We start from the raw sequence: 114,831 nt of genomic DNA, 5'->3' as shown, positions 1-114,831 counted from the left end.
TTTCTTTTCAGCCTAAGTCTTACTTACTATAGTTCTATTTCAAATTCTAATTTCAGTTACAGTTTTCCCAACTTGGGAACCACTACTCTACACTGCCAGTATGTGTTTTAGAGCAAATAAAATCCCTCCAATTTAATTCGTCCATGTTGAGTAATGGCCAGAATGTCTTCCATGAATTGTGTCCTTTGTGGTTACCAATAAAAAATCTTCCCATACTTACTGTTATAATCTTAAACATTGAACTTGCTTTAAAAAACACAAGTTAAATGACATTATTTTTTCAAAGTGAGGCCATTTCTCTCTCTGAGCCAAACAGAGAGACTAACACGTTTTTATCACTCACAGGCTGGACTACTGTCACACTATCATTAGGGTCTACCTACAATCAGCTTCAACTAGTACTAAACCTTGCCACAGGCCAGAAGAGTTGACATTACACCTGTTTGAAAATCTTTACACTGGCTAACTGTTGGTTTTTAAACTTCACTTTTTTTCTGTACTTTGAACTGCAGTTGAATTTGTCTGAAAGGTTCTATATAACATAAAGTTTGATTATTTCTATAATTCAACTTAAGTCACTTCAGTTACCCGCAGCTCCTTTTAAACACATGAACTTCACTTTTAATGGGCTTGACTTCATCAAATCACTCAAGTATTTCCCTACAAACAAATTCAAAATAGTATCAGACGATTGTCATTTAAAGACCAAAGAACAAGAGCTATAACATGATGTTATTAAAAACAGGTTGAGTCAAAAATACATCCCAAAAGGATAAAATATGTTTATTTATAGTTTCATAATAAAGGTATGCCTCAACTTGCAAGACAACCGTTGGCAGTATGTACAACATACCTGTAATTTCCACGGAATGGAACAAACAAATATTGATTACATACACACTAACTTTACCTCTGCAAAAAGGAAAAAAAGAAAGATTAACATTCCCAGCACAGGCAAATATTTCAAGGGAAGGCTTTTCTTTGCAGAGCTGACACCATGTAAGAGTATACCGTGTTATATACAACACACTGAAGAGGACTTCCATTAACAAAAATAAAAGGTCACTATCCTTGAACTGCATTGCGTAACATTCAGCATCCATTAGGGGATTTTTTTTTAGTTCATTTTTTTACACCTACATTTAATCTGTTGATCATAAAAATAGAGGGAAATAAACTGCTGGACTTTGTGTTAAACCCACGAAAACAGCAGGTCAACGTCTTCATCCTCCGGTGTCCTCTGGAGAATCTTATAGGCCAAACAGAAGGAGATCAGACATCACGCTTAGAAACCAATTCTGGTGCATCACTATAAATAGAAGGGTTCATTTGATTACACAAACATTTTCAAGGGACAAAAACTTGAGCCACCTACGATGAATGAGGAGGGTTCGCATTACAGACATTTCTCAAAAAAGCCACTTCACATTCTTTCCTGGAAAAGTACGAATATTAGAAAGGTCAACTATCCCTAATTGAAGTTTTTGTCAAAGGTAGTAAAGTCTCACATCTCCAACAAAGAAAAGAAACTTGTGTTGTATGTAGCTTTTACTAAAGCCTCTGGACACGTCATCTCCACGTTTGATTATGAAAGGTTACCGTGAGGTTTGAAAAGCGCAAAGTCCTTCAAAACTGCAGAGCTGCCTCACTGTGGGGGTTCTCAGAGACGTCGCTGGGCCACACAAAGGAGTGGCGGGATGCTTGCCAGGAGGAAAAGGGAAGGTAGAAGCGTTTGTTTTTTTTTTGTTGGTTTTTTGTTTTGTACAGAAGAGCACCTCTCTCACTCTGTCTCCACCTCGCCTCCTGCTCTGGCGAAAAGATGGCGAGAACTGAGAAGGTGAGAGGAGTCAGGGGGGCTGGTGGGACCAAAAAGAGTATGTTTGGAGAACCGGAGCGAGTCTAGCTGGGATCCACGCGCAGCTTCTTTCTGTTGGGCGGCTCGTCCGGCTCTGATTCGGAGCTGGAGTCGGACCCGCCGTCAAAGGCGGACACCGCGCTCCCTTTGCGGTTTGTGTACAAGCTGCTGTCAGAGGAGTAGTTTGTCTGGAGCTGAGTGTTCCCCTTGGCCTTCTCGAGTGCACGAACTACAAAAATACCATAAATAGAGCAGTAAACACTACCACAGAACAATGAGAAAGAAAGAAAAAAAAAAAAAAGTTTGAAAGTTCCTCTTACCCTGCTGCTCCAACAGTGCATTCTGCTTCTTCAGGTCGTCAATGTCCTGCTGATGGGTGTGATTTTTTCGCCTCATGTACTGGATGTACTCGGTGGCTTTGTCTAGAATCTGTGCTCGGGAAGCCTGTTTGACAGAACTCTGTCAGCAAAAATTTCAGAGAGCGTTGTAGGAAAAGCTGCAGTATCTTTCTGTCCAGGTAGAACAAGTTATTCAGTCATCACAATTAAAAGTCTACGGGCCCTATTTGGACGGCGTAAAGCGAGAGGTGCACAGCGATTAGGGGCGTGGCCGACCATATTTGGGTATTTAAGCGCAAAGACGCCTGATGGGGTCCCATGGTTACACAGTCCATGCAGGTCAGAGTGTTCACTCTCATCTCAGGCTGTAGCGTCTGTCTTAACTCGACAGACCTCGGGCCGGCTCAACTGAACTTCTCTCCTTTCCTCGTTCCGGGGTCATCGCGTGAAACACGTGGATGGCAGACTGAAGTTAAATATCACGGGATGATTTCCGCATCCAGAAACGATCGTAAAGACGAGGGGAATATTTCTGCACGAGGCACAAAACGTATCCTCATGAATTATTCAAATCACAGCAACACCACCGGAGAGGATAAGTGTTTACTAATCAAATACACATTGACTTTTTTTTCTTTCTGAGTTCGAATACTCGACTGTATTAGCTCATGCGCGCGTATTTGACACTGGATAGTCGGCATTCATATCTGTGGGCTCGATGATCAGAATGATTATTATGAACCCAACTCTCTCCTGCATGAGAGCGTGTTATGGAAGCGAGCGTGCACTGACGAGTACTTGGAAACAACTTTCTTCTTCAGCTTCAAACGACGAGAGCGCCGGCTGTCAGCTGAGCTGTGCGCCAAGACGCTTTACGCCATGTGTACGATAGGGCCCCAATATGTTACGATTACATTTTCAATCAAGATTATACAAAAAAAAAAAAAAAAAAATCTTTAAAACGCATGCTGGAAATAACACATGAGTGAATAACTGCTGGTGCATGCTTTACCTGAATCAAACCTTGAAATGATTCTATGCTCTTTTTTTCCCTTTCCAATGTTGTTCTGCTCTGTAACTTGAGTATGATCTGATAACAAGTTACGCCTCTGATACCAGAGCCATCCCTCCGCCCCTTATAATAGAACAAAAGCATGTGCTGCCTTTGACTCTCACACTGTGACCTGTTGTTTGTAATCGTCACATGATAATTCACCTGAACTTGTTTCTTCTGGGGGAGTGTTGTAATAACTGGTAAAGATCCTGGTATCGCTAAATGTAAACCTCAGATCACACACGCTTAAAGAACGATGCCACTGCCTGTAAAACTTCTCCAATTAAAATCATTTACTGACTAAGGATTGGCAGTTTCCACAGGACCTGTGCGCGTCGCCTTCCCTCTGTGCAGCAGGATACTGATATGAGTTACAAACAGTTGCTCTCCATTCAGCAGTGAGGATGTTAAGCTGCTAAAGGTTTACAGTCCTGGGAGCCATGATTATTTAAGTCTCGCTCCTTTAAATGGGTTTGACATCATTTCCAGTGCTTTGCAGTGGGCGTGGTTTTACCTGTTCAGCTTTGCGGTGGGAGCGAGACAAAGAGGTAGAGTGGGTTTGAATATTTTCTGATGGCCGTCATCATCATGGTAACCATTATCGTCATCGATCTTTCTCCTCTTTTGGACTTTTGTTCAGAATAATTTTGTTCACTCTTTTGTTTAATAAACAAACTTATCAGGACTTTGAATTGTATTTTTGATAAGAAGAAGTCACAGTTACAGACCCTGAGCAGCATTCTTCAAACTTAGCCGCCACATTAACAAGGCTTAATTTAGCTTCGACTGATTTCCAGCCAGTGTCACTTTCACTATGAGGCATGTTTACTTGAAGAAATTCACACGAGCATTATGCAGCTGAATTTGGACTATAGTCATCAGGAGAAGAAATGCTAATGTTACTCCGACGCTTCAAGTGAAAAATGAGCCGTGTCCTGACGTTAGAATTCACTTTAAAAAAAAAAAAAAAAAAAGACTGGTAGAGATATGAAAAGTCCAATCTCACCTTCTCTCCTTGTAAAGCAGGCACAGAATCTCGTAAACCATGGAAGCTGTCTTTGATGTGGTCCCTGCGTTTGCGCTCCAGCGCGTTGTGATGTGCTCGCTTGTCTGCCTGCAAAGGGACCAGCAACGATTAGGAGTAAAACACCGAACATGATCACGCCAAGTCCACTGGACTTCAAGAAGGATTCACCAGGTGAAGGACAGCCGTCTTCTGCTGTGATCTGTAGCCACTTTATATTGCAAGTACACATAAAACGTAGTGGTGTGTGCCTCCTACATGTTAATGTCATGTTTACTATTGTACAAAGTGTTTGTGTTTACAGGGCACTTGTTCAGCACCTGCTGTGTGGCTTTGCACAAGTCAAAATAGAAAAAAACTTTCCCACATCCATTTCATAAGAGGTGTGTAGGAGAGCAATGTGTCCATCCTAAATATAAAGGTAAACTCCCGCACACTGTCTCTAACGTGCAAACCAACACTTATTATTTAGAGACAGTGTGCAGGGGTCTACCTTAAAAACAGTTCAGCCTAGAGCTAGATGCTGTGCAGAAGTGGGCATCTAGATTTATTTATAGGCATACATGAGTGTGTAGTTTATGCCAAACATAAAAAGTCCTGCTCCTGTTGAAAAAAAAACACGCAGAGATATCGTACAGGTTAGGAGTCTTTGCTGCGGTCAGGGGTATCTAATTATTCTGTGCCAATCAATTCCTGCATGTGAAGAAAACTATACTTGGTGTTCTTTAACAAGAAGGTTTGACTTTACTGTTCAATCACAAATGTCCAAAAATGTAGGGTAAACAGGCCTGGCAGTACACAGTATGTTTCCAAAGCTCCCTGCTTAATCTAATTGGGGGAGGGGAATCTATAGCTCTGACAAATATGCGAGCAGCTCAAGGATCTGACACAATCTCAGATGCAAAGTGTTCTACCACACTGGTCTTTTTAAAATGCAGCTGGGTTGTAAACCGTGGAGAGTATGTATTAGCAGGGACAGACCTCATTAGGTTTCACTATAAAAAAAGAAAACAAATTGTTATGAGGAAGGTATAGCAGCACTGCTTGGTTCCTGGTGTAGGAGAACGATTATGAACAGGTCCAAAGGACTGTAAGGGCATAGCAGACAAACATGGCATGAACCATGAAAAAAACAAAACGTAAAAATAAAAACACTAACACAGCCGTTTCTGCTGTTTCTATTTGCATTGCGTCCCAGTTATCCGTCGATTTGGTTGCCGTCGCTTATATTTGTGTCATTACGGTACTGGTACCCAGAGAGGCCAAAATGGACGTTTAAAGTCTACAGCTTGATATTTGCATGGTTTACTGTGGGCACTCGATGACACTATTAGGACACATGAACGTTTCTAATTTAAAATAGTGTGTCGTCAAAACACGCACTTAAGTGTTAAACCATCATGGAAGCAGTTTTTATGAAAATGTGTCTTGTAAAATGTGAAGTAAACAGCGTGTACTCCCCTTTGTAAATAAATATCACCAGCGTCGTATAACGACAGATGAACTTTTGCAATATTAATATTATCTAAAATAAAAACATGGAAATGAGTTAAAAATGAGGCAAATATGTGTGGGTTGGTGCTTACTTTCTGTCCACTTTCTTATTTTGATTGTACTATGAAATCGCACAGGAATTCCTATACTTATTGTTTAAAGAAAACGAAAAGGTAAGAGTGCCAGAAAAAGTAGGCAACTATTTAACACTATTATGCTCCAGAGAAGCAGAAGCGGAAATTCACGAGGATTCGTATAAAATCATTATGCAACCAGTTTTCTGATTGTTGAATGAGACATGTATTTTCTGTTTTTATATGGCAGAGGTGAATCCGTCTAATTCCGTGTTACATAATTACAGATAATGATGCAGTTTCTAATAAGTATGTTGTAAGCCTTTTAATTCCTCAGCGAATAACAATCCATCTTTTTTTGGCCGCTGTCAGCTCCCGTAACGTAATTACGCGACAGCTGCGCAACACAAATCTAAACTGTGGTTTTCTCAACATGTTTGATGTAAATCACATCTACATTTTCTATGTACTAAAACGGAACGTCTTCTTCATCAGACTCGTGTACTGAACTTTCATTAAAAAGCCAGTCTGTAATTACTCTAACAGCACTTCAAACGGCTCACTTCCTATGTGTCTACTGTGTTAGCCGAAGGAGCCTGAAAGCTAACTAGCCCGATCTGATAGCGTCGGTTGACATGAATGTTAAAGTTGCTGTTAGCTTCAAATTTGGCTAGCTATTTCTGGAGGAAACTAAACCACGTACATCGCTGTCGACTTCGATGTCATCGTTTTCACTCATTCTTCGGTTAAAAAAAATCTGAGGGAGGGGGGGAAAAGAAGCAGCTGTCAAAAAAAAAAGTGCAGCGACAACTGAGGGCAAATGAAACGTAGCATGAAGCTACAGCAGATACATGACGAGCGACACGTGACTCGCCTACACATGGACTGGAAAACATTAACGGCGCATGCGTAAAAGAGTGACACCTTCTGGGCAATGGAGTCCTTTTCAAGATTCAGGCAGCTTTCTACATAGACATAATACACGTCTATGGCTTTCTGGCTGGTGATCTATGTTTGGACTGCATTTCCCACAATCAAGCTGATATGGACGCGCCCACCTAAATAAACCGTTATCGCCTACAAGTTGCAACCACAGCATCCACAGGACCCTCAGTGTTTTGATTGAAGAGTTACAGAAATATATCATAAACAGTATTTCATTATTTATTTGCATGAAACAGTCAGAAATAGATACTACACATACAGTTTTCTCTGATGTGACAATTCTTTCATGTAAATAGTTTCTGTTTAATATCCATTATTGACTGTGCTGCTAAAGCCTGCTGTTTTAGTTGTCTTTATCATCCGGAATAGTGACCTTCAATAACCAGGCTCTTCTTCTCTCAGGATATGATTATGAGGCCAGATGGTGGCCTAGCTCACTTTGGCTGCCCTCCCCCCACTCACCATCAATGGCTGCACACTTGCCTCCATAGGGCCTTTAAATAGCTTCTGCAGCAAGCTATCACTGCTTATAAACCTACTACCAGCTATAAAGATGTAGGCTACATTATGATCAGGATTTAACTCTACAATAACAACTAAACATTGGCTATAATATTCCAAAATGATATGTGTGCAAAATTGATCATGTTATATTTCATGTATTGTCTTAACAGAAGGGTTTAAAGAAAAAAAAATCCCCTCAGTTTTGCACCTATTGTCTTCATTATCTCCAGTCCCACAGAAGAAGAAGAGAAGCCAATAAAAAAATTGCAACAAATGCTAAAATGTAAACACCAATGCCAAACGTAGACTGAAAAACTGCTCAGTGTGTGGTTCAAATCAAGAAACATTTTTTGGCGGTCATTGTCACGAGATAGGTGTTTTAAAGCATATTGTAACCGGCACACTGCTTGAGTTGTCCTCAATCAATTCCTTTTTTTTTAGTCTCATGGAACTGTGTCTGTAAATGAAGTTATGCTCCAGTATTTTTTCTTCTCATACTTTCATTGTTCAATCTTAGTTTTAGTGACAAATTGAAAAATATCATTAAAAAAATGAAATTCAAGAAATTGTACTGGTTTATTTTAGTTAATATATACTTTATTTCTTTTCATTGGACTATGCTTTTTGAAAAATGCATTTGTCTCCACTCCTGCATCAGCGGAGAGAAGACCGAGGTTTTATACTGTGAGGGTTGAATACTGGATTAGGTTCACCTGGTCATGCCTGTGAAAGACAGCCACGCCCATTCACTCACATAGAACAGCCAGGGGAGGAGACACAGGAGGATTAGACAAACAAAAGGGAAAGAAGGAGCTGCCAGGCACATACAGACAACTGTATTAATAATGCTGTTATGTTACTTTTGATTAAGGCTTATGTAGAAGCAACAGGTTACAGAATGTTTTTTGTGTTTTAAATTCCACTGAATGTCAGCACGTGAGGTGCATTGAAATTTTGAAATCTCATCCCATTCATGCTTTTAAAATAGTGATAACAACTTTCGAGCCTTGTTTAACATATTTGATCTATTGTGTGACTTGTAAATAAAACTACTCGGTTTACAAAGCACCCTCACAGAAAAAGAAGGCCCCTTTCTAAAAGAACTGACAACTCCTGCCTGGCAATCTGTACCCTCGGCCTGGTTGCATAATTTTAATTGAAGGCTCTGTTTACACATGCAAGTGAGCCCTAATGAATAAAGTGCCTGTTTAGGGGTTCAGAGGCAGCTACATTCTTTCCACACTTTATCCAGCCCACCGACACCAAGCTTTCCCACGGTGCTCCTGAAAAACAGAAACCATGCGAGCATCTCACAATAGATGGAAGATGACTTCTTGTAAAGCTGCAGGATTCACAGTACTCCTGAGCCCCACATGGAGAAGAAGTTGTGTAAAGAGTTCGAGAACATGGTTTCAGGGGTTTGTGTCTGGAGATGAGTGCCGTGTTTACAACTTCAGCGTTGTCATGAGCCCATGTGACGGAGTGGGGAGGGCACAGGGGTCCAAACACAGAGAAAAAGGAGTGAAACACAAGAATGTGGAGAGAATGAAAGAACTTTGTGAGCCAAAACAGTGAAGCTGCAGAAGTTGGTTTCAAACTAAGGTAAGAAACTGCTTTTATTATTTTCTCTATCATTTAAAGATGCATTTTCATTCTTTTAACAATTTCCATAAAATCTACTTTAAAACATAAAACATCATCTTAAATTTCATTTCGTGTTGACTTGGCATGCATATCTCCGTCAAGTAAAACCTTGATAGAATCTAAAAATATAAAGAAAGAGGCCATCTTTGATTGATTAATTTCTGCACGAGAGTGAACATTGTCAAAATGTTGCCTTATTTGTCCTTAATTCTCTTCTAAAATAACGAGCGTGTATACTGAAAAGTTCCAGTCACCTGTTGAATCAGATACTTAAAAATTAAAACCTCATTTAAAGGCTGCAGCAAATACAATTATTTAAATAGTGTGATAAAGAGTCAGACACTTAAGTTTCAGTGTAAACAGTTCTTTGACATATCAATGTTGAAGTAACATAACTATCTCATCTACTTCTATACCATCTCATATCATATTGCAACCACACATTGCTGCCGGTCCTTAGAAAGAATCCAGGTTTTAGGCACTTCTGCTAATGTTTCAGTGTGGAAACCAGATGCAATGTACACTTTTTAAACCGTCCAAGTGCTAACAACATCATTGGATGCGTCATAATTGATGCTTTACTTTTAAAACAATGGCGTGAAATAAAATAAGCAAACGCTAATGTAGAAAGGTGCTTAAATGACCTCAGAAGAAGATGTACTCATTTTGCTTTGTGTGACAGGTGAAAGCTGCTGCACAAAGAACACTGTGCTGAGATGAGCGCCATGATGAACGTGACGGCGGTCTTTAATGGAACAGACAATTCCTCTTATGTGGCAAATGTCGATGGCAATGTCAGTTTGGCTTTCCTGAACAAACCCAACTTGTTTAACAGCATCATCAATATCTTAACCGTGGTCATCCTATTCATCACCATGATATCCCTCGGCTGTACAATGGAGGTTTCCAAAATAAAAGCCCATTGCCTCAAGCCAAAAGGAGTAATCATTGCACTGTTGGCACAGTTTGGCATCATGCCTCTAACTGCCTTCTGTTTAGTCAAAATGTTGCAGTTGAATTCTTCCAAGGCTGTGACTGTCCTCATCTGTGGCTGCTGCCCGGGGGGGTCCTTATCAAACATTTTTTCCCTGGCTGTACAGGGAGACATGAACCTCAGGTGAACCCTTATTGATGCATTAATGTCTGTTTTTTTTGTGGAATTCCAAATTTCTACAACAGTTGGACTTCATCCCTCTGATTTTTATATTCCTACACAACAAACACCTTTTTTTGTTTCAAACTTTTGAAAATTTGCATTTTTGGTAAATCAGTCTAATAATCTTTCTTATTACCCTGTTAGCATCACGATGACGACTTTCTCCAGTATTGCTGCCCTGGGTATGATGCCCCTGCTGCTTTTTATCTACAGTCAAGGCATCCCCAGCCTGAAAAGCACTGTACCCTACCTCGGCATCATCACTGCTCTTGTGTTGACACTGGTGCCCTGTGCCATTGGCATTGCCATTAATCACTACAAACCAAAGTACACGCCAGTCGTCAAAAAAGTGAGACTCTTGAAATCTTACCTCGACCTTTCTGTTCCAGCAGAAATTGGTATGTTTATGTGGCTCAAATCTGAAGGCCAAAGAGTCCCAGTGATAATGATGTTATCAAGAAGGCCTATTGGACATCCATTTTCTTTGATTACGTCCAGATGATGTCTGCTACATTTAGAAGTAGAAAAGCAGTGTGAAGTGTCATATCTTGATACTGATATATATGTTACACTGGAGGAGGTATGTTGTTACATTTAAATGTGTTCCCTCTCTCGACAGGGTGGTCTGACCTTGCTGGTGATCTGTGCCATCATAGTATTCACAATGTCTGCTTATGCCATCAAAGACATTCTGTGGATGATCCTCACACCTGATATTATAACTGTGGCTATGGTGATGCCCATGACTGGTTTTATAATGGGATACGTCATGTCTGTCATATGCAAACAAAGTCCACAGTAAGTGAGCATGATGCACTAGATACACCTGATCTTCAAACTGATGAAAAAGTCAGTCCATTGCTGTGTCGTCATGTACCATACTTCTTCTCTTCTTTAATTTACCCAGTTGTATGATTAAATATACTAGTATGGTATAGTAATGAAACAACGGCAAAATAAAAGCAAAAGCTGTGGAGCTAGTTGGCAACCCTGTGCCTATGTAAAATCCACTCTTTTGGCTGTGTTGCAAAATGGCTTTTATGGATTCTTTAATTGCATTTGAAGTTGGCCCATTTCCTTTTGTCAGTACTTTCAATTTTGACTTTGGAAATTTTTGAGTTTCTAAGGAATTAAGTTAAGAAGATGTTGACACAACATCTGTATGAAACTTTAATGTAAGTATGAAAAGTACATATTGATGAAGATATCCAATCAAGGTCAAGTCAAGGGTAATGGTGTTTGGGGTCCCGCCCATTTACTGGACAAGCCCCTATCACAGTACTATGAGTTGAGAACTTCAACTTTTTATATTATAAATATGTTTGGATGGGGTGCCTGTGGCGTTGTTGTTGTCGTTCCCCATGTGCGGAGAATATAATCCTCCAAGCGGGCGGCCCAGGTTCAAATCTAAACCTGTGGCTCCTTTCTTCCATGTCATTCCCTACGCACCCGCTCCCTGATTTTGGATTCTATCCACTGTCCTAGCTCTAAAACGAGGCCCAAAAAGTCCCAAAATAAATCTCAGCTCTCACAGCATAAAGGACACTAATTCCTTCCCAACGGCTGTCCCATAATTATATTACAAAACACATTTTTATTTAATTCCCTAACTTCATTATATGCATATTAATAAGATGTACATTACACAGCAGTGAGGTAAACAGATAATACATGTTGGCATTTTATTTGTATGTCATTTCTTCCAGTTGCTTTGATATTGTGGAATTCATGGAAGGCTGAAACTAAAAAGTCTTTCCCCTCTTTTTAGATTATGCAGGACCATCGCCATGGAAACAGGATGTCAAAACATCCAGCTGTGCATTACCATCCTAAAGGTGACATTTTCCCCGCAGACCATCGGAGCCTTGTTTCTCTTCCCTCTGATATACTTTACACTCCAGGTCACTGAGGGCCTTCTGCTGATGCTGTGCTTCAGATGTTACCGAAGATTCACGCCACCAGCGAAGGGTAAATGTCACAGCTGCGTGTGTGTTTGTGAAGAGAGAGGCTGGGAGGGAGGGGCGAGACACACATGTGCTCTCTTGCTACACATGTGTAGCTGTTGGTTTAGATAAAAGAGAGTCTAATGTTTACATTCTTCCTCCCACACAGAAACCCTCACAATTGAAGATGCAAAGAATGAGTGTACGTTGCCGTTGAGAAATTCCCATCTGAGCCCTAAAGCACTAGATGATTTCACAATGGGACAGCACTAACCTCTCACACACTTACTGGAACACCCATCAAAATCTGTGAGTACGCAAATGTCAGGTTTGGTGTTCAGCCTAAGTAGTAATGTCTGAATTAAAATCTCATCCTCTTCACTTTAACGCTCAATTTTTGCCATGAAAAATGTAAATACTCTGTGGCAGCGTCTTCGGGCATTACAAATGACACTATAGAAACTATAAACACTGTCGCTGATGTCCATGTTTGTTTTTGTAGGTCATGTAAAGGCATCAGGATTCTTTTGTGTGTGTATCAAAAACTCCTTACAGAAGCTTTAACACAAACACAAACAGACAATCAAACATGAGAGCATCACAGAAGACCAACCATTGCTGGAGATAAAATCGAGAAGAGCTGAATCCTACCTTTGAAGATGCAGCACCTCACTGTCTTTATGTCATGTGCTGTATACATATGAACGTCACACCCTGATCAGTCAGGCCTGTGGTACTGCAGTAAAGATGAACAGAGCATGTGCAGACAGTAATACTAACTGTGAACTTTATTAAGCTTAGACACTGTAAAGTACGGTTAGTTCATAATGAAGTAGGAAGTTACTGGTTTAAAGTAATAACATTGTGTATATTGTTTTGTAATGAATGTGACATATGGCTATATTCATTTATTTTCAGAATAATCTTCTTTCATGTATAAATGAATAATTTAATTATAAAATTCCACATTGACATGTCATGTGCTCTTGTGACTGGAGAGCTGTTTTGTAGATGACTGAATATATGAAAAAGTATTTGAAGGCAGAATGTGCCAGTCATGACTGTCGACAATGAGAAGCCAGAGTCCTGCCAGCTGTGTTGCTGTCAGAGCCAGGTTTACATCATGTTTAAATGAATGGGACGGCCTTGTGTATAAACTTTTTATATTCAAAGAGAATTACATACTCGCTGCTTATACTCGCAAAAGCGTCTTTAGATCTTGGTGATTCCGTGTCAATGTATGTGCAATATGAAGCCATGAGTTAACCAAAGTGTGCTAACATTAGCCTGCTAACAAAATAATTTAAGTCACGGGCAATTGGAGCTCGAGGAAAAATTTTGTTCGCTGTTTGTGCTTAATTAAGGTGCATACTAATTAATTGGTCCTTCATGTTAACGCCAGTGGAGAGAGGTTGGAGGTGTCGCCAAACAGCTGTTTGTGGTTTGTCTTATTGTTTTAATGCTGATGCTCAAGGGCGACCTCTACTGGATCAAAAAGTAAATAATAAAATTCAAAGGCTAAGAAGAGGATCTAATGAAATAAAGTGGAAAAAAAGCCAGCTGAACATTTCAAATAATATTTAATCAAAATCACATGGTATGGTATATACAGAGTAAACTTAAATTAGAACTTTATACATACATTAAAATAACAGCCATTTAAAAAAATCCCTTCCTCAGTCCAAAAGTCAAACAAAGTGAACACTGATCTGACACTTAAATCTACACTTACTCTTTTAGTGTTGGCTCTTTTCATTCATGTTTACAGTGCCACATATAACATGCCCGCAGAATGATCGGAACTACCCCCCCCCCCCCCGAGCTGTGGAAGCATCAAAAGAAGTCATGGCTGATCAACAGCACTCAGGACACAAATAAATTAAACATAGCAGCCTGCATAAATTAAGAGAATAGTATTTCCCAATGTACAAGTGACGTCTAACAAAGCCACACATGAACTCACTAAGCAGTGGAGGCATCGGACTGACATTCATTTTGAAAACTTCTCATTTCACGTTACAGATTCTTGTGCATAGAAGTGGAAAGCTAAGGCCATTGGGAGCACGTGTATTTTTGTGTTCGTGTGAAGAGAATACTTCTCGACTTTCTGATAGGATGAAATGTAGTGAACGCAGGAGTGAAACAACAAGTCTCAATTACATGACAAAAAAAAATGTTCATACTTGGATGGACAAACAGCTTTAACTGTACAGTGGCGTATGGGATGATGAAAACTTCTTTAAATATAATCCATGATCACAAAAATCTTTGAAAGACTTCATGCATCTTTGCAAACGTGTCTTAAATGCTGTGATATGTGGTTTATTAAAAGTTACAGTAATCAAGACACTGGTGAGATTATAAGCTCCCAAAATCAGTTTGCAGCTTCGCCAGCTCAGTTTTTTTTTCTTCCAGCCGATTCTTTTATGTTTTTGTTCTACATTTCAAATCCAGCTGCAGACATTAGACATACGTAGTGTAGGAAGTCTTGTAAAAAAAAAAAAAAAATGTAAGCATGTATGTACATGTGAATCGCTTCTCTTTTTTTCCTTTGGGATGGGATTCGCAGCTTCACTCGCAGCCTCTTAGTGTATGACGGACTCTTTAGTGTTGACAAAAAAAATCTCACAAGGCCTTCCTCCTCAGAGTACAGGTTAGAAGCATTGCTGGTTGTCTCTGTGGAGTTCAAAGGCCGCAGCAATATTCAGGCCTCCTTCAATAATGGCATCTCTGTAGGCAGCAGACAAACGTTTGCATCAGTACTGTACGTGGAGATTTTAAACATGAGAAATTAATCTGGAGGGTCTTACCATCGGAGTAGTCCATCTCAGAGTCCAGAGACAGGCTGTGTCGCTCGCTGCCTGCAGAGCGCCTTCTCTGTGACGAAGAAGGAGCGACGGCGCCAACTTGCTCCAGTACCCAAGTTGAGGATGAGGGGGAGGGTGATGGGGAAGAGGAAGAGGATGAGGGCGGTAGAGGATGGACGACAGCCATCTCTGACTGCTGCTGTTTCAGGGAAGAAGGCCGAGAGGGGCCAGCCTCTGGCGCTGTGGCATGCTGACCCTCGGACAGCACGATCTGGACTCGAGACTCGGAGCTGAGAGTCGAGGCTGAGGCTCCGCCGCCGCCGCACACAGCCTCCTCGTAGGAGGGCAGAGTCACCTGGACTCCTTCCACCATGATGGATATGGGTTGGCCCGTCACACCGGGATCACGTCTGGTTGAAAGAGAGTTAACATCCCTTTAGGTTTAACAAACCTTTAGCTTTCCTGAATAGAGAGCCCAATGTATAGAAACTTTAATAGCTCTGGGTTATACCCGAAGAGGCCAAATGTGGCAGCATGCTGAGAGGAAAATACAGTGCCCTTAGTTTCAAGAGCTCCGACTATTTTGCGGAAAATGCTAAAAGATTCTAATTGAAACTCTGTATTTAAGAGAAGTCCAGAAGTTGTCACAGTAGCTCTTCTACATGCAAACATTTACATAAAGTTAGATTCATCATTCTACTGATCAGGAAATGGAAGAGATGCTTTTTATGGCTGTGTTCATCTATCCTGATCAGGAGAGGGAAAAGAAACCAGTAAAAACCAGTCACCGATACATAGAGAAGCTTTTATTATTCTCTTCAAAGTACTAGCTCCTTTCCCAAACTCTTCCAAGAGTCCTCCTGCTGCTTCTCTGCGCATAAAGAACCCTCTGTGGACACAAGCCCGGGACTGAAAGTAAGAAGCTTGATATAAGGCGAGACTCACCGATGGAGGGATTTGAGTTTGGGCTGCAGAAGTACAAAAAGCACCACGAGCAGCAGGATTAGAGCCACTGAGCTGGCTGTGGAGGCAACTATGGACAAGGCGGGCATCCCCAGTGGTAGAGTAGGATCACTGTCTGTGAGGAAATAAAACAATACTTATTGTAATTTCTCTTCTAAGAGCACCCTTATTTTAGCAATCCTTTTTTTTTTTTTTTACCTTGCTCCATGAGGCAACTGAGTTTCATTTGGCTGTCCCATTCCCCATACTGACAGGTCAGGTATTTATAGTCTCCTTTTAGAATGTAACCTTCATCACAGAAATATTCAACCACAGTGCCATGAGAGAGTCTCCCACATGTGGAGGGGTGGCAGGTGTAGCCCCCGTTCTCCGGTTGATATGGAGGCTGACACACTGGTCAAGGCAAACAAAAAGAAAGACAGAAAAGACAACACGTCAACTTCACGCGTAAAACAAACACGCCGAAAGCAGACAGGACGCTCATTCATCTTACAGCACACGTGCACAGTGTAAGGTTTTGTCTTTACCATCAGTGCGTACACAGCGAGGAGGCTGAGAGGACCAGCGGCCCAGAGAAGTGCAGGTGAGGATGTTCGCTCCGTCTGCCAGGTAACCCGGGTCACAGCTGTACTGCAGGACTGTGCCCACAGGGAACGAGCTCTTGTTGGTTTCTGTCAGATTAGTCGAGCCATGCTGCACTGTGGACGGTCTGATACAACCTGACAAACAGAGACCTCAATCAGACTACAGCACTGACCTGTGCCTCTCCATGGAGTGCGTCGACTTCAAAAACAAACCGTATATACAGAAGAAGTTTGTTTAAACAGTAAAAATGTTTCTGAAAATAAACGTCACTTCATGACTCAACTCATTTCTAACTTTAAATCAATTATGAAATGGAACTACACAAACACTGGGAGACAAGAATAATTCAAACATGATGATGTAAACAAGGTGAGGCTGTCATACTTCAATAACAGTTTCAAACTATGAGTCGGGACATGTGCACCTGACCTGCTCATAACATGCCTTCATTTGTTATCACAGCTGCTGGGTCTCAACGAAAGAACCAAAATATGAACCAAACTGGAGGAGTGGAGCACGACTGAGGATCAGACTCCCAGTATGTTTAACTGTGTTTTTAAAATCAACCAAATCCATATCAGTCAAGTAAAGAAAGTGCAGATGTTAAAAATGTGTCAAATGATAAACAAGCACATTTGATTATTTTCAATTTAGTTTGTATATCAAACAACAGTTACTATTAAAACATGTAATATCTCACATATTACAGGTTGATACCAGGGGCCTGTCCTTGTTTGTTCAGCGAAGTTACAAGTGAAACCCTTTTTGTCTTTCGGTAATGATTTTAACTTTATCTGCTTCAAAGATATACTTCATGAATCACGAGTCCCTACACACTGAGCCACTGCCGCCCTACAGAACGCTAGTTATCATTCTGCTGTTCAGCCTGACTCCAGTGAGGAAGTTACTCTTGCGTCTTGTGCCGTTTGAAGGACTGAGGTTGCCTGCAGGCAGAGTTTGAAATACAGAGAGCAATTTTAAGTTAGAGATATGGCTAGGCGCTCTCTCCCTCATTTCAACACGGCGATATCAATTTCAGGCCATGTCGCACTCGCTGGGATAAAAATCATGATCTATCAATGCTGGACTTTAACTTATTCATGAAGCGTTCCCTCGGTCTCTGCCACCTGTGATAAGTGCAGCTTGGATGATGGGGTGCGAGGTCACCATTTTTGGACTTGTCCTAAGCGTTGAAACTTTTTGGGATTCCAACTTTTGAACAGGCAGCTCAGCAGACGGCCGTTCTGTAATACTGGCTTTCTGTCTGCTTTCCAACATGCCCTGAGGTTTGGTTTGTTTGAAGCAATAACAGTTACCCTGAGGAAATGAGTCCAATCCCTGTTTTTTAAAAAAAGGCTTTAAAGACGTGGTTTCCTGTCGATATGTCGAAGAAAATCATGACACACCGTTGAACAGAACACACATGCCAAGTTTCTAAAGATTTGGGGATCTTTTTAAAGAAGGAGCAGAGATTGTATTGAGATGCCTCACTGTAATGCACTGAGCTTTCTTAAACAGTATTTTGATGCTTTTAAATTCTTGCTCTTCTGTCCCTGCTTGATTTCTTGCTCTGTCTTGTTTGCTCACACTCTAGCCCTGGCTACCTGCACATTTAGAGACATGGAAAAAATCATTTTGGACCGACAGGGACAAAAAGGGGGTATTTGACTTTTCTTCTTCGTGTCCGTCTGTAATCCTTTCATGTATCATTTGAATTGCCCACCAGGGACAAATAATTTTTTTTTAATTGAATTGAAATGTAAAATACCAAAATGGCCATAAATTAAAAATAAATAAAGTGAGTTCTGTGAGAGGTTTGTCCTTACCTTCACTGTGTACACAGCGAGGAGGTTCAGAGGACCAGCGACCCAGTGAAGTGCAGGTGAGGAGGCTTGGTCCGTCGGGCAGGTAGCCCGGGTCACAGCTGTACTGCAGGACTGTGCTCACAGGGAACAAGTTCCTGTTGGTGTCTGTCAGATTAGTCGAGCCATGCTGCACTGTAGACGGTCTGATACAACCTAAAAAAAAGAAAGATTAAAATTAAATTCAAATAAATGTTAACGGCTTGACTTTAAAACGTTCATGACGAAGCTGTGAATGTTGGTGCTCACGAGCTCACACCGTTAAGAGCTTGATAACTCTTTAACTGACAAATTTAGCCCAAAAAAGTGTTTCAACATGAATCTATTTGATAGGTATTAGTTTGTGGACTGACTAACCTTGGCTCACACAGCTGATCTGCATGGGGCCGTCCCACTGTCCATCCTGACATGTCAGGTAGTAGTAGTCCCCGGTGAGAATGAAGCCCTCATCACAGAAGAACTCAATCACAGTGCCATGGGAAAACATATGACAAGGGGTTGGGTGGCAGGTATAGCCCCCATTCTCAGGTTTGGAGAGGGGAAGACATGCTGGTAGTAGAAAAACAAACCAAAACATTTACAGGTGAGCAAAACAGGCAAACAGTCATGAGAGATCAAAGTGCAGAACGGTTAAAAATACAAAAATGTTAACGTAAAGAGCATTTAGTCATTTGTTCATAACACCAAATACCCACAGCACCGTCACTTCTTGTTACTAAATGCAGCCAGCATAACTTACCACCACTGCGTATACAGTGAGGAGGGTCAGACGTCCAGAGTCCCAGTGTGGTGCAGGTGAGGATGCTGGGTCCGTCTGGCAGGTAACCCGGGTCACAGCTGTACTGCAGGACTGTGCCCACAGGGAACGAGCCCCTGTTGGTTTCTGTGAGGTTTACCCAGCTGTTCTGGACCATGTATGGTCTCACACATCCTGGGAAGAAAAGACAGAAGAGGAGAAAACTCTGTGAAACAGTTGAATTAAAACGCAAATATTTGAGCCCTGTTTTGAACGTGTGAGGTCAGTGGTTGACCTACGGTAACCTTTTGTACGAGTAAGACTTTGCAATGAAAATAAAAACAGAGGAGAACATAACACGTACATGTTGTACTTTAAATCAACAGACAGCATCCTCTTCCATTGCTTTTTTTTCAAGAGGCAAAACTTACTTTAAGTTGTTAAATAGTGAAAACTTAAACTTCACAGGATCTAATGTATTAAATAAGGTTTGGCATCCTGCTCTCTGAACTATTGTAAAAAGGACATTAAAGTAGAAAATTCGGCCGATGGTCCTGTTTCATTTGTAGAACAGTATGCAAGTCAATTAGTTAGTTTTCTGCCAAATAAGTGAATTGTCACATTGTTGGGAGTCAACTGGTTTCCACCTTGATTTCAATCTCAAACCATCGGATGTTTAGTAGGCTTAAACTGGTCCATGGTCTGGTTTAAGATTAATCACATCAGATGATTTAGTTCAGCGGACCGTGATATTTTTAACCAATAAACACATCCTCTCCACAAATGCGTTCTTATGATAAATCTGATTCGATGTTTCTTCAGCAGTTAAAAGAAGAGTTAATACATGACAGAAATAAAAGTTGGTCGCATGGATTCTGCCTCTTACCTGACCCTTGTCCAGTTGACACTGCAGTTAAAACCAACAGCAACAAGGAGGACTGTACGGTGGCTGAGGTGGGGGCCAAAAAGACTTTTGATGTTGACCCTATCATTCCATTGCACATCTTCCCCTGTAGAGTCAACTCAACCTGGCATGGTCAGAAAATCATGTTTTTAATTAGTACACAATGTAACATGAATCATGCCTAAAAAGCCCCGAAGCTGTGACCATCTGTGACACCTGTGTGATGCAGGTATACCGCAGAGGCTGGACGGCTGCCAGAGAAATGGGCGTGATTGTGGGACATTGAAAATACTACGAGATAGAAGCATAAAGAAAGCTAGCAGCTATTAAAACCCTCTCCACCGTCGCCTCTTAAAACCATTTATAATCAATGATAGCGAACCATTTTTTCTCATCATACCTCATCTCAAAAATAAAACATAACACCTGTAAAATGGTCCTAAACAAGCAACTTAATGTTACTCGCAGTTAGGGTAATTTATTATTATTAGCTATTATGGCTAAGCTCTGAAACGTAAAGAGAACAAGGCCAAAACACAAGACAACACATTTACATCGTACGTATGAGATGTTGACGACAACCAGACAGAATGTATACTACTACTACACATTCAAAAAAACCCATATAAATCAGAAAACATCACATTTTAATAGTAGCTTCGCTCCTTTATCCGATTTATCCAAATTAGCCTTTTAGGCTACTAGACGTTATGCTAATTACACATTAAAAGGGATATTTGGTAAACGTTACCTGCCACAAAAGCACGGTCTTTAACCCTCCACCTTTGCTTTGTCACACTGTAGACATTTATCAGTTATATCTAAGCGTCCCCGCGCACATTTAAATACGCTAAGGTAACAACTAGCTGATTTAACAAGCCGAGCAGTAGTACAGCCAACCGCTAGCCTGCTATCTGTTGAGCTAGCTCAGCGCATCGATTGTATCTGACATCAACTACGCCGCCTCGTTTTCGTCCAGTAGCCGTAGTAACGGATATTTCCATAGTTACAACATCCGGGAGTGTTTGCGTCCATAGATACCAAAATGGGCGGAGAATTCTAGCAAGTTTCTGTATTGACAAGTATTTTAACAAAAACAACAGCGTTGTAATTGTGAAAAAGTGTTTATTATTTGTCGCTTTTCTCCTTGAAGTTGCAGAATGGAAATAATCAGAGGAAGCTTAGAGGATATTTCCCGACCTGCTTCGAGTGAACAAACAGGTAGCCGTGTTTCAAGCGTCTCTTTACCTCATCACGACAGAATGTGTCCAACAACAACTCCGTTTTCCCTCGTTGTTTTGTCAAACGATGCATCTGATATTCAGGTAAGTGAGTCAGCTTATTGGCATAAAAAAACAACTATGTGACACAATTAGCTATAGAGGACCTGGGGGATTGCATCACCTTAGCAGAGATCCTAAAAGCAATCATAGATCTCAGTGCTGGGAAATCTCCTGGTGCTGATGGGTTCCCCACTGACTTTTATAAAGCTTTTTTAGATTTGTTGGCTCCAAGGCTTCTTGATGTTTTTAAAGATCAATATGGTACAATATGTCTTTGAAAATAAATTAAAAAATCCACCATGTGGGAAAATAGATGAGAGAGCTTTCTTTCATTGTTTTTTATCTATTTATATCATTATTTTGTTTTGGTTTTTTTTGTATTTTTTTGTATTTTTATTGAATGTGTGCATTTAATGTGTGTGTGTATATATATGTATGTGTGTGTGTTTTTCTTTCTTGTCATTTGTTTGTTTTATTCTGTTCTGTTTCTTTTGACTTGCTTTGAAATTTGTATATGATTTGTAAATTGTTGATGTATGCAAAAGTTGAAAAACACAATAAAAAAAGCACAATTGAAAAAAACAACGACTATGTGACACAATTGGATATTTTTCTTGGTAACGTTTATGTTCTGTCCCTGTAAGATCCAGAGCAGCTCTGAAGAAACTGTTGTCAACTCTTCAGCCAGAGTCCCTGACAAAGGTAAGCTTGTGGTTTTGTACCATTTACTATCATAATGCATATTTTATAAGTAAGCAGAAGCTATAATATTTCTCCTGAACTATTTCAGGTCATTTCACTGATAAAGAGAAAGAAGACAAGCTACAGAGAGCAATTGAGGAAATGAGACGCCTTGATGAAATATTGTCTAAAAAGATCTGCAGAGAAAAAGAAGTCCGGCATCAAAGGAAAGATCTTCAAGCAAGACTCTGGCAAGAGCTCCAGGTAGACATACTTTGAATTCACTCTAACATTACCATGCCACTAGCTATGTGCTTTTTACTAAAATGGGGTGAAATTGAGGCATATACTTTATCATTTTGCAGCTGAGTAAGCCCGAAGGTCACTCTGAATGTGTTCATGAGGCTATGAACACAAGGTTGTTTCTGGCCCTTGAAGCACCCACTGGTAAGTAAAGGCAACAGTGTACAGATCAAAAAAAGCAGTGTTGATTAGCCTAGTGTTTGTGTTTCATTTGTGTACTTATATGTTATTTATATAAATATATAAATGTATATATACACATATGATATATGATATGATAAATGATATTGTTCTTTTCATTTAAGTTTATTCATACAGACGAATATATATGTATATTTTGATTGTTTCTCTTGTGTGAACACTCTGTTCTGTACACATGATTCAAAATAAACTTCAATGAAATGAAATGAAAATGAAATGAAATTTTTGTTTACATTTGTTTATTTATTTTTTCTTTAAGAGACAGATGAGGGGGAAATATTTCTGCCTGTGTTTGAAACTCAGGTTCCTGACAGTGAGCACACCACAGACAGCAAATACATGGAACAAAGTGAGTTGATGAAACAAAAAATAATTCACAAAAACATACTCTTAAATTATATGCTCGCCGTTGTACTGACTAGATTGTGCACTTGATGGCGCCATAAGCTTACAACTACCAAAGTAACTGTTTTTCCCTTACATGGCAGGCTGGTGCAGACATCAGGGAAGTTACAGATATGTAAGCAGTTTCAGAAAAGTTAATGCATGACAGTTCAGTCAATACGTAACCCAAGAACAATTTTGTCATCAAGACTTTGTGTGTTTTTATGAAATCAACCTCCTTCAGAAAGAAATATGGATTCGATGACAGAATCAGAGCACTGCACTGTTGATCACCAGAAACTGTTTTTTGGTTAGCAGACTTGGCTGAGTGTTATCATGATAGCATTGTCCCACTTAAAAAATATTACCTCTTATAATCTTAATTGTGTCTCACCTGACAGGTGAAAAGACGCCAGACAGCTTGACAGAATCATTTGAAGTAGGCCATGAGGAGAGTGAGGAAGGGCCATTTGAAAGCAGCCACGGTGGAGCTTCCAAAGGCAAGAAAAAACAGAAAGACTTTGTCAAGAGAAACATTGAGGTATGTCAAAGTTCACGTCAGGCCAAATGCAGTGCAAGTGCAAGTCTCTTGACTGTTTGTTTTTCCATTGAAGAAATATTTGTCTCAGGCTCAAGAAAAAGACATTTTAAGCCGACGAGGCCACCACTGACGATGAGTACAAATGTAAATAGTGATTTTCACCCCCCCCCCCCCATGCATCAGCTTGTAAGTGTGGAAGGGGCCGAGGTGGTTTTGACCCAAGCAGAGAGAGAGCGGCTGGATGAGCTCCTGCAAGAAGTAGACAAAGCGGAAGAAGACAACGCCAGCGGGGCAGACAGTGAGGTAGGCCGACATGAAGCTCTAACAGAATACATATGCTTATGATGAGTGTCTCTTTCAATTTCCTTGATACTTTCTCTTATCCAATATTGTTATGGAGGGCAGAACTTGAGCAGATATTCCTATTTACTGCTTCTTTTACTGACATGTTCACCTTATATGAACTGCTTTCAATCCATAGTATGTCAAGAATTTATAGTAGGCAGATGTAAAGCTTTTAAACAGTTTGCTTTCTATACAATGCTTCTCTTTTTGTATAACTTCAAATAACATGCGTCAATATGTAATACTTGGTCTGCTATATGAAGTTCTTAAATGCGTTGTGTTACTTCGGGACAACCTGGAGAGTAACACTGGTCACATATCCATGTTATGAGGATGCTTGGCAGCTGGGATGGCCTCTGGCAGAAGATTCTGTCTCCTCAAAGCAGTTCAGATGATGAACCAGATGATAAGTGCCATATGCAGGTCACATGGACCGCTGCATGTTTTGGATTCATTTTATTAGCATGTTTTCATAACGGTTCCCTCTGTGGTGTTTCTGCGAAGAGCCCCAGATTCCTGGATCTTTCATATCGGGATCTTTCATATCACCGTCCGAGCTTAAGATGTTGTTATTGTCAGTTTCACTTCTGTAGCCATTTTTCTTTTGCAGACGGGAAGCCAGTTTGAAGTCAGATGGGATGTTTAAGAGGGAACTTACTTTACACATGCGGTTCCGTTTAGCTCGACCCCAACAGCTCTGCATCAGTAGGACAAGACGCCAGGGTTTTTTTTATGTCTTGCTGCTCTATTTATGATGTTTTCCTTGACTTTTTGAACAATACCACAGTAATTGTGGTGGCAGATACCAAACTCTGGGGAGTGCAGATCCTATGGGGTTTCTTTATTGGCTGGAGGAAGATTTCCTGTTATTGCGAAGCATGTTATTATGAATGGCCATAACGTAGCACGCACATTATTTATGTCACCAGGACTTTGACAGTGATGAGTCTCTAGTTTTTAAGACTTCTCCTAGGTCTTGGCAGAATCCCCAAAGAAACATCAGCCACAAGTTGCCACTTGTTTTTTGCGTCACACTTTTTGAAAAATGTTTTTACGATCGTTTGTCCTAACAAGCTCCCTTTTCTCCTTCTTGTAACCCAGACTTGTATATCATCAGCCGTCAGTAATTGTAGAATATTTGGATCCTGCGGTATTTCCTTTACTGACATTTACCTTCGATCTTTGGCCAAAGAATCATACCACATGCCTTGAACAGCAATAGTTGTCATTATCAAGATAAGAGAACATATGTATTCTGATTCTGTCAATGATGTGTGCATACACATACAGTATATTTATACTAGCTTAAAAAGCGATAGCCAACAATGTTACACTTAGCATAGCTTAGCATAAATACTTTTGATTTTGATAAAAGATCGAAACCATTTCTAATGTGAAATTTAAAGCTGCAGTTAGAAGAGGTGGTTAGAGGTTAGCTTAGTTACTGTAGCAACCAAAAAGAAATATGCAACTCTGAAACTCAACTATTTCAGTGTTAAGTTTTATTGATTTAGTTTGTCCTAAAAACAAAGTGTGACATTGTATACTTGTATTTTGTTTTTAACATGTAAAGCGTCTTTGAGTTTTTGAAAATTGCTCTATAAATAAAATGTATTATTATTATTATTATTATTATTTGTCGTAGTTTGACCTGGTTCCGCACCTCGTTGTCAGAACTCTTGTTATTGGGGATGTCTTTGCACCCGTTCGTAGGCATTCTATGCTTTGTTGTGATCTTCCTTACAGCACTCTCAGTACTCTTCTGTCTTCAAGACGTGAGCTCACCACCCTCCGGTAGTTTCCTGTGGGACACAAAGAGTATACTATAACATGGCATAGAAGGTTTGCATGCGGCACAGGAGTGAAGTGATCGACACCTTGCTTGAAGTAAAGACTAAGTTCTGAAGTCAGACTTGTAACTCTCTCCTGTTTCAGACATCATGGTCACAAATATGTGAAATAAGCAACAGATTGAAGTTTCAGCTCATAGGACTTGTTGTTAATATCCCAAGAAATCAACACTTCCTGTATTTGAGTGGAAAGAGGGAAGAGGAGTTGGGGAAAGAAGGTGAAGAGTGGAGGTGGTGAAAGGAAGATGGGCGTATTAAATATGAAAATTCTGTAGTAGATAATCATAATTGGGTTGCTGAAGATAACCAGGTTGGAAATGATTTAATTAGTTGATGGTTCTCTTCCAGGAGGACATATATGCTGTGTCAGTCGTCACAGGCCAGGGATACACCCCGGAGCCCTCTGACCTCGAGCAGCTGAATACCATTGACTCCAAAATTCGCCTTTACCTCCCTGCGGAAGAATTTCTCTCAATGCAAAGCTCATACACAAACCTTGGAAGCATGTCCCAGGTATGTACCTTACTGTCTACACTCTACCAAGGAAAGATTTATATGGACCGCTGTTAATGTCATCCAGGCCTGCTCTCAGGTGATCCGATCTTGTATTACATCATAATGGGAGATCTGCGGCGCAGAAGGGCAAAGATGGTAAGATCTTGTAAAACCTTTTGTTATTGACCATCAGGGAGACACACTCCTGCAAGTAAGCAGAGGAAAATACTATTATGTAAGCTGCCATTATTTGGAACTGAGGGTCTGCCTCACTTTCCACCCCCGTGTTTCCCTATGAAGGCCCTGATCTAAAGCTTACTGTGCCTGATTTGCAGCCAGTAAACTTTATGCAAGACATTAACTTGGACTGTTGTTTCTGTATTAAAATGACTTTTCTCTTTCCATACAAGCAAAGTACATATGATACAGACATTTAAAATATTTTGTTGTATAATGTGGACATTTTCGCTCAGGAAGTTATTTTCCCTCGACAATGAAAAAGAGTTTTCTTCAATAAGATGTTTGTATTTTGTGATTTCTTGAAGACTGTCCATTCCTCGAATGTTGTGTTTATGCATAAAATATCTTTATTACATTTGGGACATTCGGACCAAACTTCCATAATCCCCCTTTTAATACTGTACACCACAAACTTTACAGAATGATCCGTCCGTTATTACCACATCAGAAAGCATGTGACCAGTTTCACAAACATTTACTACATTTCAGTTTTTACACGCCTTACTTCCTGAGTTTGGGTTTTCTCCTAGACGTGAGCTCAGTGAGCTATCTCAGGAGCTTATCTCACTACATTTTAAAGGCCAGATGGCATGCTAATCATTTGCATAACCTGTCTTTGGAAAATTATGATTTTTTTGTAAAAACTCGTAAAAAACCTTACGCAACAGTCAAGGCTAACTATACCATTTTCTACTATCACTGGATGTAGAAGAAGGAAAATCTGCAGTACCCGATCCCAGTGCTGGAATAGATCATGGTCGATGTCATAATGTTTGGACTGAGAATTTCTCTTTCTGGCTTAATAATTTCCCATTGTAAATGTATTTAGTCATCCATCAAATGTCATATGGAAATGGGAAGAAAAAAAACCTACACATTTTAAGTTGAGCTACTAAGATCATTTATGTTTCATCTACTGGATTTAGCTGATAAGGGATCCCTTAATAATTATAATAATAATTCAATAGTATCTATTGATCAGCAGATTTATCTCAACACTTTATATGGCTAATATGAGAAGTTGCACTAGCCTCACCAATCACCACTCTAGGCCTGCAAGATAAAAGAGAAACGTATCATCGTTCAACATCACAGTAATGATATGAAGTGCCTCAATCCTGACCGAAACAAAGTCATTAACACAACGATCGACAGCAGAACAAAAGGACCTGCCGAAGGGACAGCACAACAAACCATGGCAACATGAGGGAAGGACACACAGGGTTCACATACACAGACAATCAGGGGATAATGAGACACAGGTAAATCTAGAAGACAGAGACAAGGGTGATTACAAAATAAAGCAGGAAATGAGAATTCTGAAGTACAAACAGAAATTTAAAACATGACCTCATTTAACGTGGCGGGCCGTGTCAATGACGGGTGAAAAAGCACCGTTGTTTACAGAGAATCCTTTGTTTATTCATTGTGATGAATTCATACTTTTGCTGTTGATTGCAAGTGCTCAGTTAGCGATAACGAAGATATGGAGATTAATTAAGCAGCCCTGCACGACACAGCACTTTCATAGCACCCAATCAGATGTGTGCATCACTATAGGTGGTCAGTGAGGCCTGTTTAGATGTAAACAAAAACTCCCAAAATTGACCGTCTGATTTTGGTTTGTTCTATTGTGAGTGAACACAAAACTGTCCTTCCTTACGTAATACTCTTTCGAAGGAACGTGATCCTCTCTTATTGTCCTCCAGAGTGGATCTCTGGCTAAGAGTTTAAAACTGGGATTTAAACTGGGCAAGTGAACGTGTTACTTTATGTTGCCTATTTCATCTCTCTTCCCACCCTTTAATCATCTTGACTGGTCAAAGAGTTTTTCAGAGAGCAAAAAAATCCCCATCATCCATCATCTGCTCCCCATTAGTGCTGAAATTCATATGATGGAAACTATGAATTAAACAGTGAAACAAATCCTCTTGTCGCTCAAGTATTTACTCTCAGATTATTGAAAGTCAGCGTCCAAGTGTTTTCATTCATTTAGTAGAGTAAAGAGTGTAAGAACGTAAACGCAGAATCTGTATTGTTGAGGGTAGACATTTCATTTTAGCTTTCCTAATCCCTTCTCGCTGTTGTTACATGCATTAAAGGTAGACTGCCCTGACAATAAATCGTTTTCAGAGCCAGTCATTCATTCCACATAAGGGCTAGTAAATCTTGAAGTTGGTCATAAAAGTAAATATGCTTTTGTTTTGCGGTGAGCTTTCTTCTCTGCGGTAGCTTGCACCAGTCTCTCCTAACTGAAACCATTTGGATGGCAAAGCAGGAACCTGCTTGTTTGCTCGCTCCTTCAAGTGCACACTCTAAAGTACACAAACGAGATCACCATATCTCTGCTTCAACACCTCTTCAAAGTGTTTTTATCCTCCTGATACTTGATCAAAGCCAACCGCTCGGCATTTGCTCTCGTCTCTCGCTTTCTCTCGATGTCAGATTGATCGTTTGTCAGGTCTTCGCATGGAAAAGGGAGGTTTTCACCTCCACCCAGTGAGCATTTGCTCATAAAGGATCAGTCAGGGCTTGAATCGGTGACCTCAGAGCTTGGCAGCGTCCTTTCCCCAATAAGTCATGATTGATATTCTGAAGAGAAAGCAGATCTTTGCATTCCTTTTTAAACACCTGATGAGTAGCTTCTCTGGCGTAGTGGGTTCTTCACTTGAGCCTGTGAGGGTGGATGCAGTCTGTGGGGCCTGGCAGCTACGGAGGTCACTACCACAGAGGAACGTCACCCCCCATAAGAGCATAATTACAGCGCTGGCGGAATTAGAGGCATACTCCAGAAAAGGAACAAGGCTCTCCCTTTAATTTGGAAATATTAACACATGCACGGGCTGTACTACCAGCGCAGTTATGACCAATGTGCACTGAAAAAAAACCAATCCATCTATTGCAGCTGTTCTCTTTCAGAAATATGTTTAAAAATGTAGAGAAGGCGCTTTGTAAATTTTTATCCAAGTAGAAAAATCGTGGATAAACTGGTCATATGGGGACTCTATTACTCTTTCGTTCACCTGTAGTTTGGGCTGTCCACTTGGGCCAGATCCCCAAAGATGCATGTTACTGCTCGGTGGAAAAGTGGCCCTCGTTTATTGCTTAGCAATAATACCAGATTAACAGCCTTGGACAGTCTTGTTGTCTGGAAAGTTTTTTTTTTGTCTGCTGGCAGTATAATTACAGGTGCGTGTTTTACTGCAATGGCTAAATGACAAATCGGGATGCACTCAAATGTTTGGCAGCTATGGCTCAGCAGTCGGTCGTCTCTCATCTGGACGGTTGGGAGTTTGATCCCCAGCTCCTGCAGCCACATGTCTGATATGTCCTTGGACGAGACCCTTATCTCCTGCTGCTTTGTCTGTGGTGTATAGGTGTTTATAAATGGGATTTCCAAATTTCTTAGCAACCACTGCCCCCAGTGTGTGAATGGGTAGGTGTGAGCTGTGGGGTAAAAGTGGTTTGAGTAATCCAAACAGACAACGAGAAAAGAGGTTAAGTTGTATTTACCATTGAAATGCCTGATTGACACTTTTGGTTGAATCATATTATGAATAACAGTGATTATTGGGATGAGATTTTTTTCAGATTCATCCTGTATTGGCATTTCTGGAGTAAAAATACGATCAATGTCAATGTTGCGAATCCCTAAAAAATCATTGAAGGAAAGGAGGGGGGTTGAGCTCCCTGACTGTATGTAAAGCCTGTTTGTGTTTCAGGTTTTAATGACTACCTAATTTTAAAAGGAAAATGATCTGCTTCATGGTCTGCTCCTAATGATGCAGAATAGGCACAGATTGTTGCGTAATGACTTACCAGAACACAGGAAATTAAGTGTTTGACGCTCCAACTTTTGGCCCTTGTCAAAAAATGTGGCTGCCTGGTGAGTCATTAGGAAATCACTGATAAAAAGCTCCTTTCTCTTTACCTCTGGCTGCATCTTGGTCCTTTTTCGATTGTTAGGAAACAGGTCAGGCAGCTTCAACCTCTACTTTAATTATCTTGATTGAATGGAATCAAAACATCCCTTTGAACAGTGTTTCCCTTGGATGCTGTTGATGTTAGTCAAATGACAGCATTGCTCCTTTTTCATTTTCTCAGGCTTCATCTGGAGTGGCATTTTTGTCTTTAAAAACATGCTTGTTTTTACTATAGGATACAGTACAGTACGACCTACATCTTGAAGCCAGAAAAGAAGGGTTGCGTCTTGAGAACAAATCCCTGTTGGGTGTTTGGTGACATAGGTGTTTAAGTGTTTGTGTACGATCAGAATGACATGTGCTTTTCCATCATATGTGGCTGTTCATAGTGTGGTTATGATAAAAAAATAAAATAAAGAGCGTTATCATTGTTTTCAGTCACTGTCCCAGTGTTGGATTGCATCAAATCCCTGCAGGGCTTTAAATCCTTCTTTGTTTGCTTAGTAACTCCAGCTGTGTTTTTGTTTGTATCACTTGGCTGTTTTTTTGATGTAGGACGATGAGGTCACTGTAGTCACAAGTGTGTGGTTGCTGATGAGCACCCATGATTTTAGCTTGCTAGTGTTAAGTGAAAGAGCAGAGTTTGAGGCGGAAAACACCCTTTTGACCAACACAAAGTGGTCAGCAGCAAATGTATTTGATTTGGTCAGTCATAAAAACAACTATATACATCTAAAAACTATATCAGCAAGTGTGAACACTTTAAGATGGAAAGCTGACCATAACCTTTGAATAAAACGTCATCCTAATGATTCTTTAGCTGATTGGTTGATGGTAAATTAACTGCATTTAAATGGTGCTTTTCTGAGTATTCCAACCAGATGAAGGTTTACTTAATGTCACATTTAACCTTTTGTTCCTCTGCGCATGAGGATCTATGTCAACACCTTCAAACAGGAGCAGTTTGTGGTTCAGTTTCTTTCCCTTAGGCTCTTTGGCATGTAAACTGCAGAAGCCTGCAATCAAATCTCTAACCTTTCCATTGACTCCCAATCAGCCTGATGTTTCTCACACATTGACGATACTAGGCTGGTCTGCCCAGGCATATTCAAGTGTGTTACAACTTTTTTTTGAATTGTGTATTTTTTAAATTGTGTATGATCTGCATTATGCAAAGACATAAAGAGAAGTCCCCTGGTATTTTCCTCCAGCAAATGCATGGATTGAGGTGTAAAGGTCCAATGTTAAAACCCACGTTTCAATGCTTTCGTTTAGCTATTTTCTGCAAGGCAAGGTGCGACGTGGTAGGAGAGGTGCAGGTGTGTATGTGTGTAGATTAAAGAGTGGAAAGGATGTAAAATGAGCAGTTTCAGATTCTTTGTGATCAAGAGGCAACCTCTGGTCTTGAAAAATAAAGCTAATGTGGAAGTTCAAAATTCAGCAGTTTATCAAGAGTCTGCTTGAGGCTGGATCCAGGAACACCAGAAGACACATACACATGACTGGCAAGTGAGGGTGAGACAGCAATTTCAAGCATGGCGGCAGCTGACGATGAGCCTCCGGAACCCTCTGCCGATGGCTGACGTCACTAAGGCTTCGTCCGTTAATATTTACAGTCTATGTTAGTGACACATAGGAAAATAAGTTAGGAAATAAAGCACACCATGTCGACTGCACTGCTCAGGTACAGTCATTCTGTGTGAAACACTGCAGCCGTTATTTTAAAGGAGAGAAATGGGATATAGATAGTATCCATGTAATCTGCATGTGCCTTGGTGTCAAATGACACCAGAACAATGGACTATGTGATTGGCAGTGCAATTTTATGCAGCCCTCTAATTCTTTCTTAAATGGCAACAAGAATACGTCTTTGTAAAGGAAGAAACTGTCCTATATGTAATATAGCCATATTTCCTGTTCATGTGACTTCTATTTTCAATAATAGGTGTTTGTCATGACCTGCTTTGGAAGCCCACTTGTAGCCTTTGTGCATCATTTTCCAGTTTGTTTAATACTTACACAATAACAGACTCAAAGTGTTCCACATCAGTGGCAGCCATATTGGCTTTAATGCCTCAATGACCCTTAAACCTGCCCCATATTAGATAAACAGTCGTGATTTTCCTGACCTGAATCAGGCCAGATGGAAATCTGATAGATTGGGAGAGAGACCAGAGGCATCTGTGAGAGCAAATGAAACACGAACTGGCAGATTTGTCTGGTTTCCTGTGTACAATGTTCTTGTCTCTTTTGAAGTATTGAACATATGCTAATTCATAGCAGAAAAGGATGTGACTTAGTTTTGTATCTTAAAGATTCGACTGACTGGAACACTCTATTCAGCAGTGAGCAGAAGTTTCTCCAGTGAATAAAAGGTGGAAATGTATCCATCTTGTTTGTAATTCTATGCTAATATGAAAAATCTTGTCATCTTTATTTCCTTTGTAGCCTAAAAATCTGCAGAATTCTGTCTTTACAGCTCCATGATGAGAACTGAGATGTCAGGTTTGACATGTGGCATGCGCTGTGTTTTTCACATGGTTAACTTGGCGAAAAAGAATAGCCTCCACACCCTTCCCCACCCTGTAATTGCCATGGGACCCAGTTTATTGTCTTCCTATAAACGCCTCTCCCACTGGTGTTATCCACAGCAGCAGCAGTTGTCTAAAGCGGTTTAGAGAGACTTTTCCCTGCCTTGGTTGCGATCTAACTTTTGACTTTTCCACTTATTATGACACCTCTCAAAGGATTCATCTGCCAGCAATAAAAAACCTAAATGTCCCCTGACTCACGTCTCCATTATCCTTATTAAGCAATATTAGAGTTTTACTGCAAAAATTCTGTTACTTTAAATTAAGAATGAAATTCAACACCACTCTCATATTGGGTAGTACTCGTTGTTTAACTGAAGTTAGTATACCACATTGACTGAAAAAGTGACTTAACTGGTTGTGTTCTTTCAGATTGTAAAGAAATCTGTATTCCAAAGAATAATTGTGAAGCAGTTTCTTTTCACAGTAGCACTGTAGCACTTAAAACAATGAAGAGCGCTAGCTAGCCATGAAGCAAGGTTATTAAGGTTGAGTTTGTGCTAAGAGGAACTAGGCTAAATTTACTTCTCGTTCAGTTTGGAAACACATTTAAATTAATTATGTTTAATTTGTTCAATTTGTACAAAACAGTGTAGCCTAAAGCGAGGTACACAATACAAGTTAGTCTGATGGATTTTGGGTTGGTTCTCCTGCCAACCAAAGTCAGCAAAGACTCAATTATCTGTGGGGTTTGTTAAGAGTGATTTTACTCTACACGATTTGTTCCTAAGACAATCAAGGCTATCCTGATTTGAATTTGTCATTGTATCAATATACTCAGAAATCCTGTTGGGAGGGGAGAACACAGAGAACAGCACTCTTTGTTTTGCCACTTGGAACAGAACAATAGCCAATCAGGGTGAAAGCTGACTGAAGCAGAAAGCATATCAAACACAGCCATGGTGACGGCAGCAAACGCAAGCATGAAGTTTAATGGACGTCAGGAATGGAAGAACCAACTTGTTGATTTGTGGCACCAACACAAGTGTTTATTGACCGACATGAGTCCAACAACCACCATCATCAATTCTCCCTGCTCGTCATTCATGTGAGATTACAAGTTTTGAGAATCGAGACTGGCGATTGAATCTGTTAGTGTGTGGTGTGCTGTCATCTTGTCGCACATTACACACTGCAAGAACAAAGCTGTTAAATCTGTCATTATTTGTCGTCATGTAAGGGGTCTCTCACATTTTCAAAATCATTCAAGATTTTAAAAATCTTTGAGCCTGTGCCTGTCTGAAGTGTAAAGTAATTAAAATGACTTGACGTGATTTCGGACACGGCGGTTGCTAGTTGACAAACGCTCCTTTGAGGTAATGCACTGTCAGTGTTGGTAGCCCTGTTTAGTATCTCACGGTTGAAAAAGTACCAGTTCATTGTGAACCTTTTAGCAGCTGAAATCTAGGTCAGATACTGAGCCTGACAATACCCAGCAGCATGTGTTGGAGGGGACAAAAAGATGCTTGGATCTATTATCCCTGCAGATGCTTTAGATAAATATCCTAATAGTATGCTTCCAAGCTCTCGTTTGAATTCATTCTGTGTGTGTCATTATTTGGCAAGCACTAAAATTACTTGATATTAGCCGCTTGATGCACGTTGGAGAGTCGTCTTAAACCACAGTAAAAGCCATCGACTGTGTTTACAATGGTCTGGAGGTATCTCAAGACAAGATCGTCTTCCATAACAAGAACTGTTGAACCTTCAGATGAATTATCTTTCAACCACTGACAGCTTGTTGGATTTTGCGGAGATACTGAGAAGACACAGGTGGCGTGAATATTTTCACCCAGTATCACATTCAACATGCTTCTTTGTACGAGGCAGCAGGAGGTTTTGATCTGTGCAATCGTGATTGCTCCAGACCACCCTCCATTTGGAGGGAAAAAATGCATGTAATAGTCCAAAATGACCTAAAAGTAAATCTTCTAATACATCAGGAATGTATGGTAATCATCAAGTCATTTACCCCAGATTCAAACTTGGATGAAAACAAATCTCATATCTGGGGCATTTGAAGACCATGATAAACAAATGCTTACGTACCCTCTTTGCTGTTATATTTGATTGATTTATGTTTTACTATCACTGAATGAGAAGGAGAAATGAAAGCTGGTGCTAGAGCTAGATAGTTCCTTTGAACACACAGGAGTGCATGATCAAAAATGTTTGTAAGCATTACCTGGCTTAAGTTTCAGCACGCAGGCAGGATTTTAACATGCATGCCACATCGGCATCATAGTGCCTTTTCCTAATGACGTGGCACATTACCGTGGGTTATAGCAAGGAGAATATAAGTCTGAGAGTAGGAGAAAGAAGTAGCCATTGCCTCCATACTGTTTGCTCCCAAGCTCTCACAGAGAGTGCTCGTGGCAAGGCATGTGGATGGATCCTGGCAGGTAGCCTGGGTCCACGTGGCACAGCAAGAGCTCGTACTATACTTCAGATTTGTAGAGAGAGAAAGGAAAGAAACAAAAAGTGTGTGTGAGAGAGAAGAGAGACTCCTGTTCTGAACATTAGCTACCTCTCTCTGGGTGACTCATGGCTGGCTTTTATCAAACAACAATTTCCCTTGCTTGATATTCCTTGAAAAACAGACTGTCACTGTGTGTTATGAGGCATTGTAAAGAGACACTTAAAATCAGGTGCATTTTTTCAGTCTGTTCTCTGATGTAGAGTATGTTGCACACTACCTCACCATACACTAAAAAGGCACTAACGTATGCAATAGGTTTGTATAACCATCCTTATTCAGAAAGACAGGAATTATTGTATGGCTATTGTGTTGGACTGCATTGGTTTCCCAATAAACTGGCGACGGGATGAAAACAAACTGTTTTTATTATGTTCATAGCCTGTTTTCTAACAACAGAGTGACTCAATCTGGCATACATGCATTTTTTTTTTTTTAAAGACCCCCAGAATCAAGGCCAATGAACCGTTTTGTGGCTTCTTCATGCTAAAACAAACTGTCATGTTGGCCAGCGTTCACATCATGTAAGTGTTTTTCAAGGAGAAACCCATTGAGAGCTGTTTCCTATGTCTTTGCATCAAGACACCCAGAAGCCTCTATATTCCCTTTAGGACATATATAACTTCTGGGGCCATTTTGGATTTCAGCTGGTTTATATTGAGAACACGATTGAATAGATGGATGGATGAATGGATGGATGGATGGATGGATAGATGGATAGATACTTTATTGATCCCGAGGGAAATTCAAGACCACAAGTTGCACTGATTAGTTTGTTTGAAATTTCCAGTAGCAGTTTGGATTTCACTATTGACCTTTCGTTGGATTAGCAAGCTGCCTCTGTGCACATTGCCCATAATGAGCTTGAGGATGTGAACAAGGCCATCAAGCTTCCTCCAGTGGCTCTTGTTCTGGCTCCAGAAAGTCCAAAACATGAAACGTAAGAAAAGCGTAAGAAGAGAGTTAAAGTACACAGTCACATGTATCTGTATTTCCTCTCTGTTTTATAGCAGTGCGATACAGAAGAACTTTCACCTATAAGGAGAAAGAGTCACCATTAGGTGTAAGTCAGGTTTGACATGTGGCATGCTTGGTGTCTTTTTGTTTTGTTGCTGTTTGGAGTTGTTTCTGTGAATTCATCTGCATGAGAGGATCCAGCTGTTATATTTGGCAAATCTCAACCACAGATGTAATCCAGAGAAGAAGCTCCAGGCTAACAATCTCAATGGCTCCCTCCACCGTCCTAACAAAACTTGTGTTATGATTGAGGTCATAAAGTAAATACATGACTCTTAATTTGAACTTCATGATTGAGCATTCTCAGTAGTACGGTTGAGATTCGGGCATCCTGTGATTTGTTTTTAATCACAAACATATTAAGCTTTACAATGGTTCCTATTTTGTCACTGTGGATACTGGCGGAAACACTGCAGATGTTTTTCACTGAAACCCCATGACAACTTTAGGATGGAATGTATTGCTTTTATTCGAAATCATTAGCTGATTATCAATGACCACCACATGAATGTTTGCTTCAAGACTTCTGAAAGTCATACAAATGAGCTACTAATGATGGTTTGGCTTCGAGGAATGGCAAATAAGTCTTTGTGAGAAAACAAAATGTGAAGCACAGGGTAAGACAAGGACAGCTTCTCAGGAGATGTCATAACATGCACGGATGAGCTTTTCCTTTTTTTAATAACTTTGATTCTGTGTTCAGAAAGACACTTGGCAGTCAATGTCGAACATACAATGCTGCACTTTATATTAAATCTTGACACTAATGCAGCGTTGAACTCAAAGGTGTTCATTATGTATGTCATCAATAGGCTGACATACTTTACTCCTGAAACATAATCATGTTTGACATGTTTTTTATACTTAAAGTAAACAGTGTCAGGATCTTCATGGCCTCCCAGTGCTCTTGTGACCTAAATAGTTGACGTGATTATTGGGCATCTTCAACAGGATGTCAATTGGCTACCTCAAGGAGAGTTAATTACCAGCATTTTTCTGATGGTCTGTCCTCTGATCTTTCTCTCCTCTGCTTCATTTGAGTCATATAGTCTAACCTAACACGGGTAAAAGTCACACACATTCTTGAAGAAGAAGCATACACACGGTCATGTATGAAAACAATTGCTGGATCCAATTAAGGTCATCTATACTTTGACCTGAACAAGAGACCAATCTTCTGTTTGTTTCTGTTGAATTCAGTTCTTCAAACTGTTTGAATTCAGTTATTGTTACTGCTTAATCGATTGTACATGTAGAAACGCTGGCGAGCACATGCCGCAGATAGTGATTAATAGCCTACTGATTCTTTTATGGAGCAGAAAACGAACCATGTCTGCTGTACACTTATATGCTCATAATACTTTCAATTGTCTCTGCTTACAGCCAGAAAATAATCATGAACAGTTTTTCCAACATTATCAAACCCTCATTATCACAGTATTTCATTTCATGCATTTAAGTCAAATGACATTGCTGAATGCTATTCCAACATCCATGGTGCACTGAATAATTTTGGATGGATCTTTTTCTGGGCCATCCAATATGTTTTGGTTGTCCCCTAACTTCCCAATGATGCCAAGAGCAGTTTAAGGTTGCTCTCCTGTAAAGTATGTTTTCAATGTCCTTAAACGATTGGCAGTACATGTTATTGAGAGATTTGTATGATTTCTCCTAGGTGAGGCCTACTGACTATTGGTGAACCCTGTATTTTGTCTGAAACCAAGGTGGTGTTTTTTTTGTGTAAGATATTTGAGCCGTTCAATGGATTGCCAAGAAATTTGGCACAGACATCAATGTTGTGTGCGGGATTTACCACAGTTGTGAAATTCAGTACTGTGTCATCTGTTGCCATCATCATATCAAAATGTACTTTGGTGTAACCCAAAACACCTGATAAAGTAATTCCCGCCAGCCTCAAGCATGCTTTGTTTTCAGAGCTTATTAGCACATGTCAGGATGCTTAGTTCATAAACTGGGGTAAGATACAGTTTACAACAGCAAACTGTTCTAAACAGTGTGTGCATTGTATATTCAATGCAATTCATAGCACTAAAACTAGTCCAATGTTATGTATATAAAAAGCAATTTAAGTCCCAAGACAAAGATACAGTAATAACAGAAAATAATTCATGTTTATATAGAGAGACTGTGGGCTTTCCCTTGAATACCGCCAGGTTTCATTGGGTGTTAATTTAGCCACATACAAATGGTTAGCAATTAAAAATGTGACACACATGCCAAATTCATTCAAACGTTCCCGACTGATAGCTTTATCTCCACTTAGCCCTGTAGACAATCTTAAAGTTGTGAGTGTAAAGTTCTTGAAAAGTAGGGCAGCTGTTGTTTTCAAATTAAATAAACTAGTTCTCCCGAAGGTTTGAGCTTTTTTTGGGAACATGCATTTAGTGGTGTGAGGGTGGTGGTAAAGCTAGACTCTAATTTTTATTTTTTCCCTGCTGAGGATGCTACGTTTCTCACTCTGGCGCACTACAGAATTCTGATCCCATCCTGGTCCTTTTGTACTCTGGATGAGGTAGCCTTAACTCGAGGACTCTCGTAACGACACAATTAAAATAGGCTTCAGAGAGAAGCTGTCATTATATCCCTATAGACAGACAGGGGGCTGCATTAGGTGAGGCCACACACTTTAGAGGAGCAGTCACACTGTTTAGTCACACTACCATCATTTAGTTTTTTTTAAATCTGTGTACGTGTTATATGTGAGTGGGCAAAAACTGGATAAAGCTTTAACTCTTTTTCTAAATACACTGAACCCCTGTCTTAAACTAGGTTTAACTAAGATCCCAGCATATCTTATGTGTCATTTTGGATTTAGTAACTTGGTGTTTAGCTTCATATTTCAGCTGATCCCGCTGTCTCCAGTAACCTACTATTTCCCTGTGTAGACGTCAATTTTGAGACGTCGACATTTTATGAAGCATCCATCAATTTCAACATTATTAGATCACACAAACGCCGGCCTGGCAACCAGGCTAACCAAGAGAGGTGGAGATTTCAGCCACAAGGCGCTGGACCGACACTCTTAAACAGCCCTGTGGTTGGCAACATCCTCTCTCAGACCAAACCATTTTTCAAGCTTGCTGCTGCTTTTATAGAATAAGTGTGTATATTTGGTGGTCCAAATATGGCCCTACCACAGGTCACTCACTGGTCAGTCTCTAGTCTAGAGCATAATTCCATTTTCCATTTTTAACTATACTTTTTATTATCATCAAACTAATTTTAAGTGGAGTGGTAAAGGATACAGTTTGACCTACCCATTTGAGATTTGCCACAAATAGTAAAGCTTTTGTGTTTCATTCATCCTGCCACATCTGCTGAAGTTTGTCCTTCACTGTTGCTTAGCTTCTCAGCATCAGTGAGGTATGGGCCTTGTTTTACATTTGCATGACAGCAGACTAGATCTTTAGTTGTATTTTGTATCACATACATTTTAAGTTCCAGTGGCAGTCATTTTGTATGTCTTAATGATGTCTAAGAGCTTGTTGTTTCCTGAAAAACACTTCCGAAACCTGGCGGCTGTCTCTCTGGTCGTTTGATGTCTCTAAACTGGAAGGTCAAGAGTTCGATCCCCAGCTCCTACAGTCACATATCCAAGTCTCCTGGACTCCGAATGACTTATGCTGCTACGTTGATGACTCAGTTAATACTGATAAACTTCACATAGCTACCTCTGACCATTCTGATTTTTATACCACTCTGTGCACCTGGAGTTCACCTTCTAAACGTGTATTTGTTATTTTTCAGTTTGGATGAGAGGGATCAGCTCTTGTTTGATTAAAAAATGAGTAGCTCAGCAGAACTGCTTCACTGATATAATTCTCCACAATTCAATAAACTAGCAGGAAGATTGACATGGTGTATGGTAATGTTTTCATCTTCCATCCACAGTAACTGCTACTGGCTGATGTAAACACCAATCATTATCTATAGCTATCTCTAACTCCAATAGCACCCTGCTCATCGTTTCATAATACTTTAAGTAATTTTGATTACTCTGATATCTACATTTTTACAATATAAATGATTTCAGTCATTCTCAATAATAAGACAGGCTGTAGATGGTCTTTAAAGCATGACTATCACAATTCCTCCTGATCACTTTTAACATTTGCTTTTAGAGATGACATCGTATTCAGTGTGTCATGCCAGTGCACATTGACACATTAAATGTATTGACACTATATAGATTAAAGACTAAGGCTTTTTATGGGCTCATGGTGTTTATATGGTTCATGTTGAATGTAAAGAGAAAGAAGAACATTTGATGTTGATTGCCACATCTCTAAGACATACCACAACAGTGACATTTTAGTCAAAATCAAACAGTAACTTAGAGTCATTGACGAATGGAAACGTTTAACTGAAATTATGAACTGTTATATGGTTTTGATCCTTGTTTAAATGTTTCTGAGTATAAGCCATAAGCGAGCAAAGAGCCCACGCTTGTCCACATGTGAGATGAGTCGTTTGCTCCCTATTAGAACCAGTTGTATCTGTTGTGTATCACAGGTTGGCTGGACGTGCGATGGGGACCCACAGCCAGGAGAGAAGGTCCTGCAGGATATAAAGGAGAGAAGAGGGCAGGACAAGCGGCTCCAAGAGATCCAACAGCAGCTGGAGCTCCTGGGTCAGAGCCAGGAAATTACCGTGAGTTCAAAGCTATGTTCATTTTTGTACGCACAAACATTACTGAGCACATGCTGAAACTCACACAAGACTCGCAAGATAGCGACACAGTCTGTGTTTTGCGTTATGATACTTCTCTGCATTTTTATCTGCAGACACGTGTGTGACAAATTATTACATGCACAGAGCTCAACCTCAATCTTTCTCAGAAGGGGACGATGAGATCAGATGCAATATTCCTGCCTCTGCAGGCCCGTATTTCTTCCTCTTCTTCCCAAGTTTACTTCACTCCCTTTGTGCAATCACACAGTCACTTTAAAGTTCGCAGTTTTGTGCAATAGTATGTTTTGACTGATTTACTTTTGGTTTAAGGAGTCTTCTATGTCCGTACACAGGTTTGATTTTTGGGAAAGGGCGGTCATTTACTCCACTGATAGCCTTTTGTCCTCCACCATGTTTCATTGCTTTCTAGCATTCTTCGCTCAGACTCGATCTCCATGTCCACAGTGTTTCCTAGAAACCGTCATGCCATGTCTGCTTTTAGGAGCCTCAGTGGAGTTACAGCCACATCTCTTTCATTCTTTCACCAAACCCTGTAGCTAAAGACCCAACGCAAGAATGTTTGGAGAACAAAGGTGGATAGCTTTGATTTCTGCTTATGCTGACATGTATGACCTTACACTTTGTGAGAAGATAAAACATTTGAGACAAACTTACTGGTTTGATTTTCTCATTGTTTAATTGTGTAACAAACTGCCTCTTTGCTTCTTCACAGTAGCGATGTCAATAGAATTCAGAACTCTTTAACAAGTCTTATTTTCTCACACTGATGAACCACAACATTATGTATATATGCTTAATATAAACATATGCCCTTTTTGCACACAAGAAGTGAGCTCGTAAAAGATGAAGTGGCAGCCACACCCTTACTTCAAACAAGACACCATGCCATGATACGCAAATCTATTCCTGGCCTAATTAAGGAGACACAATTGGAATTTTTTTTCTAATGAAGCCACACTCCATTTGAGGAAAATGTTCTCTCACTATGATCACAAAACATCAAAAGCACCAGACGCTTAATGGCTGGTGTGAGCTAGACACTCTTTACATTTAGCTGTGTGTCACGACAGTTTATATTCTGTGACTAAATGATTGAACCCTGCGAGCGCCTGCAATGTAAATAGCACACTCACTGTGTATAATCTTAGTGCCATTGGGCTTGTTTTGTGGTTTGAAAAGATTTATTTGTGTGGAATTTGTCTGGGAGGGCATTCTTAACCAGCCTCACACAGCTCCAGTGCACTCATAAAGTTGATTTATATCACATCCGCAACCCACATCTCTTCTCACAGTCTCTCGGCACCTGAAGACTGCACAGACCTGGCTGGATTTGTGAGAAGTGTCTTGTGTATTTTAGAGACTTTTACACAAGAAAAGATCAGTTCATGGTTTTAATGTGTTTTCTGGGGTTGTTTATTAAAACTAATTTGTGAAAAGTCAGAGCAATACAATCATTTTGTGGATACAGCAAATATTATTCCAGGAAGTACAAATAGTTCTATTAAACTTTTAAATATTTTTTTTAAAGACGTACAGATCTTCTTACCTTGAGGGCAAGATGAGAAGGTAAATAACGCTCCTGTCTCTGTGTTAAATATGTAGTGAAAGTCAAAGGGTGATAGCTTAGCTTAGCATGAAGAATGGAAGCAAATGGAAACAGCTGTCTTGAATTCCTCCAAATCTTAGAATTATGAATTTGGAGCAGAACCATGGTTCTCCCCCAAATTACAACAAACACTAAATCTTATTCGTTTAATCAAGCATACATTTAAAATGTAGATGACTGTGGTTCCTTTAAGTGAAGTTCAGTGCTTAATCGATTTAAAATAGGGCCAGACTGATATGGGATTTTTGGGTCCAATACCAATATTAATATTAGTAAGAGGAAATCCAATAGTAATGTATCATCTAATATCTTTCTAAGATTTATTTTTTGAACTTTAGAGATATATAGATACAAACACATTTATTGCATTAATCCCTCAAATGCTGTGACTTATAATAGAATAACAACAGTACATTGAAACACAATGTTTACTTAGAAATTAACAATTATACAAACAAACTTAATAAATAAAATCGGCATGAGATTGTATTAGCCAATACCTATTGCAAGATAAAGAGCACAATGAACCCTCCAGGCTTCAGCTCAACTTAATGTTGTCAAGGTACTGTAGTGGTGCCAACGTAAACTTGGAAAGTCAGAAAGTTAACTTTTGTTACGACAAAATATTTCATAGCATGTGATGACCTGAAAACCATACAAATGAATTTTAAAATGGCTCTTACATTGTAGCAGTGGCTACAGAGACTCTGTTCCTCTTCAGTGTAATTGATTCAAGTGTTTGATGTTAAGAATTGAAGAGTTCTGATGGATATCTACCTGATTTACCTCTCTGCCGTGCTGAATTTTAACTAAAGCTTTGCCATGTTGGCTTCAGATCTGAAACCTGGCTATGTGCGTCATCCCTGCTCTACTTCCTCGCCGTCTAAACAACACCTTTGCCAAAAACTCACTTACTCACCTACGATTTTGCAAGTGTTCTTATTATTAGAAGGAAAAGTTAGTTTGCTCGCTTCATTTTCAACTACCGGTACACTAAAAAAACAACAGCACATTACCAGAGAGAAATATCTGTTAGCTTTCCTGATACCTCACTTGGCTTTATTCCAAGACCAACTCCAAAAGGAAGAAGAACCTCTGCATTGACAGCGAGGCAGGATGGGAACTCTTGTTAATCATATTACCCCTATCTGGTTAGTCAGGATTCCCAATCACAATTTAACATAAAAAATTCTTCCACAGAGGGCCAGTTAGGTTCCAAGAAATGAGAAGCCATTACCCTCCACTATTTCAATCCATCCATGGCTACTGGCTGTTAGCCTTTGGCTTGTCACGCTGTCTGCTCTTGTTTTCCCGCTTTATGATCTCATGAAATAGAGACCATTCAACAAAAAGGGTTCCCCACAATCATCTCTGCTGTTCCTCTGCCACTGCTTTTAATGAGTGGCAGACAATCTCATGGCATTTGTTTCAGGAGTGTAAACTTAGTATGTCATAAGCTTTTGGTGGGAGATTTATATTTGACTCAGGAAAAGGATACATGGAGCACAAGATCCTTAAAAAAAGTATTTTTAATGTAATCATAAAGGGCAGAGTTAACAGCTTTTCAACAACTCCTGAAAAAAAGTTAAAAGACAAATTCATGGTTATTTCTATTCATGTTTTGTATGTGTGAAAGCATTTTCCAGGTAAGGATAAAGCTGGTTTTATGGATATTTTTAACTGCAAACCAATTATCCTAGCTAACCCCAGCAAGCTTTGCTAAAGCTACCAAGTCAGGTTATACCGTTAGCTTGTTCTTTAGCGCTCAAGCATCAATTGTTAATTTCCATGAAATCGGTAACTAGAGGTAAATGAAGGTTATGTCCACAAGTATATGATATTTCTGTATTTAGTGCACGTGCAAGAAGCCATGCATGAAATGACAGGGTAAAATGAGGAGATTGGGATTCAGCCAGGAGTCCCTGACATTAACAAGGTATGCCAGATTCTCCCTCCGGCAAATAATCTAAATGATCTGACATTTAAGAAATTAACTTTTTCCTCTAAACTCACTGCCTCCAATTGATGTCATCTATGTACTATAGCCAAAAATCAGTACAGTGATCAGCCGCTTCATTTGAATGGGAGCACATAGTGTGTAATGAATAGAATTCCTTCCTATATTAGAGGCGAACTGGCCCCTGGGTCTGTGGATGATAAAGCTAAGGTATGTGTCTGAAGTCAGCGACCTTGAAAGCTGAGCAGCCTACGCGTGTGGTGAACTGGTCTTGCACCCTGTGTGTACAGGAGCAACAATGAGCTGTGCAGAGGTGGTGGCCCATCGCACGGCAGAAAGCTCGGGGCTGAACCGTTCTGGCTTTGTCAAATGTATCTCCCATTAGGAAAAAAACACTGACAATGATCTTATATCAAAGGCTGGGGGTTCACCTACCTCACCACTGTTTGCAATTAAGGAATTTGAGTCCACTGTCTGGAGGGCATAAAACACTCTAAACCCACAATTGATGCTATTGAAATCCACAAGGCAGGGGAGTGAAGTGACTAATGGCAGGGACTTTATAGAGCTGCTAAACATAACAGTGACAGTAAGTTTCCTTTACACTTTTCCTGCAAAGTTCCTCATGTACTGTAGCTACAGGCAAGACAGAGACAGATGCAATAGGCTTGGGGAAGCAAATTAAACTGCCAATCTGACAATAACATACAGAAACGATGCAAAGTTTGCTTGAAGAGGAACTGATATTAAATTAATGAGCCACGGGCAAATGCTTTTTTAAATCAATGTTTGCACGCATTGATTCGTGAGATATTCAATGATTTGTTGGGTTAATGAGCAGCTATTTTCATGATGACGTGCAAGGATACAGTCAAGGAGAAGCTTGGGTTGTCTAACAAAATGATGAATTATTGAACATAATACCATGATTTCTAAGCCTGTAAATGAATCAATAGTTTGTCCTTTGTCTTTTTCTCCTCCTGTATTTAAGTCAAAGTACTGCATATGGGACAGCGCCTGTCAAAGCCTCTTATTTTGTCTGCCGTAAGTGAGTCTATAGATTTTCCAACTACAGCTTGTATTTCACATATTTATGCCACAGGATGTATGTCTAGGAAAAACTCCAAAACCAGCCTCACACAGCTGCAGACATCCTTTGACTTGGCAATAGTCATCATAAAATAAACACTAAATAATTTAAGTACGAACATCTTCTTTTACAAAGGAAATTTACACAAAGATTCTCATGGCAGTTAAAAAACAGAAGATCGTCCAGTTCCTGCAACAGGTTTTATTCTTGATTCATCATTTTCCTTTTAGAGTCATAATGATAAAAAACGATGTGTTTAAAAACTTTCAACCAGGCTCAACATTGCTGTTTCCGTCTCTGTGATAACCCCTACGGAAGAAATAAACGTCCTGGAAACATATCGATCAAACATAATGTGTATTTTCTTTGACAGTTTTCCTAAATTCACAGCTCTTTAATTTCCTCTTTACAGGAATAAATGTGATGTATGAAGGACTGGACTGCAAGAGCTGATGAAGCTGTAACACTTAAGATCAACTGGCTCAGTCAGACGGTCAGAGAGAAAAAAACACATATCAGTCACCCGCATCCACCCTTTGCTTCCCGAACTTTAAGGTCACCTGGGGTCAACCAGCTTTAAAGGGTCGTGGCATTTTGTCACAGCAATAAAAACACTCTTTATTCAATCCTTTTTCTTTTCTGTCTGTAGGACAGTCTAACTTAACTTTAAGTTCCAGTCCAGTCAGCTGGTGCTTGTTAAAAGCATTTCTGACCATTAATGCTGCTGCCGGTGGGGCACTTCTTTATTACCCCATTCGTGAACACTGCTGCACTCCAATGACTGTAATTGGCCACTGCCTTTTGTCTATTATTCCTTGTTTTTGGCAGATGAGATCTAAATTACAGGTTTTAAAACATACTTTAGAATAACCATGAACGGGAAGATACCTATCCTTATTTTTCCATATTGTTCACATGGATTCAGTGCTGGTTCATCTTTCTTTATTATCCAAAGGTGAAGCTCTGCTCCATAGCCAAAGGTTATGACTTGCTTTATGCATGTCAAAGGACGGACGGACGGACGGACGGACGGACGGACAGACAGACAGACAGACAGACAGACAGACAGACAGACAGACAGACAGACAGACAGACAGACAGACAGACAGACAGACAGACAGACAGACAGACAGACAGAGAGAGATAGATTGCTATTTGAATTTAATTTGATGTCAAACTGAACTTTTTAGTCTTTACAAAACAGAACGTCTAAACTGCCAATTTTCACATTATCAACTTCTAAGCTAAGCTAAATTGCTTGATTTAGCAGTGGATAGACCTTGTTCTTCAAATGGCAGAAAAAAACATCAACGAACAACTTGAATACTGACTATACCTCTCATCACGATATGGCATAAGTAGGTCAGGACATCCCACCTTTAACATCATGGACACTTCAGATTTAAAACACCGGGGTGAAGTTAGTTTAATATTTGACATTCGCCTGTTTTCGCATCGATTACCTTCATCCCTGTATAAAAAACTGATTTTCACTCTGACTCACAGAAAGAATGAAGACGGTAATTACTCTCCAGCGTGGACATGTAAGGTCTAGTGTTCCTGCTCACGTTTTTTGGCTTGATGCTCAGGTTATGGAAGGTAATGAGTTGATATCACTGGAACAAACTGACTTTTGAGTTGCAGCTGTCTAAATAAAGTACTATATTCTCACACTAAGAGGCCATTGTGTATGAGCACTCTTGCAGAGGTAAATTAGTCACGTCTCACCTTATTAGTGTAACGATAAGGGAATTAAAAGTTTAAATAGTAAAAGAATTTGATATGATAAAAAAATCGCTCTTGCAGCTGCCAGATATCACATCACTCTCATTAATAGATATTGATGTGACTCCTCTTAACCTAGTTTCAGAAGATTGGCGTCTCTCATTGAACTCACATGCACTCCAGAGCAGGTTGGATCCAACTTATCAGTACAAAAACAACAGCTATATCCAACTGGAAGGGTGTTCTTTTCCCCCAGACAGCTTCCAACGAGGCAGCGATGAAGTTTATCATAATGAACTGCCACTTTTATCACAGGTCAGGCATTAATACAATATTGTCTGAAGTTGTCAAGAAAAAAAGGTTTAAGACCAGTTGAACTAATGATGTTCATAATGGGAAAAAAATAATGTAGTGGCGATATCAGAGGTTGAGCAAGAAAAAAATTCTGTTCGCTTTTGCAAGAATACAAACACATAACCTCACATTTGCCAGATGTTTAAAGTCTTGTAAAAGAGTTGGCTGTTTAACTTAACTTAGCAAATGCCTTTAACCCAACAGAGTCAAGACTAAGTTTAATCCTCGGTCATACGTTTTTGTTTTCCTGCAGATTGAGCCACCGGGCCTTACCGAGGAGCAGTTGCTTCGTCTGCTGGATGAATGTGAACTAACAAAGACCTGGGCCCAGGAACTTCAGACACCATGTCCCAATTGAACAGCTGCTTCCAGAATGCTTACCAAAAGACGCTGCCTTTGCTGTGATGTGGTCAAAGAAGAACGACTGGATTTTAAGATGTTCAAATAAGAGACAAAATCGTTATCAAAGAAGAGATTTTTATCCGACCAACACCTATGATTATAAAATGTTCTGTAAAGCTTTAAAATTGATGTAGATGTTACAACGTTGTTGCTATACAATAATAGAAGTAATCATTAACTTTTTTCACAACGTTGAGCATTGGAAAAGTTATAGCTCAACTTTTGGTATCTAGCTAAACCTTGTATAAAACTGTTATTTAAATCCTAATCTGTTTCTGTCTTTATGATTACAGCTGGATTTCATCCTGTTGTTTTTATTTGTGTAAATGGCTCTGCATGAGGAAGCGAGGCAGCAGGGTCACCCTTTGTATTAACCTGAGTATCATGTATAAGAACAGAAAATTGCTGTCATTAAGTGTAATAACAGGGTACGGTGGCCACAGAATGTTCTACTGCACACAAATGCCCTCAGCTGACAGCAGTGGGTCTGTTTGGAGAAGTCTAAAAATCCTTATTGCAATAACTTTCTCCTCTTCTTTGAAATGTAACATGTCTCAGTTAGTAATGTGAGTTCAAACATCTAATGCGGCAGTTAATAAGGACAGAGAGATGCTGTCTCCACCACTGAGTCACTGAGTGATAGATCCAGCTCAGCTCCTAGCATTCCTTTCATTCTTTCCTTTATAGGTGATCTGGTTCAGAGTGGGTCAGATTAAAAGGATCCTCTGAAATTGGACCCTTTGTGACTACTCAAGGTTTCATTTAAAGAAAGAAAGAATAATCCACAGTCAAAAGATTACCAGTTTTGAGATTTATGCTTTTTCGTTTGTTTAGGAGATTTTGCGTAGCTGTTGACATGACTGCTCTTTGCGCCTGCTTGCACTGTTTGAGTAACTAGTCTGCACCTGGGCTAACCCCGGCTCAGAGGTCCTGCCTGTCCTTTCTCTCATGGCACTACACACCTACAGGCCTTTTTCGTCTCACTCTTCACCCCGCCTATGCATGCTGACCCTGTGTAAACGGCAGGAATTCTCTCATTCCACCGGACTGAGAACACGTTTGCCAGGTGAGCCTTTAAGGTCAACCCCCTCCCCCCCCCCCCCCCCCCCCCCTCCTCCAAACCAGAACCCTGCTAGGACAGGGACAGAGTCAGGGACTCTAAACGGACACCTCAGAGCAAGTCCAAAAGAGCACACAAAAACTGTTTGAAGACAGACTTTAACTTTTAACTTTAATTTTGAAGAATTTACTTGATTTTTGCAGAAGCATATATAGCCTGCCCATGTTACTAATCCCATCTGTGCTATTGACAGTGTAATTTCAATATGGTAGCTATACCACTCATTTGGGATAATGGAAACTTGGTGAGCTCAGTATGGTAAGAATGAGGTCACTTCTAATGTAAGGAGACCTGCGGCATACTGAGACTGTCTGGCTTTTTCAGGCAGAATGCCTCATTGGTGCCTGAGATTTCAGCTCTTTGTGGCCCTGTGAAATATCTCAGCAGTCTAAATTCTGTTTACTGGTGATATACTGGGTAAGGTCTGTCTGTGGAGTCCGTCGATGATTCATCCACTTTGACAAGTTTTATTGAGACATTTTTATAAAAACTTTAGGGAGAGTGGACTGCAGCTATAACTTACGTTCTCTCCCTCAACCTAGTGCAAAATCCCTCTGTCTGCCTCTCACGTGGAGTGCTGTCGTTTGAAGGTGTAAGGAGATGCCTGTGCAATATGTAATCAGATCTGGATGTGCTGTTTAAGTGGGTTGTACTTCATGTTGAGTTTCCTTTCTATTAACTCCCGAGGATACTCCCTTTCTCTAAGGCTTCACGAGACTCAACTAATGGATTCCAGTTGTCTGACACAGCATGGCTCGGCTCCTTTACTTTTCTATAAAGAAGACCCCAATCCAAGAAGATACGATGTCTGAGATGGCCGAGAAGGAGCTTTAAGTCTTGAGCTATTAAACTTTTGACCTCTTCGACAAAAAAAAAAAGAATCAAACCAACTGAGAAACATTTTTTTTCCTGAAGTGTTTATTGTCATTTGACATTGCAAAATATCAGGTCGGAGTATAAACAGCACTTTGGGTAGAAACTATAGTACAACGTTTATAGAAAAGTTTCACTAATAATTAAAAAAAAAAGGACATACAAAAAAAACAAAATAACAAAGGCATCCTCTTGTCAGTGTGCAAATAAGTTTATACAGACAGAAACGCTTCCATATAAGGCTACGCTTCTAGATAAATTATTTAAATAGCATATATCTACACAAATGAAATAACCTCAACATGAAAGAAACAATAATTTATCAAAAAAAATGCACATGAAATACACATAGCACAGCACAGTCAAGACAACATTTCTTTAATTCCTTTATGTTCCTGTTTGGGCTTCTTTCACTACAAAAATATCTTATATACATCATATAAACGATTACAAAGTATTGCGTAAAAAAAAGAAGCCAACTAATTTATACTCTATCACTAAGACAATTGATTCTTGTGTATTGCTGGCCTCAATACAAAAGAGAATTCATGAGGTAATATTTGTACATAAAGGGTTTCTTTTGATTTTCCCTTGTCAGAAATGTACACACAAGCTCAGGCATACCAGTCATACACACTGCAGAAGCTGAATATTTAGAGTTACTGTAAATAATGCCTATAGTTCCACTTTTTTAAAACTGTTTCGCCGTCAAATATAATGCCATATCTTACCATAAAGGGATACATGTAATAGATTGCTAACAACATTTTAAGCTGGCGAGATAATGAGATGCCCAACAATTAAAGCCTCTATGATGAGTACGTAAATACAGAGAGCCATACTAACATAGGTTTACTCATGGCAGGAAATAGACTGGCCCATGCTCTTTACGTCCCATGAAGCTGTCTGTAATGATTGGAGATATTTACATAATATTTGCTAAGAATTACTATTTCAAAGCAGTATTCAGTGTTACCGCTTTTGGCCCCTGTGCTGTCCTGAATTTGTGCTCTCCTCGTTTCCTTTAGTGCTCTTTTCCTGAGAAGACAAATGTTCTGGGCCAGCCCTAAGCCTTGGCTAAGAACAGGACCTTGTGTGTTCAGGTCTACACTTAAGTAGAGTGAGCAGTCCATTAAAAGAAACCAAATTTTTTTTAAATTGACATGGTTGGCTTCATAACTATGCTTGTTGGGTGGCACATGCACATACACACAAACTCATTCACTCTCTTTGATAGTAACAGTCAGTCCATACTGTCCATGGTCCCTCAACAGTTCCTTCAAAGGGTATAATTACCCTGCCTATAAAAGTTCTCCCATACCTTCTTCATACTCACACCAGTATCTTTGAGTCCACAGCAGATGTATATTAATGCTCAAAAATAGGAATAGAAAAAAAACATGGAACTCTCTTTCCCTTGGTCCCTCATCCATAGAGGAATCCCAACAACAGTTCAGGTGTGCAAAGCAATACAATAAGGCCCCTTTCAATGCATTTTAGAAAGACAATGTGAGAGGGCCACATTCTTCTGAGCAGAGCTGCACTCACTATTTGAATTTGTTGCAGCGGTGCAGAATCATCATTTGGCTCTCATTTGGCTAAAAGTCCAGAGGTCAGCTCTCCTGCTCATCATTCCTCCAATGTGCATTTTTCAAAAGAAAAAGTTAAAAAGATATTGATCCAGTTCCTTTATTAAATACTCATAGTGACAGGCAGATTCTGTCTGGAAGTCTGCGGTCCAATTATGTATCTGAAAGATATAAGAAAGACGTTTTACAAATAAAGTATTAACATTAATAAACCAACATTCTTTGAATTGTCAAACCAACACAATTGTTCTTACCTCTGCATTCATATTTGAGGTCTGAGAAGTAAACCATCTCTTGAGAAAAGACGTACAAGCCAAGTCGTCCGCCTGCATAAGTTTTGTCAAAGATGTTTCCAGAATCGGCCATGATTCTCTTGCCCTCATACATGACCACTCTATAAGAGAAAATGTCATCACATCAGCTTGTTTCAACGAAACTTGAACGAGCAGATAAGAAATTAAATAAAAGGGAACACTTGATTGGTTTTAAGCTCACCTAATCAGTCCAGTCTTAGGTCTGTGGGTTAGATGCCATCTGTAGGCAGTAAAGTCCTTCCAGCCAATGTTCTTAGGGTCATGCCACAGAGTGCGCACCTGAAAAGGATCAAATGTGAGGGTTAGAATGAAAACAAACTAAAAATTAAAGTGTTTCTTGAATCCTGAGTTAATGACTCTTCTCTCACCTGTCCTGCTGTGTCTCCGGTGTGCCACAAGGCATTTCTCAGGTGCTCACCAGGCCCAGTTGTGGAGTTGACCACTTTGATTGACAGGCCAGAGTAGCCCTGAGCTCTTGTAGGTGTGTGAGACCAGTAGGTTTGTGTGATTTGTTTCCACATGACTGTGTAGAAGCGTGAGCTGGACTGGTAGCCAAACACAAATCCAGCGTAATCGTCATCTCTGTCCGTGTTGATGAAGAATGTCCCACTGAAATCGACGGCACTGAACTCATCATAACCTGAATTAAGACAGAGTTGGTTTAGAATCGGTTTTCATGTCTACTTGCAGTGTACTTGCAGTGAGCATCTCGTGATTGCAATACATACCAACAGCAATGCCAGGATCACAGTTGACAGTCTGCACCAACTCCTTGCCCTGATGCCTGACCACCCAGTTGGGGTCAATTTGGGAGGTGCCCTTGGGGTCCAGAGGAACCATTTGGAATCTGCGGAAGTCTGTTTCACTGATGGCAAAGTTCTCCGGGCACACATCATAGATGTCAAGAACGTTGTCTTGGTCAAAATCGTCTTTGCACACATCGCCACGGCCATCACCTGAGAGGAAATTATAAATGTGGAAATGAAGGGCAAAGGCAAACCAACAAGAAAATCCAAATAACTGAGGCCATGTCTGTTTTGTCAAATGACCACACATGACACAACATTGTAAGACTTACCATCAGAGTCCACTTGATCTGGGTTAAAGGCCAGTCTGCAGTTGTCTTTGTCATCAGGAATGCCGTCGTTGTCATCATCATGGTCACAGGCGTCACCCTTGCCGTCTTTGTCATGGTCTGCCTGGTTGGCGTTGGGGATATAAGGGCAATTGTCCAAGTTGTTTTGGTGACCGTCCTCGTCAATGTCCTGGTTGTTGTCGCACGTGTCTCCAATGCGATCTGAGTCTGAGTCAACCTGTAGAAAAACCATTGTATTATGAGACTTTCCAAAGACAGGCTCTTATGCTGTTATACTGCTCAGCACTTTAAATTAGTCTCCTTGTTTTTTACCAGCCCCAACATAAGAGGTGCTACTCAGGATGGGATTATTTTTGCAGGGCCTCTTTTTCAGGCTTGCAAGCATTGTTCTATGAGACAAGTTTCTTTCACCTTCAGAAAAATGACTAATTCATTTAGGTTTCAAAGGAGGAGTAAAGACGGAATATTCGATGTTTTATCTTATTTTTCTTGGAACTGATGCTTCGGGTTAGGATTAGTTATTTTGACAGGTGAAATAAAATCTAATATTACCTGATCAGGGTTGTGCTCCAGAGGGCAGTTGTCACAATGGTCGCCCACACCATCCCTGTCAGTGTCCCTCTGGTCCACATTGTAAACATATGGGCAATTGTCGTTTTCATTCAGAATGCCTGTTGGACAAAATATTGTTTTCTTAGATATCAGTGCTTTGCAAGTGATTTTTAAGGTTAAAGAAAGGCATTAAAAAAAACCTGTAAAGAGTTATGAGAAAAGACTCACCATCCCCATCAATGTCAACAGCACAGGCATCTCCCTCTCCATTGTTGTCTGTGTCAGTTTGGTCGGTGTTCGCCTCAAACACGCAGTTATCACAGCTGTCGCCAACATCATCCCTGTCTGTGTCGTACTGGGCAGGGTTGTACACTCTTGGGCAGTTGTCCTAAGATTTCAGAATCATAAGCAAGGTTACATTTCTGAAATGGGCTATTACTCAAAGAAGTGATATTTATAGGAACAAAGCTTTGCTGTGAAAGGCTTTTTTTCCCCCTCCAGCTTTTGCTGGAATGTAATATTCCACTGGAAGCAAGCTGGTAATTTTTACCACAGCATTTTTCTTTCCCAACTTTCCAAATCCACACTAAAAATAATGGGCAACAGGCCACGTTGTCTTCAATTCTGCCTTATTTTGGAATCAAACTGGAGTATTCCTATGCTACTTGCTTTCCACTTTGACTCACTGGAGGACACACACAAACAGGGGGGAATTGACATTCCTAGTGCCCAAAGGAAGGATGGCTGCTCCTGATTGCTATGTCTGGTCTTTGGTGAAGCACAGTTTGGGACTAAAATAAACTGCTGTGATGACTCACCCTATCATCGGGGATCCCATCATTGTCATCATCATTGTCACATTCGTCACCCAGGCCATCTTTGTCATGGTCTTCCTGGCCAGAGTTGGGAAGGGTTGGGCAGTTATCCTATGAGGGGACAAAAGAGTGGTTTAGCAGACAATCATTGCAATAATATAGTCCAGATGGATAATAATGGCCTTTGGTAACTATCCATGTGGGGTCTGGCTACCTTTTTGCAGTGGTAGGTGGCGTTTTCCACACACAGCAGGTTAGTGTTTGGCCAACCGTCAAGATCACTGTCCTCTCCGCAAATACGGCCATTCCCAGCATAACCTGGCTTGCACTCACAGCGGAACATGGACTCAGAGTAGACACCCAAGTAGATACAGTTTGCATTCTTATGGCAGTCGTGGCTACCATCCTGGCAAGGGTTACGGGGTTTGCAGACCTAGAGAAAATTACAGAGAATTAAAAAGACTGCAAGCGGTAAGCCTACAAGCCTCAAGCAAAGCATGTAAGAAGAGACTCAAACCTGTTTTTTAGCAGTTGCTTGTTCCACTCCTCTGCCGAACGGCTGAGGACCAGAGAATCTCGCAGGGCAGGGCAGACAATTGTAGCCAGGCTCTGTGTTCTCACAACGATGGATTCCATTATGTGTATGGCAAGCATCAGGGACCTCTGTGCACTCATCAATATCTTTGCAAGTGATGCCATTTCCGGTGTATCCAGGTGGACACCTGCCACATCTGAAAGAGCCATCAGGGAAGCTGGTGCATCTTGTGCCAAGGAAGCATGGGCTGGAGAGACAACCATCTATAGAGAAAAAAATAAGTATTTTAAAAAGGATATTCTGTCATTGAAAATACCTTATTTTTCGAATATTTTTTCAAATATATTTACTCACCAATAGGGCAATCCTGCTTGTTGCACACTTGCGACAGAGTCGCATCACCAACACAATCTTTTCCTCCATATTTGGGAACAGGGTCTGAACAGACACGTGTGCGGGTCTGTATTCCTCCTCCACAGGTAACAGTGCAGCTGTCCCAGGGTGACCAGGGTCCCCAACCTCCATTGACTAAAATCAGAAAAACAAAATTTAGTATCCTTAATTGATCTTATACCTTGTTAGTAAAATGTTCATTATATTTTGCTGAAATTAACTCACTAGGACAAGGTGACTTTTGGCAGATTTCAGTTTGACGTCCTTCTCCTTGGCAGTCCATACCACCCATTTGGGGTGTTGGAGAGTTGCAGAGGCGTATCCGGGTGATGACCCCCTCACCGCAGGTCACAGAGCATGAAGACCATGGAGACCAGTGGCTCCAACCACCATCCTGTTTGACTGTGAGCAACACATGCACAATTAATTTATGAATCTCACAATAATTTTCACAATGGCTCTATAAAAAATTCTGAGTGACTTACAGCGTTTGTCACATTCCTGGGGGTAGCAGTCACGGGTCTGGACAGAGGTACCCTCACAGTTGCTGTTGATGCGGTCACAAGAACGTCCACGCTGCTGGATGCCACGACCACATGTCACAGAACAAGGGGTCCATTCAGACCAAGGGGACCAGCCATCCTCTGCAAAATCACTTGCTGTTGGGGGGAAGAATTAGGGATCATTAAAAAAAAAAAACTATGAAAAAAGAAATAAAGAAAATGGTGCAGGATGTTATTAGAGACGCTTACGTGTTCCACAGCGAGGGCAGCATTCTCCGTCAGGCACGGTGGCATTAGCACACGGGATCAGAGGGCAGGAGATCTTGCGACACACGGTAGCAGAGTTCTGGAGAAAGGAACAGTCAAATTAGTACAAGAATAATGAGCAAGCTGACTGGTTGACTGGCTACTGGTAATGTTCCAAGCCTAATTGCTATATTTCCCAATGGAGAGAACTTTATCAGGGACATTACCCTCCTGCTGAAATAGAAAAATAAAACATCTCTTGCTACCACCTAACTACACACAACATGTGTGCAACCTCCACTTGATGTTGCTTTTAAGAAAGGACCCCATGCTGGGTTTTACATGGTTAAGAAGAAGTGTCGATGGCTTTAAGGGTGTTGCAGCCATCAACGCTATTATCACTTTATTCAGCAGGAATACAGGAAACACCTTGACATCTTCCCTGAGCTTATTTCTGCCTTAGGTCAAGGGTGACGTTCATGAAGGCGTCATACTTACTTGACAGGTGCACTCAGTGCAACCGTCCACGGTCCACTCATCTTGGTCCTTGTGCACTATGCCGTTGTGAATGCAGATGCCGCTGTAGATATTCATTTGATTTTTCAGCAGAGTACTGTCCTCAGACTGGGGGAGAGAGGGAAGAAAGATGCTCAAGATGGAAAAGTTTCTTTCTGCCAAAGTTCCAATACAAATGAATCACTGACTGACACCATGATTAAGACATTGCTTGCAAAGCACTGCAAATGGGACCGACAGCCAAACATATTTGTGATTCACATGGCACTCATTAAGGCCAGGGATTGCCATTACAGTGACTACACTGAGAATGTGGAAGCAGAGGGAAAGCTGGAGAGAACAGACATGAGTGGGTGAATGATGACATGTAGCACACCCTGATGGCCCTTGGAGCTTACCACTTTGCGCAGCTCATTGGACAGCTGCTTAACAACCACACCAAGTCCCTTGAGCTCTTTAAACATGCCGGCGAGGTCCTCACAAGAGAAGCCGCAGACAGTCTGCAGATCTGAACGGAGGAGAGAAGTGTCAAATAAATTAGTTAACCTCCTAAGATTTATAACTCAGCAGTAGCAGGGAGTCGAGACCTGTGTCTTTAGGGAGCAGAGTCTCACCTTTGGTTTTGTGGCCGGTGTAATCAGTCCTAATGGCAGGGCTGGAGCCATTGACTGGGTTGTCCAGGGTCATGACATCAGTTAAGGCAGCTGCAGGGGGGAGAAGAAAAATCAATTTCTATTCACTGATAATTAAAAGTATTTTCTTGAAGATTAAATTCCCACACAGATGTTTACACAGATAAAGCTCTTGATTTACTATATTTTTCAGACATACCTCCACTCTGGCATCCCTTATTTCTCAATATGGCATCAAGGGTTGTCCCAAATACAAAACGCACATTTTGAAGAACCCCCTACAGGACATACAAAATAGTTTTATAGTTTTTTATGATAATAGCTTTATAATTTTCATAATAATAATACAGTGTTTTACAAAACTGCGTTACAATATATATGTTTTTTTAAAACTTACCATGAATTTGTCCTTTGTTGCTCCCTTTCCAATCCTGAGCCTACCAATGTCAGCCACCTCCTGAGACAGCACTCTTTGGATTGGCACATCAAGCTCTGACACATTGATCTCCTCACAACCGACATAAAGCTGCACTCGGTCATCCTGAACGAACAACGTGATGTTCTTCCAGTGTCCTGAGGCTAATTCTGCATCCTCAATGGACATGAGCTGCTGTTGGTTCGAGGTGGAGAAGAAGACATCCAGAGTGTTCGCCTTCCCGTTGGAAATTATCTCGAAAATGGGTCCAGATCCGTCTTTTTTCTCGATCGTTAAAAGGCTGCCCCTGGTTTTCTTGAACTGCTTCAGGTTGACGAGGAGGAGAAAGCCCCTCTCACTCTGAATGGAGTCAAGGAGGTCCCTGAGGGAGCTGTCGGGGACCGGGGGAATCAGGTCTGCGTTCAGTACTTTGTATGCAGGGCTGTAAGGATCTGCGCCTTTGACCAAACTCACTCCATGATGTTTCTTGTTTACCCGGGCCAGATCAAATAAGTCATACACACTGTTATCATCCCGGCTCTCTGCGGTCACAGGAAAGAAAGGAGAAACCATGTTAAGTCATTTTTCTACCATAATGACAATGTGCGTAAAAACGCACACAAACTGGCAATCTCCAACAGTTACAAGTATATTGGACTATAAGAGCGTGCAGATAATCAAGAGTAAGGCAGTACTGTAGATAATTTAGTGTATTTTTTCTGTCTCGTCTAAATAGTTCATAAATATATAAAGAAGACAGTCACCAGACATTTTCTATTCTCACCTGCCAATCTCGCGCTCTCACAGCTCCAAAGCATCAACAGCAAAAAGATGCCACACAGCATCATCTTCAATCTCAAGTGATCCCTATTAGAACGGGAGAATATGAAAACACGTCGTTAGGGAGCACTTAAAAGCTATATTTTGTCATTAATATTATTTTTTTAAAAATGTACAAACCTTTAAAAATAAAATTCTCTCCGTTAATGTTTTTTTTTTTTTATTAAAAAAAGCAGAAAAAGTCCCTTCTCCGAGTATTTGTCCCGTTTCTTTTCCTCTAGTTTTTGCAGTGGCTTGGAGGTTTGGAGTATAAAATTGCAAAGCCTCTTCAAGTCCCTGTCCGGGATTTATTCCGGTGATTTAAAATTTTCTTCTGACTTATCCTACCGATACTACAGCTATTTAAACAGTTCCAAGACATTCCAGAGCTCCGGCATGGACCAATGGGATTGCAGCAGGAGAGAGGGACGGCCTTGTTGTCTTACCTCACAGCCAGTCAGAGGAATATCCGCGACGCACACACTGGGGAGGAAAATGCATTCCTGAGCTGAATTTCCATCACCGGATAAATATTTCATACATGCTCCCGTGCCAAGACGTGGTCGTTTCCGGTCTAATAAAAGTGTAATCGTTAGGCAAATAGTCTTAATTTAATAAAGCAGTCATTCCCCAAAATATATATATTTATTTTTTATATGGTCTGACATTATCAGGCCTATTAATTCAGTCGACTGGTGATATAAAACTAGTTATGAGTGGATATAAAAGTCATACAAAACTTATGAAGTTATATTCCATACTTGGCGCCAATATATATTTCAGTTCATATTTATAACAAAGAGCAGGTTATTGGATGGTTTGTGGACTACTGCTCGTTTTGCTTTTCCTTGTCTGACCACGAGGGGACTCACTGAGTAATAAATGAAAGTTTTATGTTCAGAGTGATTGAAAGGTGGGATTGAAGGATCCTTTTAATTTGGATTTCCTGATAACGTCTAAGTAGAAATAGATGAAGTCTACCTTAGGCATGGTTTTGAGAGTTAAAATATAGACCTTGTGAGAAAAAGGGAGCATGCTTAATTGTAAATCTTATCTCTGAATCTACAACCATGATAATTCTTAAAAATAAAACATGAACAAAGTGCAGTTATGTTTCCAATGATTTGGAAAGGTTTTGGAAGGTTTTTAAATGTTGCCATATTTATAGATAATGAAGGAGAGATGTCACAGTGAGGACCAGTTGGAGGATCTGTGTCTTGCTCAAGGGCAGCTCTGGAGTGCTCAGGGAAGTAAGTGGCACCTCTCCAGCAACCAGTCCTAAATGTTCGATACCATGCCTTGAAATAGTGGCCCCCCCATTCCTGAGCAAAGTCCCCGAGGTCAGACTGCTGCCATGAAAGTAGTAAAATAGCCTTAGAAAAAAATTGCACCTGCAACATTGTTAATTTTTGATGCCTCACATTTTATTTGTTTTGATAGGTTTAAGTGGAACAGAATTTGACTTCTTTAGAAACTGTCCACTGCTCCTAAACCTAAAGGTTTGCCCTCTATGATGGGTGACATGAAACTCCAGAGCAGTTGTCATGGTAAATTGGGTATTAAAAATAAAAAAGTGATGATGCATAAAATTGTACAAACTTTTTGGCATATGTTAGTTAAGTATTGGCTAATTTACCTCTACCAGTTTAGACAAATTGCATTTCTTAGTTTCGCAATTTTTTTTAATCATGCTCTGCCGACTTGCGAATATAGTAAAGTTCGGCGAAAAGAGAGCGTGTGACAGATAAAATGGTTCTGGGAAAAGCTAGGGCACAAAGTGACCCCTTTGCATGCAGTGTGTGATGACTAAGTCTCAAAAAAATCTTTAACCCTTTGGCTTTTGCTGTATACATCAAAGGAAGAAAAAGGTACCCAGATGTTGTGACTCAGAAGAACATATATATCAAATCTATATTTTTTACAGTTTCTCTATTTTAAAGAACACTTTGACACATAGGATTTACAACCTGTAGTATTCATCTTGGTGAAACATCAGCCTACAGTGAGACAGTAATGAACCTTCACATGTCCTGCTCAATCTTTCATTCAACTGGAAAATGGCTCCAAGAATGTGAAATGGGACCGAGGTGGGATAAGATTCTCTGGTTTCATGGAAAACATTTTGGAGATATCATAGGCAGGTGTGACTAGGCACATCAATGTGGGTGTGACCATGAGCTCACAGCGTGGGAGGTGCGACTGACAGGACTGTGTTGGAGGTGGAGAAACATGCCAAGCTTTGATGAATAGCCACTAAAGTAAGCCAAAACTACAACGGAAACAGCCTTTTAGATAGTGAGTGTTTACTCCCAGTGGGTCCCTAGAGATGTCTTTCCAACGGGGGCGCTTACAACCTTCAGAGGGTGGGAAAGTTAATTTGTTTTACCATTCAAGAATTGTACTGCTCTTTGTCCCTCTGATTACATACAACACAAAAAAATAAACTCATAAAAAATAGCCTGATTATTTTCCTGTATGAAACACCTATGTCCCAAAACATAACTGATTGGACTTATATAACACTTTTCTAGAAACTCAAAGATGTTGTCTTTGTAATAATTTGTGTGACAGTTAAAGATAAGTTTCTTTTAAGCAGCTCTGTTTTATAGCTTTTTATGTTATAAACAACGAAGGGTAGAACCCATATCTAGTTCACAAAGTCATTTAATTTTAAGCTTAAGATACCCAGTATCATTAAAGTCTGTTCAGAGATGTGTGTTTATTAAATTACTGGCAAATACATATAAAGCAAGTCACTGTTGTTTATTACCTGCTATTGTAATCATGCAAGTATGAGTAAATTAAAAAAATAAAGATGAGGCCTAGCTGTGTTGACTGATAAAACAGCACCACCTGCTGAAAAAAGGCTTGTCCATAACTTTATAGATCTAATAACAAGTTGGGAAAGTTAGTTAAGAAGGGTGATACTGCTCATAAATATCACAAAGATTACAAAGATACAGCCAACGGCTGGATAGTTCAATTTAGCTCACCTCAAAGACAGGAAAAAGCTGGTGAACTTTGGTTAGATCAAGGGGAGCCGTTTCACCCTGTTTCACTCATTGTGCTATGCTAAAGCTGAGATTACTGGGTAATTATAAAGCAACAGCCAGCAGTCCTTGGTTTAGCTTAATTGATGAATGAAATGAAGTCAATGCAAAAAAAGAGCAGCTCAAGGTTGAAGGAGGCCTGTTATGTTGGTGTGATGGCGTTGAAAGTAAGCAATCATAAATGGACTAGTTTCATTCAAGGTCAAAGATCAATGTGTCAAAAGTAAAGTTGATTCAAATGAGCTCGCAAAAATGATCATTTGAGAGTGGTAATTTGTGCAAGGGTGAAATAGTATAATACACTTATAATCGTGACTTATCATGTTCATGAGTGATATGACTTAAATATAACACTATATTTCCTATATGGCGTCGTTCATCTCTGGGCTCCATAACAGTTCTTCAGAAACCAATGGGTGATGTCTCTGATGGGCCCACTGCCCAACAGAAATGTAGTTTTGCTTATGTAATGATTGTGTAATTTGAATTTTTTTTTTTTTTTTTTTTTGAATCTCAGACATGTGCGCTTTATTGGGTTGTCGTGTACACCAACATGTACAACCATGTTTTATACTATGATTTGTTACAGCTTACAACATAATATACCGTGTAAAGCTTATCTAATATGGGGAAAAGGAAGCTCCAGCTTTTAGCAAAACTCAGCAGAAACATTTTCTTTTTTCCTAAGGCGTAAAACTGTTTTTGTGCTTTTAGAAGAAATGAAGAGATCATACTTAAGCCACATTTCTCTGTTGTCAATCAATACTTAATAGACTTATCTGTATATATCACGAGCTAGCAACAGATAGGCCTATGCAGTAAAAACAAACACTGAAAAATCCAAAAGGAACGTTCCAGGCAGTCAGGATATCATTAAATAACAAACTCTATGGCAACATTGACAATTTCAAAAACAACATTGAGAGCTACACTTTGTTGTTGGTGTGATGACTAATTGTATGCGTCTGAGCAGGCACGTGAAAGGATCAGATAATAACATTAAAAAGTACAACTGCCCTGTATTTAGTGTGGTAATTACAGCCTTGGGCTTAGGCTGGTTAAAAAAGCTACATGAAAGACAATGGGGAGGTATTATCCTTAAAAAAACATTCTTTGTGGCTCGAAGAGGACTGCTTGACAGTCTCAGGTATGCAGGTGAAAACGTGTCTATGCCACCTGTGCATGTGTCAGATGGAAGAGAGCCAATGATTTACTGATTAAGTACTTAAGAAATTATTAACACCAAGCTTTATTACAAATTGTGGTTGAAGTTGTAGCTAATTTTGAATAGCTACTGAGCATATTGTACAATTGTGGTGTGCATTATCTTAGTGATGAGAGCAAATCACAGATATTCTGCTGAACTGAGGTTACATGGAGGATAGTGAAGACTTTAAACAATAAATGAGACAGACTTTGTAGGCTATAAGAAATTTGACTATATTCACTCTTCTTTAAGTTTCATGTTTATAAAAGCATAGAAACTGCACCATGGTCTGACAGCTGAGGTTGGGCAGTTAATGATTGATCATAGGTACATATGACGCAGTGTTATTGTACAGACACGTTTAGACTTTCTCCTTATCATTCTTATCGTATTAAGTCATCAAGCATTTCAAGTCCAGACCACCTTTAACCTGGAAAGGTTCCATTGCATTGTCCCCTGCAGCTGTAGTTTTGACTGAGAAGAGGTTTTTTATAAGAAGGTGTGTATGAAAAACTAGCGTGCATTAAAAAAATTTTTTTTGGCAAGCAGGCCCTGCTTTAGCCCATCATTCTTATCCGACATAAAACATGCCCCCGAGGAGAAAGCTTGTGTAAGAACTGTTTCTGGAGAAAAGAAATGACAAGATGTTGGGAATAAAAAAAAGTGAGTAAGAGGTCTTTTTGGCTACTACAGGCAAACACAGAACAACATGAGTCACTGATAAAACATTAAAACGTGGACACTAGCAAGGGTATCATTGATCATCTTTTATTTTTGTCACAAGCATTACTTCACTTGTGTTTAAAGCACAGACAGTGATTCTTGTATTTTCAGTTTTTATTGAACTCTGTATTGACTATTTCAGTATGCCGAATAGTAACTGCCCAGTTATAATCACAAATGCGATTAAAGTTTTTCCATGAAAACTTTAGCATCAAAAGATAACCTTTGGGAAAGGAGCTGAAGTCCATGTGCTGCCAAACGAAACATTTTTTTTGTTATCCTTTCAGCTGTTTGGTCTCTAGCAAATGCCAGAAAACTAAAATGGCTTGGACCCTTTGGCTGTTGTAAATCATGAATCATAATCTGTGCTTGGCCATGGTGAGACACAAGTGGGAAATATGGATATTACTGGTGGCTATTTGAGCTGGCCTAGTTTGGCAAAATTGATGACCTGTGGAACAGCATGGAAAGAACCACATGTGGCAAAGTATTATCTTTAAAAATAATCTCTGTCAATTGTCTTCCATCATTTTCCACTTATTTAATGCAGCATTGATTAAAAATGGTAAATGTCTCAACCAGTGGTTTTCAACTAGTGGTTTGCGACACAAAGAGGATCTTGAAGCCATTTTCATTGGTTCGTGAATGTTTGCCTGGGGAAAAAAAAAACTGTCGAAAAAAACATGATTCGCTTTTTAACCATGTTTGTTTGGTCCGATACCATCTGAGGTCAACACTAGACACTAGAAAATGTTCTAAATAAAATAAAAATAAATTTGATTGATTAAAAATATCTATTTGGGCCGCCATTTTAAATAAAGGAGTTGGTTGTGGGTCCTTGGGCTATGATACTTGAGAACCACTGGCTTACTGTAGACGTAGCCTCATATTTGAAAATTATTATTATTTTTTTTTTGCTTAAAACTATCATTGCATAGAATGAGAGCTGTATTGGATCTCCTTGTGGTGGCATTCAGATAATTTATCCCTGGATGTATGCATGGAAGAAAATGATTAATTGGTTGCAGAAAGTCTGCACAATTCCGGCAAGTGATGTCAGAGACTGATTATGTTGGACGACTCTCTGAAAGCTTGTCTTCTCTCTTAGTGTTTACAGACTGACACCAAGTCATCCGTGCTGCCCCTCGCATGCCAGTTGTACAAGCTTTGGTTTGGGGAGTGATGGAGCTAAATGTTCGCTGCTGTTCTCTGACTTCTCTGCAGCTAAGTGCAAACCTTTGTTTAATGAGCTGAGAGACCACGTCACTCAGCTGTAAGAAGAAAACTGTACGCAGGAATGTTAAAGGTCTTTTAAAAGAAGCAGGAGCAAGTGTTTGGTTTGTAAAAGAACTGAGGCTCATAATCACACAAAAGTTTCTGATGACCACACAAGAGGATAATGGCTTTTTTGAAAAAAATCTTGATGGTAGAAAAACACTGTTATGACTCAACTTTCAAAGAAAATCCACCTCAATACCACACTGAGTCAGACAGCCAATGCTTCAGCTTAAAAAAGTGAAAACTTGTATTGTTCGAGACTATGTTTGAAGGCTTGTAAATACTGTCATAGATCACAAGAGTGATTCCTGGGTTTTAAGATTTGTTGCGGCTTAAGTGTCACCAAACAAATAATTACTTCCAATGGAACAAAGTGATTCATGCATGCATATGTTGCTTACCACAGCAAAAAATTATTTGTATGCTCTACTTTTAAGGTCCTTTTTATGCACTGTATAACTGCTAATGCTAACTTGCTATAAAGCTATGAACTCCTACTTGCTATTTAGGAACCTTGCTAGATTTCTCATTGCATCATTTACTATATAGTTGCTACAATGCTTCCATAGTGTTAGGGTAATAATAGTTCAGTCAGGCCCACTTTGTCAAAATGGATACTTTGACACAATTATTTAGATTTGGAGGGCTCTGAGGGATCTCCCTGCCCTTCCATGTGCTTACGTGGAAAGCATTAGGCCGCAACAGCACATATTCCTGCCCTTCCCGTACATACAAAGCAGGGAGATAAGCTGCAACCCCCCCAAAGCAACCATCAATGACAAGCATGACATTGCGCTTGCAAATCCACTTACAAATGCGGCATGCAGAGGGAGCAGAGAAGCATAGGCGGCATGAAAACAATTTGACCAATAGGATGCTTTCAGCAGATCAGATGGCCAGCAGCTGATGAGGCTTGCCTGAAATTAGCTGACATGAACTCTGGCACAATAGAGCGTGACTACATGGCCCGCCTGAACTAACGCAAGGCTCCATTTGTTTTCCAAAGACCTCTTTTATTGGCTGTTTCCTTCTGCTTCAAATGTTTATATCAACTAAAGTGACTGTTAGCTTGTAGTCTGCCGTTATTGTGCAAACATAAAAGAAGCATTAATGTTATTCCTGTACTTTTCCCTAAAACACATAAGATGGTGGGTGTAAATGCCAAATGTTTTTTTTATTAAACTCTTATGGGCGGGAACAGTCAGAAAAAGGCATCGTTACGTAACTTTTTAAGATATTCTGAAATGTAGTTTTCTGATGCAAAAATGAAAATATTCCATATTCATCAAATTACCTTTTGAAGCTTAGTACATTGGCTGCTTTGGCTCTTTCAGGTTGAATCATCTCAGGGACATTGAGATTCACAGAAAATGGTCTTATTTTTTGTTCTTTATAAGTTGTACCACTGTACAGTTGTTAATAGGGTTTAACCTCTTATTAACCTTTTGCACTCTATTAAAGTAGGAAAAAACAATGGTGTGGTTAAGAAGAAGAAATCACAGATAAAGCCTTCCAAACAGAGCACCATCAGAGCCTGTTGCTCCCACAATTCCTGAGTAGGAAATAGTTGGTTAAGAAGAGCAGCTGATAATATTGTGCATTCAGCTGTACAGAGCAGACTGAAATTGAATGGCACTACTTCATCATCCCACATACACAAAGTTCATTTTTCTATGTGACTTTGCTTGTCTTGGCCTTCTGGTAAAATTCCACACCGATTTTTGGAAATTGCACTTTTGCCATGTCGACTCTGAAGTATATTAAAGTCGTCATTAAGCACACTTCAATGCCGGCATTCAGGTGAGACCAAACTTCTCTATGCTTCCTCTTCTCCAGGCCCTCAACAGCATGTAAATCCAAGCACACCAAGGTCAGTATGTCAGTTGTATATTTCCCATGACACTATAAGCCTTGAAAGTAACTATATGGACTATATGCTGTTGATACAAGGCCACAGGGAACCCTGCTGCTTCGAGTTGGTATCATGTAAATTTAAAAATCTCCAGTTCCTTTTTGCGAAAGCACCAAGTTCAAACTAAAATGAGTAACCCTTTACCGACCGCAAAAGTGTCGCTCATATCGAAGTTCCTGCAAGCACGCCTGTTGAATATTATCAACTTTTTTCAAATAGTGCCTGGCAAACAACCTGCAGAAATGAAACTACATTATCATCATTTGCAGTCAGCTGTTTTGAGTCTTTGCCAACTCAACTAAAATAGGTAACTTTTAATCTGCTTAATTGCCTTCTTTCTGCAGGCAGCATTTTCTGGAGCTTTTCACTTAAAACTTTGCTTGTTGATGCTGGAAATAGTGTTCGAAATATCAGAAATGAACCGAGAAAAGAAGCCGTTAAAAAATGAACAATGAAGAATTGAGGAAAAGCTAATTATCATGTGCTTTCATTAATACATTAATAATACCTGTTATCTCTTAGAGGATCAGCATGTAGTAATTATTATTATTTTTTTTTAAAAAGGATTATTGTCAGGCTGTAACTTCTTTGACAGGAACTAAGAAGTTAAAAGCAAACCATAATTGCCATAACTGTAAAGTCCCGTGTTTAACATGTATCATTACTGTGTACTTGTGGGACGGAATCAGTTTTCATTTCAGGTTGTTGGACTCGCTCACATGTGCTTGGAGATAACATGGTGTGAAAATCAAGTTGAGAACATGCATGGAAGAGATCATTACTCATGCAGGATGAACATTCTTGTCTATTTAGGTGAGAAGATCAGAGACAATCCCCCACTGGGGCACGTTTGGGACATGAATCTGCCTCACTTTACCCCTTGATGCACTGGAGACTTTTAGAGGTAAATGTGTCAATCAGGTTTACAAACCGTGGCACATGACTGACCTACTTTCAAAAAAGGAGTCAGCATTGCTTTGAAGTTCAAATAAAGTGTGATGAAGGTGCAAGAAACAAAAACATTCAAAGAAAAAAACCTGACCTACTTTGGAGCCGAGTGTGAAAAATACACCTTTTCTGTCCTGCTTGAAGGCATACATTTTTATATTTGACCTAAATAAATAAAATGATAGTAAAGTACAGTATGTCATCCCCTTAAATTTATGGGGTTCTCTGCATTATTCAAACTGCAGAAAAACAATATTTGTGTCTCCAAGCTAATGATTAAAATTTCGTTTACTGTGCTAAAGCTCCCTTATTTTCAGAATTCCTTACATTCTTTCACATGTTTCTGCTGAGTAAAACCAGCTGGAAATTTACTATTTTCCCGTAGCTTAATTGCACTTATTTGCCTTAAGCTATAGGCTAGTCTTCTCAGCACAAGATGCCCTATAATTGCCTGCTCAGACTGCACGTGATCATGTTTGTCTTTCACTGCATGACCAGATTGGTAATATGTATAACTTTTCAATCCTAAACTAACTACATTTCTTTTCTTACCATCAAGCTTGCTAGTTACAAACCATCTCTATTTGTTTGAAGCTGTTCTTGTTTAGACATTTGCATGTAAGGGACGATTGCATGCATGTTTGCAATTATTTGACATTTATGTAAAATACATATAATAGTTTGCTATTTATGTTTGTCTTTAAATGCACCTTGAAGTATTTATCCCTGATTCAGAACAGTATTCGGTGCAAAGTGTCCACTGTGTTGTGGGGAGTGTGCCATCGAAAGCAATTCCTCTGTGACGCTCCTGGAAACTAATCACAAGTCTGTCAGGAGCCAATTAATGGCAGCAGTTTCTTTTATTATCGTCTTGGTGATTGAAAAAAAGACACATTTTATTTACAGCTGTAAAAGCTGCTTCTTCCAGTCAGTGGCAAACATGTCAGCCAACTCTCACAGGAAAACTACCGGGTGAACTTCAACTGAAAAAGGTTTCTTCTGGGGCGCAGATGGCCACAGCAGTTCGGAGTCTATAGACCTCCAAGCCAAAGAACAGCGTTTGTGTCCCGTCTTCGGCCATTTCCTGCATGTCATTGTATTTCTCCTTGGTTTCCTATTCTACCCACTGTCCTATCCAATAAAGGCAAAATAAAGCTGTAAAAAAGGGAAAAAAGGTTTGTTCTTACAAATACAACATACGTGGATGCATTGATTATTTCCAGGCTCCTAAGTGGATGTTTGTGCAACATGATTCCCTGATCATGAAGTCCCTTCTTTTCCATTACCCTTTCATTATTTCCATCAGTCACCTATTTGGACATTCTTTTAATTGCATTTTACTAAACTTGGAAAAGCACGCACAGTCTCCAAGCGTCACTGAAGCCACTGTTGGTGTCTGGGAATGCAGCCCAAGAATGTACCCAAACACAGATATTGTCTTGGCTATCTTCCCTCAATTGAATCTGTTACTGTTCAGTCTGTGAATGCATCTTACAGCTTGGAGAGCGCTTAACCAAGCGCTGACTACTGTTTGTAGTCCCTACATCTTGAAAATCTATCAGTGCATCTCCCTCAGTTGTACCTCCTTCAGTTGCAGCTGCACGGGTTGAGAGCCTGAGGTTCTTATTCACCGGTCAAACATATACATAAACATGATTCATTACAACTCTTGGAAAGGGTATCGTTCAAGTAATTGTAGTTTGGTGCACAAAGCCCTGTTTAGTTAAACTCATTTCACAGTATAAAACCGATGAGAGAGAGAGAGAGAGAGAGAGAGGGGGAAACTTTGCAAGCAATTTAACACGACTTAAACACCACTGAGCCAAATGGATTAAGTAAATGCTTATATGGCGGCTCTAAGACTACACATTGTCACACTAAACATTACAACATTGTTATTAAAGCTCTATTCAGTACGTCTGATTTATTGTAATGCCAGGCATGACTGTTGAACAGCTCTCATATAATAACTCATCCAAACGTGAGTCCAGTTCAGTAGCACAGGCTGAGCCATGTGTCGTCTTGGTTACACAGGGGGGCACTAAAACCGATCCCGTATGATTATTTTTCTTGTAGCTCAACATCTGTGAACCAACACATTGCGTTGAGAATACAGCAAGGCTATAAATAAGAGCTAGGCATGACTATTGGGCAATTTGTCTTGTGATATACAATCGTACAACGTTTCAGTCACGCATGAGAAAAATAATATATTGTAGTATTTAAAAATATATACATGTACCGTAAATTCCGGACTATAAGCCGCTACTTTTTTCTCACACTTCGAGCACTGCGGCTTCTACTCCGGTGCGGCTTATTTATGGATTTTTCTTGCGGGACAATGAGCTTGTGCCGCAAAAACATTTGTCCTCGTCACATCGGATCTTAATATCAGTCATTTTGCGCTTCATGCACGCACCCTCATCATGGAAAACACACGGAGAAATACATATGATGCAGCTTTCAAGTTAAAGGCGATCGAGCTGGCTGTCAAAGAAGCTAACAGAGCTGCTGCACGTAAAGTTGACACTGACAGCGACAACGAAAAAGACACTGAGGAAGTGAGTAATGAAGTCATTCCGAGTCAGTGAATGGATGGACTTTTTCTTGTGAAATGTATTACGGTAATCTTTTTCATCAGCCGTGTTACCGACACTGTTCGATCAAGGATTTCCACTAGGCTTCGTATTTGCGGATGTTACCGGTAGTACGTATTTAATTAAAAGTTAAACAAATGTTTTTATGTCACGTCTTTCTGTGCAAATAGCTCTTGTTATAACGTGGACACCTGCGGCTTATAATCAAGTGCGGCTTATATATGTACAAATATTTTTTTTAACTTATTTTTAGCCGGTGCGGCTTAAATCCAGGTGCGCTCAATAGTCCGGAATTTACGGTATATTTTACAGATATTACTGGACAACAGTGACAAAATACTTTCTCATCGTTTGGATTTCAATTACTAGGACACAATAGTTTGATTCAGCAGGGTCAATGTGTATTGAGAATCACTGTTGAAGGCTTTCTTTGGATTGTTTTGCTCTGACTGAGCTCAACCGTATGTCCATAAAAGAACATTATTGTAGGTTGTAGTTTAGCATGACTCAAGTGTTGACTGCAATCTGGGCATCCTGCATGTTGTGCAAACAGATTCATCCCCAGGTCAACAAAGTTTGTGCAGGCCTCAGAGGGACTCTGCATCACTTCCAGTTATTCGTAATACTGCACAAGCCAGCACATGCAGATGTTCACTGGAAGACTCTCAGCTGCGATTTATGTGCATTATGTAATAAATATCACAGACTAATGTTTCTTCAAAAAAAAAGAAAGAAAAAAATGATATACTTTCTGATTTTTTTTAGCCAAACAGTTCAATGTCTCCCTCTATAAAACATGACAACAGTTTGTTGAATTCAATATTTCAAGCTTGCTTCTCATCCTATCTCCAAAGAATTGACTCTTTTTAAAGAATTTCTTGGGACTTTTTTAGAACCTTATTTTAGAGAAAGGAGAGTGGATAGAAGTAGGCAAAGAAGGTGGGGAGTGACATGGGGGAAGGGAGTATTTGAACCCAGGCCATCCACTTGAAGGACAGCCTTTCTACGAGGAACTGCTGCCCCAAGAATGCACTTCTGAAGAGCATTTTTTTATACCATATTTGCATCAGTAGTCGTCTCACTTGCGTACTTGTGTAGAGGTGTATAATTCTCACTCCACGTGTTTGCCACATGTGTGATAAATTCCTCTATTAATCAGCCAATAAATACCTTCTTGATGTTTTCCCAGCAATTCAATTAAAATAGTCAGAAGAGTGTTTGGACCCAAACATGACACCTCAGTGTGCTATAAAAAGAAAAGAGAAGAAGAACATGCTGACCAGACAACCACTTTTACTAGAACAAGCAAGAATCTGAGGAATTTTCCACACGTTTTTTGGGGCTTCTCCTCTTTCCGACAAAGAAGGAAAAAAATGGTGATTTCTCCGAAAAGAGGATGGAATATCAGGTCATCACCCTTTAAAGAGTGCCAGGAACCCCTTTCTCCTATTCCCCCCCCCATTTCTGACAGAACTTTCCATGCCCCCACTATTCGGAGGTTTCCCTCCACGGGTGGAGTTATAACTTTTGCTGTCATGTCTGAGTATTTACGGTAAAGATGAAGCACGCTTGAGATATGTCTCTAGGGACAAAAGGGAGACGTTGTGTTCTTGTACAGCTGTGTTAAGAGGAGGTCTGGGTGGTAATCCTTATGAATGCCTCCGGACAAAAAGGCATCTGTTGATGATAAATGTAGGTAAGTGTTGTATCCACAAACTAAAAGGAGCTACAAATCTATGCACTATGCAGTTCAACTTTACCGTTGCTTACCTTTAAAAACTATGTTGAGCATAAAATAGGAATGTACTCCTTATGAATGTATCTTAGACCATGAGAAATTGTATTGGCAGATCATCAGATCCCCTCTTTAAACCTGCCAAATGACTGGACTTGTTCTGCTCATGGGGAATACTGAGACAAATAACCAGACGGCTGAATACAACATTTTCCTACTGGTATTTACAGGTTCATGAACAGCAAAAGCATCAATACACTAAAGTACACGAACAGAATGAAGAGTTCCAGGTGAATTTCATTAAATAAGATTTAGGCTGGCATCAGATGCAGATGTAAAGAAGCAGGAATCATTTTAACTACTTGTCTTTCTTTCGTGGAAAAAACAAAAAAAACATGTGCCATGAAACTTTCCAGCATTTGCACCCTACATTTTAGCATTTTTCAAAGGCTTATTCTGTGTGATGATTTGGGCTCATTAGGCTGCAATATGCATTAGCTGCAGAATGCTTCCTTTACTGTATTACCCGTTTGGTTATGGCTCATGTCAGGTCCCGTTTCTGTTGTAGTAAAGGCCAGAGCAAGATTTGTTAAGAAGATGATCTGAAAGGCAGAAGAAAAGAGGAAACTCTATCTATAGCACTTGAATATTAGCAAGGGGTGAGTTCCGATCCAAATCAGCAGAAAGGTCAAAGGCTCTTTCATCAAAGTCCTTCAACTGCTGATGAAGACAAACTGGTGAATCATTCAAAGATTGAACCTTGTTGCACCCCTGAACTGAAGCCTTTATTTTTCCCTGACAACTTCATTCAGGCAGTGATGATTGGATGAGAAGTGTGCCAGGAAACATCTTAAATCCCAATTTCACTTACTCAGGATATTTGCTCTGGGATGTCTGTTTAATTCTTATACTCTGATCAAAAGGCTTGAGGTTTTCCACACTACGCACCAGAACCAACATTTCAGCTCCGGGATAACCCTGATGTGTCTAGGAGCCCTGCGCTGGACATTTTCCTTAATCCTGCTCCTGCCCTCTCCTTGTATAAGGTGCTGCTGTATAAGGTTGCAACATGTGTGTCCGTTCAAACCTAGTTTGCCAAGTGTCCGCTTGGAGCTGGCTGCAAAAGCACTGGAAGTCAAACACACCCATTCAAATAAGCCTAACAGAAGGAATGAACACGTTTACAGCCTGGTTCAAAATTGAAATGTGTCTGATTAGCTCATGTCTCGATCAGTTCGTAGCTAACCTGATTGACTTTAAACTCACCTCAGATCCAACTCTACGTGTGTCGTTAGGTTGACCAAAAGTTAGGGTGAGACAGCACTTCTAATATGGCGATTAAAGGGGTAACAACACTCAGGCTCCGTCCATTATTGTTTGCAGTCTATAGGACAACCTTACCCACAACTGCACAAATTCTGACTGTCCACCTTAAACTGTCAGAATATAAAACAGAATTTAGTTATAGGCAGGGTTGGTAATTTTCTCCAGATACACTTAAGATTTTGGTTGAACTTGTCTTTAAGTCCTGACAGTAATTAATTATTCATGTGCTCAGAAAACGTGTAAAAAACTTTGACCAACGCTTCTGGACCAATGGCACTAGTGCATGTAAGTGAGGGGCGGGGCTTTTGAGGGAGCACAGAAGGGAGGGGGTGACTGAAGATGTAGAATGGGGATGATGCTACTTTTAAAATCATGCTAGTTTTAGAAAATTACCTACCCTGCCTTTAAAAGGTATGATAATATCCATGTGACTTCAGTTAAGCACCACACATGACAAATAACTTTTTTTAATCCGATAAATCAAAGCTTCATCCCCGAATGGAGAAAGCAAAGACGACCCAAAGAAACTCTCTTCATCCTCATCATGAGTAACAGCTGTGGAGATGCAGTCAGCCCCAGACTGATTAATCCCCTGGTTTTCTCGTGATGTCAAAGTAATACTTACAAATTTAATTTAAAGAATTTTATTCTGAAGTCATACAGATTTGGATTTTTTTTCCTGATAAAGTTTGTGCACAACCTCTCATATTGACACGATGGCGCAGTCACCGCCAGCTCTGAGCAGATTATTTATTTATTTTTTTACAAATGGTGGATGTTTGTGCCCGACTATGTAAAGAAGTCCACTTTGCATGCAAAGGGAGGATTTTTCTCCAACGGGCTGTGAAGGGTCTGCTTCTCTGTTGAACCGGCACACAGCCAACCGCCTGCTCATGTAAGATTTGTCCAGTGCCAAGGTCTATGTGGCTCAAAAACGCACAAAAAAAACCTGCCAAACATTGGGCCATTGGTGTTTGTACAGACCATAGACTGTAACTTCACCATGGGTTCCTGAAGAGAAAATGTGAAGCCCCCTAAAGGCAGTAGCCATACTGTAAATGGTATTTCATCTAACTGTAGATCAAGATAGCAACATGCAAAGAGGTGAGGTTGAGGGCCTTGAGCCTCCAGGCAAACAGCTTTGACGCACCTAACAGTCAGTCAACTTTGCAACTCCCTTTACTTGAAATAGTGCACATAATTCTTAGCCAAACAAATGAGTTGTAAAAAAAAACAAAAAACATCTGCTGGACAGTTTGTACAAAAAGAAATTAGTAAAAAAAAACAAAAAACTTTTTGTACCAAGCTGTGAATATGTTTATTATTGTCTTTATTTGACAGAGCTGGGCCTGTGTTTGGCGAAGAGGATATTTTGTCGTCTACTGAAGGAGATGTGACACAAGCCAACAGAGACTGTTGATAGATGAGACTTTTAAAATGACACGACGCAGAGCTGTTTTTCCACAGAGCCAAACCTATCAACTTGTTCATTTCCATGCTACCATATCCCGACTCTCTGCATTGTTTGTAATACTACACTCGAGGTCCCCCACGGTGGGTTTGTGCCTTTGGCAACGTGCTGCGTCAGGGAAAGTGGAGAAACAGAAGCTAAGTGTTTTGCTTCCCTGAGGTTGCGGATGCCAAAGTCTCGTGACTGACACTTTCTGGTCCCCAGCAGGAGGTAAAATACAGGGGGGCCCCTGCCTGCTGGCCTGCAGCAATGAGAAGCAGCATCTACTGGAGCCCCTTGCAGGACTATACAGTATGTTTTCCAGACCCCATCTGGAGGCAGAATCTCAGCCAAGAAAAGCTGCTGTAAGGGCTCGGACGCCCTGAAGCATCAGAACAAGGCCTATGTTATTCATTGCCATCAAATAGTTTGTAATTCTACAGTATTTTTTTGTATAAAAGTAACATTAATATGGCTTGTTAAAGATTGTTATAAGTTTACAAGTTAATAATACATAATGTATCATTATCAGGTGACATGGGCTAGAGGGTGCAATGCAAACATTTCAGATCTAATGTACTCTATTACTGACTCCTGAAGAAATATTCTAATTGTCACTACTAATTCACAAGGCCTCAGTTGTCACCTCTCTGTCCTGACTCATAAGCCCACTAACCAAGTTATGGTCCAAAAGTCAATGAATCAAGAAGAATTAGCCCATAATAACACTAATCCTAGTAATGACAACAAAGCCCAATTAGTTTCCATTAATCACTTTAATCTCATTACAACTTTTCACAATATTTTACCAAAGTTTTTCTTGGCTGATTCATACATGGGACCCTGTAATTAAAACTGACTATATGAGTGCCACTGGGGAATGTGGAAGTGATAATGTCACGGGTTGCCACAGTTAGGACAAATCAGTCGACTGTGGCCTGAATACATGTGAACTAAAAAATGTCCCACAAAAGAACACAAAGCTCAGACTTCAGACAGGACTCCATGGTTACTTTCTCACCACCTATAAGCTTGTTTAAGTGACAACAGGATGTAAATAGATAACAATGACAAGAGGTATTTATTCTCAGGAAACAGGACCAAACGGTATAGAGGAAGAAACCACTTTCTTTTGAAGATTAAGGATTGCAATGCTGTGATTTGATTTTGCCATTTAAAAAGGTTGCATTGATTTTTTTATTTATGTTGGAAAAACCCAAGACAGTTAAAGCACTAAATCTGTCTCTGGACCTGTCTAATACAAAAATCAGGCCCCACTTGTTGGAAAACATCAGTAAGATTAACTTGCAGTTTTGTCAGCAGCTATTTTTTTGTTTCTCTTGAATACTTCAATACTTGCTGGGAGGAAAAAGCTTAATGGTGTTTGAGCATGTTCCACTCGTTGCTTTTTCCAAACAAACTGAGATCATATCACTCACAGCTCATTAATCTCTCATTTACTGTTCTTTTTTTTTTTTAAAGCAAAATCTGCACTAAAAAAAAAACAGACCTGAACCACTGAGATCACAGCAGCATTAAAGGCTCATTTGCAGCAAATTACATTTATTTGAATGGGATGGAATTTGAATGGAATTTATTTTAAACAATTTGGATGGTCATTTTCTGAGGCTGGAGGAACTATTTGTTGTGCCAAAATTTCAGAGATAGTCAAAAAATATTTTTTGTCTCATGGCAAACTCATTTTTCTAGCTATAAGAACAAGGTTGACTCCCTGGATTCCTCTAAGTCAAGGAATACATTTTAAAATCATAATCCTCGGGTATAAGCACTAAAAAGTCTTAGGCAAAAATACCAATCAGATCTTGGCATCTCCAGACCCAGTTTAGGTCCTCTGGGACAGGTAAACACACTTACCAGAATCTGAACCAAGCAGGTGGAATCTGTTTCTATTTAATGTTGCTTTCTAGTGTTGTGTAAGACCTTTAATATAAAAAATAAAGCCACTGGCTTCAGAGCATTATAACACTGGAAGGTGTACAGAGCAGATATAATTTAATTACGTATATATATATATATCATAATTATCATATTTCTAATTGATGTTTTTTTTTCCTTCCTTTTTTGCATCACGCCTCTGAAGTCTTGTGTGAAGCACTTTGAATGACCTTGTTGCTGAGATTTTCGGTATAAATAAATAAACTTGCCCTGCCTTATCTAACCCAACAGTCATCTCATGAGCTTTCCATCGTGTTCCTAAAGCAGTGCTGCTAGCATCGCTAAAAGTTCAAATTTACAAGTGCATGTCCTTTCTCATTGAATTATCTTATTGAGTAAGGCAAAGCAGAAGTAAACAACTATCCTTTTATCACATGACATTTAAAAAGTATTCTTTGCCAAAACAGTGCATTTACAGTGCCTTAACATATAACAACTTTATTGCATCCTTGCACTTTTGCTCTGAGAAAAGCAGCTGCCGTAAAGATGTTGACAATTAAATCACTCGCAGTGCTTACTCCAAAGACAAGCCATGACAGCTGAGTGTTTTTTAATGGAGGGCAGTTTTTATAGAGCTCACTCTCCCCCATTTGAAGGATTTATTAGAGTCCCATTTTCCTCCTTGGGAGTACTTATGTGTCCCAGACAGTGGCACAACCTCTGTTGTCTGCAAAGGACTGCTGCTTTGCCAACGGTCTCTTTCAGCAACACAAACAACCACAACCTCAGTGAGTGTGTGTAATATGATGTTTGTTTGTTTGATTCATAGTTTTTATATACAAGGAAAGCGTTAGGAAAGAGGTGAGGATATGCCCATTTTATACTTGTAAAATGTTAAGCCGTTGTTTAAACTGTGAAGTTTAACAAGTCTATAAAGGTTGACCTTTGAAAACTGGCTCTATCATTACATTATCTCTAAATCTTTTAACTCTTTAAAAGTACGAATAACAAGTCATGAGAGTATCAACATTCAGAGAATATAATATGCAAGTAAATATTTAAATCAAACATTTTGTTGAACAATAATTGCATAAAAGCTATTTGAATAAAGTTTCCTGAGGACTACCATTGCGTGTTGTTCAAACATTTAGACACCGAAGATTAATTTTAGCAGCTGTGGTCTGAGTAACACCGAGTAATCTAGTAGACTTGGTGTCAACACCTCCTTTGTTGCAAACGTTCACTGAGTCACCTCTGAGTAATGCAGTATCACTAATTTTTAAAAGGGGGTCTGTGTAAAGATAAACTTGTTGACTGTCCTTTGCCTTTCTGTACAGCATGCAGTCTGTCTGAGTTCATGCTTTAAAACCAAATGCTTGACAAAACATCGAACTGAACGGATGTTTGATGGCAGTAAATAACATGTTGGCTCTCCCAGTGTGGCCCACCATGCGGGCTGAGCTGGTTAGATTTATCACCAGCTGTTGAACACACATCCCTGACAAAGTCAACAGTCATATTATGTAGTGACTTAAAAGATACAGTATAGGCCTTATATGTGCCTGAATGTATTATTGGTTAGCTCTTTTTTCAACTGAAAACATATTCAAACCACTGTCCAGTTTTTCATAGTTTGTCTTAGTTATTCAGATATAACAGGAGTCAGACTATCAAGAGATTTGCACATTTGCAAGACCATGTGATTTGTCCAATTTTTTTAGCTTGAGTATACAGTTTAGTCATTTCAAAATAAACAGTGTCAAGTATGTTTAAAAAGTGCCCGAAAGTACAAGAACACATTGGGAATCTCCAAACAAAATGATTCTGCAGAGTAACAGTGTGTGGGAGTTGTGTAAGTACACAGATCCTGTCTGACTGATCATGAGTCCACGAGACAGTCAGGAATGTCAACTATCCAACTGGACAGAGACCTGATGAAGGCATCACACTGCAGACAGTAACAAAGGACAAATAAATGTCCTTTTACATCCGCACATGAGCAAATAAATCACATAAACATCTGTTGGTGCAACCTTTCAGACAAGAAAAGTTCTTTTACCTCTCCCTGCCTCCACTTTTGGACCAGCTTTCTTTCAACACCAAGCAACACATCCCACAGATGTGTTAGGTTTGAATACGCTTACCCTTGGGTTGATGAGTTTTACAAAGTCTGCTTTGGCAAAAAAAAAAAAAAAAACTGAGCTACAATGATATCTGCCAAATTAAAACATAACCAAACAACTGTTCTTAGAAAACAGTTAAAATTTCATTGACATGTAAAGAGAATTATAGCAGCTCTGTCATTTGAGTGTGACAAAAAAAAACACAAAAATGGAAAATATCATCTTAATATTCACATATTCAAAGACGGGGCAATATATTGCTTACTTGGTATCATAATATTTCCTTAAGCTCAGTTAGGGATTGTGGTCAAGACAAGACTGATGTTTTTATGCAATTGCAGAAATATGAGGATGTGATTTGATTTGGCTTTAGACTTTCAGTTTTTCCAAACTGGGAATTATCTGAGTAATGGACATTCCACTTTTGATGACAGTAAATGAAAGCTGGACAGTAGACTTGCTACTCAGGATAGCAATCAAAATTAAGGATAACAAATAGTTGTAATGAAAGAAGAAAAAAAAAAAAAAAGACATGCACACCCCTCAGTGGTTACTGGAGCCAAAACCAAGAAAAGTAAAGCAAACAAGATCTTCACTCCAAGAAGCTCCCTTGAAGTATTATTTTTTTTAAGTGATGCACTATGCTTCTTGGTGTGCAGATCTTGTTTGCTTTTTTATTTATTTTTTTTACAAATAACTTAGAAATCCTATATTGTACTGACAGAAAATCTGAGAGAGATAACAGTATTTCGTTTATTGCGTTTTTTCTTTTGGGTTTTTTTTTATCAACACTGACATGACATGGACATCTTGTTTCAGTGCCGTCACCCATTGGTTTCTAAAGAGGCTTTAAAAGGCCAAACTGATGCATTAAACTAATCAGTTTAACATATCCGAAACTGATGAGTTAAAATGAAACCAATGAATACCTCAGTTGATAACAAATACAGATAACATATGCACAATGATTTTACTTTGAATCAGAAATCTATAGGTGACATCATTCGTGTGCTTCTTCAGTTCAATGAAAATGGGAACTGTCGTTTTTTTAATTACCGTAAATTCCGGACTATTGAGCGCACCTGGATATAAGCCGCACCGGCTAAAAATAAGTTCAAAAAATGATTAGTACATATATAAGCCGCACTTGATTATAAGCCGCAGGTGTCCACGTTATAACAGAGCTATTTGCACAGAAAGACGTTTCTTTAACATTTTTTTAACTTTTAATTAAATACGTACTACCGGTAACATCCGCAAATACGAAGCCTACTGTAAATCCTTTATCAAACAGTGTCAGATTACCGTAATATATTTCACAGGAAAAAGTCCATCCATTCACTGCCTCAGAATGACTTCATTGCTCACTTCCTCAGTCTATTTTTTGTTGTCGCTGTCAGTTTCAACTTTACGTGCAGCAGCTCTATTTCCTTCTTTGACAGCCAGCTCGATCGCCTTTAACTTGAAAGCTGCATCATATGCATTTCTCCATGTGTTTTCCATCATGAGGGTGCGTGCATGAAGCGCAAAATGACTGATATTAAGATCCGATGTGACGAAGTCAAATGTTATTGCGGCACAAGCTCATTGTCTCCCAAGAAAAATCCATAAATAAGCCGCATCGTTTTAAAAGCCGCAGTGTTAAAAACCGCGACAAAAAGTAGCGGCTTATAGTCCGGAATTTACGGTAAAACATCTTACGAGGACAGAAACAATAATGCCAATACTCCTCACTGATTAGATTTTTCGTTCGTGTCACTTTGACTTACAAAAAAAAACTTAAAAGAAATTATAGCCCTTTTTAGATGAAAGGCAAATACAAAATAAATAAATGCTAATTGTGAAAAAATGCAAATATAAGAATTTGGAGGAAAGTATCTAAAAAAACCCCCATGGAAACGTGTTAAATGACATAAGAGCCAGGATGGCATACCTGGGGCATGAATTAGGAGAATTCCTAAGGGGTAATTGAAGCAATTTTTTTTGTCATTGCATTTGGAAGCATTAACCAAACACACTCACTTTCCCACACTACTGCCAAACACCTCTTTGCAGCTTTTAAATCATTCTGATATACACATCTCCCTCTGTTATGTAAACTGTGGCATGGTTTAAAGATATGGAAGAAGATTTTATCTTTCTGTAACGTAAAGGTCAGATGTGTGGTGGATGGATCACTCCAAGAGAAACGGAGGGATGGACAACTTTCTCAGCAGCACTTTACTGGTCATCCACATTGCTACAACAACACTTCTCCATTACTCATCACATGTCCCCTCGTTAGCCAAAAAGACTTTAAGACAACTACTGAGGTACTGTAGATTCAATATAATTTGGTCACAGTTACAAAATGCTACTGTAAATATGTGAACTCATATCAATATTAAAATTGCAAACTTAGGTAAATAGTTCAACGTATAAATGTTAACTTATTCAAATACATGAATTAACTCAAATATATGAATTTACTTCACTTTTAAATCTTACATTTGTCTTGCAGGAACTCACAGGGCAATGGGAAACAGAGACCCTGTACATCTTTTTACATTTACAAGCAATTTGACAAGTCAAAAACAAGTTGTTTCCAAGCTGGAAGTTCCCTCCCCTATGGGAATGCTTTAAATCTGAAATCCAGATCTAAAACTGCTGACACAGAACCAGTTTTACAGCTCCACATAGTTGTGTTCTATTTTGAAAGGCCTGTCCATTGGAAAATGTAAATCTATTGTCCACCTGAAGGGATATGTTTTATCAATCATACAAACTCAAGTTTAGATGAAGAAGTTATTGGAAAAACATGTTGAGAAGTGTAAGCAGAAGTTTTTTCATCCAAATAAAGCTTTTTTTTTTTAAACTGAATTTTGGTTCAGTGCATTTTCTGCAAAAAGTCCAACCTCTCATGTCCAACCTCTCAAGTCCATGGCGTGACCTCTGACCAAATGCACTGACCAGTGGAAGCCACAGCATGCTTCAGGCCTAATGGATCAGTGAGGAGATTGACCTCTTAGGTTGCTTTAAAGTTGTGCTTTAATCACACAAGAGAACTTGAACTGTGTGCATCAGCTGTCACTTAACAAATGCTGACACAACTCCCAGGGGAATTTATCTGCTGAGAAACAGCACTGTGATCCTCATCTGTAAAAATGTTTAAGGTTATAGAGGCTGAGCTGGAAAAAGATGAAGGCATTATTAACTTTAGTATGTATACTTGCAAAGCTTGTCAACTACTTTAAATCAAAGCTGGGGTCCCTGGACTGGGATTTGTTTGATTTAGTTTGATCTCAAGAGGATTACGTAAAATCAGCCATTTGTTCTGGAGCACAGATATGTGCGAGTTCCATCTTAAACTCCGTAGTACTGCAAACATTAGGGCAAGTGGAGGAATGGGTGAAAAATGACTAGGAAAAAACAAACAGAAAAAAACAACCATCAGTTTTAAAGCAACAATATGTAAGAATTTGGTCTAGTGCACTTTGGAATGCACAAAAGAAATCTGAATGAAACTGCACTGGCACAATATAAAATTGACCTTTGAAACTGCTATTTAAAAAGGTAGAACAGTTACATTTTGATGCCTTAAGACTCTCTACAGCAAAGGTCCCAAACCCCCAGGTCAAGAACAAGTACCGGGCCATGGATTATTTCATGCTGTTTAAAATTACAGTTGATGCGTTTTATTTTCATTAGTCTTCAGGGATTTCTATTTTAAAAAGTTTCCACTTCCGTTTGCGCCTCACTACCATACATAACTTGCCTTGACTTCTTTTTTCTAGGCAAGCGAACTCTCTCAAAAATGAAACAAAAACAAGTGCCAATGGAGAGCTTCATTGATAAGGGAGAAAGTGCCAACGAGGAGACAAGAAGAGTTATAGAGTGCGACAGGTAACAAAAAGAAATCTATATTTAAAAGAAAATACCAAGAGTCCAACTTAAATTACGGGTTCATCACAACAGGTGATTCACACGCCCCACACCTGCTTTGTATAATATTCTGTGACTTTTTTATTTATTTTTGAACTCTATCCCCCTGGGGCAATTAGCTCACCAAGCGGTCGACCACAGGAGCAGCAGCCCACATACACCCTGACGGAGCAGGGGGAGCAATTCACGGTTAAGTGTCTTGCCCAAGGACACTTAGAATGCTCGACCTTCCGGTTTGAGATGACGAGTCTACCCACTGAGCCACAGCCGCCCAACTGGCTAGCTAATGAAACTATGAAACTCTCAAAACTGTTTTGCGACATGGTGACCAAGCAGCCTGCATTAAAAGACAAGCCCTTAGAACTTTTGAAAGAAGAATGCAGGAAGTGACGAACATGAAACAGAAGAATTATTAAGAGTCAACTAGAATTAAGGAACACACCTCCACTATCATTGTCTCCCATTACCCCAGATGTCTAGTTGAGGAAAAAAAGCTCAGGGCTCCCACTGATTCTGCATGATAGTGAGTAAATATCGGTTTAAATAATATGGTAATAAATATTGAAAGTGCATACTATGAAGTGCAATCGTTATATTTACAGTACTTTTAATTACACATGACACTGGTCCATGGTACACAAAAGGTTGAAGACCGCTGCTCTACAGCACCCCAGGAAAGGCTCTCTCCAGTCTGACCAGCTTGACACAGTTCTCAAGCACCGATGAGAAAAAGAGACAAACGAGTCCAGACTCTGACGCGGCATGAACTCATGGCTGTGACGGCGACTTGATGGCAAAGGGCTATTTTGGGTCGATGAGGAAAGGGGGGAGGGAATAGTTGCCTGACAGCCAGAACAAAGATATAGGTGCTAATGGACTGAATAAAAGACCCATTACATCAAGTTCCACATTATGAAGCCAGGGAGGAAAACAGGTTTTATTTTTCAAGGTATTGTGTGCTACTAGCGAACTGACATGCATTTTATTGAATGGGCTAGGCCAAGGGCTGCTCATATCTGATGCATGTTTGCTCAACTGTTCACAAATCAGTAGTAGCAGATTTTGTGTCTAAACGTACAAGGGATGAAGGAAATAACACATTGACAGGATGTGTTTCTTTGATTGAAATTGTTCATCTAAAGCAGATGTCTTGCTAAGATATATGCTCACTTCCTCCATAGAGAGCTGTAAGGTCTCAAACATCAAGAAGCAAATGACAGTCCTCTGGATGTGACTTCAATAATCAAAGTTATTAAAGATGTCAACTACAATAATTCAATTCATTCTTGGTGATCTGCTGCCTTCAGTGTTATTTCTACCAAACAGCTTCAGATGTGTAAAGCTGTGAAATAATAAAACAATCCTCTTTTAAACATGATTTACACCAGACTGTCGATGGTCTCAAAGTAATATTCTGACAATTATTGTTAATCATCACAAGACTGCATGGATTGAAATATTGTTGATGCCATTCACATGTATAGCTTTAGTGGACTGACTGGGAAAAGGTAGCTCACAGGTCTTAAACAGCTGGACATGCGTCTACATTGAAAGCAGATGTGGTCTGGAATCTCCACCACATGGAAAAGCTGATTGTGCCTATATACACCGCCATAGTAGTAACTGACCTCACAGCCTAAAGTCTACAGCTGAACAAAAAAAGAAAACTGTAGAGTCGTGGGACTAACTTGCTGTGTCCAGCTCTATCCTGCGGTTGTTGGTCAACCTTCAAGTTCTCCTAAACTTAATTTTTTTTTTTTTTTTTTTTTTAAATCAAAGTAAAGCATCTCACATAAGTCCAAACATGAAACAGCAAGAATTTACTGTCACGTTTGCTGCTGTGGCTGTATCGGGATAATAGCCCCACAAATGCTATTCCACATGGTGTCTGTCTGCACACGCTGCAAATTATCTACAGCGAAAAGAATTTCAGGAGTGCTATGAGCCGTATTTGCACCTCATTTCAGTCTTTATTCCGATGATATCATTTACCGACGGTCCGAGTTTATGACACAGTTCTTATATGGTGAGGAAAGTGTTCTGTATTTTAACATGAGAACATGGAGAAAGTAAGGGCAATAAACGGATGTATAAACTCAAGAAGAATTCACCTATTTCCTTACAGGAGTCCAAAAACTGTTCTTTTACATTCAAGTCTGCACTGTTGGTGAACTTTCCTGCATATGGGATATAACATAAATACGCACGCGGAAAGTATGGGTGTCAAAGTGCTGAACACTTTTGTGTTGTTCTATGAGGGTAAAGATCCAGCAGAACGGACAATAAAATTCAGTTTTAGCACAACTCTTTTAAAGGTGGTCCGACTACCTGAAAATTTAAGATGTACTGGAAATCACAAAATTAACTTTTAAGCTGGCAATAAAACACAAAATGAAACATTTGGTCAACAGGTTAAGTTCCAACTTGAAACATACAGTATTTAAACAACCTAAGAATATTCTTGGAAGAACTAATCTTAAGCCTCTTTGTGAGATGCTATAACATTGAACACTTGACTCCTTTTGTTCATTCAGTCAACCCTGAATAAAGTGGTAGTCCTGAGTGTACAAAACTGCATTTCCACAAGTCAGAGCCTGGTTCAAAAATGTGTTGATTTAAAAGATAATTGTTCTATTATGAAGACAAGGTTGTACAGGAAGTGAATTTTCCTTTAACTGTAATATTTAAAATGTATTAAGCCTGAATGTGTGCATAATGAAGAAACAACTTTTGGGCATTCATCATAGAAACATATTTCTTTATGCATAAGTTTTAGCTCTAATGGGCATCCAAGTAGTCTTTTCAGTATTTTTTGAGTATTATTGTGTTGATATTTTTGCCTGGCTTGTTTGTGCAGCCTGTAGATTTATTTTTCAGACCGAGCACAGGGGTCAGAAGTGTTGTTGGCTTTTTCCCCCTAGGAGGGATTACGTTTTCCCTTCTGCAATCCACAAACCAAAAGGTGACGTCACGGTGGCTATGTCCGTTCTTTTAACATAGTGATTTGGTGAGGTCAAAAATACACAGTTAAAAGGACAATGAGGTTCTCTCCTGTTGACTTAAATATATAGGGTACATATTGAATGTCTAAGCACTGCAGCCAGAGGACACAGATTCCCTCTAGTGGTATAGCAGTGAGCACCACTGCAGGTATTTCACACTCCAAGAATGTCGCAGGGTCTCTAAATGGCATATACATCTGCTAGGACTGCTGAAAATTTCACCTCAGCCTCAAAGCTCAACAGAGGGGAATATTTATTGTGATTTGAACATGCAATCATGGAAAACTTGTGAGCATACCTCTGCACAAACCTCTCTGCAGACATTAGACAACCCATTTCCTTCTGCTAAATCATTTAGCGCTCCAATAGTTTCACTGCCTTTGTGTTGATCTCGCTCTTGAGAAGCACAGAAAGATCTCCACACCACAAGAGCTGGATATTGGACCGTTAACGGTTTTGAATCACCACGATCAGATTTCCAACACAACTTCCTCTGCCGGCCAAAAAAACTCACAAAATGTGACCACTGCCTCGCTCTCTAATACTCGGTCTATGACGATGATTAACATCTGTGACAATACCATCTTAAATGACACGGCAAAGTGATCTGCAGGCTGAGCAGCAAACAATAAAGCCGTGTCATATGACAGGCCGTAGAAGTTTATTAAATTAGATCACATCTTTCTGAGCATCCAACAACATAACTGTGGTGAGCCGAGGAGCTCATTAACAAACATTTGAAGCCCCGGTCGTCTTACACTCGTCATGTCTGAGGTTCACAAATTACCTCACAGTAGCTGTTGGTGAGTTTTCTGGAAGTCAACATTAATCATATCACATTAATAAATGCCTTCCTGCCATTTCGTCTTTTGCTTTATTGTTGAGTTCCTATGAAAGAGCCTCGATAAAAAAAAACGACATGCGTGAATCGAATCAGGCACGGCCAGTTCTCCATCTGTATTCTCAATAAAATGCAGAGACAAAAAAGGTAAAAGCATTTCAATACATGCACTGGTCCAGATCAAAGACTGATAGCTCATCCCAAGTCATTCCATCGCTGATTAAACCTTGAACCTAATAATTCACTTTTCTTTAACCACATCTGTAAATGTTATAATCACTGTACATATTTAGCACGAACTCTTGCACTTTCTGCTTATTTGCACTTCTGGTGAGATGCCAAACCTCATTTCGTTGCACTATACTTGTATGTGTAATGACAATAAAGTTGAATCTCATCTCATCTCAACAGATTATCCTTTCCATCTACATTCACTCAATCCTGCAATATACTGTCAGTCTTAAATAATCACATTCATGTGGTTCGAGCAGCTCTTTTTGAAATAGTTCTTTAAATAGGAAAAGGATGAAACGGAAACAGTGGTTAGTCCTTTTGATTTTGGCTCCATGTGCTTTACTCTTTGGTAGAGTACTCCATTTTAATATCAGGGGAATACAAAAACGTTTACCTGTTGTCCAGCAGTGGTTAGTACCTTTACATGTTTATCAGATTACACAGATGGCACCGTGCTTATAAAATCTGTGTTGAACTTTGTTGAAATTTAAGCACAATATTTCCCCAAACTCAGCCAACGACTAGATGTGTATTTAATGTCTCCAGACAGTGCAAAAAAAAAAAATAGCACTATCCATGCAAACGTTTGATTAAAAGCTTTGGTTTCATGAAGAAAAAAAAAAAGCATGTGCAAGATCACAAAACTAGCTCAAAGAACAAAACCACTGCTTCTTAATAGGTAAACAAAAATCCTTGTTATACTTTTCCCCTAAGACTGGAGGAAAGTACGTTACGCAACGGATTTATGGAGTAAGCTTTAGGGCGCTGAGGTAACAAATGGGGCTTATGTGGCACCAGAAGGAGAATGATCACTGAGATCAGCAGATTTGATTGGCTCCCTGGAGCATTTAAGCCTCGTGAAGCTCGTTTGGTTTATCAGATTTCAATGCACTGATATAGATCAGTATCACTGATTAGAAAGACCTGTTGTTAATAGTAGATAGGAACCTTAAAACTTTGTTAAGCCAATTATGCCTACTGTATATGTGCAGAGGCATGTAGCAATATAGCTCTGAGCTGCTAAGGGATTGACAGATGAAACAGAATGAGAGCAAAAAAGCTCAAAAATCACTGTGGGGTCCAAAAGACTGATTCTTTATAAACGAGTATTAAAAAAAGGCTTTACCACTAAGCTGTGTGACAAGAGCAGTGAGCAAAAGAGCAAGAGCTTCAAATAGGAAAAAAAAGCTACAACATGATGCACGTTTCAATCTGGAGAGATGTGCACTGGAGCGGTTCGCTGCCGAGTGTGAGTCGGCCGGGATGAGGATCTGAGGCCATGGTCTCAGATCTGAATCTGAGGCCTAGACCGGAAAAAGGTGGCTTTCCCTCTCCGGGTCAGTGAGGAGTCCTTGCCGCAGGTGGAGGAGTTTAAGTGTCTCGGGGAGGTGGGGGGAAGATGGAGCGTGACGGATCGGTGCAGCGTCCACAGTCATGCGGTCGTATCGGTCCGTCGTGGTGAAGGAGCTAAGCCGAAAGGCGATTCTCTCGATTTACCCGTCTATCTCCGTTCTTGGATGCCTCCTTGGGGAGGTGTTCCAGGCATATCTCTCCAGTAGGAGGCCTTGGGGTTGACCCAGGACACGCTGGAGAGACTATGTCTCCCGGCTGGCCTGGAAACACCTCAAGGTCCCACTGGAAGAGCTGGAGGAAGTGTCTAAGGTGAAGGAAGTCTGGATGTCTCTGCTTAGACTGCTGCCCCCTGCAACCCGGCTCCAGATAAGCGGTGGAAAATGTTTGGACTTTTTTAACGATGAACAATTGTTTAATTAACAATTTAGAAAATAAATGTGAACAGTCTTTGAGGATTAGACCCCATCGTGATGACTTCATATATACACTCGGAGGGGTAATGAGGCCAACAGCAGGATAGGGTGCCCCCCTGGTGGAGTCTGGACACTGGTAGCAGTGGTGACAGAGGAATGAAGGAAATGATGAGGAGTGGGTTTCTAAGCCTGAATCTGAACACTGCTAAGCTGGAATGGAGGTAAGGGGTCACTCCTGTTATATGGACAAAAGGAGCTTGCAGTAGCTCAGTCTGTAGGGACTTGGGTTAGGAACCAGAGGGTCCTGGTGTGGACCAAAAATAAGGAAGTTGTTCTGGTAGCTGGAGACACTTCCAGATTACTGCCCATGTTTCCGTGACTACTGAACCCCTGACTGTGTAGCAGCTGTGACATCTTTCCACTAATGCATGTCCACAGAATTAATAGTGCATATAGCCCGATAATCTGTTTGATTTCAAATTAGCCTTATGTGGCAGTGGTAATGTTACTGGTTTAAAAAATATTACTTTTAATTAAGTTAACCGTAACAAAAATCGAAAAATGCAGGGCAACGCCACCTTGGGAGTTTCACCCAAGGAATGAATTGAATACTACAGTAACAGTTCTATAAGGTACCCGGGTTCGTTCCACTGAGAGGCAAGAGACGTGGTTGGAATTATCAAAAAGATATTTTGTTTTATTCTGACAAAGTCACTTCAAAACCAAACACACCAGGTGGAGAAAAACAAAGGGACTCTTGCAGATGCTGAGGCTTACCAACAGTGACATGGATTTGATGAGGGGTTCCGGAGAACTAAAAGTGAAAAGCACCCCAATCACATGTGGCAGTCACTCACACAATTTCATGAGACCAAAATGAAGACCAGGAATACACAGCAACGACACCACCACCTCTGGCTCTCAGCAACTGCAAGGACAGGGAAAAGAGATTAAGTAGGTTGCAATAATTAAATTACCAAAACACAAATTAACAAAACAGTTAAACAAGGTTGATATGGTTGGCAGCCACTAATCAACAGATTTACACTCAAATGAAATACATGCTGCCAAAACAACCAGTAATTTAAGAAACAAAACCCCAAAACAAATGAAATAACCAACAAGAACCCAAACTTAATTGAGCTGATTAGGTTATAATGTTCTCAAATCTTCGACCATAATCAGCAAAGAGAAAGGAATTCACTAGCACAAATGGCAATGTCACCTGTTAATCAACTAAATAGATTAACAAAAGACAGAAACAATAAACAAATCAAGCACTGAGCAAAAGAGCAAGAGCTTCAAAGACAAACAACAAATCAAGACGAAAATAAATCATGAAACGCAAAATGTTTCACACATATCCCCATTACATCGCTACCGAGCTGGCAGCGACGTCAAAAACCAACCCTAAACAACAAGCAGTGAAACCCAGCAGGGCCAGCAGAGCGGACTGAACAGAGACAGGAGGATAAACAGAACAGGGCGAATTGGACAAGCAGTAAATTCAGGTTAGTTCAGCTGCGCCATCACCAGACGCAGTCAAATTAAGACCAAGCTAAAGAGGAGCAAAGCCCAGCAAAGCAACAAAGCAAGCAGCAGTTATTCAAGAAGCTCAGAGCAAAGCAGCAGTGTTGCAAAGCAGCAGTTATTCCTGCACAAGACTTAAAAGACGAGCCATGAGGCGTACATACCAGTCAGGCCATGTCCAGTTACGCACAAGACGCAGAGGAGCGCATGATTCTTGCGCTGCAACGGTAAACATCAGCAGCGGGTCCGTGTGTAATGTGTCTAAATAAAAGCAAGAAAGCATGAATGAAACAACGCATTAAACTTAAGGTTTCGGCCAAAATAGCCACAGCTAACTTACCTGAGACGGTGAGAAGGAGGAAGTGAGGTGATCCGGAGGTGGGCGGGCAAAACGTAGAGCAAGAGGGAGCGGTGAGAATAGGGCTTCGCTTTATAGAGTGGCCCCATCAGGTGATTGGCTAACAAGGGCCCCATTAAAAGGAACGGCAACACAGACTCACCTTAAACAGGGATGAGGCATATCATCCTGCTGCACTTATAATGCCCTCAAATAGCAAACATGTGAGTGACTGTTAAATTTCCTGAGTGGCCAAATTAAACTTTTTCAAAACCCTGTTTGGAAGAATTAAGTTTAATGTCTCATAATGTCAAGCTTTCAACCAAATGTCTGAACAATATTTCTGTGGGCAGAACTTGTGTACATGCTCCTGGTAGAAATACATGAGATTATATGGAATGCATAACAGTAGTGTATTGCTATAAACTACTATACAATTATAAATCACATGATCCAGTCGGAAAAGTTTTAAGATTTATGTTTTACATGTGGAAACGTTTGAGTGTATGCATGAACAGACTTATGGTCTAGTCTTCTGGCTCTGATGATGACTGCATCCATCGCATTAACAATAAGAGGAAAAGGGGAGCACCATAAACACATCATAATGTGATCAAATGTTCCACTCATCAACACTCAAAGTATTCACTGTCTATTTAGAAGACCTCATTGTAAACAGACACAACAGGAGACGTCAATAAGAGACAACCACAGCAGCTTATTATCCTCCTTTACAGGCAGATTTTCCATGAAATTGAACTGAGTTTATCATGTAAAGGCCCCTGGTGCACATTTCATTTCTCAAGAGAGTAGACTTATACAGAGCAGCTTCTGAAATGAATCTAATTAGATGTCTGGAGCAGTTTACATAAGAATTAAAATAAAGTGTTTTAGGCCCAAGCAACGTGCAAAAAGTAACATGATGGATGGTTGATTGCAGCAGAAAAAGCTAATAAGGTAGCACATAAAATGTCAGGAAACAATAAATAGTTTTTAGTAAAACCTCAACTTGCTCATGTGTTAAATTTAGTTAAAGATGATAAAACGCTTGTGTCTGACAACTGAATGAGCAGCCAAAAATCTTGTAAAGCCCAAAAATAGAAAAACATTATACCTGTTTGCTTAATGCAAACACAAACTAAAGAAGGAGAATTCACCATTTATAGGTGACATGCCAGAGCATTTATTATTAAACAGCTGGTGGAAACTCCTAGAAATAACTTCATCCAGCCAAGAAATAATCCAGCGAGAAGCCTATCTGTTCTTTCCACTGTGGACTTTGCCTGTATGAAATAAACAAGGAGGAACATGAGATATACTTACATAAAGCCTATGAAAATTAATTACATTAGGAACTGTAGAATGTTCTTACTACAATATGGGCGCAGAGACAACAAATCCTACTTGACATTTATTAGCTCACCACACACCAGGAATTGAACCTGCTCCATCTTTAAAGTCAAGGCGTATCGCACAAGCAGGATTTCTTTTTCCCAAAATATTCCCTTTATGGAACATATTTATAGATTTATGTTTCCAAATATTCATTTAAAAAAAAAAAACTACATTTCCATATGGAACAAAAGTGTTGTGGATTGCTCTTCACTCTGTGCTGTAACTATTGCTGCGTTAATCATATTAGTGAAATTTTAACAGAATAGACTGTTTTTCAACTTTGCACCATTTCTTGGGTGGCTGAATGGTAGAGCCATCTGGACGAAAGGAATCATTATTTGGGTGTCTGTCTGCTACTGTGGCTTGTGAGTATGAGCAGGTATGACTAAAATGGTATCTGTGGTAGGAATGCTGCGGCTAGCCACAGCTATGGATGGAGAAAAGCTTCACACAAGCTTACAGTTGCCTTGTTTTAATCCAGCCTTGGATAATTTACACAAGATGGCTTTACCACTGTATATATCATGTCAGGTTTCCCGCTGGGCTTTGAGCCAACTGTCTGACTGTCTAAAGTTCACATAAGGACCCACAGCTACACAAAAACGACCTCTTTATTTGACTTTTAATTGAATTTCAATCATCCTGGGTTGTACCACATGTTAAGTAAACTTTGTGAACACATCACTACAACGTATATTGTCTGGGTGAAAATAATACCACCAATCCTGAAGACCCACCAGAGTGAAGCGGTGAGTTACAGCACTTCTCGCTCATTTATTATGGGCCTAGGTTTAAACGTCAGCCGGAGAGACAGAAGCCAGGATTCTTCTCAAAAGAAACGCTCTGCCAACAAGAACAGCCACAGCTGGAGAGGAAAATAAAGCCTCTTTCTTCAACAAGAAATTTGCTGTCTTGACTCGTTGTAATTGACTTGGTGTGAGTTTTTGCTGCTTTTATTCGTAAAATTTGGGCACTTAGCTCTCTGGAGTCCATGGACAGTGTCACGTCCCACACTGAAAGCTTCGATTTAACAGTATGAATGGCAAATAGACACTTCATTGAACTCCAGTGTAAACCTGCATGAAAGACTCTCATATGTGCTAAATGTGACTATAATTGCTTATTCATATGTACATTATGAGACATTAAACTAAATGGGATACCAATAAAGTGCTACAATATGTGAGGGACAGTACATTACACACATTTTAAAAGTCAAGTCATAAAATTGAAATAATAAAGCATTAAAAAAGTCAAGTAATAAAACAATAAAAAAGGTCTTAAGGAGTTGTAACTTTAAGGGGAAATAAGAAAAATAGTCCCCCCACTATGTCTCTAAACTGTGACTATATTTTGGCAAATTAACAAATTATTTACCTCATGTTCAATCATTTCATTGCTGAATAGACTATTTTGAAGAAAAGACCAACTGTTGTCTCGGTGGTGGGCAGGTAAAGGGATGATTTAGGAGCTTTTTGCTGCTATATTGGGAACATGCATTGGAAGGCCACGAGAGAAGTCATCTCATATAGTCATGCATCACAACACCAAAACAATAAACTAAAGGAAACTAAAATACTCAGAGTATAGAGTTCAGGAAGACTGCATAACTCAGCTGGTTCACCATTAAAAGTGACCATATCACGTGATACAGTAAAGCTGTATAATTTAAAAAGTTATCTTAGTTACTGCAGTGGATAATTGAAGTTGATGGATTCATTTTTAGGATGATAATCATACTCAGCAAACAAGTTCAGTTTTTTTCCTTCCTTTTTTATGCATCTATCTGATGACGCTTGTTCTGGTGATGCTGATAATGAAACACTGAACTTTAACTGATCCCTCACACACGCAGCAGTATTTATCAAGTCACCGTAGTTCCAGTAATCACTGAAAAGATGACAAGAGGCCAACGGCCAGTTCTCTTTCATCAATCATTCACACTTCTTTGGGCAAATTCCAGCAACACAGTGAATGTCCAAAAGAAAGATGGAACACATTTTTACAAAAACATGCTGATGTGAATTACTGCATCATGACCGGGAAAATGTAATTACCATAACTTCTTTGAACTTCTGGCTTTGTAGTGGTCATTGAGTGTATTATATTCCATGTCCAGCCAGTGTTAGACAGTCCACAGTCCACTTTGTCTTCCAGTTAAAGACGAGCAGAGTTGGCGTGATACATGCTCTGCATCTTTTATTATTTTCAATGTCATCTATTGTTCTGTCATGTAATATCTTCTCTCTAAATTCCTTTATGTGAATTTAAATGCAAGATTTTGTCTACATTTCTTGCTATTGGTTCATAACACATTATATTAGTTGGTATTCTGTAAATGCAGGTCAATTTAAACCAGCTGAATCTGATGCATGTCACAATTAATAGAGTGTACATAGATACCTGAATAGCTAGAACAGCAGCTGCTGAGCTTTGAGGAGTTTCTTCAGTTTCCCTCGGTGCTTAGCAACCATGTTTACTCATGCCTACAGTATCAACAGACTCCCAAAGGCCTCTTAGCTGTGTTACAAGGAATCTGTGTTACTCCTTTTGGCGGTTTTCTTATATCGCTAACATTTTACAGATGTGTGATAAGAAATGTAATTGTGCAGTGAAAAAATATCACACATTCTTTTCTCATTTACGAAGCAATAAAACTTTACATAGACTACACTGTCTTGGATTGTCCTGTCATTTTTTGAAATCCTCACATTTTGTTTATGGGATTTATCATGAATGACTATCGAACTGTCACTCCAGATGTTCTGCCGTACGCCATTCGTCAATCAGGTGTAATGCACTGAAGCGCACACAAAAAATAACCAATGATGAAAACCAGCCGTTCATCGTTGAGAAACGTCTGACTCACATCGATTTCAGTAAACGCAACATCAGACAATTGGTTTTCAAAGGGCCTGTCGGACAAAACAGACAGAGTGGAAAAGTTTAATTTCAACTTCGTCCGAGAAGACGATGTGACGTTCTGGTTGACTGATTACTGATGTCAGTGTCTGAGCGCGCAGTCTGGCATGTTTATTTAATAAAAAAAACAACAAATGTTTTATATGGTTATAGTTTTATCATCTCCCTCTGGATCATATTCAAAGCCTGTTTGTCCTGTGCTGAATGAACAAACAACAGACTGTTCTGATTTTGTACGCCGGAGGTACCACCAGCCATACCAGACATTCCAGCCACCTCCATTGACAAATCCTGCACGGCTCAAAGTCTAAGTCCTAATAATACATGTGTTGTCACTGCGAGGTCTGTTATGTAATTGAACTTTGCTGTTTCTGATACTTTTGCAGTGGCTTTCAGTCTCAGCGGGACAAGGTATGAAGACAAGCTTCCATATAAGGGCAAAGCTACCGTGTCATTGCAGAGCTTCCCATCATCTCCAGAAAAACCCACTCCCAGACATAAATGGTATGTACTTAGTGAAAATGATTCCCGCCTTCGAACTGTTTTTTTTTTGTCTTTGCTGGTGTGTATCTTTTCTTTTTTGCTCTTCTTTTTTTTTTACAATTTGCATTGGTTTCCCTGAGGAACTGCTATAGCTATGCGTTGTCATGTGAAGTATCGTGTTAAGTTCATCCCAGAGACTGTGAGAATTTGGAGCCTGCAACTTGTTTATCTTCAGAGGTTCTTTCCAGTGCAGTCATGGCTGATGTCATGAGGTTTTTGCTTACAAAATGCTCTGATTGATTGTTGCTCAAAGAGTCATATTCACTGCTGTAACTCCAGACATGCTACTGAGCCACAGGAAAAGTTCTTTGTATTGTCTAATGTTGAAGAAAGCAGAGTGGTTCAGTGGGATTTAACCCAAGAAAAGGGAAGAGTTCAATCAAATGTGATGTGTCTGTAATCAAACTGTCCCATTATTTATGGTGGGGAAAGATGCTCAGGGGCCGGGAAGTCAAGACTGTTATCAGTTTCATTCATCTTCAAGGATAACCACGCACACACTCATACACTTCCATGTTTGGTGAAGAGTTGTCACTTAAGAGCTGTGAAACAAAACATCTGGGACAAAGAGTATCAGGGTGCACAATCAGATCATGAAGCCGTACTTCAAATATGTGCTCTTTTCCCTGAGTTAAAAGGAAGAGAAATCTGTGTTAAATTTGTGGTGTTGAACAGTGTGTTCATCAGAGGGTTTTTGAGTTTAGCCTTTTCCGAGTTGTTGCAGAGTTCCAGCCGTTGATTGTGTTCAGCTGCTGTCAACAATGACACGCACTGAATTGGGAATTGAGTTACCTTTGAGAAGCCAGAGGTAAATCTGTTATACAACACAAGCTCCATGTTGTTGTAATTGAATAAAACCAAATTGCTTCAGTCCAAGACAAGAATACTGCAGTAAAGAAGGTAGAGACCTTTGACTTTTTTAAGCTCAAAATGCACAAATGTAATTAAAAACACTGATGGCTGCATTCCGTTTCAAAGACTCATTTCCTGGTATTGTCCAAGCTTTGTCACTGGAACGACTTACTGGGACATGTTGTGGAAAAAAGCCATCATTGTTGTTATAAGTAAATCCTGTTCTTTCCTTTTTAAGACTAGTCAAAACAGTCTGCTGTGGTATAAATGTTTTTTGGGCTACTTGGGCATGACAAGCTCAATATTAACACGAGTCTCACTCGTGATCATTAAGTGTCTGCAGATCGAGACTGTCCAGTTTTATAAATACCTTGGTGTCTTCATGGACAGTAAATTAAAGGGATACTTCTACCATTTGCATTAATCTTTGTATCACTAGAAACCTGGTAGTACTTTTGAATGGTCATGCATCCCACGATCATATTCCCCTGACAGGGGTAGGCGATTCTTTTCTAAAAAAAGGAGCCTTCGATGGCGCAAAAATCGTGATTTTGGGCCATCGGAGGATGTTTTGGTTAGCAGCAGTGAAACTACATTACTCGTTTCTCATATTTTCGACCAATAAAGCCACAGACCTATTACAGATCAGCGTGCAGGACCACACTGCCAGAATTAAAACTTAAAGTCCGCTGTATTGCTTGGAAGCTTATGGCTATCACTGCGAACTGCAATATAGTGGCGAGCTGGCTGCGGCCGAATGCCAGGTCAGACCTGCGTGGACCCAATGTCAATACAGAGTCATATTTGAACAGGTGAAGTACTGTATCCCTTTTAAACTGGAAAAAGAACACTGATGCTGTTTTCAAGAAGGCACATTCAAGACTCTTCTTCTTAAGGAAGCTAGATCCTTTGAAATTAGCAAAAATCGTTGTTTTTTTTTATCCGGGAGTCTCGGCTAGTGTCAACAAAAAGGCTGGCTCTGGCATTACCCCAGACTTACGTGAGATCACCTTTGATAAGAGGATGAGGATCATACTGAAACCTGTTTTGATCTTTGAAGGCAATCCTTTACATGCTGTTTTTATTGGACTCCGAAGCTCCTTCAATGTGCGATTTTGTTTCCTTAATGTTCCACTGAACGACTCAGGAGGTCCCTTGTTCCTGTAGCAGTCCGATAATTTAATGAACAGTGTGTTTCTGACTCATGGCTGTACATGATTATTTAAATGGTTTTGGGGGCGTTTGTTATTTATTTACTTGTTGTACCGAGATTGCACTCTTGGTATTGTTTGTTGTGTGTATGAACTGACCAGGTATCAAATAAGACTCCCCGCTGGGGATCAATAAAGTTTTCTCATCTTATCTAATCTTAGCTGACAATTAACAGCCTTTTTCACATTCACCTGATACAGAGCAACTTAAACATTCTTTTTTGAGTTGTGTTTTAGATGATATTATAAAATCAAAAATCCACTTGTTTTTGCCAATAAACATCTGGCTTTTAGCTGCAAAATTCTTCAGGATGCAAACTGGCTAATGCTAGCTTGATAAGGGATGTTGTTAGGCTTGCATTTGTGAAGGCATAAAAAGAATCATACAGTGGGATTTGAGCACTCTCTCTCTCTCTCACTCACTCTCTCTCTCTCTCACTCACTCACTCACTCACTCACTCACTCACTCACACTCACACTCACACACTCACACTCACACACACACACACACACACACACACACACACACACACACACACACACACACACACACACACACACACACACACACACACACACACACACACACACACACACACACACACACACACACACACACACACACACACTGAATTACCCAAACAATTTTGAGTAGTGTAGGTCAGGTTTCATGGTGATATATTAAAATGTAGATTAAAGGTGACATATTTTCCTCCTTTTCAGCAAGTTCAAATACATTTCAGAGCTCCCCAAAATATGTTGATGAAGTTTCTTGTTAAGCACGCCACTCTGATCCTGTATTTTAGCATTTCAGTAAACCCCTTTATTTAAGCCCTGCTCTGAACAGACCGTTTCTGTCTTTGTGGCTTTAAATGCAAATGAGCTGTGTGACGACACACCCCTCCAGGAAGAGCTTGGGTGGCTTGGACTTCCTCTCTCCATTACCTATTGTTCACACTAAAAGGGCAGAACAAACAATTGGCAATTCTCCAAGCAGCCTGTTTGAGCACACATTTTCTAAAAAGTAGGATAGGCAAATGATGGAGAGTAGAAAAGAGGGGACATATACCTATGTAAGAAAAACATGTTTTTCTTTACTGGCATCGTTAGCTGTATTTATTTCTTGCTAGCAAACTTGTGTAGGAAAGTACATGTTACTTTTTTTTTTTTTTTTTGCATAAACCAGTTTGTATACTGAGACAGAAATATGAGACAGTTATATTATGAACTCTCTAAAGTTTGATCTGAGTAATTTCACATCTGCTCTAATAGTTTGTACATTTTTTTTTCTTTCTGACCATGAATCTAAATTGTGACTGCCAGGACTAGGTTCCTGTCATTTAATCACAAAAATAAAGGCTGGACAAAAAACCATCACAAATTTCAGCTTCCAGTTATATCCCACAGTAATTAGTGAAATAACCAAAGGATGAATATTTTTCCAATGACATTTTCACCATATCTTGATTATAAACCAAAAGATTACATTGCAACACGATCCAAGTGTGGAGCAAAGCTGAAAAGAACAGTACAAACTGATTTAACAGACTTTCGATTGTGTGGCCCATCTCTTTTTGGGAGCTGGCTATGCCTGTTCTTTGTCTGGGTGAGAGCTGCGGCTCTGCCATTTCCTTCTCTCCTTCCCTCCTTCTCCCTGCTGAGGTAAAAATGAGTCACTGAGTCAGCAGCTGGTCTCCGTCATCCCCAGTATCGCCCAGGATTCCACAGGAGACCAGCTGCTGAATCGCTACACTCTGACAAAATCACTTCCCCTTTGCCCTTGTATGGTTATGTTCACTGCTGACAAAAAGGCCTGTAAAGATAAGATTGATGATGATTAGATCTTTTATTATGCACGTCAATGTACATGTAACATTAAAAAAAAATATGCCCAGCCTTGGAAAGCAGAATTCTGCACACTTATGTTACTGCTGCTTTTCAAGAGTTTGTTTCCCTCTAAATATCGAAGCAGGTAAAGGTGATGTTTTTCTTCCAGAGGCCACCTACCTACATGAGCAGGAAACAAACAGCAGAGCAGGAATTTATAATAACCTGCACTCATTAAATGCAAACGCCTCAATCACCATTACAGGACATTCATATATTATTGCGTCCTTACATGATTTTGTATTCACGATGAAAAAGTTTCAATTTCATAAACACAAAAAAAGGTTGGCTGATGTTCAGAATCATGAACTTTGTTTTACTTTGTTCACATACATACAGTTGCAAATTAGCACTAAGCTTGACGTAAAGCTAAAAGCTTTATATTTTGCAGGTATATAAACAGCATCATTTGATGAAAAACAACAGTTTTAGAAAAGCATTCAAGTCTGCACAGATTTCTATGACAATCAAGAAAACTTTCTGGAGTCAGGACTGTGGCAACTCCGTGACTGGACTCAAGACTCCATAAGGATCCCAGGCAAAGAATCATTGGGGGCCACACCAACCAGCGTTCAGCTATCACCAGCACATCTGTCAGTGTCCCGATGCTTACCCTTCTTCCTCTTTCTGTTTTCACTCCCCGATAGATAATTCCTCTCCGTTTTCCTCAGGTGACTCTTACTGGCAAACTTTAGTTTCCTCAGAAATAATGCGCGCAATGAGACTGAGTGCTGTCAGATCAAGCCTCCTTAGGGAGTTCTCCTACTGGGATTGCAAAATTTGCCCATTTTGAGCGACTGCTGTGGTTTATTGTGTCAGTCCTCAGGGGACCCCCTACTGGCATGGGGCCCAAAACAGTTGCCTGCCTTGCCTGTTGACAAGGAGCCCCAGAGTCAGGGCCAAAGTTGTCGACAGTCAATGCCACACCTTCGCAGCCATGAATTGAAGGAAAACCTGCATGTGGTCAACCTTATTCTGGCTCTTTTTACCCTTTGAGTTGGAACTCAAAGCAAATACTTGTCCTTTTTATTTCAACAGCAGAGAACCGAAATGACTCATAAAAACAAAAGTGGAGGTCTCCATTTTTGTCAGTGCTGTTGACTGCGGATGAGTGGAATCCATCACTGAATGTTTAAACCATGGTGTTTAGTTTTCCCATTCCACTGGCTGACAGGACAGGCAGGTCTCTGTCTCGCTCCATCTCATCTTCCTTCCCGTTATACTGTGAAGGGAGGTGTCTTGCCGCGTGCTGCTTATTTAAGGAGTCTCTATGGAATCTCCTGCCCCTTGTTATGACCATGCAGCAGGCGGTGGAGAAGAGATCTGGATCTGTCACTGCCCACTGACAGCTTATTCTCAGACAGCCTATTCTGCTTCATGTTTATCCACGAGGACTTGCTGGAAAATACAGCCTGAATTCTTGGAGACATGTGGAACTTGGAGACATGTGGATCTCTCCATCCTCTCACCTGTTTTGCTTTCCAGGTGGAGTGGGCTACTTTTGGACCTAATTGGGGTCCTTTCTCCACCTCATCTTCGACAGTTTATCGCTCCACCGCATCTTTACTCAGCTTTTGAAAATAAAAGAAAAAAAGAAATGGAAACAACTGGGTGTGTTTCCTCTTCTTGAGAGAGGTAGATAAAACCACATTACACATTAATTGTTGCTTGGAGCCTCTTGTCCAACTTTGAAAGGAAATCTAGTTGAATTTGGCAAGCAGAAGATGTTTTAGTGTCTAAGCACAGTGGACCATTGTTTTTCAGCTCAATAGAGTTGCCTGAAGCTAATATACACAATGATTCAAAACATTAATTTTAAGGAAGATTGGCCACGGTTTTCTTGCCGAATTAACTGCCTGCAGGAAAAACAAATCTGTTACAGAAGAAGTATTCGTTTCCAAAGAGAAAGCATTGGTCCCTAAAATAAAAGGAATAAAATTAAAGCATTAAAGTCTCATTACTTTACATTTTCTCTCTGAAGGCATTAATTCTTACACATGTGGTTGGTCTTACTTTTCAGTTCAACTTTAACTGAACTTAGAATACGATGGCAGATATGATTTTTTTTACACTTAAAAGTAGTAAAGTGATAATTAGACCTTATATTAACATATCCATAATCTAAGAGCCTCATTGAACACTTTTTCTTCAGCCTACTTGGAGAAGGAAATTGACCCAAACACAATGAGATGCAAAAATATGAATGCAAACCTGAATTTCTTACAGAACTACTTTTGAGAAGTTGGGCAAAAAATTGACCAGTAAACAGGCAATTAGTTTTATACATTATAACAGAGATCAACTAAGATTAATGTGACAAAACACAACAGACAATCCCTGACTGAGATGCACAGCAGTCCCGCCTTTAAAAAAGGCTGGAGACAACAAAAAGGGAGAAGGGACAAACAGTACAGGGCAACGTACAGTTTGTTTTGAATCTTTTGCATTCAAACCTGCACTATTATGCTTATTCTTGTACATACTGTTCTTTGTTTATTTGTTCATTTTTAATGTTTTGTACTTTTGAACATTGAATACAAATTCATTGTATGTGTAAGCAGCATATTAAACCAATAAAGCTGATTCTGATTAGTAAACCATGCTAATCCAGCTTCTTAATGTAAAGTTAAAATGGTAAAGTGATCATATTTTGTTTCACGAGCTAACTCATGGCTAATACCTGAAGCCACAGGTGGTATGTTGGCTCTAAAAACAACTAAAAGACTGGAGATTTAACGTCATCCCATCACTCCGCCAAATTCTCCATTTGAAATAAATCTGCAAGGAATAATAAGGTCGAAGGCTAGACTACAAAAACTTTGTGCTGCTTCATTTCAATTCATTCATTCATTTTAAACACGTGACGTAAGTTATCAGTCTAAAATGAATAAGTCGTCACGTGTTTTTTGTGCTAGTTATCCAAAAAGCTAACATCTGTCTAGTTGGTACATCGGCTCTTATTCACAGACAGCAAAAAATTAAAGAGCTTAATTGCTGTTTTGCTAGCTAGTTAACATCTGGACTGTTGGCTCTTGTCTGCTCCAATGGTCTGACAGTTGCGCTATTTACTTCGAGAACTAATTGACATAAACAGTTTAAGACATCAGACTAGCACAAAAACTTCTCAATCAGATACCAATCTCTGTTTCTTGTGCCAGGATAACTTTGGCTGTATCTGTTCCTTCATGCAAGGAAAGCTCCACCCAAAGCAGAGAGTTTCAGTGTCAACTAATGATATCTTTTATCAAACGAATTTTGGCAACAGGAGCCTACTTCTTGGACGAAGTTTCAAAATAGTCTAATTGCCCAAGGAGCAGTTCAATTTGCAGAAAACCAGTAGGTTTTAGATACGATCTTTTGGCTGTCAGATATAATTGAATCAACAAGGTAAATCTCAGTTATATAACCAGAAATGTTGACCAGGTAGCATCTGGAGACTCAAAGGAAATTTTATTCCAGCAAAGGCACACTGAGAACAAATATCAAAACACAGGTGCTGCTGAAGTGCTCACAGACACAGAGGTTAACCACGCTATATTGCACATACTCTCACAATGACTCAGCTAGTACCTTTGGTATTTAAACACAGCCGGTTGGGTGTTTTTATGACCAAAGGGTAAAAAATAAATAAATAAATAAATAAACCTGTGTTGAGGTTACAATTATGCCTATATTCAATAGATTTGTAATGAAAATGTTTGTGTTATGAACATTTTGTGGTCTGAGGTAAATTGTGACACTTGACGTGGAACATGCATCATATTTGACTCTAAAAAAATCAATACTCTATCTTCAGTAGAGACCTCTAACAATTTAAATCTCCCTCGATTCCTTTAAATACATTCAGTATTTAAGTTCTGGTGATTTTTCAAGGCCCCTTTGAATTACCATCCATATGCACAAAGAAGAATCTATACTTTATTTTTTCTACTTTTACGCAGTGCTTCTTTTTATTTTTAGTTGATGTAAATTCACTGATAAGGGACACGGGATAATGATCTTCTTGTACAAACAGTCCTGGGGATCATTGATGACTCACAGAGCCTTTGTTTGGAAAAACAGTAAAATTATTATGTTTTAAATGTGTGGTGATTGGTGAGCATTGCAAGGTTGCAAAGAATGCATGCAAGGTGTTGTTGAATTTGCATCAATAATAAGAGCTAGAAGGACAGTACAAGAAGATTAGTATAACCATTATTTTACAGTTCAACCAAAGTCTGGAATAAAGGACAACCAGCATTGTGTTGTTTAAAGGGATACTTCACCCATTTGCATGAAGCTGTGTATCATTAGAAACATGGTAGTAGTATGCAATATGACGCTTTTTGCATCACATGAAGAAAACTTTCAAGCAAAGAAAAACAATTTTTTCTCGTCTCAGGGCAAAATGAGGGTTGGATTCACGACCATTCAACACTACTACCATGTTTCTAATGATACACAGCCATGTAAATGGGTGAAGTATCCCTTTAAAGCTTTCAACATTTTACAGTGTGACTTAAGTTTACTTATAAACATGTTAGATATGAGTTTCGAATTGCATACATTAATCCAAGTAAGAGATGACAGTTCACTTAAGTGCTGAATTTATGCACTTACTGAAGCTATTTCTTGGACAACCAATGAAAACTCAGAGAAGATTAGATTAGTTTTACAAGAACAAGGCATCACATTAAAAAAAAACCCATACCTTGGTTATAGTTTACATACCCAAACTAATCAACAATATTTTAAAATTTAATTTAAAGGCTAAGTCAATAGTTTTTTTCTAAACATGTAGATGGTAATGGGTGGTGAAACATACTTACTGTAAGGAAGAACAAACACTGGAATTCATAGTTTTTTTTTTCTTCTATGGCTGCTTGCCATGAAAGGGCACAAAAAGTACAACCACCTGTTTCTGTTATAACCAAAGAAGAAATGAACATGCCGATTTATTGACAAATTCAGACCCTTATCATCACTCTTGGGCCTCCATACATAAGTGGTTGTAACTTATCTTTAGAGACACTGTTCTCTTTCTGTATTATAATGTTTTCTTCTGCTTTGGTTGACAGGAACAGTTTCCCCCAGCTATTGATGGCACACAGGTTTAGGATACAATTCAGCTATTAGACGCGGTTTAATTTGCGAATGTGACGGACGTTGAACCCACAGAGAGTTTGCCTGCTTACTAGTGGACAGGAAGGCGCCAAATACCAAAGATAAGCTTGTGCTTGTTTGCTAAATTATTGGTGTATAATTATCTTATAGCGACGAGTCCAGGAGGAGGGTCCCAGTTTTAATGTTGTGTTTACAAGCTGCAACATTATTACTGACTCTGCCTTTAAAATGACTAAATTGCTCAATTTAAGTGATTAAGTAAAGTTAAATAACATTTAAAACTTCTCAAATGGGACCTTAAAAAGACATTTTTGTTGATTAATGATTAAATTCAAAGCTTTGCCATGCTGTCAGTGATCATGAATGTTCTCAAGTGTTATTGCTCAATTAACACAAATTGTCACTTATGTGTAATTTTTTACTCCTGGTGGTTGATTGTGTCTAAACCTTCGTAAACTACACTTACTGATAGTTAATGTATTATTGTTGGATGTTGAATACCAATACAAAGTTTATTGTTATGTGTGCTATAACTTATTTTTGAGGGGATTTTTAAGGTCTCAATGGACACACAGACTGCACACCCCTCCCTGTGTGTGAGCTGCTCTGTAGTGTTTGGCTCTCTGGCCTACATGACACCATGCCTCTGAAAACCAGCCAGAAAAACTTTCCCTCTGCTTTGACTTCAGAGACTGTTTTTTACGATAGTCTTGGATTCTATTTTGCACAGTCCTGAGAGAAAGTGAAGAAATTAGTTAGAGGAGGAGAGAAACAGGAAAGCCTTTTTACAACATCCTCTAGATGGAAAGCGTCACACTGGAAACACTTGGAGCAAAATCTTAGCTTCTGGGTTCTAAGGTTATTTCGTTTAACCTCATCTCACCCTGGCTCTGTTTTTGTCAAGGGGATGACTTCACACCCCATTTCAAACAGCTGCAGTGGCAGGCCCTCTGAGGTCAGTGGTCGAGCTGTGGACTAGATCTTGCCTATTGCTTGATCTAAATTGATATGAACACAAATACGATCTCAGACCAGCAGATCAAGCCAAAACAGCTGCAGCTCTGCTCCTCTCTTCCCATCCACAAAATATGAATATGTGACACCCCATGGCTGAAAACACCTTCGCCTCATCATCTGGTCCTACTTAACACCCGACTCTAGATCCGCTTGCATGGGCTCAGTCTTTGTATGATACTTCAGCTGGACGTGGTAACATGGTCAAATTTTTTCTTCATTGTTGGACCAATTTAAGGGATTTTTTTTTTGCAGACTGCCACCTCATGAAAGAGTCAATTCTTTGCTTTCCAAAGGCAACAATCTGCACTCACCAGAGCTGACAGTGTTGTGCCTGTATCAGATTGATTCAGGCCCTATTTTGGTTCATTACTGATGAAGAGTGCATGGAGGCAATATGTAGAAAAGGGAAATCAATCATTTTAGTTTGAAAAACATGCAAATAAGCCCATTTCTACAGCCATCTGTTTGCCATTTTTGCACGTGTATACCTTCAAAGTGTATGTAAACTGTTGCTATGCAGAAATGCTGTATACAAGCCTACAGCTGGCCATCAGGGGGAGTACTTCTAATATGACAAAAGTTAAATTGCAAGCCTGTGTCCAGGGAGGACAGTGGGAGTGAGAGGAGGACAAGAGGAGGCAGGGAAGAGGTCTTTGAGTCATGCAGCTCAAAGGAGTGAATCATGCTTCTCTACAGGCGCGGGGTGAGTGACTGACTGGTGTTTGGATCCGTTGCAGCTGTGGAAATGGGAGGAATCCAAGCCATGACTGGAAAGACGCTCCACATGTGTATACTTGACAGGAGTGTGCCCTGATGAGCCCACACACTCGTAACATCTAAATTGGAGATGCACAAACACACAAATGCACAGACAGATCAAAAGGTCATTGTGCAGTACTTGATCTTCTTCAAAAGAAAAGTTTGTGCAAGGGACTTTTTTTAATGCTATTTGCAATGACTATTTACTTTTTTTTTTTCGTTAGATGTTTTTGACCCTTCAAAACTAAAGCAAGTGTTTATAGAGGTACTATAGCTGTGACCCTTTCTGGGGTATAGTGTCCTGAAGGACCTAGCCTTTTGTAGAATGCTCAAGCTGAAATGAGACAGTCAAGTCTATGTAAGATGTCTCTGGACCAACTTCTCTGAACCCTTACCCTGTTGCATTGCCCCATCACCAGTTAAAAAAAACAAAAAACCTCCAGTAAACTAATTTGTAAAATATTTTGAAGTCTGAGGGCCTGTAGTTTAGTTATTAGTTTTGATTGTGATTTAGTTGAAATCAATTGTTTACATTTAGAATGGTAAGACTTGAGGGTCCGCCATCTTGCTTCTTGAATGGACACAATCTTTTTTATATCTGGCCTTGAAGTATGCACCTGATGGATCCTTTGTTGCCTGAGGAAGGGGGACGCATTTATTGGCTGCATCTAAAGGAGCATTCGAAATAGGAGAGCCTTTGCTGTGACGTAGTGTGTCTTCAAATCCCACCCCCCCCCCCAAGAAAAAAAGGATGCAGCACCTGAACTGCAGCAGCTTATGATGGATTACATATCACAGAGGAAACAAATGGTGTGGACACAGAGCAAATACAGGAAGTACTAAACTAAACACAAGGAGGACTATATCACCTTAATGGGAAACCAATCGCTCACTTTATGTCAGCTTCAGTTCAGAGCAACAGAAAGCTAAAATTAGAGATTGAGAGGATATGAAAGGTCTGTGTGAGATGACCCCGTCTGTCTGGGGAAAGTAGGCCCTCTCACATATAATGTATATTTCTGTTTAGCTGAGTTATGCTGTCTGAAGAAGACGCTCACGGCTCCTCTTCATGTCTGCTCTTCATGTGGATCCAATATGATGAGTCGTAGCCTTCAAAGCAGCTAAAGATAAACCTGTTTCAGATGCCCACGACTCAAAACAGACATCATATTATTCAAGCTTCTCATGGGAAGGTATTTCTGACCAAAGCAGGGGTCAAACTGAAGGAGAGCGCAAAACAGATCTTCACAATCAAAGTTTCTTCACGTTTACCTGTATGGTTTTCTATTGGAGACTATCGCACTATCCACAATCTTTCTGCAAAAGTATTTGATCTTGTTCCCTGAAGGCTGAATGAATGAGCAGGATCACCTTTATTGTCACGACTGAGAAGCCTTCATAGTCCCATTTGTGTTTTACTCAACTTTGTTTCGGTTAATTGTTTACCGTATTTTGACTCTTTTCACAATTGCAATACTTTGAACTGAACTGATACAGTTTAAGTGGATTGAACTGCCGACTAATGATTATTATTTCTGTTGTGAGTCATTGAACTAAATTTAAACTGGATTTTGGAGGTTCGCAAGCAGGAGTCTTTTTTATCCTAACTTAAAAAGTCTGGCTGTAAGTATACACTTACTCACATGTTACAACCTGAACATTATTTGCTGTACTAATAGTACCATCTCACAGGAATCAAACATTACTGTACTTATTAACAAAGAAAACATCTTCATTTTTCTTATCTTGTCAAGAATCTTTTGGAATGACAACATTGTAAAAAAAATCTTTAGTAATATAGAGTCAGCCAGTACAAAGAGAACAAAGAACAGCTTACTCTGATCCTCAGAGGGTTTGATATATGGAGCCTCTCCTTTGCCCTGGCCTGGGCCAAGTTAGAGGGATCAAAAAGAAGCAGCAGACCAAGTCTGTATCAGATAAAGAGGCTCAAAGTCAAGAGGAGATTCAACATGCATATGGTATCATCTGCAGGGCTAAAGCCAGGGATGGGACGGTCAAAGAAAACGCAAAGGTCAAGTTACCCAGAATATCATGAGCCAAAATATATGAAGAGCAAACAGCCTCCGAGATAATCAATTTACTGTTTTCTTTTGGGGGTTTTAAAACAGTGACAGTACTCCAGACTGCAAAAGTTCTATCTTATTTTACTTTATAAAACCAACATTTGTTTTTGTTCCAATAATTACTTGAACAAAATGTTCAGAAGTCGCTTCTGTGCATCTGAGCCACCTTTCCTGCTCCTGTGTTCTCTACATGTGTGAGGACTGTGCTCCTCTGCACGTGTTAAGCTCTTGCAAATTGCACATGGGCTTCAGAGAATCAGTTACTTTAGCAAAACTTAATCCAAAATATGTGTAAAACTATTTAGGATGCAATCCAAAACTCACCACTACCTTACCAAAACACAAACCTTGTGTTTAATCAGAGCCGTTCTCTGTCCACATCCTGAAGTTGAATTGAACACGTATGAGGTGGCAGTAAAAACAGAGCAACTATCCTGTATTCTGTTGGTCTGGGTTTGGTGGGAGAACAAATATCAGTCAGATTTAAAAGTGAATATCTTGCACCTCTTTTCTCTGGAGCTTACATAAAGAGACCGAGACCACAACATCTCTCCTTTTCTGTCTGCAGCTGCAGGACTCTTTTGTTAGCCACAGCACTCAGGCCTAACTAGATATCTTGAAGGACGGCTGTCAGCATGGTCATTAACTCTTTCAGTCTGCGCCTGTTTAAACAAACTCCTCTGGCGGCCACTGGATACACAAAACCTTTTCCCAGCCTCATCGTGATGTGCTTCTCTGCCCAAATTCATGCCTTGGTCCATTTAATGGGTGGTCAAACATACTTACTGTGAGGAAGAACAAACACTGGAAGTCATAGTTTTTCTTCTTCTTCTATGGCTGTTTGCAATGAAAGGGTACAAAAATTACAACCACCTGTTTCTGTTATCACCTGAGAAGAATGTAGCATGCTGTAAATGTTTGGCGGACATTTGTTTCTGTGGATTCAAAAGAGAAATTCAAATCCTTACATAATTTCTGATTCATGTCACAGAGTGTTGTGTAGACTCAGCTAACATGTAGAAAATGAAATGTCCATGCTCAACATGTAAATATATCATATTAACTTGACATATTAACATATTAACTTAACATGCTTACACTGTTAGAATTAACTTCAAAATACATCTGATGGTGAAAGGAATGCAATAACTGTTGCAAATATTTGGTTATCAATAAAAATAAAAGACAAGAATAATCATTGAACAGTTGAATTAAAAATTCTTAGTAGCGCTGGAGGAGAGATCAGGGACTCAAGTCAGTCGTCCCAATCTCTGAACTTTATTACAAAAGTTTCTTTTACCCAATATTGTTGAGATATATTGCGTTTGTAAGGAACTTTAAGTTGGTGCTATTTTGGCACCTTGTGTAGACAAAGCAGTTCCTCTCATCTCGCTGCTCTCATCCTGAACATGTCCTCAACATAAAAAACACCTACTCCTGCTTGCCTCATTGTGCTGAAAATTCTCTTGTCTGAAAGCTATCCTCCAGCAGTTTCAAGCTTAAAAAATACCTATGGTATATCACAACGATTCAACAAGTCCCATAGGTCATAAAGAGGTATCCGAACTAATGTCAGTGTGTTTCATAACCAGTCATAAACTCCTGAGAAGAGCTTTAAATGGCCAAAGTGTTGAATTAATCGATGAACAAACACTGCCAAGCGTGGTGCTTTGCTGTTGGCAGGGAAAAACACTATTTGTTATTCAATTAATTAGGAATTAGTACATTAGGAATCCTCATGGACCTAGACCAAGCTGTAGCATCCAGTGTTAAAAATACAAAAAAAAAAAAAGTGTAATCTCGAGGCTAGTTGTAAAAAACAGAGAGCCAATTAGAGCCCATATTAAAATTCCTATCTTAGCAGAAATAAACCTGGTACAAAAAAAGCATTTTTTCACAAATCGCTAATTAGGGGCATAGCCTAGTTGTCTGACTGAATTGTGTGTTGGAGATATTTGTCAGGCCTGAACAGCTGCTAGGCTGCCTTAACTCCACCTCTTTGCGCCATGACTGCCATTGACCGGCTTTAAAAAACCTTTTTCAGAGACCAACAGATGATGTCACTGAGGCCATGTCCACGTTTTACATGGTCTGAGTCTATGGTCTAAGCTGGGATCGAAGCTGTCCTTCTGAGTCAAACCATACAATTAGGCCAATGACACAAATGACCTTTAATGGCAAAATTAGCTGCTAGTACTGCATACATTCTCTGAATATTTTCTTGTTTGGGATTTGAGACATTTTATCTGTGTACTCTAAAGAATGGCAAAGAGATAAACACATTATTTTTATTGTGTTCTGGAGATCATCCATTCATTGGGATCCCTTCATAAAAATGTGAACCTACATTACTGTCCATATGACTGTCACCTACGTTCCCAGTCTATAAAAAAACAGCACTGGCTGCCCTCTCCCTTTACCTTGTCAGACAGAAATGTGGATTTAAGGACACAGAAACCTTTAATGCTGCTGGTCATTGCTTTCTATTTTATCCCTGGTTCAGTTACATTAAAAGCTTAGCTCCTTATAAACACAAATACATTTACCTTCTTGGGCCAGGCGAGGCAAGGGCCAGCATAGGACACTGCTGACTGCTGCTCTGTGAACCCAGGAAGGTCCCTGATACACAAACTTGAATGGATGAGAACTTTTGAATGCCAGACTTATGAAAGGTGCTTTGACATTGCTGTCTCTTTTCGTTGAGGGCTGAAAGATCCATTAGTTCTTGATGCCCAGCGAGTTCCTCAAGAAAGATCCTGCATATCCCCCAAGGTGGATTAGGTGTTGAAATCTTATGTCGAAAGTCGGGGTATACCCTTGTCATAACACTCTTATGGGGCGAAATCATTTCCTGTAGGCACTGCTGGGTTTGCTTTCTACTGGGTGATTGTCGTGTCAGATAGAAGCATGCATTGCTTAACATGCTCAAAAGAACTTGCGGTTTCCTTCCCTGCACTAGTTTTCCAGTGTGAGGAGTGTAAAGTACAGCCTCTGCACGTGCATGGAAGGTTGAGAACACTCTCCAAGTCTTTAAGCTCTCTTTGCGGTTCTTTGAAGGAGGCAAGAGTTCAGAGTTTTGGGTCATTTATCATCTCATTCCTATCTAAATGGTCCCCCAAAAAACAGCGAGTTCTTCAGTTTCCATTACAGTAAAACACTGGACAGGTACTGTAAACCAGTTGCTGACCATTCCTCAGCTAGAGCTGAGATCTCAAAGGATGATAGATTGATGACTTTGTACTTTGTAAGGAAGACAAAGGTGGGCTATTCATCTCATCACAGCATGTGCTGCACAGTTATGCGGATCAGACAGCAAACAAGGAACAAAAAGAACATTATATTTTTAGGAAATTCCAACAATGCAGGCATCCTTGATATTTGGAGCCAAGTGTGAGAACGTAACAGTGACACAAGTTGAAGTAGGCAGACAGACTGCCAGGCATGCGCAACATTTAGGACACAGGACGGCCAATAATGAGCATGGCATTGTTCTCAAAAGCATGATGCATTCTGTGAGAGCAGTTTGTCAGCAGTGCCAGGCTGTGAGAGCAGACAGCTCTTCCGTGCAATTTGTCTGAACCAGGCAGGCATGACAGATTCCTCAGAAAATTAGTGGTAGTTAAATTAGTTGGATCCATGTGGCCTGGCTTAGAAAAAAAGGCGTAAATGTTTTTAGGAGTGGTTCCAGTCCATAATGGGTGAGATGTTTCTGCTAGTATGAGAAGCCCGCAGCAAGACTTGATGAAAGTAAATCTTTGTGAAATATAAATGATGTATTCGGCATTATCTTGCTTATTTTCAGTAAGCATAATAAGGTTTTCTTTATAGTCATTTACCAGCAAGAAGGCTGACGTCATACTGTGGACACTTCAGACTTATCTAATTTATGTTCCCACATTAGGAAGGCTGCTGAAGGAGGCTTTTTCTTGGGACTTAACAGACCCAAGCATGGACTTGGTGAACCGAGTGACATACCCCAACTCTGCTTGCCAACAGCAGCCTGTGTGGTAGTACACCCCTGTTATCACACAGCTCTCAAGGCCCCTTAAGTGTTGAGGCTCAGAGTTAATGAGTTGAATCCCTAACCCAACCCTTTTAGCTCAGATAGCTGAGGGGTCTTATTCTATTGAATCGATCTTTCAGTGAAATTCTTTTAACTGCTCTATCTGTATGTTATTTATGGCAGGGTGTGCTGGTCTGCAGGCAACTCTGGCTGGGAATCATGACTTCAATTCAGCTGAGGTAGCACGGTAGGTTGACTATATGTTCAGTGGACACTCACACAAATCATGGTGACCTGAACACAATCCACTGTCCTATTTGTTACAACTTACAGTACTCTGCATGTGTTTATGGTAATTGATTGTAACTGTGCAGATTTTCTTTTTTAAACAGACACGTGTCTTCCTGTAATACTGATGTGATTCATCCCAGTGGACTTTGTCAAGACTGTGCACATGCTGTTAGACTCCCAATGGTGGTTCTTCCATGAGGATTTCTGGCCTTACTTTTAGTGTTATTTTGACCCAGGCAGTCTGCCTCCAATATATCCAAAAATAATATACCGCTTTCATCATTTCAGCCCTTTCTGATCTGTCTCAGTTTATGTTTTTCTAATGGAAAAAAATGTGTTTTGCATTGCGCTCACACACGTAGTGCAAGTGCAAAAACAAAATCCTGCATGTTTCAGTGGTGGCACTGTCGTGTTTACCTCAGATTTACTGTGGTAATATCGTGCATTCACAAGCACATGCTGTGGTCCTGTTGATGCCATATTCTGAAGCCCTGTAAGTCATAGTGGTGTTGATGTTGAGACTGTAATTACAGCAAAAGTTTGCCGGGATGTGCCAGGGCGGACTGTACTATGCTGTTTGTTTAGGTGGTAGTCTGAGGGTGCTTAGTAGTGGCGCTTTGGGTCTGGAAGAACACTGAGCTTCTGGATTGGTGAAAAAATCCCAGAGATCCAGCATCTGAGGGCCTTAAATTCATTACACATGTTCCCAGTCTCCACAGTTTAACCCTGTGATCAAGTGCTGCCCCTTGATCTCTCGGGGAGAGAAATACCACACAGAAGCTGCCTACTGTTTGTTTTTGACTTTAAGAACAACTATAGAACCTCTAGAAAACAGATAAAGAGTGTTGGTAGACCACAGGCTTTAACCAAAGGGGATTCTTAGAGTCTAATAAAGATGCTTCATGGCTGTTTGGTGGAGACATCTGCATCCTAATCTTGCCTGTGGTCTTCCGAGAGTTCATTATTGTCAGGGTCTACTTAGCTGTAAGCTAGGGAAGGATAAATAGCTGTTGATTTGTCATTAGAAATGAGCCTGTTACAAAGCAGTTAACCTAGTGGGAAAGCTTTGTGGTCATGTCAAGGTCTTACAAAGTTTAGTGGTCTCACCAAACCGTAAATGTTTTTTTATTAGTTTATCAACTGGGAATGACATAGCAAGTTCCAACTGAGCTAACTGATGAACACAATCAGTAAGAAGCTGGTTATTTTACACAGTTATCGGTCTGCTTCATGTCACAAAATGTGAATACAAAATTCTTTAAAGTCTGTTTTGTCATAATAAGTTAATAAATCTGATTTCTGACCTGCCAAAGTCGCTGTTTGTGAGAAATAAATTGGCTAACATGCAGCAGTTAAGAAGTGCTATAAAATCTGCTGCCCTATTAAAAGCAAGAATCAAGTTCTGTCAACAAAGGACTTAAACCACACCACCAAAAGCCCTGCAGTTCCTCGATCATAAGCAGTAATAAGCACATCATATTTCAGTAATAGGCATGCGATCTGATGTGACATGTTATTTTCTCTCTGCCCTTTTTTTCCTGGATTGTGATCAATGTTTTTTTTCCGGATTTAAAGAAAAATCACATGAACTAAACAATGAGGAACGTGCACGCCACATGACATCCTCATTTCTCAAGGCAAGAACTTTCCATCCATCAGTTTCGCATCATACATTGTACAAAGATGACTAACTGGAAAATAACCAATCTTTATAGGACTATAAAGGTGGTTGCTAACAAGCGTAAACAAATGCAATCTGCAATACAATATGGCAGAACTCTTCTCTCCAGCACTTCTTCTTCCTGTGTTTCACTCCTATGTATGTACCCAGTGTAGCATGGCTATGTCAAAGGTTAGGCATGCTGTGGTGCGGGGCCTTCTCTACAGAGATACTTCAACATTCATGAGGCTGTGTTTGAATGGCAGTTGCCAGTGGGTAAGCACACCAAGAGCATGTGAGTACGAGGTGTGATCATTGTAGGTTTGTGTCTCTTTTGTCTGCCAGACACCACAGCGCAGCGGGGCGTTGACATCAGAGAGAAGTTCAACAAATCCTTGGATACATTCACACACATGCTCCTGACGCCTGACTACTTTTTGTGCTTTCTACAGAAACTCTCAGCTCCTTTTGGTTAACATGTTATGACATCTCTTCACCAACTGAAAGCTGCTTTCATGTCTCCTTTGCATAAGTGATCCTTCATTCAGATTTTAAATAGCACGTTTTTTTAGCACTTTCCATCAGTGATTACATATATTCATTTATAGTTTACATGTGCTTCAGATAAAAATGTCTGCCAAGGAACGTGCTGTATATTCAAGCGCATGTGTACGGCGTTAACGACTCATTGATTTGTATATTTAGTGGATTTTGTGTCAACATAATTACACAGATACATGATTAA

The 114,831-nt window shown here is 39.8% G+C and overlaps 5 protein-coding genes and 1 long non-coding RNA gene across 8 annotated transcripts; 2 read left to right on the top strand and 4 right to left on the bottom strand.

The window, feature by feature from the left end:
- Positions 1-758: 758 nt before the first annotated feature.
- On the bottom strand, positions 759-6,738 carry LOC306840277 (protein max-like). 2 transcript variants are annotated; one of them, XM_079369457.1, is made up of 4 exons: positions 6,543-6,738; positions 4,254-4,361; positions 2,176-2,299; positions 759-2,084 (listed from the first exon to the last, which is right to left on the bottom strand). In XM_079369457.1, exons 1-4 carry the CDS (start codon positions 6,576-6,578, stop codon positions 1,900-1,902), a joined length of 453 nt encoding a protein of 150 aa, XP_079225583.1. In that variant the 5' UTR covers positions 6,579-6,738; the 3' UTR covers positions 759-1,899. The 2 variants fall into 2 exon arrangements, with proteins under 2 accessions (XP_079225583.1, XP_079225582.1); XM_079369456.1 differs by having other exon boundaries at positions 2,176-2,314; positions 6,543-6,736.
- A 1,666-nt stretch (positions 6,739-8,404) lies between these two features.
- Positions 8,405-13,206, top strand: LOC306840850 (hepatic sodium/bile acid cotransporter-like). Its single transcript, XM_079370420.1, has 6 exons — positions 8,405-8,890; positions 9,615-10,049; positions 10,233-10,437; positions 10,708-10,886; positions 11,857-12,056; positions 12,201-13,206. The coding sequence occupies exons 2-6, from the start codon at positions 9,649-9,651 to the stop codon at positions 12,302-12,304; spliced, it is 1,089 nt and encodes a 362-aa protein (XP_079226546.1). The 5' UTR covers positions 8,405-8,890; positions 9,615-9,648; the 3' UTR covers positions 12,305-13,206.
- Positions 13,207-14,337: 1,131 nt separating this feature from the next.
- Positions 14,338-21,039, bottom strand: LOC306840080 (sushi domain-containing protein 4-like). Its single transcript, XM_079369133.1, has 10 exons — positions 20,640-21,039; positions 19,871-20,012; positions 18,988-19,179; positions 18,606-18,797; positions 18,213-18,404; positions 16,329-16,520; positions 16,000-16,194; positions 15,784-15,916; positions 14,842-15,248; positions 14,338-14,761 (listed from the first exon to the last, which is right to left on the bottom strand). Exons 2-10 carry the CDS (start codon positions 19,986-19,988, stop codon positions 14,736-14,738), a joined length of 1,647 nt encoding a protein of 548 aa, XP_079225259.1. The 5' UTR covers positions 19,989-20,012; positions 20,640-21,039; the 3' UTR covers positions 14,338-14,735.
- Positions 21,040-21,970: 931 nt separating this feature from the next.
- Positions 21,971-48,333, top strand: fsip1 (fibrous sheath interacting protein 1). Its single transcript, XM_079369134.1, has 8 exons — positions 21,971-22,116; positions 22,218-22,299; positions 22,616-22,705; positions 23,142-23,281; positions 23,465-23,584; positions 25,825-25,989; positions 40,752-40,889; positions 47,917-48,333. Exons 1-8 carry the CDS (start codon positions 22,015-22,017, stop codon positions 48,019-48,021), a joined length of 942 nt encoding a protein of 313 aa, XP_079225260.1. The 5' UTR covers positions 21,971-22,014; the 3' UTR covers positions 48,022-48,333.
- A 1,917-nt stretch (positions 48,334-50,250) lies between these two features.
- thbs1a (thrombospondin 1a) lies at positions 50,251-58,890 on the bottom strand. Of its 2 annotated transcripts, none has more exons than XM_079369070.1 (22): positions 58,625-58,890; positions 58,449-58,531; positions 57,647-58,206; positions 57,449-57,527; positions 57,232-57,321; positions 57,016-57,125; positions 56,600-56,725; positions 56,105-56,201; positions 55,838-56,011; positions 55,578-55,754; positions 55,314-55,487; positions 54,942-55,222; positions 54,639-54,857; positions 54,428-54,535; positions 53,838-53,997; positions 53,610-53,728; positions 53,040-53,274; positions 52,690-52,917; positions 52,330-52,601; positions 52,143-52,240; positions 51,902-52,041; positions 50,251-51,808 (listed from the first exon to the last, which is right to left on the bottom strand). In XM_079369070.1, exons 2-22 carry the CDS (start codon positions 58,510-58,512, stop codon positions 51,801-51,803), a joined length of 3,519 nt encoding a protein of 1,172 aa, XP_079225196.1. In that variant the 5' UTR covers positions 58,513-58,531; positions 58,625-58,890; the 3' UTR covers positions 50,251-51,800. The 2 variants fall into 2 exon arrangements, with proteins under 2 accessions (XP_079225196.1, XP_079225197.1); XM_079369071.1 differs by having other exon boundaries at positions 58,449-58,541; positions 58,626-58,890.
- A 30,499-nt stretch (positions 58,891-89,389) lies between these two features.
- LOC306840904 lies at positions 89,390-90,434 on the bottom strand. The gene is made up of 3 exons (XR_013781399.1): positions 90,363-90,434; positions 90,187-90,283; positions 89,390-89,420 (listed from the first exon to the last, which is right to left on the bottom strand). It is a non-coding gene; the product is annotated as an uncharacterized lncRNA (long non-coding RNA).
- Between the last annotated feature and the right edge of the window lie 24,397 nt (positions 90,435-114,831).

Source organism: Symphodus melops, assembly GCF_947650265.1.
Source record: "Symphodus melops genome assembly, chromosome: 19".
In the NCBI taxonomy this organism is placed as follows: Eukaryota; Metazoa; Chordata; class Actinopteri; order Labriformes; family Labridae; genus Symphodus; species Symphodus melops.
The sequence above is the reverse complement of the archived record's forward strand: the minus strand, read 5'-3'. Positions and strand labels throughout refer to the sequence as shown.

What these genes read in the sequence shown, in the direction of transcription:
- fsip1 (XM_079369134.1), top strand. Translation starts at nt 22,015, where the DNA reads ATGAGACGCCTTGATGAAATATTGTCTAAAAAGATCTGCAGAGAAAAA. An exon ending in GACTCTGGCAAGAGCTCCAG is followed by an intron (nt 22,117 to 22,217) that starts GTAGACATACTT and finishes ATCATTTTGCAG; the next exon opens with CTGAGTAAGCCCGAAGGTCA. An exon ending in CCAGCGGGGCAGACAGTGAG is followed by an intron (nt 23,585 to 25,824) that starts GTAGGCCGACAT and finishes GTTCTCTTCCAG; the next exon opens with GAGGACATATATGCTGTGTC.
- thbs1a (XM_079369070.1), bottom strand. Translation starts at nt 58,512, where the DNA reads ATGATGCTGTGTGGCATCTTTTTGCTGTTGATGCTTTGGAGCTGTGAG. An exon ending in ATGGGATCCCCGATGATAGG is followed by an intron (nt 53,998 to 54,427) that starts GTGAGTCATCAC and finishes CTGAAATCTTAG; the next exon opens with GACAACTGCCCAAGAGTGTA. An exon ending in CCGGAGACACAGCAGGACAG is followed by an intron (nt 52,241 to 52,329) that starts GTGAGAGAAGAG and finishes GATCCTTTTCAG; the next exon opens with GTGCGCACTCTGTGGCATGA.
- LOC306840850 (XM_079370420.1), top strand. Translation starts at nt 9,649, where the DNA reads ATGAGCGCCATGATGAACGTGACGGCGGTCTTTAATGGAACAGACAAT. An exon ending in CAGGGAGACATGAACCTCAG is followed by an intron (nt 10,050 to 10,232) that starts GTGAACCCTTAT and finishes TTACCCTGTTAG; the next exon opens with CATCACGATGACGACTTTCT. An exon ending in ACACGCCAGTCGTCAAAAAA is followed by an intron (nt 10,438 to 10,707) that starts GTGAGACTCTTG and finishes CTCTCTCGACAG; the next exon opens with GGTGGTCTGACCTTGCTGGT.
- LOC306840277 (XM_079369456.1), bottom strand. Translation starts at nt 6,578, where the DNA reads ATGAGTGAAAACGATGACATCGAAGTCGACAGCGAT. An exon ending in ACATCGAAGTCGACAGCGAT is followed by an intron (nt 4,362 to 6,542) that starts GTACGTGGTTTA and finishes GTCCCTTTGCAG; the next exon opens with GCAGACAAGCGAGCACATCA. An exon ending in TGCACTGTTGGAGCAGCAGG is followed by an intron (nt 2,085 to 2,175) that starts GTAAGAGGAACT and finishes GTATTTTTGTAG; the next exon opens with TTCGTGCACTCGAGAAGGCC.
- LOC306840080 (XM_079369133.1), bottom strand. Translation starts at nt 19,988, where the DNA reads ATGTGCAATGGAATGATAGGGTCAACATCAAAAGTCTTTTTGGCCCCC. An exon ending in TCACTGTATACGCAGTGGTG is followed by an intron (nt 18,798 to 18,987) that starts GTAAGTTATGCT and finishes TTCTACTACCAG; the next exon opens with CATGTCTTCCCCTCTCCAAA. An exon ending in TCGCTGTGTACACAGTGAAG is followed by an intron (nt 16,521 to 18,212) that starts GTAAGGACAAAC and finishes TCTGTTTGTCAG; the next exon opens with GTTGTATCAGACCGTCCACA.